This window comes from Tursiops truncatus, chromosome 10, assembly GCF_011762595.2.
Source record: "Tursiops truncatus isolate mTurTru1 chromosome 10, mTurTru1.mat.Y, whole genome shotgun sequence".
NCBI lineage: Eukaryota > Metazoa > Chordata > Mammalia > Artiodactyla > Delphinidae > Tursiops > Tursiops truncatus.
In genome coordinates, this window is record NC_047043.1 from 99,763,121 (window position 1) to 99,905,820 (window position 142,700).

General features: G+C 53.6%; 1 protein-coding gene across 1 annotated transcript; it reads left to right on the forward strand.

Moving 5' to 3' along the window:
* Positions 1-17,319: 17,319 nt before the first annotated feature.
* On the forward strand, positions 17,320-84,749 carry WNT7A (Wnt family member 7A). The gene is made up of 4 exons (XM_033865499.2): positions 17,320-17,633; positions 22,319-22,545; positions 39,768-40,039; positions 82,344-84,749. Exons 1-4 carry the CDS (start codon positions 17,563-17,565, stop codon positions 82,821-82,823), a joined length of 1,050 nt encoding a protein of 349 aa, XP_033721390.1. The 5' UTR covers positions 17,320-17,562; the 3' UTR covers positions 82,824-84,749.
* Positions 84,750-142,700: the final 57,951 nt, after the last annotated feature.

Below are 142,700 nucleotides of genomic sequence, written 5' to 3' on the forward strand. Positions count from 1 at the left end.
ATATTTTTCTTAGAGGAATAAACTCTGAGCTTACATGAAATTGGCTTCCAATTTTACTACATTCGTTTCCTTCCTCCACCACAGTCAATGCTTTACTGAAAATGAATGTAACTGGTTGACATCTCCTTTTTAAATAAATAACACAAATAACTATTCTTTGTGAATATTCTTATAATCTACCTAGATGTATCCTTGGTCAGAAGTGTCCTGTTGTGTGTATGACAGTCTGGTTTCATGTCTACTTTTCCAGAACCAAAGAAAGCTCAAGTGCAAATACTCCCTTCCCTATCTGAAAAAATACCTGACAAAAGACAATCGGTACAAAAAATTTTTGGACAATTTGGGGAGGAGAACATATGAATTACTTCACATATGAACTTATATTATGCAGAAAACCCATAAAGTACACACAAGAAGTAAGCCGAAAAGAGCAAAAGAGAAAATGCACAGATTGGAGAGTTACTAGAAACTAAGGAGCTAGGAAGACATCAGGGGGATGACATAGTAAGTGCCCCCAACATACCCTGCTTCATAAAAGTGATGACAACACCAGCAAAAATAGTCAAAATCAACTCTTTCAGAACTCTTGACATTAACAAGGCTTGTAACAATCAGGAGAGCATTTATTCAAGGAAGGTAAGAACAGCCAGCTCTGTGGCATTTAAATTGCTCTAGGGCTTCCCTGATGGCGCAGTGGTTAAGAATACACCTGCCAATGCAGGAGACATGGGTTCGAGCCCTGGTCTGGGAAGATCCCACACGTCACGGAGCAACTAAGCCCGTGAGCCACAACTACTGAGCCTGCGCTCCAGAGCCCGCGAGCCACAACTACTGAGCTTGTGTGCCACAACTACTGAAGCCCACACGCCTAGAGCCTGTGCTTTGCAACAAGAGAAGCCACCGCAATGAGAAGCCCGTGCACCGCAACAGAGTAGCCCCCACTCGCCGCAACTAGAGAAAGCCCGCACACAGCAACGAAGACCCAACGCAGCCAAAAATAAAAACAAATAAATAAATAAATAGCTCTATTTATACTCCCTTTACTCCACCTGTGGGTATCTTTGAAAATCAAGAGCCAGCAATCAGGGTGAAAATCTACAGTCCAGCAGCCACTGAAGGGGAAGGACTGGGCTGGAACACATTCAAAGCCCCGTTCCAAGAGAACTGTTATTATTTCACCTGTCTGGAAGTTCCCGAGATAACCCCACTCAAGGGCCTTCTCTTATTTTACCTTACTCAGAATCACCCACTGTGAAAAGCTTTTTCTCCAGGTGCATCTGTCAAAAAAAATCAGCAGCAATTGAGCTAGCTGAGATGATGATAACAGGGTAAAAAACAAGCTAACCAAAAACCTTTAAAAAGTAAAATCTGGAGAATGAGGTGTCCCTAGGGGGCTTTGAATTCCTGGGGGATATAAAAGCCCACAAGCACACATACGGTAGTGAGCGTACTCAGGGCTGTAGGTATGCTAGAAAAGGCATTTTGCACAAGCAGGAAGCAAAGACTACAAGTTATAAACTGCCTCACCACGTTGAAGGCATGTCCCAACACACAGAGTGCGTCTAAACTACAAGACGTATTAGCTCCGTGTTTTTAAGCAAATCTCTCTCCGGTTATGAGCTGACCAATATGCTAACACAGCAGAGATTTCAGTGGCCACAAATGAGAAAAAAAATGCAGATTTTACAAAATTACACGAATTCCACAGCTCCAAGATCAACAATGTTAACAGCCTGGGAAGGTATCCTTTTATCTCATTCTCCTTAATCAGAAAAATATCACGTGTTGCCTTCATGTCCTCTACCCACATTCTGCCATCAACTCACCCAACTGGCTTCTGCTCCCAACACCTGAAGGACACTGGTTCCATCGAGAGCATCCGTAACCTCGTTGGTGCCAAATCTATTGGTCTCCTCTCGATCTCCCTCTGCTCGCTCCCAGTGGTGCTTGGCTTGAGGTGGCCCCACCTGTATTCCTGAAATCATCTCCTCTGAAATCCATGTCATTACGCTTACCTGGTGTGCCATCTACTGACCGAACGTCTGTTCTCTGTCTCTTTCAGAGACTTCTCTGTCTCTAAGTGTCCTGTGCCCCAGGACTCAGGGCGAGGCTCCCCAAGCTTCTCTAATTGGTCACCCTGTCTTGACCCTTGAACAATGCAGGGAGTTAGGGGTACCGACCATCCACATAGTCGAAAATCCACATGTAATTTAATAGTCGGCCCTCCCTATAAGTGGTTCCTCCCTATTCGACATTCAGCCTCTGGGGATTCAACCAACCAGGGATCATGCAGTACTGCAGAATTTACCATGAAAACAATCCAAGTAGAAGTGGACCCATACGGTTCAAACCTGTGTTGTTCAAGGGTCAACTGTAAATACTATCCGATGCCCGTGACTTCCTGCCACCCCGCTGACCTGCAGTCCTCGCCGCATGGATATCTAATAGTATCTCAAACTTAACAGTGCAAACACAGAACTCTCCAACCCCAGGAAAAACCAATAATATTTTTCCTGCCCCAAGTCTCCTCCCCTCTCTGTCCAGTATCAGGTGGCATGAACCACCTGTGTTGCCCAAACCAAAAACTCAGGAATCAACTTTAGTTTCTCTTATCCCTTATTGGTCACATCCATCTCTCAGCAAACCCTGCCTAATCTAGAGCCAAAATAATCTGTATCCCAGATCCAACCACTCTCATTCTTCTCTCAGCTAGTCATGCCGTCACAGAATACAATATGTATTCTATTGATACCCGGGACTCTTCTGGCGAGATCTGCTGGATGCTCACAAATCCCCCCCTCCGCCCAGATTTCATTCCCAGTCTCTCTTGCTATTACTTTAGACCATAGGACTGAGCTCAGGCTGCTGGAATCTGGGGAAGGAAGTAGCGTCAACTGCCTCCAGCCTGGCCCCTAAAATGTCCCCCTCAATCTTCCTTCCACAGGACAATTTCTCTTTGGAGAAAAACCACCTAAAAAAGGATGGCATGTTTCCTCATGAGCTGGCAGCAGAGGCTAGGTCAGGACCACTTCTGAATTTCGGATGAAATTCCATTTTGTGGTCCCTCCTAAGATAGGGAGGGGCCTGCATGTTCACACATTTGAAATGAAAGAAATTTTGGTGAGAAAGCAGCGCAAGTAATATCTGCTTTTGACCTAAGCCTAGCGTGGGTGGAAGGTAAATGCGATCGGGGGATGGAGGGGAATCCTTCTGATTGAACTGTTTCCTGGCTTATGAAAAACAGAGCCGGACAAAGAGAAGGGAACGTCCCCAACCTTGGCCCAAGTTCCCTAAATCATCCTGGCGACGGAAGTTGCGGGAAGAGGCTGTGAGTTCGGACTTTGGGCCAGGTTCTGAGTACAATTACATGGCTCGCTCTCCGAGGGCTTTGTGATGGTACTGAAACAGTGCGGGCAGGTAAGCTGTATAATACTCCCATCTCTGTTTACCTCTGGAAAATTAATTAGATACATAAAATTCATTGACAGCTGTGCTAAAAATATATAAGCTGCTAATAAAACAAGTTTTAAGTGGCTTCCTAAAAGGTCCAACAACCAAGCCAGTTTCCAGGAAGCCCATGCTCAACGGCCACTAGAGAAAGCCTTGAGTACAGTTCTGGCGCCATCTCGTATCAGTATTGAGCTCAGCACTTCTAAACAAGAAAAAACAAACAACCAACCCAGAGCAAAGGGATGTAGCGAAGCGTTCCTGAAATTTTGGGGAGAGAAAGGAGGTGCCACCGGAGAGGTAGGCTGGGGGAGCCCTGAGGGAGGCCTTTATCTCATAGCACTGAAGGGCTCTTAGTACCTAAGTGACATGATCAGATGTGTGTTTCAGAACAATTCAGCTGTAGGAATACAGGCTGGGACTGCGAGAAGGGATCAGATGCCTACGGGGACAGCGTATCCAAGACTATGCTTCCGCCTGAATTTGGGGGCCAGACCACAGGAATAGTTGCCTCCTACCAGGATACAAGCAGGGATTACTGACTTGTTTGTTCGCGTCTGTGTCCTCACTGCTTAGAACAGTGCCTGGTACATATGAGTTTTTATTAAAAATCAAAAGGGGTGGTATTTTACTATATAAAAGACCACAGGATAATACTGTCAAAATCCTGATCCCCTACCCCAACCATCCCCAAATCTGCTTTCTGAAAATTCCGAAGTTAGCTCCGGGCTGCACACCAGCCTGAGAGGCAGGGGTGTCTCCCCACCTTGCAGGCGAAAACTGAGGCTCGGGGCGGTTGCCCACACCTGGGACTCTTTCACCGCCCAGATCCCAGGGAGCGCCTCCTGCTTCACGTCAAAACGCCGGCCTTTGGGCGCAGCCCAGGCTCAGCTGGTGTCGGCTGTGTCCCACTCCCCGCTCCGGACCGGGGACAGTACCCACCGCACGACGAGGCGAGGACACGCTCTCCGAACAACGTGACGGAGAATTTCTGCCCCAGAGAAGCAGAGTCTTTTAAGCGACATCCCCCAGAACCCTTCCCAGGTTAACTGGACCCGAGGGACCCCACCGAGGTGACAGCCAGTCCGACCAGAAAATGCGAAAGGTCTACGACATCCCCTGAGTCGGAGTCAGGCTGAGCCTCCAGCGGCTTCCGCCCCCCTCCACGGCCTCAGGTGTGCAAACGGGGAAACAAGGGCCTCCACAGGAAAAGACTCCTCTGACGTTACCTCGCGGGCTTGGTGAACGAAGTGCCCTGCTTTCCCTGTTTAGCCTGAAAAGACGGGGTCTAAATGCGAAGGATCACAGGACTTCCAGAGCTGCCTCACCTCTACCAACTCCCACCGCCTCCGCTAGGCGGGACTCTCTCAGCCTCCTGGAGGTCACCAGCGCTGCTCCGCGGGACTCGGCCCCGCTCGGCCCCGCTCGCCTCCGCTCGGCTCCACTCGGCCCTGCTCGGCTCCGCCCGACAGGCTCCGTCCACGTGCTCGGCCGTGCTCGGCCCACGTGCTCGGCCCACGTGCTCTGCTGCTCTCCAACTGTAGAACAAATTCGAATGGCACGCTTGCCGCGTTGGGCCTTACGGTCGTGGCTGGGTCCGGCTCGGCTCTCTTCGGCCCCCCTCGGGTTGTGTCCTGCACAGCCGCTTCCACCCGCAGCCTCGCCCCCTTCTCCAGTCACCTGAGAAGACCCCCGGCACCTTCCCACCAGTCACCGACCCGGCCGCTCTGGGGGAGCCTGTCGCACACGACCCGCAGGGTTCCCCCGGGTTTCCATCGTCCCTGAGGCCGCGCGGGCTGAGGGGTGGCCCTGGGTTCTGGACCATCGCGGACTCGACCCACATGGCAACTGGATGACCCTGGGGCCTCTGAATCTCCGTCTCTCCTTATGCAAACTGAAGCTGCTGATAACCCCGCTCTCCTGGGGCTCGTGGCGGGGCTCGTGGCGGGGCTCGTGGCGGGGCTCGTGGCGGGGCTGGGGAGCAGTGAATGCGTGTTGCGCGCTGTCGGTGCACCAGGCCGAGGGTGGACGCAGGGGAGAGCCTGGGACAAGAGAGCGAGAGGCCTGGCCCTGAATGCGGAGAGGCGCACGGACACCTGGCCCTCTCTGCCTGTCCATAGCTGTGTGGCTTCGAGCACGTTGCTCAGACGCACCGAGCCCAGTTTCTTCTCAGTAAAGGCCTAAATCCTGGGCAAGTAAAAACTATCTGTGCGCGCCCTGCCTCCAGCCCCAGACATCGCAGAATGAGGCTGCACAGGTGTCAATCCCATTCGTCATCCTTCAGAAGGTTGGGTTGAGGGAAGGACAGCCTCTTACGATGACTTCATTGTGACTGAGGTTCACCCACAAACCTTTAATAGCCTGGAACTCAATATTGGGGAGACAGGGCCACAGTTGGGTACTTGAATTGCAAGCTGCAGAAGCTGACCTTAGGAATTTACATGAAAACAATTGTTGAACGGATAGTCAAGAGATAAGGAATTAAGGGAGGCCTGAAGACAAGAGTCAACAAGGCAGCAGCTGGGCTGCCCCAGGTGGTCTCAGTACCCAAAACCTCTGAACAGTCACCCCTGGACACTGGGCTGCCACTGCTCAGACTATGTGTCCAGAGAGAGGATCTGATTAATGTGGTGTCAGGAAATTCTTCACACTGGAGTAGCTTTTGAAGGATAATAGAAATTTGCCAAAGGGAGAGGGAAGGCCTTCCAGGTAGGAGAAGCAGGTCCAGGGCATGTCCATGAGAGGGCAGGGATCTTGGGGCCATCGCAGAATTCTGCTTGCCACACTACGCCAGATGCTTTCCTGGCCCTCTTGTTCAGTGCTCACAAAACCCCACAAAAATAGATGCTATTAATTTTGGGGAAAATGATTTTATTTTCTCTATAAAATTGCTAAATGCTTTCAAGCTTTACAGGAAAATACTGCAAAAATGGGGGGTGGAGAATCACTGTGAATATTAGTGCCCCAAATATCCAGTATTAATATTAGCAGCATCATTCCAGATATCTTTCTAGGCATGTATATGACAGGAGGCAAGGAGGAGAGAAGAAAGGAGGAAGGTTGTGTGGAAGGAAGGGAGGGAGGGTAAAAGGAAGCAAGGAAAAGAAAGAATTCTATAAAGTGGGATCACACTCTATTTGCTAAATTTTAAAATACATGGAGCTTATTTATACTTGAATTTAACAAAATAAAAAAATTTAAATGAACTAAAAGCAGTTGCTAATTTTACTTATTGTTACCATGAAATGTTATTTCCTACAAGACTCCCCCAAGATTATGAAGAACATTAAGAGGTTGGGGGTCATTTATTTTCTTAAATTACATGTTTCACTCTTGGCTCGATTTTTCCCTACTGTGGAGGATGAGAAAAGTAAGTCCCTCACACTCTCTTCCGTGCCCACGCCCAACATTCTGCCGTCGGGCTATTGTTTTCATAATGCCAAGGTCTTCAATATCTACATTTACTCTGCCACCTCCCTTCCCTGGGATGTTTAGTCCTAGTTCTGGGTTTCTTTGGAAGCATTACTCACCTCTATCCCTGTTACCTTGGCTTTTCCCTCTCTGAGTTCCGTGTTTAGATTTATCTCTTGGTGGCCATAGCCTCAGTTGACAAATGTGAACATCGCGATTTGTTCAAAGACACTTTGCCCATGCAGATCAGTGCAGGAGTCAATCCAGTGCAGGATTCAAGAGTCTGAGCTAGATTTTCCTGACTCCAGAGACTGCTCAGGAGATGGGAGCTTTTGGTATGAGGTTGGCCTCTGGGGAATGAGACAGTCACTCTCTCTTCCTGAACCTTCTGGGAGGCCGGAGGAGTCTGGACAGGACACAGGGCTAACTCTGCCCAAGAGGTCAGATTTGAGGCAGGGCAGGTTTCCTAACCCAGCCCCAGGGGTCTGAGGAGGGAATTAGTGACACCGGCTGCTGATCTTCTCGTCCTATATTTATCTGGAGGCTGAGGACTGTGGACAGAAAGTAGGACAATGAGGAAGTTCAAAGCATCTGTTTTCCTTCTACTAGAAACAAAAATTCCCAACCAGGGGTCTAAACAATGACAAGTTTCTTTCACTTGGGGGGGGGGAAATAAAGCCCAGAGGTGGGCAGTCTGGGCTGCTGTGGCAGCTTGGCCATGTCCCCAGATCCTCCTTGTTTCTCATTCTGGCCTCCTTCTCAAGATGGTGGCCAGAGGTCGGGGAGGAAGGGGGAACCCCAGGGACTAGGAGCCCCGAGACTTGCACCTGAGTCTCATTGGCCAGAGCAGAGGCCTGCAGAGGATGCTGGGAAATGTACGTTTTTAGGTCAAAAGACAGAAGCTTTATCTTCATGGTAACTGATATTTCATCATCACTTTTTAATATACAGTGACGACAACAGCTGCATTTATTCACTCACAGATGTTTGTTTGAAGTACCAGCCGTGGGTCAGGCACAGAGCCAGCTGTTGGGTATATAGTGGTGACTAGACAAGGGTCTGTCCTCACACGGGTCACTTGGGGGCTATGTGCCGAGCACCTGATAGTGATTCCTCCCTTTAATTCTCCCAACAGCACTGGGAAGTAAGCACTATTTTCCCCATCTTATGGACAAGTAAACGGAGTCTCTGAGAAGCTAACGATCTATTCAAGGCTTATATAAGAGAGTCAGAAATCAAACCCATGTTGGTTTACTTTAAAACTTCGACTCTTTACAATTTTTCCACTCCTTGCTGTGCCCAGTCCCTGGGACCTGCCCCTCAGAAATGCTGACTTAATTGGTTGGAGGGGTAGAGCCTGGGCATCTGTGTACTTGTATTACCTTATTTAGCCCTCACAGCAACTGGAGATGGTATTTTTCTCTCTGTTTAAAATTGGGGAAACTAAGATCCAGAGAGGTAGACTCACTTGCCCAAAGTCACACAGCAAGTTCACAGTGGAACTGGGATGTGTGTCCACATCTCTTTACCTTCTCCAAAGAGCTGTCCTTTGCTCCAGAAGAAGATCGCTTCCATAAAGTTGGGGGGTACACTGGCCAACCCCTCTGCCCCAGCCAGCCCAGAAACCTCCCTGGAAATGTGTGTGCCCGAGGGGCAGGGCACCACGTGGCAGCCGGGTGATAAAGGGCCGGGCCAGGCCAGGATGTGCAGCGGAAGCCCAGCCCGCTGAAGGCAGAGGTGTGGTTGGGCCCAGGTCGGGGCAGGACGTGGGGATGCACTTTTTCCCCAGCACAACAAGCTGTGGGTTTCCTCCTCCCCAGCTGAGCCCTGCCTGATATGTCAGGCCCAGAACGGGTCCCTAGCGAGGGACTGGAGGGCTGGCAGGCGGGCAGGGGCCCAGGGCCAGTCCCCGGAGGAAGTCACGTGGTGGGGGTCACAGGCCTGACCCAGGAACGGTGGAGGGAGGGAGATATTTCAGGCCTGAGAGGAAGGGCCCAGCCCACGAGATGAATCACCAGGGACAGATTATCCTGAGGAAGACCTTGGGGGTGGAATTGTGATAAGCACCCTCCTCCCAAGGTGACCAGAGCCCACGTCAGTGATCAGTGAGGCCACGTGTGGCTCGAGCACTCAGCTGTGTCTAAGAATAGTTCCAGGTGCTTTCCAGAAGAGGCTTTTTGGTGACCTTACGTCATGAGGATGAACACCTCCACGTTCGAGATGAGGGAAAAAAAAAAACCAGAGACTTGGGGATAAGTCACTCGTTCAAGGTCACACGGGCAGAGGTGGGATCTGAAGTGGGAGTCTGCCTATCTGTTGCCGCCAGCTCCTCCCAAAGCAGGGAGCTCCTGCCCTCCTGTTCCCGCCGCTCCCAGCCTGGATGTGAAGTCTCACAAATAAAACCACAGGCTCTCGACTCCTCATGGCAAACCAGGCCTCGAGTCTTATGCTTGCTTCTAGAAGAGGCACTAGACTTGTCCAAACCCCTTGATGTCCAAATGGGAAGGGTGGAGTCCAGAGGGGGCGAAGGGGATTTTGATGCCACTGAACTCCAAGCTCCCCATTCCCCCACCCACACTATAGTTAGTGTAAAATGGCTCGTAATGACTCTAAGCCCAAAGTTCAGTGGAAAATCCCATGTGGTGGCTCATCTACGAGCTCATAAACCATGACGGTCCTTGGAAACCAACAGGGACAGTGTTTCTCGAATTTGAGAAAGCTGTCTGTGTGCTCCTCCCCTGCACCAAATGGTGGTTTGACCAATTTTTATTACAGGCACACCTCGTTTTATTATGCTTTGCAGATATTGTTTTTGTTTTGATTTTACAAATTGAAGGTCTGTGGCAACCATGCGTTGAGCAAATCTGTCAGTGTCAATTTTCCAACAACATTTGCTCACTTTGTGTCTCTGTGCTACATTTTGGTAATTCTCGAAATATTTCAACTTTATTATTATATTTGTTAAGGTAATCTGCGGTGCGTGATCATCGGTGTTATGGTTGCAAAAAGATCATGACTCACTGAAGTGTCGGTTAATGGTTAGCATTTTTCAGCAGTAAAGTATTTTTAAATTAAGGTGTGTACTTTTTTTAGACCTAATGCTATTGCACACTTAACAGACTATAGTATAGTGTAAACGTAGCTTTTATATGCGCTGGGAAACAAAAAAATTCTTGTGACTCGCTTTACTGTGATATTTGCGTTACTGTCTGGATTTTCAGTGGTCTGGAACCGAACCCACAGTAACTCAGAAGTCTACCTGTATTCCATTGTTTAATATACACTATCATAAAACTAAGTACAGGCTCTTCTAAAATCAGCAAGTTCCAGATTAAATATAGACAACTACAATCAACACAGAGACAAACTCAAGCAGGGAACTCAGCGGAGGGTGGCCCTCAGTCAGAAAGCTGTCATCCCGATAGTCCAAGGTACGTGGATGTTAGATTCCCATTGAATTGAAACGACAATTTAAAAATTCTCACTCTTGGAGCCTTGAGCCTGTCTCTGGAAAACTAAGGGTCTGCAGAAGTCCCTTTTGGGGAGATGCAGACTTAGGGCAGCCACGCCTGGCCCCATGTCTGAGCTGGAGAAATCAAGGCCCAGAGAAGGTGGGGACCCACTCTTCCCTTCTCTGATCCCTCTGACCCCCATCAGCTGCTTTCCCGTTGGTTTGACGAAGAACTGTGAACCTGCCGCTGCTGTCCTCGAATGCCAGGGCCTCACCTGAAGTAAAGTAAGCTGCGCTCCCTGCGAGAGGTCTGCGCACAGTGGCCACCACTCAGCAGGGATGGCACTGAGGGAGGATGGGCGCTGCGTTAGGACTGGGCGCAGCAGGGTTCCCCGAAGGCCTAGCTCCCCCGACGTGGCCGGCACCTGGGGAGCTGGTTATAACCAGAGAGGTGACAACCTCCTTTAGGAAGTCCAGGAGGGGGACCTGGGCATCTTTTTATTTTTGTAACTAATTTATCCTGTTGCCATGGAAGCTTGAGAAATACTGACTTAGATGACCTTTAAGATTCCTGAAGGTCCTTAGGGCTGGATTCCAATATACATGTTACCACCAAAATCCTCATCACCTTCTTCACCCGCACTGTTATCACCATCATCATCATCAAGTAGCTATCATATGTCTCATGCATGGTATATAACAGACACTCTGCTAAATGCTTCACACATACGACAGCATGGAATTCATCAGGTAGCCTTATTATAATCATCCCAGTTTACGGAGGAGGAAGCCGAGGCTGAGGGAGGTTAATCACTTTGCTAAAGTCACACAGCAAGTGGCTGAGCCAGGACTCAAGGCTGGACCTGCTGCCCCAACGCCCTCAGCAGCGTTTCACATCTGACCCTGCCTCAAGCTGGCCATGTGTCTTCGGAGCCTCCTGTAGCGGCTTCAGTATTCAGTCTCCTCAAGTATGGAATGGACAGTCTCTTGCATCCTTTGTGCTCCACGATCTCTGTCCCAAATCTGCAAACAGGCCTTTTGGGTTTTCTGCCTAGGTGGGCAGTCAACAGGACTTTGGCAGCAGGAGTGAGGCGCTGCTTTTCCAGGCCTGATGCCCACGTTCCAACTCCTCCTGGTCAGGATGCTTCTGCCCTACCGTCCTGGCCCCCTGTGTTCAGCACTGAATCACTCACCGGAGAGTGGGAGGGCTGGGATGTGGATGAAAACAGCGTGGAGGCCCCCATTTCTGGTAGGGGTGGGGAGATGGGGAGGGGGAGACAGAAAGGGAATTGACAGTTAGCTATTAAGCACTGACTGTGTGCCGGGCACCCAGCTAGGTGCTGGGCAAGGGACTTAGCCACTCAGCAGCTCAGTTTTCTCTTCTGGAAAATGAGGGTGTTATAAGGAGTAAATGAGACCCTCTCAATTACTAATTTTCCAGTGATCCTCCACTGAGGTCTGACCATGTGCCAGCCATCGTTCTGGGAAATGCAGCAGTGAAGTGACAAATATGCCTACCTCACAGGGCCAGTAGTGCAGGGGAAAACAGACACAAATAAGTCAACAGATAAACATACCATGTAAAGTTGGGGGTGGTGACAATGAATGCTAGGAAGAGAAACAAAGCCAGGATAAGAGGTGTCTAGAAAGTGCCGTGAGGGGCAGGATGGATGCTTGGGGACTAGCTGGATGGAGTGACCACTGATAAACTATCTGGGAGAAGAGTGCTTCCAGGGGGCAAAGACACAGAAAGCGTCCACTGGGAGGGCCTGGCACATAGCGGAGGCTCAGTAAACCGTGCTGGCCTAGCTCTGAGGGAGGGGCGGCTCCTTTTTGTACCAGATGGCCCATCTCTGTTGCTGCCGCTCCCAGCCCTGGGAGTGTGGCCTGCAGGCCCCCTTCTCGTCCCATGTGCTCCCGTCCTGGGAGAGAGGACCTGGGGGGGAATCCACAGCCCTGAGACAGGAGAAGAGGGAGGAAGAGCTTCCATGGGAGGGGCTGCACCACACCCACCGGTCTGACCCACAGCGGGGGCTCCCCCAGCGGAGACTGCTGTGTCAGTCCCAAGGGGGCCAGGCGCCGGGCAGCCACAAACTAATGGAGGCTCGCTTGCTTGGAAAACCCACATGGGACTGTCACTGCCCTCCCTGCTCACGTACAGGTGACATGGATGAGGAAGAAACAAAAGAGGCCCAGAATGGAAGGCAGGGCCCCTGCAGCAGCGAGCGTTGTGAAGGAGCCAGACGGGCAAAGGGATAGAAGGAGGCTGGTGAGGAGGCCACTTGAGGTTGAGTGGCCTGGGCAGGTGGCTCTGAGGAGGTGACATGTAGCGACTCCCTTGAAGCCATGCAGAACAAAGGAGTGACAAAGGAGAATGTCACTCTCTTGGCTCCCACACGAGAGCTCTGCCCCACACCCCACAGCCCTGTGCTCCTTCACGCTGGAAAGGCCCGCACTTTCACGACAGGCTGCCCCAGGCAGCAGGTCACTGGGGGCCTGGCTCTCGGGAATCTCCACGCACTTCCCCCTGCTCCCAGCTGCTCCAAATACTGCAGCCATGCAAGCCTCCCCTCTGATTTGGGTTGCTGACCTTTTCCTATAGGCCCAAATGAAGGCAGAGACTGCCTTAAACATGATGTCCTTTCCTGATCGGTGGTGTCACCAAGAGGTGGCTGTGGCCTCCCCATTAATTGAATGTCCCAAATGCATCCACGGCCCTCACCGTGCTCCAGGCAGCCTTCTAAGCACTTTACCTTAGCTTCTCAAACCTCACAACCACCCTCGGGAGGTAGAATCTGTTACCCACAGTTTACAGACGAGGCAAGGAGACATGTAAGGAGCTCTCCCAAGGTCACAGAGATAAACGTGGACCCAGCTTACAGCCCACACTTAGAGCAGTGTCTGGCAAGCAGCCGACCCAGTGTGTTAATACCTGCTAATGCCAGTCTTGGGATCCAAGCAGCCACTCTGTGCGTCCAGCAGGGGGCACCAAAGCCCCCAGCCCCAAGCCCCGCCCCAGGCCCGCTAGGGGTGGCTGAAAGGGAAAGCCGCTGAAGAGGGGATCTTTGAACGCCAGGGAGCTGAGTGTGGTCCCTTCTCAGTCCTTGCCTCCCCTGCAGGTTCTGACCCTGCAAGCTCCTTGCTCCTCCCCTGCTTCTCTCAGGGGCTCCCAACCGGTTCCTGAAGCTCCGGCTCCCAGCTTGCTCTTTACACCACGCTCAGCCCCTGTGGCTCCCGCACAGCACTCCATCCCCGCCTCAGCTTGACGACTGCCCACTTCTAGCTGTGGAGACCCCGGGCACCCTCCGTCCTGCGTGCCCGGCACACACGTCCCCCTGTCCCTTCTGTGACCCACAGGCACACCCAACTCGGCACCTCCAAAACCAAGTTCATGGGCCTCAGACCAGCTTCTCCTGGGTTGTCCTCATCAGCCACACTGGTCCTGTCCTGGGGCTTCCTCACCCTGTCTACCCTGCCTTCACACCACCTCCGGTCCACCCACTTCTCTCCTTGACTCTTGTCCAGGCTGGGCCTTTTCTCCTTGGATAACTAAGACCTTCTGCCTCTCTTCTGCCCCCTTCTACTGGTCCCATAACAGTTACCGTGAGCCTTCCGAAACACAAATCAGATGCCATCACCCGCCTGCGACCCTTTCTGAGAAGGCCCAAACTTATGAATACGCTCTGAATGTATCCCCAGACCCTCTCTTGGGCCTCATCTCTGCAACCCGCCCCCACTCCGTTCCTCCATTCTCCAGGCCTGCTTCCCCTGGCTCCAAAAACTCTACCTGGTTCACACCAACACATTTCTTCTGGATCCCAGTTTAGGTATACCTCCTCCAGGAAGCCTTCCCTGATGCCCCATGCTGGATTTGGAGCCCCCTTCTCTGTGTTCCCACAGTTCTCTGTGTGTCCCCCATCTTGAGGCCCGATACCGTTTCTATTGCAATGGCCTAAGTCTCTCTTCTCCAGGAGGTGGGCGGCGTAATTGAGGGGCTAAGAGCAGACGCTAAAGCTGGAAACTCTCTAGGTTCAAATCCCAGGTGTGCCATGTACTGGCTATGGGAGTTTGGGAGTATATTCAATCCCCCCATGATTCATTTTTCCCATACTGTAAAATGATGATAATTCTGACAATCATTGTATTAGCTAGAAGACTAACACCTATCTCATAGTATTGTTAGAGGACTAAATGAGTTCATACACTGACGCTCTTAATGACAGCAGCTGGCACGTAGCACGTGCTACCTATGTGACTGATCATTAAATTGGTCCTCAAACTAGTTGCTTCTGGAGGGCGGACTCTGAATTTATTTGATCCACTGTTATGTCTCCAGCACCTGCTCCAACGTCCTGGTTCTGAACATCCCCTAACATTTGTGACATGAGCGCATCTTTGGTCTAAGAATGACAGCGCATGTAGAAAAGAAAGAGAACATGTCAGTGATGTTCTGGAGGCAGACTGCTCAGGGCTGGGAGAAAGACAGGAGGAAGAAGATGGCCAGGAAAGACCTGTGACTTTGCTCCAAATCCTGGGTGGCTCCGTCCCCGCCCCAGTCACTCACTGCCACCTCTCTCCACGCAGGCACCCCAGCCAGCATGGGGGACATTGCGGCTTCCTCGCTTCTCTCTCTCTCCCTCTGCCCCTCCCCACTGACTCCTTCCAAGTCCCATCAGAGCTGCTCATGTGCCAGCCTCCTCCCTCCTGTCTGCACCCCATGTCCACCCTAGTTGTTCCAGTTACAATTGCTATGCAACAAGGGACCCCAAGACACAGTGGCATAAAATAACCATTGCATTATACTCGCAGGTTATGGGGCTTGGAGCTTGGTCAGGGCACACTGGGATGACCACAGAAGCCACTGTCCACAGTGCCTCGGCCGAGAAGATGGGAAGACACGATGGCTGGTGGCCGGGCTCTTCTAGAGGCTCCTTCACCCACACGTCTGGCGCCTGGGCTGGGGTAATTCCAAGGCGAACCTCAACGGGGACGGTGGACTGGAACGTCCCCCAGGGCCTCTGCATGTGCCTGGGCTTCCTCCCAACATGGCAGCCTGCAGATTCTTCCCCTGGTGGCTCAGGGCTGCACAGCAGTGTTCCAGGCAACAAGACAGAAGGCGCGTTGTGGTGTCACTCTGTCATCTTACCAAGCCCTCACCGGCCCCCCCCCGACTCAAGCAGGGAGACACGGAGGACCCGCCTCTCACTGAGAGGCCACACAAAGTGAAGCCACCCATGTCTGGAACCTGCATCACAGGGTGGCCTCCTCTCTGCTGTGTCCCACTTTGCCCAGCCCTCTCCATGCCCCCGTGGACTCTCCACAGGGCAACCTTTCAACACACAAGTCACATGAGTCCCCCTTTCTTTGATCCCTCCAACGTCTTCCCGCCAAACTCTGTGCTGAAAGCTGAGCTCCGCACGTGCCCACACAACTCTGTGGGATCCGCATGCCCCCATCTCCTCCCTGGGGCCCGCTGCCCTTCCTTCTCTTTCTGGAGCAGCCCCTGGCCCTCCTGGGGCCCCGCCCACCTCTGAGCCTTTGCACTGCCTCCTTCGTGCGCTGCCGGGCCCTTGGCTCCCGTGTCCTTTAGGCCACCTCCTCACATCTAAAACCAACCCTCCAGCCCAGTAGTGCCTCTCCCATCACTCTGCTTTATTGTCTGCAGTTGCCCCTGTGATGTCTCAAATGATACATTTGTTTACTTCTGGTCTGCCTCTTCCACCAGCTCCGAGAGCAGGACGTTGTCTTTGTTCCTCACAGTATCCACGGTGCCCACCCTGGTGCCTGGCACAGAGATCTGTGGAATGGGAATGAAGGCAAGAATAGTGGTTTTCAGGGAACGTGTATGATTTTTTTTTTTTCCGGCTGTGCCATGCGGTTGTAGGATCTTAGTTCCCCAGACTGTGGGATTTTAGTTCCCGCAACCAGGGGTCGAACCCGAGCCTCCAGCAGTGGAAGCGCGGAGTCTTAATCACTGGACCGTCAGGGAAGTCCCCACGTGCGTGTAATTTAGAAAAGCAATCCAGAAGTAATAGCCCTGGGGAGGGGGGCTGTTAACTAGAGTCAGGCACGCCTTGTTTCCAATCTGGCGCTGCCATTCACCAGCTGGTGACTGTGGGAAAACACCTTTGCGCCCCTGAGCCTCGATTTCTTCAGCTGAAACTTGAGTCCAACCGCCCCCTAGCTCACTGGACTAAGGTGTCTGTCACAGGAAAGGATCAAGACCTCTGGTCAGCCTGGACGCTGTCCCCGGGAGCGAGGCGGAGCTGCACCGCCCGTCGCGCCCGCCAGGTGTCGCCGCGAGAGCGCGCTGAGCAGCCGGCTGCGACCGAAGCCTTACGGCTACTCGGGCGCCCCACGTCTGGGTTGCGTGCGGGGCATCCAGGCCTCAGCCCGACTCCGACTTCCCTCTAGGAGCGGGACTCCAGAGGAGGCTGTCTCACCTGGGCACCCACCTGCCTCCCCGCCTCGAATAGACGGGGGCGGGGAGGAATGCTCTGAGCCAGTCTTCCCCGCTCCGCCAGTAGCCCTGCGTAAGGGGGAGCCCTCCCCTGAAGCTGGGCTGGAAGCCAAGGGGAGGGAGGAACCTGGGTGCGCCCTAACACCCCACAGCTCCGAGCGCTCGGCCGGGCCGCGGGGACGGGGAGGCAGGCCAGGGCGAGAGGGTTCTCGGCTGAGCCCCGATTCCCGCCAACCCGAGGGCAGTCCCTGCGCGTCCGCTCGCCCCGCAATTTACGAGTTAGCGTCGGGTGGAGCCCCTCCGGACTCCCACTGCCCCGGACCCAGCTCGGCGCCCCGGAGCCGGGAGGGGGCGCCGCGGGAGCGCGTGGGGCAAGCGCGAGCGCGCTTGGAGCAGGCGGCCCTGTCCCGCGGGCGCGGGGGCGCGGGGCGGGCGCTCCGGGGAGGCGGGTGGGGGAGGGGCGGGGGAGGGACGGGAGAAAGGAGGGAGGGAGGGGCGGGGGCGGGCGGCTGCAGCGCCCCCGCACTCTCCGCGCCTCGCACACTTGCACCGGCCGCTCGCGCGCAGCCCGGCGTCGCCCCGTGCCGCGCTCGCTCCTCCCTCGCTCCTCCCGCTCCGTGGCTCCCGCGCTCCCGGCGAGGCTCAGGCGCCGAGCGCGCGGACGGGCGCACGACAGACGGCCCCGGGAAGCCTCGGCCCGCGCCTCCCGGGCGGGCTATGTTGATTGCCCCGCCAGGGCCGGCCCGCGGGATCAGCACAGCCCGGCCCGCGGCCCCGGCGGCCAGCGGGGACTATGAACCGGAAAGCGCGGCGCTGCCTGGGCCACCTCTTTCTCAGCCTGGGCATGGTCTACCTCCGGATCGGGTAAGGGCCGCTCGCACCTCCTGCACGCGCGTCCCGGCAAAGTTGGCGTGGCTTGGGGAGGGGTTGCGCCGCCCGCGAGCCGCCGCCGGCCGCCAACTTCCTTGGCTCCTCAGAGACGCCGGGTGGGCGCGGTGCGGGAGCGGTGGGCGCACAAAGGCCCCCCTCGGGCGGGAGCCCCAGGGGCGCGCACAGCTCCAGAGACACGGGCAGGGGGACCAGCCGTCCTGAGAACGCCTGAGGCTGGAAGACCCCCAACCCAAGGACAGCCAGTAGGGACGCTCCAGCTTGGGGGACTCTGAAGAGTGTTAGCCGCTGCAAAGGTCAGCGTCTCCCAAGGACCCTTCAGACCAGGGCATGGGAACAGCAGGTCCAGCGGGAACACCCAGCCAGGACCACAGCCGCTCGCAGGGAGCTCAGCCCCCAGAGCCCGAAAGGAGCTCTGTACACAGAGGCGAGGGCACAGCCGCTCCTAGTACAGGGCAGTCCCCGGGCGGCAGGCGGGGCCGGTCCGTGAATAGGGAACAGGTACCCGGAGGGAGGGACGTTCGCTGGCAAAAACACAAACCGCTCCTCAGAGCCTTGGCACCACCCGGTTTCCAAGGACCCTCAGACTCCCGGAGCCCCATCCCAGGCGAAGGGGACAGCGCCAACCACCCTAACAGACGCACACAAAGGTAGAACTAGAGATGGCCCGAGACACCCAGGGAGACAAGCTCGCAGAGCCAGCGCCAGAGAGAGGCGGGACACTCCGCCCCCTAAAACTGGGCACCCAAGGCGGCCGGCTCGCTCGCGGAGCAGCCCTCCCTGCCTCACGCCAGCCTTTCTAGGAGGTGGGGCCGGGGCGGCGCGCTGGCTGGAAGGTGGGAGGGGGCGGCTCGGGACGCGTCTTGGAGCTGCATTTGCGCGGCCAGTCACCCTTTGTACTTCGGGGATAATGCGCGTGAAGCACAGGAGGTGGGGGCGGGGGCTTTAGGGATGGGTAGAGGTTCTAACGCTCAAGGGCCACCTTGGCAGGTTTCACGCAACCTGCTCCCCCAGCTCCGCTCGGGGAGAGGTCGGACTGCAGGGGCTGCGGCGATGATGTGTGTGTGTGGTGCATCCTTTGTGTTTTGTCACTACCACTCCCCCGTTTCACCACCCCGAGGCTCTGGCGTGGGGATTTCTCAAGTTGACCGGCCGTGGCGGCCAGCAGGTGCGCACAGAGCGGACCAAGCGGCTGCCAGCCCTGACCGCGGGTCGAGAGGCGGCTGCGAGGCTCGCGCGCTGCCTGCCTGCCGGTGTGTTTTAAGTGTTATTGATTCGCCCGCATCTGGGTGGCTTTCTTTTTTTTCCCCTGCTTTAATCTTCATCTTGGCCCGCGCCCCGCCGTCCCGCGCGCGTCCAGCATCCAGGAAGCCGGTGGGGCTGATTGGCGCTGGCCGCGTGCGGCTTTATCTCCTTTTTAATTAGAAACGGGGCGGAGGGACTCGGGAGGGGAGAGAGAAAGGGAAAACAACAGAAAATAACTCCCCTGGCCGCCCCGCCCGCCCGACCTCCCGCCGGCGGCGCCGAGACCTCATAGTCCCCGCAGGGGCCCAGCTGCCCGGAGGGAGGGCGCCGGCCTTCCGCCCCGCTGCCGCCCTTTGGGGTGGGGAGAGGGCCAGGTCGGGAGGAGTTGCAGGGTGGTTTGGGGCCAGGCCCTGCTGCTGCTCTCTGTACCTCGGGTTATCCATCTGTAAAATGGGCATGGGAGGCCTTTCGGTTCCGCGGATGGATGGCAGGGCACCTGTGGTATTCTTATTTTACTTGGATAGTTCAAGTGACTCAAGCACTAGCCTTTTTCTAACAATCAGATGCAATAATAATAACTACCACATCAGCTCATTTATTGAGTACTCACTGTGTGCCTGACACGTTCAGAGCACTTCCCATGTTTTGACACATTTAATTTTTCAGCAGCCCTATGAGGTGAGGTCCAGTTAATATCCTCATTTTAGCAATGGGAAAACTGAAGTACGGAGAGGGGATGTAACTTGCCCAAGGTCACACAGCTACTAGGTGAAGGAAGCTTAGATGGCGCCCTAGACCTGAGCTCTTGGCTGCGAGGCTATGGTGCCTGTGCACCAATATATAGTTTCACTCTCTGCCGGTGTAGGGATTTCCTGGTGGTCAACTAGGTGTCGACAGGTTCCTCCTGACTTGTGGCCAGAACATCTCCACTTGACCTCCTCTTTCTGTGCTGCGTCTTCCTGAAACATTTAAAATATCCTAGCTCTGTGTTAGACTCTCTTTGAGTGGCTGAGACGAATGACCGAGAGCTCTTGCTAGGGTCCTGTTTTAGATCCATCACTTGCTAGCCTCCAGGCCTCAACCTCGGTGAGCCTCGGTTCTCAGCTGCAAAGTGGATATGTGAAATGGAGATGGTGATTCCTGCCCTATAGGGCTGTTTAGAAAGGCCGACTGGTCTAGAGTTAGTGGTAGCACCTGCCATACTGCATTTGCATATAATAGGGGTGCTGCAGAAGGTCCCGGATGCATTCAAGGCATAACCAGGGGCACCTGCTGTGTAATAGGCAGTGACATTTTTGAAGCTCCACAATCCATTTAGCAAGCCCAGCAGACAGCCTCCCTGTCCTCGAGGAGCTGCTGGTCTAATGAGAAAGACAGGTGATAAAAAAGCAAGCACACAGGTTAAAAACAAACACATACATTAAAACATTTCAGAAGACCATGAGTAATCAAGAGTACTAAGTAAACAAAACAGAGACTGTGATGGAAAGTTAGGAGGGATGGGGTGCAGAGGCAGGTTCCCTTAGGTGGGATGGTCAGGGAGGGGACCCTTGAGGTCACTTGGATGATGGCAAGAAGCCAACCGTGTGAAGGTCAGGGGGTGAGAGAGCTTCCAGGGAGAGGGACCTGCCCGAGGCAGGAAGAGGGCTGGTGTGTGGCAGGAGCGGCAGTTATGTGCTTCGAGAGGAGTGGGGTCACCTCAGCTCTTGTGGTGCTGGTCAGGGGACCCTCGCCTTGAGAAATCCCAATTCCAGAACAACTTCCCACAGCTGAGCCTGGACTGGAAAGACGAGGCGCTTAGCCCAGCGGCTGACCATGGCCCATGTAAATGGGAGCTCATTATTATAACCAGAGTGAGGTCTTCTCTTTCAAAGGGTGCTTGATGACCTTTGAAGGATTATACAAAAGGAAGCTCCAGACAAGTGGGCCATCTTTGTGTAAAGGGAGGGCTAGCTGCATTGTCAGGGCTACCACTGGAGCCTCTTTGGGGTTATCTTGATATTAGGAAATGGGCCCACCCTCAGGCCAGATACCCACGAGCCACACTGACGCCTCTCTTTCCCTTGTACCCTTCCCCAGCCCTCCCATCGGCTCCACCTCACCCATCAGCGAGCTGGGTCGCCTCCATCTGCGGCCACCCAGGCCACGCCGCCTCTGGCCTGCCCACTCTCCCTGCTGTTCTGGAGCCCTGCAGTCCTCTCCCCGCTGGGGCTGGAGGCATGGGATCCTGTCAGTAACCTGCTTCCAGCCCTTCAGTGTTTCTTGATGTCCCGAGATAGATCAGCCCTGAGCCGTCTCCTCTCCCCAGACCCCCCCCCCCCCACCGAGCCCTGGTTCTGCATTGGGTTCTGTGGGTTCTTTCTGTTCCTTGGCGATCCCAAGCTTGTTCCCTTCCCAGGACTTTGCATCTTCTGTTCCCTCTGCCCAGAATACTCTTCCCCAGACCTTCCCATGGCTGGTTCCTGACCATTCAGGTCTCTGCTGCACTGTTACCTCCTCAGGGAGGCCCTCCTTGACCACTCATGCTAAAGCAGCCCCTCTCCCTTCCCTCTCAGACCCACCACTACTTGTTATCACAGTATCTTCATTTATTTTCTTTGTAGTGCATGTCACTGAATGTTGTGTTGTGTTCATTTGAGACATTTGCATGGTCTCCCTCCATAGCCCCTCGAAGTTAGGGCCTTGCCTGCCTCCCAGCATGGTGCCTGGGAGCCTGGTGCCCTGATAGGTGCCTAGTACGTACCTGTGAATGAGTTGGGAAGACAGGAACCTTGCTGCGATAGTCATAAGCGTCCTCTAGGCCAGTTATACCTGGAGTGGGATACACATATTCCATTGGCGTGCAGGAAGGAAATACTACAACTTTTATTCACAGTTGCTTTTTAAAGACTTTTAAAAAATAAAACATATACATACATACATTATGTTGTCCATATATAACATGTCTGAACAGTTTTTGTTCTTTAATCAACATCTGTGCACCCATCCCCCTTTCAGAGGCAAACGCTACGTGAAACTTGGTGGTTACCTTTGCAGTTTTACCGCACACAGATGACCCCTAAACAGTGCAGTTCCATTTTGCATGATTTTAAACTTCATCTCGATTGAATTCTCCCATAGATGCAAAGGCAACTGGCTTAGTTCATTTGACAGTATGTTTGTGACACGCATCATCTTTCTTTGTGTCTAAGAGAGAAATTAAGCCTCACTAATATTGAATATACACGTGGTACAAGTACCGATGGGAATTATAAATGAGTGAGCCTGGGTTGGGGGTGCAGTATCAAAAAAGTTGAGAGACCCGTGCTGGGAGCAGTAGCAGGGGGAGGGCAGGGCTGGACGCCTAGGGAGGGCCTGTAGGTGTGCCCCCCACCTTGCTGGCCTAACGCTCCATCTCTCTGTGTCCCCTGCTCCAGTGGCTTCTCCTCGGTGGTAGCTCTGGGCGCGAGCATCATCTGTAACAAGATCCCAGGCCTGGCTCCCAGACAGCGGGCGATCTGCCAGAGCCGGCCCGACGCCATCATCGTCATAGGAGAAGGCTCGCAAATGGGCCTGGACGAGTGTCAGTTTCAGTTCCGCAATGGCCGCTGGAACTGCTCGGCGCTGGGGGAGCGCACCGTCTTCGGAAAGGAGCTCAAAGTGGGTATGTGCTCACCCAGACACCCCAAGCGGGGTCTTATAAACTGTGGGGAGACCAAATTGCCTCGGGAGTGCTCTGGGACCCCCTTCTCTGCTGCAGGCCGGAACGCCCTAGCTAAGGGATCCTGCAGGTGCCACAACTTGAATTTAGGTCTGCTGAGGAGGGTCAGCTCTCCGATTGGAATCCACCACCAGCCGTTCCCAGTAGAGTTGCACACCAGCAGCCAGTGGCCTAAATGCTAACTGGCTGATACAGCACTGATACTGTTTTTTAAATTGAAGCCCAAATTTAGAAACTATCTGTTTCGCCTAAAAATATGGACTTCTGGCTTCTTTTGAAAAATTGGCAGATCTACGGATAGCTTACACCTGTGTCCACTTAGTTACTAATGGGCTGCAGCTGAGAACACAGCGCCCTTTAGGTGGAACCTGGGCAGCCCATTCACTGCCACAGTCCCCACCCTTCTGCATTGCCTTGCCTGGCCACTGTGGGCATTTGAATTTCCAACCCCTGTTTTATGGGAATGTGTAAAAGCCTGGTGGAAAGGGCACGGGAACAATGTTGGTTGCCAGGAGGCCCCGGTCGATGTGGGGAAGGCCATGTTGTATGTCTTCTCGCTTGTATGCGTCTGGACTGGGGGGCCGGAAAGCCTGCAGCCTCACTGCTGAATCGAGCAGTGAACTTCCCTGAAAGTCGGGTCAGCCTCAGGTCCCTCGGCTGCAGTGGTTCACCCAGCCTGCTCGACTGCTCACAGGGCACCCCTGGGTTCTCTGTCTCCTTCAGCCCCGACATCAGCAAATCCAGTTCATGTTGAAAAGATCCACCCCAAGTCTGGCCACTGCTCCACGCCCTCCCTCGCTCCCCCTCGGGTCACACAGGTGGCACCTCCCAGCCTCCGGCAATCCTGCAGACCCTCCTGCAGGCAGGGTTGTCCTTTGTAAGTGGAAATCAGATCCTGTCATTTCCCTGCTTAACCTCCTTGGGAGGCTCCCCTTGGCCTCAGAATGAAATCCCAACTTCTCACTGGTCCGCCGCTGCCCTCTGTCCTCATCCGCTCCCATCTTCCTGTCCCCCTTGCCCACCCAGCCTCATGCTGTTTCCCGAGCACACGGCACTGTTTGGGTCCTGCCTGGGGGCCTCGGCTCCACGCATTCCTTCTGCCTGGTATCATCTCCCACCATCCTGTGCACCTTCCCTTGTGGTTGCTATGGTTTTCCTGCCTTCTCCTGCTCACACCCATGCCCCCTGTTTCTGGGACCCAGGCCTGGGCTCTGGCGTTATTTTGAGCGGTGTCTTTGTTGACATATGAGATGTTACATATGGGGAAACTGAGGATCAGGGGGACTTGCCCAAGGTCAGCAAAAAGTGAGTGGCAGGGTCTCCTAGGACTGGGCTGATCCCAGTGTCACTCGCAGTCCTGGAGTAGCTAGCCTGTTGGTGGCATTGTGATAATGCCTGCCAGGGTGCAACAGGAGGGCTCCAGTGCAGGGAGTCCTGGGATGAAGGAGTCCCTGCTGTCCAGAAGCCCCCAGCTGCCCAGAGTTGTAGGATTGAGGGATCCGTTGCAGGCTGAGGCGGGGGAATACCGCCAGTATGCACCACCAGTTTATTTATTTATTTATTAAAAATTTTTTAAAATTTTAATTAATTAATTTATTTTTGGCTGCATTGGGTCTTTGTTGCTGTGCGTGGTCTTTTTCTAGTTGCGGCGAGTGGGGGCTACTTGTCATTTCAGTGCGTGGGCTTCTCGTCGTGGCTTCTCTTGTTGCAGAGCATGGGCTCTAGGCACGTGGGCTTCAGTAGTTGTGGCTCGTGGGCTCAGTAGTTGTGGCTCGCAGGCTCTAGAGTGCAGGCTCAGTAGTTGTGGCACTCGGGCTTAGCTGCTCCACGGCATGTGGGATCTTCCCAGACCAGGGCTCGAACCCGTGTCCCCTGCATTGGCAGGCAGATTCTTAACCGCTGCGCCCACAGGGAAGCCCCCACCAGTTTATAATACCAGTATACACTGAGCAGGAGCAGAGGCCTGGGGCAAGGAGCATTCTTTGAGAGGAGGACTTGGGTAGGATGGCCTCAGGGGATTTAAGCAAACAGAGGCGCCAAGAAAACCCCTGGGATTGCGATGCTGGACAGCAGGCCTGCGGGACCTGGAGGGGAGTGGGAGCCAGAGCCTGGAGGTGTGTGGGGTCACGGCTCGTAGTTTCTATTTCTAGGTGGTAGGAGATAACGGGGAACTTTGAGCAGGGGCATGACTGCCAAAGTAAGGTTGCACTATATGAAATTGCCACAAGTCAGTGGTTTCAGGCCCACAAAAATAACATTATGTGATTCAGTCCAATGGGAATTCTGGAAGAGTCATTAAAGAGTGGGTACAGAATTCATTCATTCACTCACTCATGCGTTCACCAAAAATTTCTCTGTGGCTGGAGGCTGCCCTTTCAGCCTCTGTGGTCAGGGAAGGCCTCTGGATTTGTGAGGGAGGTGTCTGGGGGAAGGCAAAGGGGACGGCAGGTGCAAAGGCCCTGAGGCAGGAATGTGCTTGGTGGTTTGACAAACAGCACGGAGGCTGGCGTGGCTGGAGTACAGAGACTCGGAGGTCAGAGAAGGAGCCAGTAGGCAGACATTGTGGCACCTGTCAGGCCAAGTCCAGGGTTTGGATTTTCCTCTGGTGAGTGGAGGGGCAAGTGTGGGAGTGAGGAGTCTGGTCCAGTCTTCCAGGCAGGAGGTGGCAAAGTGGTAGCAGTGGAGACCCGTTTTGGCCGTGAGCTGCCAGGATAGAGCGAGACTGACAATCTGGAGGCTGGTTAGGAAGGAGTTACCCTGGTCTGGCTTTCTCAGGTGGTGGCAGTGGGAACAGAGGAAGGGGAGGTCAAGAGGAGACCCCTGCGAGTCTGAGGAGTCACTTCCCCTCCGAGCCTTGGCTTCTGCGTGTGTAAACAGGCGACCTGCTCCAGGACAGCAAGAAGCAAAGCTCAGATTTACGGTTTCCAGGCTCTTCAACACTGCTCTGCCCTCATGGGATTGCCTCTTTCTGGGATGACCAGCCAGCTGGGGCTGCCTTGTAGGGGTGAGGGATCAGGATTGTAGTCTTTGGGCACTCTGGCCATCAAGTCCACACTCTGGACACAGAACACATCACTGGCCTTTGCAGAGACTTCCCAGAAGCTCCACCCCACACTTCTGCCTACTTCCCATTGGCCAGGACCTAGTCACATGACACACCTAGCTGCAAGGGAAGCTGGGAAATGTAGTCTTTTTTTTTCTTTTAATTCTGAGCGGCTGTGAGATAAGCTAAGGGTCTGTGACGGAGCAGGAAGGAGGAGATTGACATTGGTGGGGGGCAGCAGCCCTTCACGGGTTCTGCATCCCATGCTGAGACCCAAAGGCTCACCGTTCTCCACCTCCTCACGCCCAGTCCGGTCCCCACTCTGCCTATGTTTCTGTCTCCCCTCCTGAGTGTTCTGGATTTTACTGCTTAGATCTGAGGAGAGGGCCCCAGGGCAGGACCAGGCAAGGCCCTCGGGGATGCTGGAAACCGAAACCCAATTCAAGCTGCCTCAGGCGGGAAGGGGAATTGTGCATCCTCGGGAACTGAAGGTCGGGGTGCCGACTTGGGGAGCCCTGGGATGTGAGCTGGCATCAGCTTCCTGTGGGGCAGAAAGGTGTCTGTCGGGGGGGGTCAACCTCCAGGCTCAGGTCCTGCAGGAAAGAGCCTGACCTTTCTGTGGCAGCGCCTGCAAGAGCCCTGGAGCTCACTCTGATTGGATCTGGGGCCTGACTTCTGGGCGTGTGTCCATCCCAAACCATCACAGGGACCACTGACAATAGGGCTGTTGTTGTCCAGGCCTGGGAGCCACACCTGCACCATCTCCCAGGGTGGGGGACTGTTTGTGGGGCTTTCAGGCAGCTCGGGCGGCCGGAATGAGGACCGACCGCAGGCGGGGCGACTTCCACACACAGTCCTGGGGGCTGAAGTCCAAGATCAAGGTGCTGGCAGGGTTGGCTTCTTCTGAGGCCCCTACACTTGGTGTGTAGAGGGTCGCCTTCTTCCTGTGTCTTCATTTGGTCTTTCCTCTGTGCACGTGCCCTGATGTCTCTGTGTGTCCTAATCTCCTCTTCTACCGACACCAGTCAGGTTGGAAGAGGGCTCACCTGAATGGCCTCATTTTAACTTAATCACCTCTTGAAAGGTCATACCTCCAGATACAGACACATTCTGAGGTACTGAGGGTTAGGGCTGGGCATATGAATTCTGCGGGGGGGGGGGGACACAATTCAGCCCATAACAAGCAGTCTGAGAGCAGCCTGGTCTGCACTTCAGGGAAAAGCATATGGGCTGTGGTGTGTGCTCGGAGGTGAGATTGCCAGGTGGAAAGAGCAGATTGGACCAATGGAGATGGCCTTGGTCTGGGTCTTGAAGGGTGGGAAGAATTTCACGGGTCAGTGAATGGGATCCCAGGCAGAGGGAACATCAGGACAAAGACGACGTGTGATTGCTAAGGGGATGGCGAGCGGGGGTCTGCAGCCTCAGGTGAGGTGACAGGCCAGCTCTCAAGGGTCTTAAATGCCAGGGCTTATGTGACCCCACGACAAGTTTATCAACTGCTAACCAGGCTCAGTGTGGCCCTTGGGGACCCAAAAAGGTGTTCACCCCACTCCAGGTTTTTCATTTTCATAAATAAAACAATGAACTCCCCCTTGAATCCACCACCAGCATGACAATTAGAATAAGGACCGGTAGCTTGCACCCCTGTGAACGTCCCTTAGGCAACTCCTGCTCCCGCCTCCCAAGTCACACTTTCTCTATCCTGAATCTTGATGTCTAATTTATGCTACTGATATATTCCCCAGAAGTACATTATTTAGTTTGAGTTGTGTTTAATTTTACAGAGAAAAGGCATCACGCTATAGGCAGTCTTTTGGAATTTACTTCTTTCCCCTCAGTATTAACAAAGCTTATCTGTGTTGTTCTTCTTAGCTGTTGTTGATTCATTTCAGCTGTGGTGAATAGCCCCCATCTGTGCACCCATGCCTTGGTTGAGGGGCGTCTGGGTTGTCTCTGAGCACCTGCTGTCACAGTGCCACCGCGGGCCTCCCTGTGCGCGTCTCCCGGGGCCCACGTGTGCGCTTCTCTGGGGTGTATGCTGAGGAATGGAATTGCTGGTCACAGGGTATGAGGATGGGCCTGATTTCTGCAGTGACCGTGCCACGTGCCACTCCCCCAGCCGGCAGTGTTGACCTTCGGCCTCGCTCACACATGGGATCGCCCAGACGTCTTCATTTTTGCCTGGGGGATGGGTGTAAAATGCTTCGTCACTGTCCTCTTGATTTACATTTCCCTGAGAAGTCATGTGGTTGAAATCCCTTCCTATGTTTACTGGCCGTGCAGGTTGACTCTTCTGTGAGTTGCCTATTCGTGCTCGTTGCCTGTTTTTCCATCCGGTTGTGTGTGCTCGTGTCACAGGTAGAAGAGTGAGGGCTGCATCAGGCAGGACCCCAGGGAGGGTGGGTCCCATGGGGCTTCACACCCCTGTCTTTCATCTTTTCGTGGAGGATCGGTGGGTGAGGGCCAGGAGCAGAGGCAGCCCTTCCTCTGGTCCATCACCTCATGGGTCCTCTCCATCCCTGAAAGGACGCATGTCCACCTACATCTCAGCTCAGAGCCACGTGGAGGCTGACCAAGTCACGTGGGTGTTCTGTGGCAAGACTGAGTTGGCCGGCGAGTTCCCTGCTGCTGGAGGGGTTCTTGTTTGTGTGGTTCTGCCACACGTGAGATTCTTGAGGCCGCCGTGTGTTGGACAACCTCGTTTTGTTGGTGGGCTTGAGGCAGCCACACGAGCACTGACATCCGAGTCACGCAGCCCACCTTGTCAGGTGGCAGCAGTATTCACAGGACGTAAGACCCTAGCGCCTGGTGGGTTAGGGCCCCAAGGGGATGTCCCTTCACCCTTCCAGGAGGCCCACGTGCCTGTCTCCTACGAAGAGGAACCCAAGGACCTGGGGATGCCCCGGATTTTATTCCTGGTGCAGCAGGACAGGGAGATGTGGAGTAGAAAGGGGAGAAGCTCTTGGTCCCACTTCTAACCTGAGCTCATCATTTTGATTCTACAAAGTGTATCCGCCAGTCTGTCCACTTCTCACCACCTCCCCCATCATCTCCTTGTTCAAATCTCCATCTTCAGAGAGCTGTCACCCAACTCCATCAGCCCCCTAATGTACCCCCCCAACCACCTGGCACCCAGCGAAGAGTCTCCCCACGGTCGCTGTGACCACGGTGTCTCCCTGTGTGAAACCCTTCCTCTCGATCTGAGAATAAAATGCCAGCAGGTCCCCTGGTGCTTTGCTGACCTCCGTGACCTGCATCCCGAGCCCCTCTCCACCCCAGCTCTGCCACCCTCTCCCACCCTCTCACGTGACTACGTCCTTCCCACCTCAGGGCCTTTGGCCCAGCTGGTCTCTCTGCCTGGGTGCTCTCCCATCCTTCCACCCTCAGCTCACACGGCAGCCCCTCACCAGGACCGCCTGTGTAGTGCAGACCATCCATTCTCCAGCTACCCCTCACCTTCCATGTTTTTCTCCTCATCACTTACTACTCCAGGGCACATCCTCTATTTATTTGCTCATTTGTGCCGCCCAGAATTATAGTTCAGCCCTGCAGTTACCTGCCGCTTCTCTTCCCAGCTTCCCCATTGCCTGGCTGTGGACCAGGACCAAACGGCAATGATAACATACCCATCTTGCAGGTGTGGGCAGCTGAGATTACTTACACCCCACGAGGCACCCAGGACGTGCTCCATAAATCACAGCTATGTTATTCTTGAGTCTCTCCAGCCGGAAGGGCTCAGTGGATGTGGTGCACCCCCAGGTACTGGTGCAGACCCCCGCCCCAGCTCCTTCTGGAGCAGAGGTCAGAGCAGAAGGGCCACAGGGAGAAACTGCTGAGCGATGGTGGGTAACCTGCATACCCCAGCATTATGTAGGCCCCCACCCAGACGCCGCCTTCTCCAGGAGGCCTCCTTTGACCATCTGGCCGAGACAGCCTCCCCTGTAGGTCATGCTGTGCTGTTGTCTTTATAGACTTACCACTTCCAGAAGTGACTTTGCATACTTTTGCAAGGCTGTGTGTGTCTGCCATCGGTCCCTGGCTGTGGGGAAGTCCATGGAGCCCGGGCCTGTCAGTCGTCTTCTCTCTGTGACCCCCAGCACCTGGCCCATGGCCTGGCACACAGTAGATGCTCAGGAAACACATGGAGAGATGCTCGCCCTCCTGGCAGGCCAGCTCCTCTCTACCCTACAGGCCCAGCTGCTCTGAGCCCTCCAGGGTCTTGTTAGTCTTGTGGCCCCAGGTCTGGGTGCACCACACACATGGGAAGCGCTCTGTTCTCTTTGTTGAGTGAATGCTTTCCATTTCTGACCCAAAATACGAGACTGATCGTTCATTCCTGCATGTGAGCATTTTGATCCATGTGAGGCCAGCGTTCTGTTAGCTCTCCTCCCACATTTGTGTTGGCTTCAAATGGGATCAAATGTTGGGTAGGTCAAGGCCTAGGGGAGATACCCCCTCCATGGCGTGACTCAAGAGGACCTGTTCCCCAGTCTGTTCAGCGGACTGGTTTCTATCCCTCCCCACCCGCACCCGCTGCTCTGGGGTAAAAAGGAGGGCTCCCTGGATGATAAATTTGGGAACTCAGCATGCCATACTCCCTGCTTGAGAGAGAGATCCAGTGTATTAAAGGCTCTGAAAAGTCCTGCAGACAAGAGAGCAGCTTGAGGAGGCTTCCCTGGAGGTCCACACTCCTCTGACCTCAGACTCACTGGCCATCTGGTGGAGGTGCTCTTCCAAGGCACCCACGCCAGGAAACACTGCTCTGGAGACCCTCACAGATTGGCCATGCTCGTACTGTGGCTTTTGGACTAACCAGGAATCCACCCAAAGTATATTTACCCACCACCAAGTCCGACCTCCTTCCGCAAGGGCACAGCGGAGGCATGTTCCAGTATCTGATATGGACGTGGACGATGAGATCTATACGAGTCAGTGTCACTCTGCAAAGTCCCTGAAATCAGCCACAAAATTCAGAATACGTAGTTTTCTATACAAGTGGGAAGACATTCACGTGTGTGTATAACGTATATACAGTAATGCACCCCATCCAAGGTATTCATACGCTATTTTTTTAGTTCAATTTTTTTTTTTTTTTTTAAGATTCCACATATACATGAGATCGTACAGTATTTGTCTTTCTGTGTCTGGCTTATCTCACTTAGCATAATGCCCTCAAGTTCCATCCATGTTGTCACAAATGACAGGATTTCCTTCTTTTCTATGGGTGAATAATATTCCATTGTGTGTATATACATATATATACACATATGCGCGCGTGTGTGTGCGTGTGTGCATGTGTGTGTATCACATCTTCTTTCTCCATTCATCTGTCGATGGGCTCAGGTTGTTTCCATGTCCTGGCTATTGTGAATAGTGCTGTGGTGAACACGAGGATGCAAATATATTTTTGAGTTAGCATTTTCATTTTCTTTGGCTAAATACCCAGAAGTAGACTTGCTGTATGCTAATTCTATTTTTAATTTTTTGAGGACTCTCCATATTCTTTTTCCATAAAGGCTGCACCGACTTACATTCCCACACGTACAGTATGTTAAATTTACTTTTCCCCGGGTGCATTTGGTTGAATTCATGTAAGTTAAGTGCTCATGGGACACCCCCCCTGCCACCCACAGTATGTCCACCCATTCATTCACTCATTCGTTGGTCCCACAGATGTTTACTAGAATCTTCAGCGTGGTAAGTGGCTGATGAATCGGCCACAGGGTCTGCTCTCGGGGCGCTCACTGTCTGCTGGGGACAGACAGCAGAGTCGGGGCTGGTAGAAGAGCAGAGGGCACGGGTGGCACTGGACTGGAGCGTGGAAGGCTGCCTACAGGGTCACCTAAAATGGGCCGCCACAGCCCAGGAGAGGAAGGGTGTGGTGGGGATGGGCAGCCGCAGCAGGCTTGCAGGTGTGACCCAGCCAGAGCCGGGTCTCTAGAGTAATCTGGGCACTGGCTCCAGGCTGGGGGGCAGGGAGGGCAGAAAGAGGCTGGAGAGAGTAGTGGAGACAAATCCATCCCACAGGGTTTGCCTGGGAGGGGAGCTGTCCGAAGAATCTCTCTCCCTTGTCTCTGGGGAGAGACAGGATGTGGGAAGATGATCAAATTCTTAGCACATATAGAAATTTGCTACGAGTCTCGCATTATTATCAACAAAGAAATGGTGATTTCCTGATGTGTGCTCCTGGGGACGGCTGCATTCTTTTTCACATACTCACGACCTCCTGTTTGGTACTCCCCTGTGGAATTTTTCCAGGGAAGGGCACAGATGACCTAGGATTCAGGCCCTAGGGGCCACCCTCTTCTGTCTACCAACCGGGGAACTTGGATGCATTTCTGGGCTTCCGCTCCTGTCCCGTTTCACCGCTTCTCCTCCCGAGTGGTCGCTTCAGCAGCCCGCCCCTCTCCCTCGGGTGACCGGCTGGGCCCAGGATCCCAGGTCTGAGAATCCGTATGCCTCGCACAGTGGCTCCGTCTTTTTGTCTGTCTCGGGCAGGGTGGGTGGATGGAGCACATGTCTGGTGAGCTGATGACTGCTTGGAGGGATGATTTGAAGACCTTTCCGGTGAGAGACACAGAAGTGAGGGGCAGGCCAGCTCCACTTTCTCTCTGCCATTTCTTAACAATACGCCATCTTGCCGGAGCAAAAGACCTATTCTTTCCCTATTCTTGCTTAGAACGCAGCTAACAAAGGACTTTTTGTGTCGCGTGCATTTTTTTTTTTTTGCAAGCCTCAGTTCATCCTGGGTTTTAGCTCTCCTGACACCATTCTTTGAGATGAGTCTTTTGTTAGAACATTCTCTTGCCAGCTTTCTTATGGTTGACACACACTCCCACGCCTTTACATGCACAGTCATTCATTCATTCAACGGTCGAGGCTTCGCAGATGAATAATCCGGGTCCTCACAGCCTTGTGGGGAGAGACTGATCTTTCAATTTAACACAGAGTAAGGATGGCAAAGGTGCTGAGCCGAAAGCCGAGGAGGGGATGTCAGGAAGGCCCTCGGACAGGGGACCCTGAGCAGTGTCTTGATGGAGACAGTTAACCAGTGCCACGCCTAGTAAGAGCTGCTGCGTACTGATCCCTTCCAGGTGTGGTCTTGGCTTGTTTCACCTTCCTAATGACTTTAGGAGGCAGGTGCTTTATTATTCCCATTTTACAAAGGAGGAAACCGAGGCCTTGAGAGGTCAGTCAACTCCCCCCGATCCTTCCCCCCGGGAAGTGGAGCCAGGCTGCCAACCTGGCTTGATTGGCCCCCCAGGGCCCTGCTCTGAAACCACTGAGCCACATGGCCTTTCACCAAGCCCGTGGGAGAGGAAGGGCATTTACCGACTGAGGGAGCAGCGTGTGGAAAGGCTTGGAGGCAGGACGGCTTGGAGGAAGGAAGGAATGCCCTGAGCATTTCTTTTGTAAAAATTTTTTTATTAAATCAGAAAAAGAAAGATACAGTTTACATGATATCAGTCAATCATGGCTACTTTGACTTACATTTTAATACACTCATGGTCCTATTTACTCCTCTGTACAAGTATTAAAAAAAACTCAGGTATTTGAATAATCTTCTGTACGTTGGTTGTTGACCCTTGGCGGGTGGCAGCAGTGCGGTCTGGCCTTCCTTGCTGGGAAGAGACGCTTGGATAGAACGGAGGTGGGAGAGAAGGGCGGGGGCTGGGAGACCAGAGTCCGTCTCTGTGGGCCTGTTACGTCAGCCAGGCCCCGCCCAGACACGTGCCCCCTGCAGCCCCCGTTCTTCTCTCTCTTCATCCAGAGGCCCCCTAGTTCCTCTGCTCGAAGACAGCCAGATGTGGCGTTCTGAGCCCAGAAGGGCTGTGAGTGTCATGCCATGGGGCTGGCAAAGGCAACCTTTTTCCGTCTGTGTATTTTCCAAATCATCATATATTTCAGCTGGTGTCACTGCAGATTGCTCACCCTCTGACCCATTGGCTTTAAATAGCAAAATAGAAAAAAATACAATGCACTTTGTGGTTTCCAGTAAGATACTGTAAATACACCCAGATAATATTCCGGTGCAAACCATTTGCAGTGGCTGCACAGGGCGGTGGAATGGAATCTTTCAGGCAGGCTTGGACATCAGTTTATTTCCTCTGTACCCGCCGGGGTCGTTATGGAGCTGGAATGTGGGGAGGGCGTCAGCCGGGCTCCCCGGGTTCATCTCCGTGATAACAACGGTCTTTACTAAGCACCTTCTGGGGAACGGGGCCTCTCTGTACACAGAGGTTTCGTTTCGTCTTCAGGGCAGCTTGGCCGTGTCCTCCTGGTGGATCCCATTTCACAGGTGGGGAAGCTGAGGCCGGGAAGCCAGCATCCTTGCTCAGGGTCACCCCGCCCTGAGTAAGGAGCAGGGCGGAGGGACTAATAGGCTCCATCTTACCCAAGTTCTGAGCTGAGGCTGCCTGAGCTTCTGCGTGGAAAGTTACCTGGAGATGCAGGTGGATTGAGAGTGAAAGAAGCTGTGGTGGAGGTGAGGGCAGGACTCCACGCTGGGAGCCAGGAGACCCTGGTGCTAATCCCCCAGGTCTCGCTGCTGAGTCATTGATGAGCCTGGGCACGTTTCCCGGCCTCTGTGAACCTCTCTTATTCCAGGATGAACCCACGGGCCTTATGTCTGTGGCTCTGGGAGACTTTTCTCTGGTTCCGGGCACAGAGGGCCCTGTGCTGGGGCAGGATGGTAGGGCTTGCAGGACCTGCCTCTGCCCCAACAGCCTCACTTCCTCCCACCCCCGTGGGCTTACCTGCTCCCACCACTGCCCAGGCCGGGTCAGGGCCACCGCAGGGTCTGCCCATCAGCCGGGAGCCCCTTCTCCCCTCAGACAGCCTCATGGCTGGCTCCTCCCGGCTCAAAAGTCCCCACCCCAGGTGGTCCCTGCTCCCGTCATCTCCCTGTCCTGCGTCTGCAGAGTCCTCCGCTGCCGCTGAGTGAGTGATGTGTCTTGCTTTCTGCCCCCTCAGAAGCCAAGGCCATGTCTGAATCCCTCCTCTCAGTTTCCCCAGCCCCCAGCACAGTGCCTGGCACATAGTGGGTGCTCAAGCAATATCTGTTGAGTGAAGGAACAGGGCACGTGGCTCGGTCAGGGGGGCCGAGGAGAGGCAAGGTGTGACGGAGGTTCTTCCTCTGCTCGTGCACAGGAGGGAGAGGTAGGTGGTCAAGGCAGGAGGGGGCTAGGTCTGTTCTTGGAGGGGCAATGGTCAGTGATGGGCAGTAAGCCAAGCCCAGTGTCCTCTGCTTACTGGCCCCATGTGGAAGAGTCGGGCAAGAGCCTGGGCCAGGAGTCAGTAGGACTGGGGTGGGTGTCGTAACCTTAAGGCAGGAGACAGGGTCAGACTCTGGAACCAGGCTGACCAGGGTTGAATCCTGGTCAGAGTACACGCCTCTCTGGGCCTCAGTTTCCACATCTGTAAAATGGAGATAAAAATGCTCCACACCTCATAGTGTCGCCAGAGTGAAGCGAATTGATCTGTATTGAGTGCTTAGGAAAGAGACTGGCAAATAGTAAGCATTTTATGACTTTGCTGTTCTTCTTATGAACCGTGTGCCATTGGGACCATCACCTCATTCTGTTTCTGCAGCAATAAGACACACCTTAGAACTGCCCGTGCAGACAGCCAGTAAGAGACAAATAGACAGCTTCGGGAAATTGCCCAACTGGAGGGGCTTCCCCAGGCTGAGGGTGGGGTTGTCCCGGGAGCTCCGAGCGTGGTCAGGGTCGGGGGTGTCCTCCGCAGTGGTTGGAGGCCTGTGACCCCTAGGTTTGCATCCTGGCTCTGCCTCTGTAAGTCACCTCCTCGAGCCTCAGTTGCCCACAGATACAGTAAGGAACTGCTGCTTACCTGGGATGGGCGAAGGAGGCATGGACGGATGGAGGTTAAGATGGCCTCTCACGCAAGGAATCTGCGATGGTAAGATTCTGGGATGCTCGTCTACCTTCTTTCTGCCATCAAACCCTGTTCTCAGGAGGCCGTCCTATTTGAATGCGTCCTATAAATTTATCGATGTTTTAACTGGTAACAGTTGAATGGCAGAAATAAAGGCATTTTGATCAGGGTTGCTGCCTTAAGGCAAAGGAATCTCTCTCGACCGTGGGCTTTGCCACGCAGCGAGGAGCTGGAAGGGTGGTTGGAGCAGGGGCTGAGGGAGGACACTGCCAGCTTGGGCCTGGAATCCCAGTTTCTGGGTTGGCGGCCTCAGTGAATCAGTTTACTTCTCAGAGCCCCGGTTTCCTCATCGGTAACACTGTGGAGAATGGTGGCCACCGAACGGGGCTGTTGGGCAACACCCCCAAGGGTGGGTCTGGCAGGTGCTTAACAAGGCTTACTTTCCTTCTACCTCTCCCTGCACTGAAAAGCCCCGAAACCCCAGGCCTTGGGCAGACTCTGTCCTGACGCCCTGGGGGAGGTCATGCCGAACGGGTGGAGCCCATCGCTGCTCTGCACCTGCCTGGTCAGAGCCTCTCTGAACCTCAGTCAGCTGGTTTCCCTATAAATAGGTGACCAGAACACTTTCCCAAAGCGCCTAGCACGGAGCCTGGCCAGTAATAAGCACTAAATGAAACTCACCTGGTTTTTGGCCACTGCTTGGAGCGTTCATTCATTCATTCATTTATCTATCCATCTATTCATCTAACAGATATGTACTGAGCACCTCCTACATGTCAGGCCCTGGGGACACGAAGGGCACATGACAAAGCACTGCCTTCAAGGACATTATGCTGTAGGGGCAGCAGGAGTGGTGGCTGTGGTGTGAGAAACAGACGACAAACAAATAAGTCTAAAATGGCAGGAGGGCCGTGGAGAAAACTGAAGCGGGGGAGTTTCTCTCTGTACCTCTCAGGGGGCCTGTAATTCCATCCATTGTAATTATTATAATACTCACTACCGTTTATTCATGCACTGGTCCCAGGGCTCACAGATACCTGGGACCCCCACCCGCTGGGTGCCAGCTGGGTGAGATTCACAGATACGGAAATGGAGGATCAGAGAGGCCCAGTGACTTGCCCAGGGTCACCGAGCTTCTGGCGGGGTGGGGTTGGCAGTGAGGTCTGCTCATTCATTCATCCGTCACACACTATCGTGGGGACTGCAAACAGCGGGAGACAGACAGACACGGGCCCTGCTCCCTCGGGACCCCCCAAGTCTGGCTGGGCAGCCGGAGTCTGGGTCAGCCCCACACACTGGCCTCTGTGTGAGGCTGTCGTGTCCTTCAGTGCATCCTGGAGCTCAACGAGGCAAAACGGACTTGGTGGTAATCGTGATCACAGCAGCAGCGGCCAGTGTTTATGGAACACGTACCCCATGCCGGGCGCTGTCCACTCACCAGCCCCTGATGCTGCTAAGCCCATTTCATGGAGGAAGCAACAGAGGCTTAGACAGGTTGACAGGCCTGACATTAGTTACACGGCCAGCCCACTGCCCAGGGCAGCTTTCCTGGTGGTCAGTGAGGAGGGGGAAGTATGGGGACTGGGCAGTCCTAGTCTAACACTGGTGGGCAAGGCCCAGGTCAAGGTCAATGGCAGGGGTCAGCAGTGACCCTTTAGCATCTGGAAGCGTTGGACTGCAACAGCCAGTACCTGGGTCCCGGGGAGCTCAGAAGCTAAGAATAACGGTCCCTCTGTTTCTCGGGGGCCGTGGGTGCGGAGGTGAGGGCCAGCTTGGTGGGGAGGGAAGGCCATGGCCCAGGATGGACTTCACTCTGGTCTAGGAGTGCACCTTGAACTCAAGGGAGTTGTGTGTGTGCCGGGTGCAGCCGCCCTTCTCCCACCCACCTTGGGATGTGCTGGGGGATCCTGGGTAGGAGCAGAAGCCATCTGCATTGCATGCGCTGCTCAGAGGGCTCAGAGATACCTGGGACCTCCGCCTGCTGCATGGTAGAACCTCACACACTTGTCCCCACCCCCACCCCCAGGGAAGAGCCTGGGGGAAGGGCAAGTCTCAGGTGGCGGGCCAGGCTCCGACCCTTCCTCAATTTGCTGCTCTGTTCTGAGTCTGATAAAGCGGATACAGTTTCCCTTTAGCTGCCGGAGGCTGCCAGTGGGGCCGCTGCGCTTTGCAGTCATTTGCTCCCCGGAGAAAGTTCTTGGTCTGAACAGGGTGTCCAGAGGCCACGACTGCAGCTCAGCGCTGCTGCCCACCAGTTGGGTGGCCTGGGTGAACCAGACTTTTCTCCTGGCCTCAGTTTCTTCAACAAATGAAAACTCCTACTCCATACCTCACAGCCTTCTTATAAGGGACCGTTATTACCATCGTCAATAGCAATCGTAATAAATCTAATATTTGGGGTCACTGTCTCATGCCAGGCCCTTTGCTAAATGCTTTACCTTTGTTAATTCTTTCTAGTTCTCTCGACCTCCCTAATTAAAGTGAGCGGTTGTCATCCTATTTTGTAGAGGAGGAACTGGAGCACAGAGCAGTTAGGTGACTCACCCAAGGTCACACAGCCAGAAAGTGGTGGAACAGAGATTTCCTCCCCCATCTTATTCTCTGTATACTCTGCACCTGATGATTCTTTCTCTGATGTCTGTGAGGGTCTAATCTCGCTGTCGCCTGGTTCCTCCAGTGTATCCTTTTCTCGTGGGTTTGATTCTCAGTAGTGTGAGCTGGTGCCTGGAGACGGAGGCTCAGGCAGAGGAGGAACTGGTCCATGTCACGGTCAGTCAGTGGCAGAGCTGGGATTGAATCTGGGCGTATGGGCTCCAGCACCCCCGTATTAACAGGGCCGCCGTGGAATGTCAGGGCCAGGCGTCGGCACAGTGAAGCCGTCGGTCCAGCAGGTGGACAGGCCTACGTGTCTGCAGGGTGCGGATGCGGTGGCCAGGGGTCGGCGTGCAGGTTGCTGGCATCCTAGCAGCCTGGGTGAGGGGCTGCGAAGTGAAGGAGGGACGGGTGAGAAGGTCCACCTGAGTCGGGGTGACGGTGTCCTGAGAGACTTCTCCATCCCTGGGGCCTCTTCCTCTAGGGTGCTTCCCTGACCCGCACCCACCCTGGCTCTGAGAGCGAACGCGCTGAGTGCCTACACTAGGCACGGGGTCTGGGTTCATCTCCATCCCAGCAGGAGGTGCCGCTCTGGGACCCAGGGAGGCCGGGAGGTTGGGTGGCAGGGCGTATCTGCACCAGGCCTAAGTGACCGCCCCCCACTCTTGCACCCCAGCTACTCAGGACCCTTCCACCCCACTTAACAGCTCAGCACCGCCCTGCAGGGCCCTTGTAAATTCTTAACATGTGGCTCCCAGCCCCCCAGCAGGGCCATCTCCACCTCCACGTAGCTGGGAAGCCCTGCGGGGAAGTGACACCTCAGCAGCTCCCCAGGCCCCCATTGACCCTTTGCTATCCCGTCCCTCCTGCCTGCCCACGAGCAGTCCCTCTCCCCTCCCGCAGCCCTTGTCCCCTGTGTCAGTCGGAGTCCCGAGGATGCAGGTCCCAGCCTTCTCTGGAGATGCTCACAGTCGAGTGAGGGGGCCACGGGGGTCCAGACCTCTAGACAGCAGGTGACACAGCAGCGATAGCAAGGCCACGAGCACAGGAGCTGCTGTGTCAGGCAGGTGCCACGAGCCAGGCAGGGCGCTGAGAGCTTCACATGGACAAACTCTACTCTCTTATCATCCCCATGAGAAAGGGACTATTGCTGTGTCCCCACTTTCCAGCGACGAGACTGAGACACAGGGAGGGGGTGGTGGCGGCTGAAGGTGGCAGAGCTACAGACCGATGTTCTGGGGTTTCAGCCTAGGCCTCTGGCTCCAGAGCCTGGGTGCACTGTGGCGGTCAGAGTGCTGCGTTACAGTTTGTCACCAGGTGCCACGAGTGCTGTGCGTGTGTGCAGCGGGCATGGCCACATCAGCCTGGGGGGAGTGGGTGGCCATCCACAGAGGAATCCCTCTTCTGGTCTCCAGCCTCTCTCCTCCGCTGCCCCGTCGACTCCCCAAGGGCGTTCAGTGACTGGGGATTCAACGGGGATGTGCGTGATGGGGGTGCCTGGGACGGAGCTTTCTCGGAGTGAGGAACGGGCGCTCAGTCAGTCTCTGTGGTGCCCCGACAGTGAGCTCAGCCTCCCTTCCCATCCCAGGACGCCCTGGACCTGAGCCCAGCCTTTCCACTCTTGTCCCCGCAGGGAGCCGGGAGGCCGCCTTCACCTACGCCATCATCGCAGCCGGCGTGGCCCACGCCATCACTGCTGCCTGCACCCAGGGCAACCTGAGCGACTGCGGCTGCGACAAGGAGAAGCAAGGCCAGTACCACCGGGACGAGGGCTGGAAGTGGGGTGGCTGCTCTGCCGACATCCGCTACGGCATCGGCTTCGCCAAGGTCTTTGTGGATGCCCGGGAGATCAAGCAGAATGCCCGGACTCTCATGAACTTACACAATAACGAGGCAGGCCGAAAGGTAGGCAGCTAGGGAGGGAGCCGGGCGGCTCTTGCAGAGATGCTGCAAAATGGCTTATTCATAACAACTGGTGTTGGGTGTCTGGCGATGGGCCACAGGGCTCTGCCCGTAGCCTCATTCTGCTTGCATCTGTTGTCGATTTGCTGCTGGTCAGGATTTCTGTGTGGCATGACACTTGTCAGTTACTGACAAGGTTGAATAATCGAATCTCTGTTTAAACATTGGATGTAACTCAGCAAGATGGAAAGAGGGACGGATGTGAACTGTCATCCTCGGGCCCACAAAATCAGCTGTACAAAACTCTGATTGTGGGGAGGAGTTGAGGTGAGTGCAGTAGGAGTCATTGCTGTAGGGCAGATGCCAGGGTTGGTGACGTATCCTTGGTCACCTTAACCAAGATCTGGAGCTCAAAATAATGGAGGTGACCATTCCCTCTTCACCGCCTCCTCAGATCCTCCTAGATTCTGGGCTCAGCTTGGAAGAGAGTCCAGGCTGTGCCAGGATGTTTCTAATGGAGGTGGCTGGCTTACAAAGGGGATGGGCACCCTATCCCGTGAGGCAAGGGAGCAGACAGGTTTGCCGGCAGAATACAGTGAGGGCCTATGGGGTGGGGCTGTCACAGGAGGGTGGATCCTGCCTGTGTGAGGACCCGCAGGCCCCGGAGGTACTGGGCAAGGAGGGGCTCTGATGGGCCAGGCCAGACAGGGAGGGAGGGCTCCATGCCGCCGGGGTGGAGGACGGACCACTGCAGTGACAGGGTGTGTGTGGGCACCACTGGGGGGGCCAGGCAGGAGCAGCGGTGAAGAGAATGGGGGAAACCGTGCCCAGGGCTGTAGAGACCAAGGAACACAGGCCCCATCCGTGGGGCCCCCAGCTTGGCTCCAGCCCGTGGAGGCTGTGCGGGAATGCCGGCCCAGGGTGGCCTCATCCTCTGGTTTTAGACCCAGATTTTCATGCACAAGCACTTATTTTTTTAGGCGTTGGCATTTAAAATTGGTCGTCACCAGTGACTCTTAAAAAATGTAGAAAAAGGAAAAAAGAAAGAGGATTGCTATAGGAGCTCAAACACACACATGCTGGCTAAGGGTGGGCCTCGAGCTGCCCATTTGGGTGCCAGCTGACCTGGTTTGGCTAGAACATGTCCGTGGGCCAGCAGTCCTCTCGCTCAGTCCTGTGCATGAAACAGGACAAGCTGAGTTCCCTGTGCTTCTCACAGCGTCCCTGTGAACGGTGGCCTCATTATCCCATTTTGCAGGTGAAGAGATGGAGGAACAGGGGGATTGTCACGTGCTAATCGGGAGCAAAGCCAGGATGTGAAGCCTGGCGTCTGGTTCTCGGGTTGGTGTCCTTTGCACGGTGCGGGCTGGCGGTGGGCTGCCTGGGTTCAGATCCGAGCTCTGTTGCTCGCTTCTTCCTGGGAAGGAAGCAGAGATGGCAGGAGTGTCCTCGCGGGGAGAAGGCAGGAGAGCCCTTCCCCAGGGCTGGCACACAGCTGGTCCTCAGCACGGGGTGGGTGTGACCCCAGACCGAGGGAGGGAGCTGTCTGGTAAGTGGTGTTGGGGGGTGGCTTGCCCACCCGTGTACAGACGAATGGGAGGCACCAGGAGCCCTTCCTCCTGCCTTGGGATTCCCTCCCTCCCTCCCTCCCTCCTCTGCAGTCTCCGGGCACATCTGGTGTGTCAGAGCCTCCCAGGCGGCCACGGTGAGTCACGCAGCAGGCTGCTCACCTGGTCTGTCCTAGGATGATGGCCGGGGTAGATTGCAAGGCCCTGCCGGCCCTGCCCTGTGCTGGAAGCTCCTGCTCAGGGCGGCACATTCCTCCAGGGTTCTCAGCTCTTCATCCCTCCCGATTTCTACGGTCAGATCACTTCCTAGGGCTGAGGTCATAGGTCCTGGGGTCCCTCCTGGCCTTGAAGCTCTCATCCCTGGGAGTGGACAGGAGAGGGACAAGTGGCTTCCGTCTCCCCCTGTTTCCTCCTGTGTGGCTACCTGGTCCAGCCACAGTGAGAATGAGGGGAGAGAGCGCTCAGCTGGGGGAAGGAAGGTCCCACGCACATCAGGCGGAAGAGGGTTTCTTTTTTGGATTTCCTTCCCATTTAGGTCACCTCAGAGCACTGAGTAGAGTTCCCTGTGCTATACAGCAGGTTCTCATTAGTTATCTGTTTTATACATAGTAGTGTATATGTGTCAATCCTAATCTCCCAGTTCAGCCCACCCCCCTTCCCCCCTTGGGGTCCATACATTTGTTCTCTACATCTGTGTGTCTATTTCCGCTTTGTGAATAAGTTCATCTGTACCATTTTTCTAGATTCCGCGTATAAGCGATATTATATGATATTTGTTTTTCTCTTTCTGACTTACTTCACTCTGTATGACAGTCTCTAGGTCCATCCACGTCTCTGCAGAGGACCCAATTTCATTCCTTTTTATGGCTGAGTAATATTCCATTGTATATATGTACCGCATCTTCTTTATCCATTCGTCTCTTGATGGACATTTAGGTTGCTTCCATGTCCTGGCTATTGTAAATAGTGCTGCAGTGAACATTGGGGTGCATGTGTCTTTTTGAATTATGGTTTTCTCCGGGTATATGCCCAAGAGTGGCCTTGCTGGGTCATATGGTAGTTCTATTTATTTATTTTATTTTATTTTATTTTTGGCTGTGTTGGGTCTTCGTTGCTGCGCGCGGGCTTTCTCTAGTTGCGGTGACCAGGGGCTACTCTTTGTTGCAGTGCACGGGCTTCTCACTGTGGTGGCTTCTCTTGTTGTGGAACATGGGCTCTAGCTATCTGGGCTTCAGTAGCTGTGGCCCTCAGGCTCAGTAGCTGTGGCTGGTGGGCTCTAAAGCGCAGGCTCAGTAGTTGTGGTGCATGGGCTTCGTTGCTCCGCGGCATGTGGGCTCTTCCTGGACCAGGGCTTGAACCCGTGTCCCCTGCATTGGCAGGCGGATCCTCAACAGCTGCACCACCAAGGAAGCCCTGGTAGTTCTTTTTTTTTTTTTTTTTTTTTAAGGACCTTCCATACTGTTCTCCATAGTGGCTGTACCGATTTACATTCCCACCAACAGTAGGAGGGTTCCCTTCTCTCCACATGGGAGAGGGTTTCCTGAGCCACCAGCGCCAGCAGGCTTGAGGCTGTGCTTGCTGTTCAGGGCAGCTCTGGGGTGATGCAGATGATGGGACCATCATATGTTGTAAGGTCAACCTCAGGGGCCTTTTTGGAGTAGGTGGACCCCACCTACTCCAAGGTTTGGCTTGGCAGAGAAGAGAGGTAGGGGCAACCCAGGTAGTGGCCAAAGGCCCAGAGGAGGGGCTTGGGGCCAGTCCAGGGGCCCAGACTGGCTGGTCTGTGAGCCCCTGAAGGGGTGGCTGCAGCCAGAGGGCTGCAAGGTCACCTTCCAGGCCAGGGAGTGAGAGCCGTGAGTTTTCCCCTCAGGGCTGCCCTGTCCTTACGGCTTGAGTTCCAGCTCCGATATCCCCTCTTCAGAGAGACTTCCTTCTCAACCCCTTCCTAGCCTTTCCCCTCCCCAGATCATAAGCTTGTTAAGGACAGAGACCTCATGCATCACATTCACAGCTGCACCCCAGGGCCTGGTGTATAGAGGTGCTCTATGTACGTGCGGAGTGAATGGTTGAGTCCCCTACGGTCACTGGGGAGCCACTGATGGTTCTGGAGCAGCGGGTCAGAAGTCTCAGAGACTGACTCCAGGGCAGCAGAGCGAGGCCTTGGGCGGTGTCAGGAACGGGGTGTGGGCATCCTTGGTGGGGTGCGCAGGTTGGGCCTCACTTGACACTTCTGAGCAGGAATGGTTTTCCCAGCTCAGGGTGCCCCCTGCACTCCCACCATCCCCTGCTGCCTAGCTCCACTCTGGTTCAGGAGGACGCTTGAGGGTCACCTCCTGGAAGGGCAGTTCAGCCAGGCACTATATGTTTTCCAGAGCCAAGAGGTAGAATTTGGGACTCCCCAGTGGACACAGGAAAGGCCTGATTAACCACCAGTCCAGCCCCTTTGTGGTTTGGGGGTGCAAACAGAGGTCCAGAAAGGATCCCGACTGGCCCTCAGCTATGCAAGGCAGTGGCCACACCCCTTGGCCAGGGCACGGCAGGAAGGTGGTCTCCCAGCCTAGCCCCTCGCTCCCAGACGTGGGGCACCCCAAGGGCCCAGACACAGATCCGAGCGGCCAGGAGCAGGGCAGCCGCCTAGCCTGGGGAAGGTAAGGCTCAGTGTGTATCATCTCTGGGTTCCATCCCTTCTGGGGGCCTCAGTTTTCTCATCTGTCAAATGGCACTATGATCCTTGGTCTGTTCTGGATCCCAGGTGCTAGTCAGGGCCAGGCGAGGGCACACACTGGAGACCCCCAAGATCCTGCGGCCTGCCATTTATTCAAAGGCACGGGACCCCATTCCAGAAACTCTGCCCACAACAGGCTTCCGTGGGCCCCATGCACAGTGGAGCTGGAACCGGCAGGAGAGGGGCCAGCCCGCAGCCGCCCCTGGCTGAGCGTCTCGGGAAGGATCACAGATGTGTTTATCACTGGCTCCCTCCTCCTGCTGTGAGAAGACAAGACTCAACCTGACCACAGGCTCTGGGGCTTGTTGGCAGCTGGTGCGAGAGAAAAGGGGGAGGGGGAGGTGGGGAAGGGGTGCGTGTCCCAGAGCCGAGGTGGTGGCCCGCTGAGTGAGCCGAGGTGGTGGCCCGCTGAGTGAGCGGAGATTCAGGGCTTGTCCTCCGGGCGGCCCTTGGGGTGGCAGGGTGCCCCCGACTCAGCTGGCAGATCAAGAGGAATAATGCCGCGGGGGGGCACCTGCCCTCACAGGTCTCCGGTTTGGGTCCGGCCCAGGCAGAGCCAGGGTTTCACCTGCAGATGTGGCCGCAGGGCTGGGGGTGTCTGTGCCCTGCCTCCCCCCGGCACTGTCTTGTGCAATTGTGTGGTCTGCAGGGTTGAATCAGAGGGGTCACAGTAGAAGACAGGAATGGGGGAAGCCAACAGGTCCTTTGGGGACGTGATTTTTGAATCAGAGTCTATCTCTATTGGAATTTTAGGGCCATGGTATTTTGGCATTGAAATCACAGACGGTTCAGGTTGGGACTGTAGAATGTTAGGTTTACACCCTCACATGGGGGGCTTGGAATCAGGATCTTTGGTTGGGAGGGAGAGAGGCGTCAGAAGCGGTGGGTTGAAATCTTTTTGTTTTTTTTTTAAGTATAGGTACATTTTAATGAAGTCATTTTTTTTTAGATTAACTTGAGTTAATCTAAATTTTAAATTTGCAATTTAAGAAACAAACAAAAAATGATTCACAAGAAATTTGCACTGGAGTAACTTTGAATTGTATTTATTAACGGTTGAAGGTATAGCTCATAGTTGGTGGTAGTGCGAAGGAGCCAATAAGAAAACTTTAAATTGCTGTTTGAAATCTTTGGTTTTTTTAAAAAATTGTATTTATTTTTGGCTGCATTGGGTCTTGGTTGCTGCGTGCGGGCTTTCTCTAGTTGCTGTGAGCGGGGGCTACTCTTCGTTGCGGTGCGTGGGCTTCTCATTGTGGTGGCTTCTCTTGTTGTGGAGCACAGGCTCTAGATGCGTGGGCTTCAGTAGTTGCAGTACGCGGGCTCAGTAGTTGTGGCTCGTGGGCTCTAGAGTGCAGGCTCAGTAGTTGTGGCGCACGGGCTTAGTTGCTCCGTGGCATGTGGGATCTTCCTGGACCAGGGCTTGAACCTGTGTCCCCTGCATTGGTGGGAGGATTCCTAACCACTGCGCCACCAGGGAAGCCCCGGGTTGAAATCTTTGGATGGTGGAATCTTTGTGGCTTTGAATCGTTTCTTTCCCACCTTTGGGGCAGTGAGGATATGAACTCACCGTGCTTCTTGCCCTCAAGGTGCTCTGTCTGGTGACAGAGGCATTTAAGAGGAGCAAAAATGATGATTCAGGGCTAAACACCGCAGGAGAAATGCAACACAGAAGGTGCGTAAGAGCTCATAGGAGGGCACGGTTTCTTCTCGGAGGAGTCTGGACACTTTTGGGGCAAGAAGAAGGGACCCTTTAGTAGGGCTTTGAAGGATAAGTAGGAGTCCACCAGGTGGACAAGGCAGGTGGGGGGGGAGGGCAGTTCAGGGAGAAGTAACGGCATCTATAAAAGCATGAAGTCCTGAAAAGGCATGATTAGGTGGGGGCGGACTGCGTGCATCTGGGGAGAGGGGATGATGGGTGATGAGACTGCAGAGGTGGTTGGGGTCAAGTGCAGGGCCTTGCCTGCCAGGGTGGCAGCTGGTGCCCCACCCAGCAGGGACCACGGGTAGGCAGGAGGGATAGCTGTTTTGGAGCAGAAGAGGCAGGACCCGCCTTGGGTTGCACTTGGGGTGGATAGGTGGGCGCTCTACCTCACTGGGGTCAGGCACTGGGGCGTGTGGAGTCTGGACTTGAGGGGAGATGATTATTAGGGTGCTTTTGGGCATGTGAGTGGGAGAGCCTGTGGGCATCACATGGAGATGCCCAGGGGCCACTGGTGCCTGGAGAGAGGTCTTGGTTGGAGCCACTTCCTGGCAGCCACCAACGCGAGGCAGTTGCCAAAGCCCTGGCATTTGGCAGGATTGGCCAGCAGGAAGATTCTAGTGGGAAAGCCCAGAGCCGGCCACAGCCCTGAGGAAATGGGCACTGGGGCAGGAGGGCTATGGGACACAGAAGAGCAGACAGGGAGGTGGGTCCTTGTAGATGCATCCCTGAGCACTGAGCTCAGAGCCCCCTTCTGCTGCATCCTGGCTCTGGAAGCTGGGCTGCGGGGCCGGGGGTCCGGGCTCTCCGCGCCTCGCTGATGCTACTGCACCGGGCCGGGGGTGCCGTCGAGGCCTTGCCGGCCACTGAGGGCAAAGTGTGCTGGGAGCTCTGGGGGCCCCAGGGAGGGAGGGGGCCTCCACAACCCCTTCCTGGGAGCGTGGTGACTGAGCCCAAGAGAGGCAGCCCTGGGGATGGGGGCCCAGCTGGGACGGGGCTGGCCCCTGCTGGAATGTGCTCCAAGGGAGGTGAGCTCAGGGGGATGGAATTCCACCCAAACGAGAGTCACCTCCCAGTCCCTGCCCAGCCTCTGCGCGCGGAGGGTGCTGGTCTTGTCCCTTCCTGCCCTGCCCTGTCTGGTCTGGGTGCTCCTGGGAGCTGGATTTCCACCCTGCCCTGGCTGCAGGCAGGCCTGTGAGTCAGGGGACACCAGGGACCTGGCCTCTGGCAGCTGGGGCGGGGCCCCGATAAGGCTTGCTCAGCTATGCTCTCCTCTGCTGTCCCGAGGGCCACTTGCATATTTGACCGGATAGAATGGTCAGTGGTGGCACGTTGAGGGCCCGAGGAGCCAGGCCCTGCCTGGCCTGAAGCCAGCTGACCAGGCCGGGCTGTGAGGAGGCCTCCGCAGGCCGCCGTGCCCTCCCTTCCTGCTCCAGCTCTGGTGCAGGTGTGGGTTCTTCCCTTCCCAGATGCAAAGGCTTCCAGCTGGAACTTGAGGGACTTGGACCAGGGGTGGCCTTGGGCAGATCCCGGCCCTCCAGGGCCTCAGTTTCTCCCATGGTGGGACCTCGTGTCTCAGAAGGGTCTTCTAGTTCTGACATGTGGGGGTAGGGAATACAGGGTTCTTAGGACCACTGGACACCAACTATGTCTCCAGCCACACGCTCCTGGAGTCCGCCAAGCTTGTTGCTGCCTCAGGGCCTTTGCACATGCTGTTTCCCCTGTCTGGAAGGCCCTTCCCTCAGTTGTTTGCATAACTAGTTCCTGCTGTTCCTTCAGGTCTCTGCTCAGACGTTGCCCTCCCGGGGAAGCCCTCTCTCACTTTCTGACTTTCCTCCCCTTTCTCCACCTCGGCTCTGTCTGTACACTGTCTTGCTTTATTTTCTCTATAACACTTAACACCATATGAAACGATTTTATTTGCACAGTTCTTTACGTCTTTATTCCCTCTGTCCTCCCACTACAATGTCAGTACCACGAGGGTAGGGGTGGCCTGAGTTTACAGCTGTATCCCCTGTGCCTAGAACAGTGCCTGGCACATAGTAAGTATTCAAGAAATATTTGTTGAGTGAATGAATGACGTGACAGGTGTCTCCTCTTACCTGGGGCAATTTCCCAGGAGTAGGGTTGCCAGATAAAAAACAGGACTCCCAGTTAAACTTGAGATAACAAATATTTTTTAGTACAAGTATGTCCCAAATATTGTGTGGAGCATACTTATAGCAAAACTTTATTCATTATTTATCTCAAATTAAAACTTAAATGGGTTTCTGGCACTTTTTTTTTTTTTTTTTTTTTTTTTTGGTGATATGTGGGCCTCTCACTGTTGTGGCCTCTCCCGTGGTGGAGCACAGGCTCCGGACGCACAGGCTCAGCGGCCATGGCTCACGGGCCCAGCCGCTCTGCGGCATGTGGGATCTTCCTGGACTGGGGCACGAACCCGTGTCCCCTGCATCAGCAGGCGGACTCTCAACCACTGCGCCACCAGGGAAGCCCCGGTTTCTTGCACTTTTAAATTCAAATTTTTATGTTGAGATATTGTCAACTCATGTGCAGTTGCAAGAATTCAGAAAGATCCTATGTGCCCTTGGCCCGGTTTTCCCCAACAGCTCGTAAAATTATATAGTATCCCAACCGGGTATTGATATCAGTATAGTCACGACACAGAACATTCCACTGTGAGGATTCCTGTGCTACCCTTTTGGAGCCAGATCTCCTTCCCTCCCTCCTTTATCCCCTCCTAATCCCTGGCAGCCACTAATCTGTTCTCTATTTCTACAGTTTTATCATTTCAAGATTGTTATATAGATGGAATGGTACGGTGTGTAATCTGTTGGGATTGGCTTTTTTCACTCAGCATAAGCCCCTCAAGATTCATTCAACTTGTTGCATTTATGAATAGTTTGTTCCTTTTTATTGCCGAGTGGTGTTTCACAGCATGGAACCGTTCATCTGTTAAAAGGCCGCCTGGGTTGTTTCCAGTTTGGGGCTATGACAGATAGGCTGCTGTGAACAGTTTTGGTGTGAACGCAGGGTTCCATTTCTCTGGGCTAGATGCCCAAGAGTGTAACTGCTGGATCATACGGTAGTTGTACGTTTAGCCTTGTAAGAAAGGGCTAAACTTTTCCAGAGTGGTTGTGCCGTCTTACATTACCACCAGAAATGTGCAAGGGGTCCTGTTTTGCTGCATCCCCTCCAGCGTTGACGGTCACCACTGTTTTTTGGTTTTGCCGTTCTGAGAGGTGTGTGCAACATCTCACTGTGATTTTAATGACTGTTTCCCTAACAGCTAGTGATGTGGACCGTCTTTCCACGTGCGTATTTGCCGTCTGTACGTCCTCTTCAGTGGAATGTCTGTTCGTGTCTTTTGCCCATTTTCTAATTAGATTAGGTTTTTACTGTTGAGTTTTGAGATTTCTTTGTATGTTCTGGATCCTAGTCTTCTGTCAGACACGTGGTTTGCAGTTTTTTCCTCCCAATTTATAACTTGTCTTTTCCTCCTCTTCATAGGCTCTTTTGCAGAGCAAAAATTTTTAACTTTGATAAGGTCCAATTTATCAGTTCTTCCTTTTACGGATAGTGCTTTTGTGCTAAGAGCTGTTTGCTGAGCCCTGGGTCCTGAAGATTTTGCCCTGTGTTTTTTTCTAAAAGCCTTGTAGCTTTACATTTAAGTCTTTTGTTTTTTAAAATTAATTAATTTTAAATCAACCAACTAAGGTTTGTTTCTTTTTTAAATTGAAATTTTTAGTTCGCAAATTTGATTTTTTTTTTTTTCTTATTTTCCTTGGCCGCACCTCATAGCATGCAGAACTTTCCTCACCAGGGATCGAACCCATGCTCCCTGCAGTGGAAGTGCAGAGTCATAACCACTGGACCACCAGGGAAGCCCCTTGAAATTGATTTTTAAAATGTATTTATTTTTTATTATAGTAAAATACCCATAACATAAAACTTACCATGCCAACCATTTTTAAGTGTCTGGTTCAGTGGCATTAAGGACATTCACACTGTTGTGCAGCCGTCACCACCATCATCCCCAGAACTTTCTCATCTTCCCAAACTGAAACTGTCGCCATTAACCACTAACTCTCCTCCGCCCTCCTCAGGCCCTGGCAGCCACCGTCCACTTTCTGTGTCTATGAATCTGACTGCTCTAGGGGCCTCATGTGAGTAGGATCAGACAGTGTCTGTCCTTTTGTGGCTGGTTTATTTCACTGAGCAGAATGTCTTCAAGGTTCCATGATCCATTTTGAATTAACTTTTATATAAGGTGCATATATTAGGTCAGGGTTATCGTTTTGTCTGTTTATGTTCTCAGCCTGGCAACCCCTGCCCAGCCCCTGCTGCCCCGTGGAGGAGGCTGGTCTCCAGACAGTACTGAGAAAAATCGTTTCAGAACCAGACTCCCTTCCTTGGGCCCATTTAATAGATGAGAGACTGACACCACCACGGAGGCCCTGCCAAGGCCACACACAGCAAGGGGGGCGGGGCAGGATTCACGCACAGCAAGGGAGGCGGGGCAGGATTCACATCCAGGGCCTGGCTCCCAGGTCCTCCTGCCCCCTCCTCCCCACATGACTGGCCGGGGCAGGTGGGGCTGGGCGGGGCTGACGTGTCCACTGGGGAATGCCCACTGGGATGACCAGGCCGGGCTGTGCAGGCCTGGAGGAAAAAGTCAGACAGGTCCGGAGCGGAAGCCACTGAGGAGGGGCTGGAGGGGAACCAACTCGGGCCCGGGTGGAGGACGCCCACGAGGCCTGAGGGTTTTTTTCCAGTTTTCTCCGATGACACAGCGAGGGCAGGGCCCAGCCAGGTCCGGTGGGCGATGCTGCCATGATAGCAGTGGATGGTGCCGGGGAAGGGAGGGGATGAGATGGGGGGGGGGCGGGGCGGGGTAGGAGCAGCCCTTCTCACAGAGAAGGGAAACGTCTGTGGGTCCCCAGCCTCGTGAGGCCTGGTCCTCAGCACCCCACTTTGCTCTGGGCTACTGAGACCCCCTCCCCACCCCAGTCTGGGTGGGCGTGGGCGGCCTGGGGCAGGCCCAGAGGGGGCGGCTGGACACACCAGCCTGGGAGGGGCTCGGGAACTCAGCCCGGAGAGGGCCACCTCGGGGGGCTGTCACTGTCCTGCAGTCAGTGAAGGGCTGGGGGCGGGGGCGGTGGGAGGGCGGCAGGCAGGACCAGGACCATGGAGTAGAGGAATGTGGGAAGATGCAGGTTGCAGCTGTGATGAGAAAAATGGGATAAGCCGGAGGGCAGGTGCCTGTTTGATGGGAGAATGTAGACGATGGGGTACATACTGACTTAACCTCCACGAGTCCTGTGAGGCTGACGTTCTCCGTTGTTCTCTCCATTTTACAAATGGGAAAACGGAGGCCCAGAGAGGTAAAGAAATTTGCCCAAGGCCACACAGCTGGCAGGTGCTGCCCTACGGTCTGAATCCAAGTAGTCTGGCTCCAGACCCAGTTCTTAACCTCTGAACTGTTTCACCAGCCCTGGGGCTTCTTGGACTCAGATATGTTTATCCTCAGACCCAGTTCTCACATCCTGCCATTCCAAAATGTTGTCCTAAGATTCTCCAATCCCCTGTTTGGGGCAACTTGGAGACTCTGGGGTCCCCAGCCCCCAAAAGGCCCCAGTGTCTGGTGGTTTGGGGACTGTAGATTATTCTGGCACTGTTCGTGCTCCCCCCTCCTGGTCGCTGCGGCCCTGGGACGGTCCTTGGGCCACTGTCGTCTGCCTGAGAGAGGCCTCTTGCAGGCCAGGAGGGAGCTTGGCCACGTGGAGAAGAAGATTCTGCTCATTGCCCCTCCCCAGCAGGAGAGGGGGCCTGGACCGCCATGGGGGGCGCAGGGGCTGGGCAAGGAGGTGCCCAGGAGTGCCCACACTGTGCAGAGACCTGGCACACCTCCTGCTGTCACGGGTTTTCTGGGCTGGCTCAGCCTAGGGAAGGCAGTGGGGGACCCACATCCTGTCCCCCTGCTGGATCCTCTCATCCTTCCGGGCAGGCGTGAGAGACACCTCGCCATCTCCCAGAGCCCAGCCTGGAGCCTGGCACCCAGTGGGTGCTCTCAGCGACGTGGCGTGACGTGAGTGCGAGGCTGGCGTCCAGAAGGGGACTTAGAGGATTGGCAGGCCTGGGGGTTGGGAGTGCGTGTCCTCTGCCTTCCTGAGCACGGCTGTGCAGTGGATGGGGATGGACTGAGGATGGCTTGTCCCGGTGTGGGAGGCGGCCTCCGGAGACCATTCCCGGCTTCCCTGCTTCTCAGCTGTGTGGCCTTGGGCATGTTCACTTGCCTCTCTGCGCCACAGTTTCTCCATCTGTAAAGCAGGGACAGTGATCGCTTTGTAGAGTGTTGTGAGGGTTAAAAGATTAAATGCATTTAAAGTGCTTGCAGCTCTGCTGTCCTGTGTGGTGGCCACAGGCCACGTGGGGCTATTTAGATTAAATTAATCACAGATGAATAAGATGGAGCATTCACCCCCTCAGTCCTCACGTCCAGTGCTGGGTAGCCACGTGGCTCGTGACTTGCTGCAGGAAGGTCCGGTGGACAGACCAGCTTGGAGCGGCAGGTGCTGGGCTCGGGCTTTGGTGTCACCACTAAAGGGACCCGGAAAAGTCTCAGCAGCGCGGGGGAGCAATCCTTTCACCTCCCTGGGCCCCTGCCAGCCCAAGGCGGGGTCTCCGGTAGCGGCCGTGTCACTTCTCTTGGAAGGAATCCCCACCATGGCTGTTGGCCCTTCAGAGGGGGCACATTTGAAACCGGCTGAGGTGGGAGGGGGCGGCGTGGCGAGGCCCCGGGAGGCCTCCCAGGTGAGGTGCAGCCGAGGGGGCTCGGTTACACCACGGTGAGACCAAGTCAAAAGGCGCCCACCAGGGACAATTACCGCCTTTGTCCTCTGCAGGGGGAGTGGGACTCTCGGGTGTTATCAAATCTGCCCAGACAGGGGACGGGGAGCCAAGTGGTGGAGGGTGGGCAGGGGCGGGGCGGGGGGTGAGGAGGAATTGGCACCCAGGCGCAGCGTCACTTGCCCTAATCTTGCACACTTGTGTGTCCTTTGAGGAGAAATCCAGGTACTATTATGTCCCGAAAAAGGACCCCTTACCTGACACAGGGCCTTCTTCAAGTCTTCACCCTGCGGTGTGCCTTCCAGACACTAATCCCGTGCTCTGTCTACACGAGTGAATCCGTTTCACTGGCCCGACCACCTTGGGGGTCCTTCTGAACTCCATGTCACAGATGGGCAGCTGAGGTCCAGCCAGTGACTTGAGCAGCGTCCCAGGGCAGCCCCCGCTGCAGCAGATGAAGGGCTCACCTGATCTCAGGATCTCCCCAGAATGTCGTGTGGAGGGGGCAGGCCCAGGGCCGGCTGGGGGTGGGCAGGGTCAGGCCAGCCCTCAGCTGCTCTGCGCGCCTCTCCCAAGGCCTGATGCACCACGTGCTGCCCCACACCTAGTGCTCTCCATAAATGATCCCCCAGGGAAGGTGTGGTTAGTCCCATTTTACAGATGAGGAGAGTGGAGGTAGAGTGGGTTTACTGAGGTGCCCCAAGTAGAAAACATCGAGCCAGGGTTCCCTCCCAGCCATCCTGCTTCTGCAGCCCACGCGCTGCCCGTCCTCTCTGGGTCTCTTCTTAGCCCTCAGTTGTGTGTGTGTGTCTAGTTTAGACCTGGAAGGATTGGTCGTATTTTGAAATAATGATTCTCACAACGTTTGTAAAAACACTTTATAATTTGCGAAACCTTTTCTAACACTTTTCTTTGGCCGAGCCTCACAGCTTTCCTCCAAGCAAGCGGTGTAAATGTGCCCATTTTTCAGGCGACATACCTGAGGCTCAGGCCGGGCACCGCTCAGCCTGCAGGGTGGGGGGCTCTGCGGGGCATAGAGTCCTGGGTTGGGGGGAGGCTGGGGGCTCCTAGCAGGAATGACACGGCTGAGAAAAGTGGCCAGAAAAACCCTGACTCTGCCATTTGTTTGCTGCGTGCCCTTGGGTAGTCTCCCCCAGCCTTGGTTCCCTCAGTGGCAGAAAGGCCGTGATAACCTGCACTTCTCAGAGCCATCATGCTGAGTGAATGAGATGATGCCCGGGGAGTACCGAGGCCCACACTCTCGGGTGGTGAGTGCTCAGAAGACGGTAGCTATTGGTATGAATATTGTTATTACTGTTATTAGTGGTGGTAGCAGCCGTAGTCATTTTAAAGCCACAGTTGGGTTTTAATTCCCATATTCCATTCTGTAGGATCTTTCTAGCTCTGAAGCTCCATGTTTCCCATGTACCATTTGTGTAGCCTGCTAGGAGGACTTGGGGAGGAGAGGTCTGGGAATCCATGGGGATTTGTCACTTCACTGAAAAGAGGGTTCGCTGGGGAGAACGCTGTTGCAATACCACATTGGCCCTCCTCACTTTGTGACAGGTGAGGTCCATCTGGGTCTCTCGGGGGTATCTGAGCTGCTCCCTGTGGAGAGAGCCCACCCAAGCCCGTGCCACACTCTGGGACCTGCACAGTTGTCCGCAAAGTCCAGTCTCCAGCCCAGACCTCCTTCCAAACTCAAACCTCGTGCATCCAGCTGCCCCCCGCTCCTGGACGTCTGCTGGCCCGGAACCCACCTGTTCCAAACCTCGCTGCAGGTCCTTCTCCCACAGCCATGCTCCTGCCTTCCATCCCCTGCCAGCTCAGGAAACAGCAGCCCCGTCCTCCCGGTTGTCTGGGCCCAAAACCTTGGCTTCATCCTGACTCCTTTCACACCCCACATCCAGCATGTTGGCTCTGCCTAAAACATCTGTCCAGGACCTTCCCCGTCTCACAGCCCACACCCCTGCCCCCATCATCTCCCACCTGGAGTAGCACAACAGCCTCCTAAGCCGTCTCCCTGCTTCCGCCTTGGCCCCGGCAGCCTCTTCAAATGTAAGTTAAATCGTCTCCTCTCCGCTCATAACCTCACAGCGGCTCCCAACTCAATCAGAGGAGAAGCCGAAGTCTTCACAAAGGCCAGCAAGGCTCTTCATGACCTGGACCCCTGGGCCCCTTTGACCTCATCTCCTATTTCCCCTTCACTCACTCTGTTCCACCTACATTGTTCCTTAAACACACCGGGTGTGTCCCTACCTCAGGGCCTTTGCATTTGCTGTTCCCCCTGCCTGGAGCGTTTGCTATCTGGACATCCACCCCCTCCCCTCCTCAAGTCTTTGCTCAAATATCACCTTCTTAAGGAGGCCTTTCCTGACCACCCTATTTGAAATTGCCCCCCATCTGCCTCACCACTTCCTGTCCGCTGTCATGTTTTCTTTTTCTACATGGCACTTATGACCACCTGACATAATATTGGTAAGTCGCCAAATGATCCCAGCGTGGCTGGGGAAAAAGTGCTGTAGGAGGCTTCTATGGGAACTGTACAGGCTCGGACAGAAGCTTTCCTCTCACCTATGTCTTCAGTATTTGTTCCAGAGGGTCGGTAGTAAATAGAGATTTTATTTTTAAATTCCTATGTCCCCTTAGCTTACTCCAGGCACTATTCTAAGTACTTCATATATATTAACTCATAAAATTCTGATAAGAACCTAGTGAAGTAAGTACTATTTCAAAACAAATTTTTTTGAAGTATGGTTGATTTACAATGTTGTGTTAATTTCTGCCATACAGCAAAGTGACTCAGTTATAAATATATATATATATATATATATTCTATTTCATGTTCTTTTCTATCATGGTTTATCACAGGACATTGAATATAGTTCCCTGTGCTCTACAGTAGGACCTTGTTGTTTATCCATCCTATATATAATAGCTTGTATCTGCTAATCCCAAACTCCCAATCCTTCCCTCCCCCACCCCCCCTTCTCTTGGCAACCACAAGTCTGTTTTCTATGTTTGTGAGTCTGTTTCTGTTTCGTAGATAGGTTCATTTGTGTTGTATTTTAGATTCCACATATAAGTGATATCATACGGTCTTTGTCTTTCTCCTTCTGACTTATGATGTAAGTAGTATTATCTCACTTTTACAAATGAGGACACTGAGGCACAGAGAGGTTCACTAACTCACCCAAGGTCACACAGCTAAAAAAATAGCCAGGCTCTGAATCCAGGCAGTCTGGCTCCAGAGTCTCTACTCTTGCTATAGTTCTTCTCTTGTGTGCATTCATTCACTCAATCATTCACTAAATATTTATAACATATCTACTTTGTGTCAGGCACAAGATTTTAGAGACCAGCAGATGACTAAAAAATGGTCTCTGCCATCTCACACCAGTTAGAATGGGCATCATCAGAAAATCTACAAACAACAAATGCTGGAGAGGGTGTGGAGAAAAGGGAACCCTCTTGCACTGTTGGTGGGAATGTAAATTGATACAGCCACTATGGAGAACAGTATGGAGGTTCCTTAAAAAACTAAAAATAGAATTACCATATGACCCAGCAACCCCACTACTGGGCATATACCCAGAGAAAACCATAATTCAAAAAGACACATGCACCCCAGTGTTCATTGCAGTACTGTTTACAATAGCCAGGTCATGGAAGCAACCAAAATGCCCATCAACAGATGAATGGATAAAGAAGATGTGGTACAGATATACAATGGAACATTACTCAGCCATAAAAAGGACTGAAATTGGGTTATTTGTAGAGACGTGGATGGATCTAGAGACTGTCATACAGAGTGCAGTAAGTCAGAAAGAGAAAAACAAATATCGTATATTAACGCATATATGCGGAACCTAGAAAAATGGTACAGATGAACCAGTTTGCAGGGCAGAAATAGAGACACAGATGTAGAGAACAAATGCATGGACAACAAGAGGGGAAAGTGGCGGAAGGTGGTGGTGGGATGAATTGGGAGATTGGGATTGACATATATACACTAATATGTATACAATGGATAACTAATAAGAACCTGCTGTATAAAAAAAATAAAATTCAAAAAAAAAAGGTCTCTGCTATCAGGGAGCTCACAGTCTAGTAGGAAATGCAAAACAAGTAAATAAGGGGAAGGGAAAAATATATTCATTCAGCAAATATTCACTTACATCTACTAAATGTCAGCCCTCTGTTAGGCACTGGAAATCAGAGATAAGACACAGTTTCTGCTTCAAGGTGCTTACATTCTAATAACAGAGGGAAAGTGTGAATTACTGCGTGTAATCATGGCAGCATGAGCTGAACAGGGTAAAGGAGAAGGTAGGGGACTCTGGGACCCCGGGATAGGAGGTCTAACCATCTGGGGGTTGGTTTGGATGGGTCGATGGCTGAGTGGTTGGGCAGATGGATATGTGGATGGTTGGATGGATAAATAGATGATAGACAGTATTTTGAAGGATGGTTAGATGAATGGTTATATGGATGGATGAACAAATTTATGATTAGGTGGATAGATATTAGAAAATGGTTGGATGAATGGATGTACGGATGGATGTATAGATAGGTATTTGGAAGGGTAGGTGGATAGATAGAAAGAAAGTGTTTGGAAGGATGGTTGGATGAATGGTTATATGGATGGACAGATAGATGGATGAATGGATAGTTATTTGGAAGCATGCTTGGGTGAATGGATGGGTAAAAAGCTGAGCTCATTGCTGGCAAGTTGGACATTATCCCAGTGAGATCACCAGAACAGCTGAATGGAAATCCATTCATTCTTTCAGCAAATGTTTATTAAGCACCTATTTATGTGTCTGGTACCATTTTAGGCTCTGGTATTAGATGGTACTTGCCTTTATGGAACTGACATTCCAGAGGGAAAGCAGAGGACAAACAAATAATCAAATATATACAGAATCTGCTGCCAGAGACTAATAAATACTATGATGACAAAGTAAAGCAGGTCGAGAGGGCAAAGGTGATGGAGGGGGCATTTTATCTTAGGGAGTCAGGAGAGACCTCTTTGAGAAGGCGAGTTCTGAACAGGAAGTGAGGAAGTGTGCCATCTGGGGAATAGCATTTGAGACAGAGGGAACAGCAAATGTAAGAGCCCAAGGCAAGGAGGCCAGTGTCACTGAGTGAGGGAGAGAGGAGATGAGGTCCCACATGGTGTGTTTGGAGTCTGGGGTCCGGTTGGGAGATATGGGCAGATCACCTTCTGGGCCCTATAAGGAGGGTGTGTGGGTTTGGTTATGTCCCGGAAAACCAGTGGCAGACTTTGAACCTGGGCTGATTTGTGTTTGGAAAGCCCCCCCACCCCCACCCCGCTTCCCTGCTCCCCTCGGTGGGGGTCCCAGCCCTGCATCCTCCTGGCCTCTTCACAGCTGGGAGGCTGTCAGCATTTTGATTACAGCTCCCAGCTCTCAATGGTTTACAGCTCAGCGGTGAAACAGGCCCTGGGCCACGGGTGGCACCTCGGAGAGATTTACTTGCTCACCATTTCTATATTTAGTGCTGTTTAATGCCTCTAGGCCAAGTTTTCAGAAAGAAAAAGGAGGAGGAATTTAGGGGGAGTTGGTTACTTTTTTTTTTTTTTTTAACACGTAGATCCATTTTTCAGTTGTTTTCTGAGATTATTGCCCAGACTTTAAAAAAGTTGCAGGATGCCAACTAATGGTGTATTCTGGGACATCGTTCGTTTCTAAGAGAGCCTAGTCTCCGCTAAGCTGCCCTTTTCTCTTGAAAGTTTGTGTCTGCTTTCTGGTGAGCGCGAGCTGGACCGAGTGTGTGACTCAGGGGGCGAAGGTATCCATTACTTAATATTTCACAGAATACGGCTGTGAAATTTCACAGAATACGGCTGTGAAACGGACTTCAGCCCGTTTGCTCTCACTGACCCCTAAAGCGGGGTCCCTCAGACCCCCAGCCAAGGCATCTGCAGGGCATCTCAGATTTTAATTTGCACACGAATCACCTGAGGAGTGTGAAGACGCAGCTTCTGATTCTGCAGGTCTGGGATGAGGCCTGAGAGTCTGCATTTCCAACAAGCTCCCGGGTGATGCCCTGGGACCAGTCTTTGAGCTCAAGGATTTTCATCAGTGCTGTCCAATAGAAATTAATACGAGCCACACAGGTAACTTAAATTTTCTAGTAGCCACATCAAAAAGGTAAAAAGGATGACAGTAAACTTAGTAATATCTTTTATTTAATCTAATATGTCCAAAATATTGTCACTTCCCTATGTAATCGATATGAAAATACTGAGATGGTTTGCGTTCTTTTTTTTTTCCATAAGTCTTTGAAATCTGGTAGTTGCTTTACACTTAGAGCACATCTCCGTTCAGACTAGCCACAGTTCAGGCACTCGTGTGGCTGGTGGCTCCCCTCTTGGATGGCACAGATCTCAATGTGGCTTGAATACCTCTGGTGACAGGGAGCTCCCTCCCTCCTGGGACGTTCACTCCATCCCCACAGGCTCTTAGTTGCGATTTGCCCCCAGGCCAACTGGGAAGAGCCAGCTTCACTCCCTGGGTCCCCGAGCTGGTTGGCATCCTCTGCAGAGAACCGTCTTGCAAAAATGCGGAGGGCCCCTCGAAGCCCTCCCCTCCGGCTCCCTCCTGTGAGCAGGCCCCTCACGCGCTCTGCCTCAGCGATGGTCTCTGTTGTTGTTGTTGTTCTTTCTTGTTGAAGAACCGGGGTCAGGGAGTTTCAATGCTGTTCCCCTGATCACCCAGCCAAGAGGTGGCAGAGCTAGGGCTCCAAGTAAGGACATTGAGACCTCTCCTCCCTCTGCTGTCAGAGGCTCCAGGTCCTTCCTGGCCCACTCGAGCTCCTCCAGGCACACAGGGCCGGTCCACCTGGACTGACGGAGCCGCAGCGCCGGCCGGGAGGGTGGGCATCAGAAGCCACACGGTCCCGGGGCTCAGATCCTGTGTCAGCTCCTTGTTGCCACGGAGCAGTAAGAAGCAGCTCGTCCCCCCACCATGCCCACCCCTGCCCGGGGGAGAGCCCCCGCCATCTCGGCTGGAAACTGCCCTGGGATAGAGATAACCCAGGGTGTTTTTCCCAGCCGCTGGCCTGGAAAAAAACCTGACTCCACTGGGGGCAGGAAAGAGGCTATCTCAGGGGAGGTGTCCCTGCGCCCGTGTCCTCAGGCCTGGCTGCAGGGCAGCAGGAACTGCGGCCCAGACCAGCCACCCTCCTGGACACCCACACAAAAGGAGCTCCTGCTCTGGGATGGGGGCTTCAGAGGGCTTCAGTGGTACCTGGTCACCGGGCAGGGCCTTGCTGAGGTCAGGGCAATTCATCTGGGCGTGGCCAGGGGCACAGAGGGTGGTCAGCCGGAGGGCGGATGCCTCTGTGCTCTGGGGTGTCCGCTCCTATGTCCTCTGTCCCACAGCCCCTCCCTGGGGGCTCCAGCTTGATCTTCTATGGACTGAGCCAGGGCCTCTTGTACCAGACCCCACCGTGAAGGAAATGGCCGTCCAGGCTCTCGAGCCAGGGTGGATTCATTCATTCGCTCATTCGTTCATTCAGCAAATGCTTGCTGAACATCTCAGCCTCGTCTTGGTGCCTCCTGAACGAGAAAGATGAGGAACCGGAAGAAGGGTGTCACAGGCAGAAGGGACAGCAGGTGCAGAAGCCCTGGGGGCTTGGAGTGGTTCAGAAGGGCCTGGCATTAAGTGTGCACAGAGGGATTCACAGAGCTGCACAGCCATCAACACAAGCAATTCTAGAACTTTTCATCCCCCCAAAAGGAACCCCCGTACCTGTTGGCAGTGACTCCCCATCCCCCTTTCCCCCAGCGCTGAGCAACCAGTAATCTGCTGTGTCTGTGGGTTTAGCCGTTCTGGACATTGTGTGTAAACGGAATTGTACAATATATGACTTCAGCCATCTGGCTTCTTTCACTGAGCATCATGTTTTCAAGGTCCATCCGTGGTGTAGCAGGTGTCGGCACTTCACCCCTTTTTAGGGCTGAATAATACTCCCCTGTATGGATAGAACACATTTAGTTTCTCTGTTCATCCGATGACGGACATTTGGGTTGTTTCGCCTTTTGGCTGTTTGAACAGTGCTGCTGTGAACACGCATGGACAAGTTTTGTGTGTTTCTGGACGCGTGTTTCTGGTCTGATGGTTGTGCCGCGCCGTGGTCAGTGCCACACATCTTTGAAGTCCATCCTCTTCAGGGCTGTCCCTGAAAAAGCCATGTCTCTGGGTCAAGAGAGGAGGAGGGTCTGGACAGACGCAGGCGGGACCTGCGCCCTGAGCACTCTGGCTCTGCATCCCCGTGGGGCTGGCCAGAGCCCTGCAGCCCAGCAGGTGCCGTGGACACTGGCTCGGCCTCCGTCAGCTGGTTCGCGGGGGCTGCCCCTGGAAAGCGGCGAGCGGGCCTCCGGCTTCTGTGCTTCCTTGCTCCCCATCTGTGGTCCTGCCTGGCTGAGCCACTGTCCTACTTCTCCCGCACCTGCTCGGGCCTCTGGTCTGTCCCCCACGTGGCTGCCTGAGGGAGCCTCTGCAGTGCCAAGTACCCCGTCCTGTCTGGCAGCGGGTCGGCCCTCCCCCGACGGCTGGCTTCCTTCCCGTTTCTGGCCTCCCCCTGCTCCCTTCCGCACTGCCCTTCTCCCGTGCCGTTCCCTCTGCCCGGCTTGCCCTTTCCTGCTTTCTGTCCAGCCTGGCCCTCCTCAGGCCCTGTCTCAGCTCAGGGCTTATTTCCTCACCTCCTCATTCCAGTCGGGCTCCTTTGTTCCTGCTCTCAGCCATTCACCCAGCAAGTATTCGCTGAGCACTGGCTGTGCTCTGGACACGAGTCAGAGTGCTGGGGCCACGGCAGGAGCAGACAAACCGAGTCCCTGCCCTTGGGCAGTTGGCATTCTGGTAGGAGACAAGAGAAACCGAAGACAGAAATGTGTGCTATGTCAGATACCGATGCCCGTGGGGAGCAAAACGAACCAGGGCGGGGGTCAGGGAGAGTCCCTGCAAAGGTGAGATTTGAGAAAAGGCCCCTAGGAAAGGAGGGCGGGAGCCATGGAGAGGGTGGGGAAGAGTTCCAGGCAGAGGGAGAGCTGTGCAAAGGCCCTGAGGCAGGAGCATGCCTGGTGTGTTGGAGGAGCAGCAAGGAGCCCATGGCGATTAGGGTGGAGTGAACGAAGGTGTAGGGGATGAGGCCAAAGAGGTAGCAGGGACCAGGGGGTGCAGGTGGAGAAAGAACAGTGTAAGGGACCGTGGAGTGTAGGTGGAGAGAGAACAGTGTGAGGGAACATGAGGTGTAGGTGGAGAGAGGACGGTGTGAGGGACCATGGGGTGTAGGTGGAGAGAGAACGGTGTGAGGGACCATGAGGTGTAGGTTGAGAGAGAACAGTGTGAGGGACCACGGGGTGTAGGTGGAGAGAGAACAGTGTGAGGGACCACGGGGTAGGTGGAGAGAGGACGGTGTACGGGACCACGGGGTGTAGGTGGAGAGAGAACGGTGTACGGGACCACGGGGTGTAGGTGGAGAGAGGACGGTGTACGGGACCACGGGGTGTAGGTGGAGAGAGGACGGTGTACGGGACCACGGGGTGTAGGTGGAGAGAGGACGGTGTACGGGACCACGGGGTGGAGGTGGAGAGAGAATGGTGTAAGGGACCACGGGGTGTAGGCGGAGAGAGAACGGTTTATGGGACCACGGGGTGTAGGTGGAGAGAGAATGGCGTAAGGGACCAAGGGGTGTAGGCGGAGAGAGGACGGTGTACGGGACCACGGGGTGTAGGTGGAGAGAGAACGGCGTAAGGGACCATGGAGTGTAGGTGGAGAGAGGACGGTGTACGGGACCGTGGGGTGTAGGTGGAGAGGACGGTGTATGGTAACACGGGGTGTAGGTGGAGAGAGGACGGTGTATGGGAACATGGGGTGTAGGTGGAGAGGGATACGGGACCCCTCGGACCCAGCACAGAACCCCAGCATTGGCCAGCAGCCATCAGCATTGTTCTAGTCTCCACCCCCAAGCTCCCACAAACTGGAACGGTATGGGGCGAATCCAACAAGATGTTATTTCACCTACTGTGTATTTCTGATCAATAAGGATTTTAAGAACATGACAGTGGCAGCGGAGCAACGTGAACAGTCCCTCGGGGCTTTGTAACACCCCACCTGACTCAGACTCTTCCATTGTCTTAGAAACATTTTCCAGTTGGGCTGTGGAGCGGGGGACCGCTGGGGGACTGTGACCACGGGAGGGGCAGGTACGCGCTTTCCTTCAGAGCCGCTGATGGTGGAGGCTGGCATTGGCCTCGTGCCCATGTGACATTTGGATGCATGGTTGCCTTATCCCCCAAGAGCGTAAGCTTCCAGAGAGCAGGGGCCTGGCCTCTCTCTGCCACCTGGCCACCAACCTCAGGCCCACCCAGGCCAGGGATTAAATTAACATGTGGTAGAAAAATGAATTAGTGAGTCAATGAATGAATGAATGAATGCCAAGGCCAACCCGCTGATGCGTCAGAGGTCGGGAGGGGCGTGTGTTTGATAGCTCCACCTACTCCCGCTGGCCTACCTGCCCCTCAGGCGATAGTTGGGGTCCCTGACTGCCTCACTCAGTCCGCAGTCCACACTCCAGGGCGGCAGACCCCGTCAGAGGCCACCCCCAGGTGAGAGAGCCGCAGCCAGAGCGCTGGCAGGGCTGGGCTGGGGCAGGGTTGCCCGTGGGGCTTGTCTGTTCCACGTTGACAGTGGGCCGCGCTGGCCCCGGGTACAGGCGAGCACAGCAGAGGCTGCCCAGGCCCTGGTGGGCCGCACGGGGACCCCCCCTGCCGGCTTCCACCATCCAAGAATCTGTGTGTGAGCTTGTGTCGGGGGTGGTGACTGTGAGAGTCGCGTCAAGAAAGACACAAGTCTGGGGGTGAGGGGTGTCGGTCCCCGAGAAACGGTTCCTCCGAGACCCCGGGAGTGGCAGAGGCCAGTTCGTGGAGGCCTCGAGCCAGGCCACGGACTCCGAGCTTCAAGCCCCGGATGACTGGGAGCCAGAGACAGTGTTCGAGCAGCCGTAGTCTGGCGAACACTCCTTACAGGAGGTCCCAGTCTAAACCAGGAAGCTTGTCCCTCGGGATGGGGTTGACACCCCTTTTTTTCCTGAGGCCCTGGCCGGAGTCCACGCCTCCCGTGCCGTCGGGCTAACCCAGCTGCATTCCAGCGGCCTTGTTCTGTGGAACGCAGCTTCCCCTGCCATCCCCACCCGAGGCAGACAGGAATACTTGCTTGAAGTCGGTGCATCCAGTGTGACTCAAAGAATGTGACCAAGAAGAAAATACTCCAAATGTTTACTAAAAAAAAAAAAGCTGTCTTTTCCCCTCTTTCATCTGAGTTGCCCAGAGGAATACAGCTGCAGCTGAAAGAAAGGTAGGTTTCTGCTCACGATGGATGGACGTGCAGGAGGAGGGCAGGTGGAGGAGGAAGAGGGGCGGGGGCGGCGGGAGAGCAGGGGCGGTGCTGTCAGCTCTGGGCCCCCAGCCTGCAGCCCCCTCCCAGGGCGGCGCTCACACCTCTCGTCTCCTGTGTATGTTCTGTGAGGGCAGTGTCCACGGCTGCCTGCCCGCTGGCTTCCACGTTGTCTTAGGTCAACGTCCTTGGAAAGGCCCGCTGCATGCAGGGCATTTCCCAGGAAGTGGGAGCAAAGCTGGGCTGGGATGCAGCAGCTACAGAGGCTGCAGCTGGTCCGATGAGTGGCTCTGGGCTGGAATGGCCCTTTAGAGTTGTCCCCAGCATCAGCCAGTGGATTGGCCTGGCCCAGGGCACACCGGCTGAATGCAGCCGTGCCCCTTCCAGGTGGGTCTGGCCAGTGGAAGGCACTGGAGGGAGCCCTGAGGGCAGAGCAAAGTGGCCTGGGCCAGGCCACTCACTCCCGGGGCTGCCCTGATGAGGGGCCATGACCGCGGGTGAGGCTGCTCCCGTGATGGGAGGACGGTTCCAGGAGGGATGCGGCTGAGGGTGTCAGCGGCTGACACTCCGGGCAGCCAGGCAGCGAGTGCGTGGTCCTGGAGGAGGACCTGGGGGGGCACCGTGGCGTCCACAGCACTCTCCAGTCCTGTGACCGTGGCCTGGGGGAGCAACGCCATCCCGGCACACCTGCCTTCCTTCTGTTCAGCTGCATTCCGTAGTGCTACAGCCAGACTGCCTGGGTTCACATGCCAGCCCAGCACTTCCCATCTGTGGCCCCTGGTGCCTCAGCTTCCTCACCTGTAAAATGGGGATGATGGGGATAAATCTGCCTCATAGGGTTACTGTGCGGATTCAGCGAGTTGCTGTCTGTAAAGAGCTTGGAATGCCAGCTGATGCTGTCAGTGGCTTTTATTGGAGTTGGGCACGGTTCCTGCCCTCGTGGGGCTCACGGCCTGGCGGGAGGGATGGGTGTGCAGACAGGAAGTTATGACACAGGGCAGTTTGGCGTGGAGCAGGCATGGGCCTCTGTGTGAGCAGCTGTCTCTACTCTTATCCAAGAACACAGGGAGTTCATGCAGTGCCGTCAGTAATCTAACCACCATAATGACACAGCTGCCCTTCCTGAGGGCTCCTCCGGCCGGGCACCATGCCTTTGGTCACTGGGTCCTGATGCTGCCACCACTGGATGTGTTCTGTTGAACAAGGAGACACAACCGAGGCCAGTGGAGGGGTGGCACTCACCCAGTGTCCCAGCCGGGGTCTGGTCAGTGGCACAGTTGGGATCACGGAAGGAACTTGAACGAAGGGGTTACTTACAGGGCATACGTAGCATCCAGGCTGTCCTCCGAGGGGTGCTGCAGCACCTGGGGCTGGCAGCCGTGGGGAGCTCGTACTGCCTGGGGCCTGTGGGGCAGAGAGGGGAGCTGTGGACTGGAGGGCGAGCAGCTGGAGGAGAGGGGCCACCTGGCGGGAGCCGTGGCCCCAGGTAGAGGAACGGGGTAACGGCCACCACGTGGCCCTACAGAGAGGGGATCCAGGGAAGAGATGTCCCTGCCCCTCTCTCCTCCTGCCGTCCAGTCTCTTGCAGGACTCCCTGCTCCCCACTGCCGGCTGGGCCTGACCAGACGCTGGAGCACGGGAAGCCTGTGGGCGCAGGGTACACAGGTGAGCCTCCAGGGCCGGAGAAGGGGGCACAGAGGTGCCCAGCACATCCAGGCCCTCAGCCTTGACTCCAGCATGGCCCCCACCTTGTGGGGCTCCTTAGGCAGATGGCACGAGGGGCCCAGCACAGGGCATGGCCATAGCACGTGCACAGCGAGGGACACCTTGTGTCACACACAGAGGACGAAGGACCAGTGCTGGCCTCTGTTGTTGCAGGTGGTTTGGGTCACGGGCAGCTGGGGCCTGGAGCCCTGGAAGAGGAAAGTAGCGGGACGCGGGGACCATCCTCTTGCCCGCGTCCCCTGAGTCTAGCCCAGGCAGGGCCTTCTGTGGAAACCACACAGCCCCGGAGGAGGCGGCCTCGGCACCCAGCAGATCTGCCTCCTGCTCTCTGTGTTCTCCCTGCTGGTGCCGCCTCTCCCAGGTGGCCTGGCTGCCTCGGGTCAGGTGGGGAGTGGGTTTGGAGAAGGTTCGGGAGCCAGGTCTCCTGCTGGGGGAGGGTGGCTGGGAGCTGAGAGCGGGAGAAGGCACAGCGGCAACACGGACGGGCAAGGATGCTGCCGGGAGTGGGGCAGATGGGGTGAGGGAGGAGGAGGTGACCGTGGAGGCTCTCCCGTGCAGGTGGCAGCAGCGCAGACGCGCCGCAGGAGCTGCGGGTGCGGGTCACAACAGGACAGGCATCTGCGTGTGGGAGGAGGCAGGAGGCAGGGCGACGGGCCGAGCTGCTTCAGGGGGCCCACTGGCCACTCACGGTGGCCCCGGGGGGACGGTCACTTCCTCGTGTCTCTGCACTACTGCACTACCCAGAGGTCGACTCCTACCCGGCAACGTCTGGGAGAATGTGCCCTCCTTGTCCTTCTGTGTCACTGTCTTCTCTCTTGGAAATCCCCCTCCGGCGCCTTCATCGTACAGGCAGGGGAAACTGGGGCCCAGAGAAGGAAAGGGCCTTGCCCGCAGCCACACAGCAATGTGGAGGCAGAAGCAGAACCAGCGCCTGCCAGCTCCTTCCACCCCATAACCCTGCCCCCAGCCCCTCCAGCACCACGCCACGCTCACCCCGGCACCCCCAGCATTCGTTGTGTGGAAACGGGAAGAACTCACGGGTTAGGGGCCTATAGTGTGAGATGCGCCACACCAGGCCCTGATAGCCCTTCTCTCCTTAATCCCCACCATTTCTTCTGAGGAAAGAATTGCTCCTACTTTACAACAAGGAGCAGATCACTGAAGAGTCTTGGGTGCCAAGTAACAGAATGCTTAACCAGATGTGGCTTCATTGACAGGAGCTGGCTTTTTCTCACAAAATGAAAATCTGGATGTAGTTTCTTTCAGACGTTCAACAAATCTCTTTGAGGCCCAAGCTGGTTCTCATCCTCCCGTCTGCAGATTGTCACCTTGTTGGCCTCTGGTTCTCTTGCCTCGGCATCACAATATGGCTGCCTAAGCTCCCAGAATCACGCTTTCACACCACAGCATACAAAGACGGAAAACAAGAAGTTGCTCTCTCAGGTCTCTCTTTTTATCAGGTAGTTGCCTGTGTTTTCAGCCTCTGTGGTCAGCAGCAGGCAAGCTGTGGTTAGGCCGTGGAGGGCCAGACAGGAGGTGTGCCCTGTTCCCTCTGCCTAGTTCTGCTATCACCAGCGTGTGGTGGCCAGAGGTGGGATTCGAAGCAGGTTCTTGGGCTGCCTGGCTCTGACACTGGTGCCTTCTCCGCTGCTTCAGGCTGCCTTTTGTCACAGTCTGCTGCCATGTTGAGACTGATTCTGACTGCCTGGGTCACTGCTCACCAGCTGGGGTGCACACGGCCCAGAACTGACCTCTCCCTGCAGAAGAGTCAGGCTGGCCAACAGTGGGGGGGTCAGACGGACAGAGCAGCAGATGCCCAGCTAACCCGCAGCCTCCACCTTCAGGGCCTGGTCTCCCCAAGGCCCTCAGATCTGCTTCCTGCTGTGACTTCAAACCCATGAAGTAAGGACTGGCTCGTGGGTCTATGTAAAACATCTTACTGCACAGACGAAAGCACCTCTGGGACAGTTAGGACATTTTAATCCATAAAGGACAGAAACCCAACTCAAGCCAGCTTAAAAACAAAGGAAATTCATTAGTTCATGGAACCAAATGGTCCTGAGTTAATGGATTCAGGGCCAGCTTGATCCAGGGTACAAATGATACTCCCAGGAACCAAGTCCACACACCCCTCATTCTCTGTTTCTCAGCTCTGCTTTCTTAGTTAGACCCACATCGTTGCGAGATGCCTGTCCATAGCTGTCCACAGCTCTGCCCTCGGTATCCCATCCTGTTCCTCTGGCGGGAAATTACCAATAGTTCTTGACTTCTCTTCACACCAAATCCCCAGGACTCACTCTGATTGGTCCTGACTTGCCTGAGTCACCAGCTCATACCTAGCAATGACCAGAGGGAACTGGCAGTGATGACCGGTGGGAACTGGGGGTGATGACCTGTGGGATCTGGACGTGATGACTGGTGGGAACTGGCAGTGATGACCGGTGGGACTAGGGGTGATGACCTGTGGGATCTGGGAGTGATGACCGGTGGAAACTGGGGGTGATGACCTGTGGGATCTGGGAGTGATGACCCGTGAGAACTGGGGGTGATGACCCATGGGAACTGGGGGTGATGACCCGTGGGAACTGGGGGTGATGACCCGTGGGATCTAGGGGTGATGACCGGTGGGAACTGCGGGTGATGACTGGGGGGAACTGGTGGTGATGACGAGTGAGATCTGGGAGTGATGACCCGTGGGAACTGGGGGTGATGACCCGTGGGAACTGGGAGTGATGACCGGAGGGATCTGGGAGTGGTGACCCGTGGGAACTGGGGGTGATGACCTGTGGGAACAGGGGGTGGTGACCTGTGGGAACTGGGGGTGATGACCCGTGGGATCTGGGAGTGATGACCCGTAGGAACTGGGGGTGGTGACCCGTGGGATCTGGGAGTGATGACCCGTGGGAACTGGGGTGATGACCCGTGGGAACTGGGGGTGATGACCAGTGGGAACTGGGGGCGGTGACCCGTGGGAACTGGGGTGATGACCCGTGGGATCTGGGGGTGATGACCGGGGAGATCTAGGAGTGATGACCGGTGGGAACTGGGAGTTGTGACCCGTGGAAACTGGGGGTGATGACCCGTGGGATCTGAGTGATGAGCCGTATGAACTGGGGGTGATGACCCATGGGAACTGAGGGTGATGACTGGTGGGAACTGGGGGTGATGACCGGAGGGAACTGGGAGTGGTGACCTGTGGGAACTGGGGGTGGTGACCCGTGGGAACTGAGGGTGATGACCGGTGGGAACTGGGGGTGATGACCAGTGGCAACTGGGAGTGGTGACCCATGGGAACTGGGGGTGGTGACCCATGGGAACTGGGGGTGATGACCGATGGGAACTGGGGGTGGTGACCCGTGGGATCTGGGGGTGATGACCAGGGAGATCTAGGTGTGATGACCGGTGGGAGCTGGGAGTGGTGACCCGTGGGAACTGGGAGTGATGACCCGTAGGATCTGGGGGTGATGACCTGTGGGACTGCTTTAGCATCTGCGGCTGGGGAAAGGCTCACCGAGGAATCAGAGTTTGCAGAACTCGGAGGCCCAGCTGCGCTCGCTGTAAAACAAAGCACAAAGAGAAGGGCGTCAGGAGTGGGAGAGGTCGGGAGAGGTCCGTGCTGGAGGAGTCCTCCTGGGGCTAGGCGGGGCGCGGGCAGGGCACTCTGAGGAAGAGGTGGCATTTGCCGAGGCCCTGGAAAGGCTGGGATGGACTGGGCCATGCCGGGATGAATGGAGGTGCATTCCTGGAGGAGGGCAGGTAGGAGGACCGGTTGCCCTGAGGTGGAAATCCTGCTGGGCTGTTTTTTTTCCTGGGGACTGCAGTTTGGCGGAGAGGTGAAGGGAGGCGGTGGAATTCAACACTGGCAAACAGCTTTTGGCTTTAATACTCAGATGCCTCTCAGAATGCTGTGGCAGGTGACAGAGGCTCCTGGTCCCAGGAGCACCATGTGGCGGGGACGTGTGGGAGCCAGAGGTCGCTGTCTGACCTCCCTCCCCTGAGAACCCCTCCTCCTCCAGTAAGTTCACCCCTAGATCATCTGGGCAGCCCCGAGAGTTTGGACAGCCCAGGAGGCCAACCTTGATGGTATCTGTTGGGTGTAATGAATCAGGAATCTTTCTGGAGCCAAGTTTCTCTGGAGGCCTCTCCCAGGCGTGGGAGCCCCGCCCTGGTAATTCTGGGCTCTGGGCAGCACCTGGTACATTGTTGGCACTTCCTGGGGGACCTGTCAGAAGGAGATTGATTTTCTTCCCTCCAGCGATGCAGAAAATCCTTCCTACTGCTCCAGACAGGTTTGGGGCTGGGCTGGGGGACAGAGAAGCAGGGTGAGAGCAGCCCTGCCCCACCTGGTTCAGGAATCCCCACTGCAGACCCCACACCCTCCCAGGACAGGTGCTCACCAGCACCCCCCCGCCCCCTGGCGGCCCCTCCAGTGCTGGTCAGCCTAGTGGGGACGGCTGGCATCTCACTGAGCTGGGACCTGTTGCCTTATGACTCCCCTCCAGCTGGGGTCCCAGTCCTGTCCTCGAAACAGACACAGTCCCTCCTATTCACCCTGCCCCAGGACAGGCCTGCAGAATGTATGGGGCGGTGACCAGGACCCCAGACACTGCCTTCTCTAGGCGGGACAGCTCCAGCTCCTTTAGCCTGGGCTCTCCAGTCCCTTCCCCTCCACGTGTGCTCTGGTTCTGTCCATCTGCTGGGGCGTAGCCCAGTTCTGGAAACGATAGAGCAAGACCATCTCCTCTGGTGTTGTGAGCGCTAGACCTCTGTTAATACGGCTTCAGATGGTTGGCTTTTCCGCAGCCTCTGAGTTCATAGTGCTCTGGTGGTCAGCTAAAGCTTTCCGTCTTTCTCAGTCTCTCCTATCTTGTGCTTCCGCAATCTTTTTTTTTTTTAATACCCAAAATTATAGGTGTTCGTCCTACTTCTGGCTGTTTTCAACCACACGTTTCATTTAGTCTTTGGAAGTGACTGAATCCTGACTGGGATTATCCACTGTGGACACCCAAGCTGGCTGGGGCCAGATTTCAGTGGCACCAAAAGGCCCTTCTGCTCCCTGAGAGGCCCCTTTTCCTGGCCACTCACTGTGCCCCAAATTTTCTCATCACACCCTCAACACAAGCCCTTCCCCAAGCCTGGCCCCTCCTCCGGTCCCTCGTCTCAGTGCACGGCCTCCGTATCCATCAGAGGCCCATGAGTCACCCCTGGGCCCCGCAATCCTCCCCCACCGAGTATTGCCTTCTCTTCCCTCCACTGCACCCTCTTCATCGGAGCTGCCGTCATCTCTGGCCTGGGTGATGGGAACATTCCCTCTGGATCTCCATCCTGCCACTCTGACTCTCTGACCTAATTTCCACTCTCTTTGGCACGATCTTTCAGAGTGTCAGTCAGACCTCATCACTCCTGCACGAAAGCCCCTTGGCTCACAGGTACTCCAGGTGCATCCCTGCCCTGAGCGTCCAGCCCTGCCGCCTCCCCGCTCCATCTCTTCTCACACGGCCCCAGCCGTGTCTGCTCCGTTCCTCTCGGGGTCGGGCTGCATCCCTCCCACCTCTGGGCCTTGGCATGTGCTCTTCTCTGGTTTGAACTGCCATTGCCCCATCCCCCTAAGTCTGGCTGATTTTTTTTTTTAATTTTTATTTTATACTGGAGTATAGTTGATTAATAATGTTGCATTAGTTTCAGCAAAGTGGTTCAGTTATACGTATACATGTGCATGTATCCTTTTTCAAATTCTTTTCCCACTTAGGTTATTACAGAATATTGAGCAGAGTTCCCTGTGCTATACAGTAGGTCCTTGTTGGTTATCGATTTTATTTTATTTTTTTAATGTCAGGTATTTATTTAGAAAGATTTTAGTTTCTTTTCCTTTACATTTTTACGTTTCTTCACTTTTCTCAGGTTCCATAGAAATTTTTTAAAAAATATTATTCCAAGTTTGAATAAAAAAAATTTTATTTTATATTGGAGTATAGTTGATTAACAATGTTGTGTTAGTTTCAGGTGTACAGCAAAGTGATTCAGTTATACATATGCATGTATCTGTTCTTTTTCAAATTCTTCTCCCATTTACGTTATTACAGAATATTGAGCAGAGTTCCCTGTGCTGTATAGTAGGTCCTTGTTGATTATCTGTTTTAAATATAGCAGTGTGTACATGTCAGTCCCAAACTCCCAATCTGTCCTTCTCTCCAGTAACCATAAATTCGTTCTCTAATCTGTGAATCTGTTTCTGTTTTGTAAGTTCATTTGTATCATCTTAGATTCCAGATATACGTGATATCTTATGGTATTTGTCTTTGACTTATTTCACTTAGTATGATAATCTCCAGGTCCATCCATGTTGCTGCAAATGGCATTATTTCATTCATTTTTATGGCTAATATTCCATCGTATATACGTACCACATCTTCTTTATCTATTCCTCTGTCGATGGACATTTAGGTTGCTTCCAGGTCTTGGCTATTGTAAATAGTGCTGCTGTGAACTTTGGGGTGCATGTATCCTTTTGAACCATGTTTTTCTACGGATATATGCCCAGGAGTGGAACTGCTGGATCATGTGGTAGGTCTATTTTTAGTTTTTTAAGGAACCTCCATACTGTTCTCCATAGTGGCTACGCCAGTTTACATTCCCACCAACAGTGTAGGAGGGTTCCCTTTTCTCCACACCCTTTCCAGCATTTGTTTGTAGACTTTTTAATGATGCCCATTCTGACTGGTGTGAGGTGATACCTCACTGGAGTTCTGATTTGCATTTCTCTAATAATTAGTGACACTGAGCATCTTTTCATGTGCCTCTTGGCCATCTGTATGTCTTCTTTGGTGAAATGTCTGTTTAGGTCTTCTGCCCATGTTTTGATTAGGTTGTTTGTTTTTTTGATATTGAGCCACATAAGCTGTTTGTAAATTTTGGAAATTAATCCATTGTCGGCCGCATCATTTGCAAATATTTTCTTCCATTCTGTGGGTTGTCTTTTCGTTTTGTTTATGGTTTCCTTTGCTGTGCAAGAGCTTTTGAGTTTAATTAGGTCCCATTTGTTTATTTTTGTTTTTATTTCCATTTCTCTAGGAGGTGGGTCAAAAAGGATCTTGCTGTGATTTATGTCCTAGAATGTTCTGCCTGTGTTTTCCTCTAAGAGTTTGATAGTATCCAGTCTTACATTTACATCTTTAATCCATCGTGAGTTTGCTTCTGTGTATGATGTTAGGGAGTGTTCTAATTTCATTCTTTTACATGGAGCTGTCCAGTTTTCCCAGCACCGTTTATTGAAGAGCCTGTCTTTTCTCCATTGTATGGTCTTGAGTTTAGCTCATTCTAATATGTCCTTCCTGGTATCTGGCCCTTGCTGCAAACAGAGCAGCTCCTCCTGGGTCAAGTTTTCTTCGCTCTCTGTGTCACTCCTTCACAGCACTCACCAACTTGTAATTAGATTTGGGGGGAGTATTAATTCCATGGCTGCTTCTGGTGTGGGTCTGCAGGCTCAGAGAAGGCAGGGGCAGCATCTGTTTGTATCATGGTCCTCCCAGGGCCTCCACAGCAGGAGTGATGCCAGCAGCACACAGTAGGTGCTCAGTGCAAAATGAGTGAGCAAGTGAATGAATGCACATCAGAGCAGACACACAGTAGGTCCTTCTTTCCCCTCGCAGTTGGCTGGCACCTGTTCTACGCCAGGCTCTCTGCCTGGGGCTAGGAGGTGGAGGGGAATGTCCCCAGCCCCCCAGGAGTGTCACAGGTAGGGTTCTCCAGGAGGAGAGGCTGAGATGAAGTTCGGTCTAAGCTGTTTATTAGGGGTCAGTGAAGAGGGTGGGAGGAGCAGGACAGGGCAGAAGTGCAGTCGTGATGCTGGCCTGCAAAGCCACGGTGGGTGCTCTGGAGCTGCGGTGGGAGTGGCCGGACCTTGGGACCCCTGCCTCTCTCTGTCCCCAGAGAGGGCTGAAGGGATCTGGAGCTGGGACAGACCCTGCAGGATCTGACAGCTGGAGCCTTCCCTGTCCCATGGTGTGCTGGTGCCAGGGCTTATCACTCGTAAGATGCAGTATTAAATAAATATTAGAGATTGCAAGCTGATTGGGAAACCACCGGTAGCTTAAAAGTGGCCATGGTGGGAGGATTTATCCCACAGGAATTGGCAAACACTACAAAACAGGGCATTTTTTTTTTTTTTTGAGAGTCTGTTCACCAGCACATCTCTACATGTAGCTGTGAAGCAAGACCTCCCTTGAAGGGGGTTTGGGTGGTATATCTCCATGTCCACCACAGAGGGCTGCTGGCCTGATGGGGGAAGCTAACAGGTAGACAGTCACCACAGGGACAAAGTGAAAATTACCCAACAGCCCAGGACAGTTATGGAAACCATGAGGGAGTGAACGACTGCCCTGGCAATCAGGGAAGGCTTTGGGGAGGAGGTGACTTTTTTTCTGACAGTGTAGAATATTCAAATGGTACAAAGAACAATCCTATGAAAAGTAAGGCCCCTGATACCTGGTATCCTCCCCGGAGGCAGCTACTCCTACCAGTGTCTCACGTATTCCTCCAGGGATGTTATTCTGTGTTCTTAGGAACACGCACGCACAGGTCTTTTCTGTCTCGTACAAACAGCTCCTGCTCTGCATACTTTCCTGCACCTCTGTTCTCTCCACTGTGTACCTCACTAGAAAGTGCAGGGCTGCCTCATTCTCTCCGGCAGCTGCAGGACATTCCAGTCTACCCGTGCACCATGATTTGTAGAACCAGTCCCCATTGGTGATCTTTAGATCCTTTCGGCCTTCTGATATTTCAGATAATGCCTCTCTGAGGCTGTCATTTTACACATGCATGAGCCTCCCCAGAGGGTACATATTCTGTGGTGGAATTGTTGGTTTGAGCCTCTATAATGGCAGTAAAGATTGGCCTTCCAGATAAGGGCCGGCAGGTGCAGAGCCCAGAGGTGGACGAAGGGGAAAGAGGACAGGCTGGGAGTCCCGGGGTGGGCTCGTGCTTGGCTCTGCCACGAGGAATGGTGTGCAGCGCCGGGGTCAGGGCCCATGCAACAGGCACATTCAGACTAGGAAATTCGGGAGAGTTTTAAACAGAGACTGCAGGCCAACAACTGATGAATGGGTGGATAGAGTGCGGCATGCCCCTACAATGGAATATTATTCAGCCATAAAAAGGAAGGAAGTGCTGACACCTGCTACACCATGGATGAACTTTGAAAGCATTATGCTGAGTGAAGGAAACTGGACAGACAACAGGCCGCATACTGTTTGAGTCCATTTATATGTCCGGAACAGGCAAAGCTATAAAGACAGTAGATCAGTGGTTGCCAGGGACTGAGAGGAAGGGAGGAACAGGAGCGACTACGGATGGGCATGGGGTTTCTTCTGGGGTGATGAAAATGTTCTAAACTTAGTGGTGATGGTTGCACAGCTCTGCATATACTAAAAACCACTGAATCGTGTACTTTAATACAGTGAATCGTATGGTATGTGAATTATATTGCAACAGAGCTGTTTTGTAAAGGAGAGGTTGCTAATAAAACAAAGGACAAAGTTAAAGGAACCAAGGGGGATGGTGCAGCACCCTGGGGCTGGCGCCAGGGGTCCCATTACTCCTTAGGGTGGTCGGGCTGCTAGAACCCAGGGGGACTCACAGAGAGGATGTGGGAGCCATGACCTCTGCTAGAGGAACACAGCCACCCTGTGGCCCTCAGGGCTCCCTCCAGTGCCTTCCACTGGCCAGACCCACCTGGAAGGGGCGCGGCTGCATTCGGCCGGTGTGCCCTGGGCCAGGCCACTCACCGATAGCCATCAGGGAACCAGATCAAGCTCAGGGGCGCCACCCTCTGGTCCAGCCTCCTGGGGAAGGGTGGGGAGTGCTCTGGAGAGACGTATGGAGGAGATCCAGCCTGCTCTGTGGTCTTAAGTCCCTTCCTTTCTCTGAGACTCAGTTTCCTCACCTGTGAAATGGGATGGATATGCCCATCTCTCAGCAGGTGTCAGACTACCAGATGCCATCAGAGCTCTGAAAACGCTTGGTCTGGGTTAAAAAGCAGTGTGGATATGAGGTCAGGATTCTCAGAGTCAGAAGCAGCCTCGTAAATCATTTACTTCAAACCCTTGAGTTCAAAATGGGGAAACCCAGGCCCAGTGAGGACATCCAGCCGGGCAGCTGCAGAAACAACCAAATCTTGACTCCAGAAAAACTCCCTCCTTCTCTCCTGGGATTTTTTTTTTTAAATAGATTATTTTTTCAGAAAAGTTTTAGGTTCACAGCAAAACTGAGGAGAAGGTACAGAGCTTTCCCATATTACCCTCCACCCCCAAAGACACACACACACAGTCCCCCAGCACCAGCGTGAGTGCTGGATTTGTTACAGACAACGTGAGGTCTTTCTAAAATCGTAAATCCTGCTCCTGGCAGCACTGGCTGCCCTGTCCACACGCAATAAGACCCCACCTCCCGGCCCAAGGAGACAGGATGACTCAATGCCGTGTGGTGGCCTGGATGGGATCCTGGAACAGAAAGGGACATACCATATCAACCAAGGGAATCTGAATAAAGTATGGACTTCAGTTCATAATAGTAAATTAATATCAGCTAATTAATTAATTTACCACACTAATAAGTTTACGTTTACCACACTAATGTCAGATGTTAGTCATAGGCAAAACCGGATACAGGACGTATGGGAATCCTCTGTACTATTTTCACAATTTTTCCGTAAATATAAAACTTAAAAGTTCAACAAAAAAACACTGAATAATAAAAAAAAATCGCACCTCCTTAACATGGTTGGTAGAGCCTCTGGGATGGGCCCCCCTACCTGTGCCACCTGGACACCTGCACTGTAGCCCGGTCAGCGCAAGGCCTTGGCCCTACTGTGCAGAAGCCTCGGGCCCTTTGCCCTGCCTCAGTCCGTCTTTCAAGTGGAGATGAAACGAGAGGACAGGTCTGTGCTGCCCTCTGCTCGGGTGTCCCCCTACCGTCAGTGTCACGTAGCCGCCCCTGCCTCCTCCCGCGCTCTCCAGCCCCGATCCTCTCCCACCTTCTCCGTCTCACTTATTCTATTATCTGAAGTGGGTGCCTGCTCCCCTCTCCCCACAGCATGTCTTCTTTACAAGGGCGGCAGCTTCGTGGCCTTAACTTTACTGAGACCCCAGTCCTTGCATGGTGCCGGCACACAGCAGGTGCTCGGCGTGTCCCAAGCTCTGCAGGTGTAAGGGGGGTGCCCCGGAAGCCCCCCTGGGCAGCTTGGAAGCTGGGAGCCAGCTGGCCTCACGGTGGGAGCACAGCGTGGCTCTGTCCCACCCACTTCCTCTGCTGTTGTCCCCTGCTTTGGGCAAAGGGCTCGGTGCCCATCTGGGTGACCAGCCCCGGCCAGGGCGGCTGTGATTATGCCCAGCTTAATGCGGACATAATGTGATCACTGAGGCTCTCAAGATGCAGAGTTTGCGGCATGAAGGGGCTGCGTGTCATCTGATTAGGGGCCCACACAAATGCCGCCACGGCCTCAGGTCATGGTGGCCACAGAAGGAGAGGAAGGCAGCTGCCTGCCCAGCCTGGGCGCCTGGCCCTGGCTCTGGGGCTCGTTGCTCAGGGGCCACCACCGAGGACACATTCAGTGTCACAGACGCACAAATACAACCCAATGCTTCTTCACAACATCCTACCAGGGACTTTTTCTTAAAAAGCCAACTTAATTAGTCTAATTCATATACTGTACCATGCCCTCACTCAAAGCGTACAGGTCAACACTAACATACTCACAGATACGCGCAACCATCACCACGATCAATTTACCTCAAAAAGAGACCTACACCCTCTTCAGCCGTCTCTCCCCATTTCCCGAACCTCCTCCCAGCCCACTAGTCTACCGTCTGTCTCCACAGAGTTGCCTCTTCTGGACATTGCCTATAAACGCAGCTATACGGTATGTGGTCTTGTGTGTCTGGCTTCTTTCACTGAGCATCATGTTTTCAAGGTCCATCCATGGTGTAGCAGGTGTCGGCACTTCATCCCTTTTTCTGGCTGAATAATATTCTGCCGAACGGATGGACTTCACTTATCTTTCATCAGTTGGGTTCATTTATCTGTTCATCAGTGGTCATATGGGTTGTTTCCACTTTGGGGCTATTTTAAAGAATGCTGCTATAAACTTTGTTTTATCAGTTTTTTATGTGGATGTGTGTTTTCATTTCCCCTGGGTATATGCCCAGGAATGGAACTGCTGGGTGTCTTAGTGTGCCTGAGTGGCTACAACAAAATGCCCCAGACTGGGCGGCAGAGAAACAACAGAAATTGATCTCTCCCAGTCCTGGAGGCTGGGAGCCCGAGATGAGGGTTGAGTCCTGATGAGGACCCACTTCCTGGCTCATAACTGGGGCCTTCTCACTGGGTCCTCACGAGTTGGAAGGGGCTGGGGTCTCTCTGGAGCCTCTTTTATGAGGTACTAATCCCATTCACGAGGGCTTCACCCTCATGATTTAAGAACCTCCCTAAGGCCCCACCAAATACCATCACTTTGGGGGTTAGGATTTCAACGTATGAGTTGAGGGGTGGGGAGGGCGAGACCCAGACATTGCGACCATAACCCTGGGTCACTCGGTAACTGTATGTTTAACACTTTGAGGAACTGCCGGGCCATTGCCACAGGGGCTGCACCATTCCACATTCCCACCAGCAGTGTTTGAGGGTTCGTTCCCTTTTCTCCGCATCCTCGCCAGCAACTGTTCTACCTGTGTTTCCCCTTGTAGCCATCCCAGTGGGTGCGAACTGGTGTCTCACTGTGCTGCTGACGTGCATTTCCCTGGAGCGAATGATGCTGAGCGTATTTTCTTGTGCTTGTGGGCTACTGTGCCCACTGCATTTTTATAAATTGCACGTACAGCTTACACGCAGAAAAGCGCTCAGATCATGCACGTGGATTTAAAAGAATAATTTTAAAGCACTCATATCAAGGAACAGAATATTGCCAGGACCCCAGGCGCCCCCTGGGTGATCCTCACCCGCCGCAGCCCCTCACCTCCTACCCGACGGACAACCACTGCCTTGATATTTATGGCCCTCATTTCTTTCCTCTCCATTGCACTCACCGCCTCTGTATGTGCCCCTAAACAACACAGTCCAGTTATGCCGCCTTTGAACTTGATACACATGAAATCATTCTGTGGAAGTCATCCACGATTGCCTCTTTCCCTCCCCACTGTACTTCTGAGGTTGACCTCTGCTGCCGTAGCTGGTCATGGTCACTGCCCTCGAGTGTCCCGCTGAGCCCACACGCCTCCGCTTATCCATTTAACCGTGGATGGACATCAGGTCCCGCCCAGTTTGGAGCCACAATGAACGCTGATGCTCTGAACATTCTTGAACCTCTTTCCTGTGCGCACAAGCATATGATTCTCTAGGGCACACATCCTGGAAGGGACACTTCTGATTCACAGCTCTGTGCATCTCAGCTTTCCAGGTGCTCTGTGGCCTCACCCACACTCAGTGTCAGAATCTGTTCCTAATGCCCCCTGCCCTCAGGCATCCGTGTTGGAGTCCCTGACACACTAAGATCCACCAGCCAGGCCGTGCGGCCTCAGACACGCCTGCCCAACTCTGCCCCCGGCACACATCACACCTCTGCCCCTCGCTCTTCCCCACGCTTTTTAGACCAACACGGAATGGTCACATTTGGGAACTATCTCCTCACTGATGACCAAAAGGGACATCTGTGTGATCTGGGGGGCTGCTCACCCACCACCAGCTGCACGTGTGTGGAGGCTGCAGGACAGTATGTGCTCTGTCGCTCTAGGTGTCCTGGAACCAGGCATTCAGCTGACCGCAGTCCATCCCTGTCCCCAAACACTCGGGATGCCCCGGCCTCGCTGGCTTCTTTAAGTGCAGACACCGTGGTCTCCCCTTCTGTTGAGTATACTGACCAGCACGGGTCACCTCCTCCTGGAAGCTGAGCATCCAGGGTTGGGAGGACCCTGGACATGGGCCCATCCTTGGAGACGGGAATCTTATCTTGTCACCTCTGTGTCCCCAGCACCAGCACAGGCCCAGACCCAGAGGCAGAACTAATGGCTATTTTGGGATATCTGATTTCGTTCCAGCCCTCTAACTTTTGTCAGAAAAGATGGAATTGCCTTCACTCCATGTTCACTGAAGGCAACTGAGGCCCGCAGAAGGGGATGTGACAATCCCAAGGTCACAGAGCAAGTGTGCAGCCACCAAGCACTCGATTCGCACCCCTTGGCAGTAAGACCCTCGTTCCCGAACACCTCACAGACCCGCTCCGGGAGTCAGCCGAGCCTCGGTTTTTGCCTTGTTCAATGGAGTCACGCTAACTCCATGGAGTTAAATAAGACGCCACGTAGAAAAGCACGGACCCAGTGTGTGGTGTGCACAGGTGACAGATAGATGTCTAGTCACTTACTCATTCATTCACTTACTCTTTCACTATATAACAGGCAAAGGCAATTTGGCAGTCTGGATGAAGAAGCAGGAAAGTGACCCAGAAACCACGTTCACTAATACATCCCCATCCCACTGCCTGGCACACAACAGCAAGTGTCCGTTAGGATGAAATCAGGCTGAAGATGAGGGGAAGTAGGAGAAGCTTTAGTTCCAAAAACACCTCCTTACACATTACATATAGTTTGTAAAAAAACAGAAAGAAAGGAGGGAGGAGAAAAATTGGAAAACAAACAAACCAACCCTGAAAGCAATATAAATATCTTATACGATGGGGGGTTTGGTAAATGGTGTCTTCTTTTATTGCTGGGATATTCCAAAGCAGGGGTCAGCAAAATCCAGCACGTGGACCATCTCTGGCCCACTGCCTATACATGTAAATAAAGATTAAGTGAAAACCAGTCGTTAGCTTTGCCTGCCCTTGAACTTCCTATCAGCGGAATCACACAGTATATTCTCTTTTGCATCCAACTTCTTTCATGCAACATTACATCTTAGAGACCTGAGCTTCTTGTGTGTGTTAGAAGTTCCTCCTCATTTCTGTCCAGCATCTCATTGTACGATTATAATGAAGTACTATCATCCTCCCCGTTCTGCACGTGGGGAAACTGCAGCTGCGCTGAAGCAAGTTGCCTGAGGGCACACAGCAGGTTCATGTTAGATCTGGGATTTAAACCCAGGGTCCAAATCTCTGCTTTTCACTCCCTGTACAATGCTGCCCCTCATGCTGTGATGATGCCTGAGAGGTGCTGGGAACTCAGAAGAAGGAAAACATCATCCAGGCTGGGAGTCAGGGAAGGTGAAATCAGAGTCAGGGTTACCAGACTCAGATGTCCATAGCAGTGTGGACATCTCTCTACACTGGGTCCAACTACATCCAGTGCCTCTCAATCTGGAAAGCTCTCCTCCAGAAGGGTATGGTGTCCTAATGTGTGTCCATTTGCATTTCCCTGTGTGGTGTGTGTGTGTGTGTGTGTGTGTGTGTGTGTGTGAGAGAGAGAGAGAGAGAGAGAGAGAGAGAGAGAGAGAGAGAGAGAGAGAGAGAGAGAGAGAGGGAGAGAGAGAGAGAGAGGGAGAGAGAGAGAGACTTTAAGGATGCTCGGGGTTGCCATGTGACGGCACCCTCGAGCACCTCCCGGGTGCTGATGTGTGTACGTCTTGTGTGCTCCTGCATGTACACAGCTATCTGTGTATCTCTCTCCATGTGCCTGGGAGATTCAGGTTGCTGCCACAAGTGATCAAAGCAGATGGCCTCTGAAAAAGCATAGCCTGTGGTCAGGGAAGCAACAGGGAGTGGTAAGGACTGTGGCGAGTTGAGGGATGCCGACCCGTGAGGGAGGCAGGTGCTGATAGAACTCCAGGTATCATGCCATGCGATGATGCTGGCTGAGGGGAGCCAGATGCAGCAGGACTGCCGTGCTGGCCTCTGTGGCCAGCAGGTCAGTGCCCAGCTGCACTGGTTATGAAATAATTTGAGTATCACTCCAGAGTTGCCAGATGCCCTTTCTGTTTGCCAACAAACCTGGCAGTCTGTCTTTGAAAGTCTCCTGGTTTTTAAATGTTGGTTCAAGAATGATTTTGAGCCTGTGCAGCCCCGAGAGAACCTATGTGTGGTCTGGACTGGCCTGAACTTATCTAAGCGCCGGCATGAGGACCACTCAGGGTGGGCTGGCTGGGAGGGGAGGCGAGTCCTGGGGAAGGCATAGCACAAAGGCTGCAGGTGAGAGTGGTTCGAATCCAGGTCTCAGTTTCCTGCGCCAGAAAGAAAAACACACGCCAAGCCCAGCCAGGTGGGGCAGGGGGCGGGCGGGGCAGGGGCCCCACTCGGCCGGCCACGCAGTGACGCACTGTGCTCTCCCTGCCACCCCCGCAGATCCTGGAGGAGAACATGAAGCTGGAGTGTAAGTGCCACGGCGTGTCGGGCTCATGCACCACCAAGACCTGCTGGACCACGCTGCCGCAGTTCCGCGAGCTGGGCTACGTGCTCAAGGACAAGTACAACGAGGCTGTTCACGTGGAGCCCGTGCGCGCCAGCCGCAACAAGCGGCCCACCTTCCTGAAGATCAAGAAGCCACTCTCCTACCGCAAGCCCATGGACACCGACCTGGTGTACATTGAGAAGTCGCCCAACTACTGCGAGGAGGACCCGGTGACGGGCAGCGTGGGCACGCAGGGCCGTGCCTGCAACAAGACGGCCCCCCAGGCCAGCGGCTGTGACCTCATGTGCTGCGGCCGAGGCTACAACACCCACCAGTACGCCCGCGTGTGGCAGTGCAACTGCAAGTTCCACTGGTGCTGCTACGTCAAGTGCAACACGTGCAGCGAGCGCACCGAGGTCTACACGTGCAAGTGAGCGGCGGGGCGGCGGCCCCACTGGCCGCATGTGGGGCGGCGAGGACCGGACGCTCTCCACGCTGCGGGCACGGCCCAGACCTCTGCAGCCACGCTGAGCTTGTCTTGTCTGCTGTGGGGTCCCCTGCGGGGGACCCCTCCAGGGCCCCGAGTTGTCCACGCCACACCCAGCGCCGCTCCCTCGGCCCCAGACGCTGCCTGGGGCCTCCTTGGCCGGAGCAGAGCCTTCGCACCAGAAACTCTGGACTCCGGGGCCTCAAGAGAGCAATATTTAACAATTTATTCTGATAAAAAATAATATTAATTTATTTAATTAAAAAGAACCCTTCCACCTCGTCGGGATCCGTTTTCTGCAATCAAAGTGGACCGCTTGCTTTCCTGTGGGATAATTCTGTCGCTAGGACAAGGAGCTGAGTAGAACTGTACATAATGATTCTTTCTGCAGATACTTCTACTAGTTGATTTCGCAAGTACCCCCTTGCCGCACTAGATGTTTAAGTGCAAGGGCAGACGTCCTGTATACCTATGTAGACATATACACACACACTTATATTTTTTTGCTGTTTGCTGCTAATTCTCCAGAGATTTAAGCTGGTCCAGAAATGGAGACGTTTTCCAGGATACGTTTCCCATCCTGTAGTCCTCCCCAGCTCAAACGTCACCATTAGAAAAGTCCAGTTTGGAATATATAGAGAGAGGAAAGGTAATACTAAAACTCCCAGCAGTTTCCATCTTTTGGAAAGTGAGCCACTGGATAAGAGAGAATATTTTGTAAGAGACTATTTTTATATGAATATTTTATTTATATTGAGTCTGCCTGTATCATTCCATGGCTTGTGCTTCTTCTTAATTCCAGTACTCCCTTTGGAGTGAGGAGGGGCGAGGCCTGGGTATGGGGTCAGCCCCACGGGGACCTTCACATGGCTGGGTTCTCAAGTTCTGTGGGCAGAAGTGGCCCCAGATGCCTGGGCTGCAGTGTCATCGGTATCCCTAGGAAGGAAGCAGGTCTCTGGCCACAGCCTGTTGAGCTCAGGCCTTTTGAGCAGGGTCCCTGAGCAGTGACCTCGAGTTGAGCCATGTAGTGGGCAGGCTCCTGCCCTCGGCATCACATGACCATCACAGGGACAGGTCATCGTCATTCAGCAGAAGCCAGCTAAGGGAGCCCGCTCCTCACCAGGATGCCCTGCCGTTGCCATGTATCCTCAGTTATGGGGCAGCAGAGCTGGGGTGAGGGGTCCCACGAGCAGCAGTGAGTTAGTGGATGGCTGGTTGGTGTCACAGACCCAGGGCAGAGAGAGGTGTGGATGAGGTCTCTCTACACTGGGTCCAACTACATCGAGTGCCTCTCAATCTGGAAAGCTCTCCTCCAGAAGTGTGTGGTGTCCTAATGTGTGTCCATTTGCATTTCCCTGTGAGAGTGTGTGTGTGTGTGTGTGTGTGTGTGTGTGTGAGAGAGAGAGAGAGAGAGAGAGAGAGAGAGAGAGAGAGAGGGAGAGAGAGAGAGACTTTACGGATGCTCGGGGTTGCCATGTGACGGCACCCTCGAGCACCTCCCAGGTGCTGATGTGTGTACATCTTGTGTGCTTCTGCATGTACACAGCTATCTGTGTATCTCTCTCCATGTGCCTGGGAGATTCAGGTTGCTGTGTGCCCGTGCATCTGCTGGTCCCGGGTTGTCTCTGCTTGCGGTTGACAGCTCGTGGTGTGAAGCAGACAGCGAGGACCTTTGGTGATTGTGTTGAGCCACCAAGAGATGGCACCTCTGAACTACGTGCCCATAGACACTGATGAAACTCAGATACCTCTGAGACCACAGCCCCATGGCCCCACACACTGGGAGCCCCTCAGTGTCTAAGCTGTGTTGGACTCCCCAGTGTTAGCACTGGGCTTGGATCACAGCATGGACAAATAAAATGGCTGGACAGTTGGTTGACTTCTTCCCTTGGACCATTTTTTTCTTCTCTACATGGGTGTCAGGATGGGTAGGCATGTAAAGGGATGAGTGGATGGATGAATGAGTGAGTGGATGGATGGATGGATAATGATGGGTGGGTCGGTGGATGGATGAATGGATGAGTGGACGGATGAGTGGATGGATAATGGATGGGTGGGTAGGTGTGTGGGTCAGTGGATGGATGGATGGATAATGAATGGGTGGGTAAGTGGATGGGTAGATGGATGGGTGCGTGGGTAGATGGATGGATGGATGAGTGAGTAGATGGTGGATGGATAATGGATGGGTAGGTAGGTGTGTGGGTCAGTGGATGGATGGGTGGATGGATGAATGGGTGGGTGGATGGAAGGATGGATAATGAATGGGTGGGCAAGTGAACGGGTTGATGGATGAATGGATAGGTAGATGGATGGATGAGTTAGTGGATGGGTGGTTGGATAGATGGATGGATAATGCATGAGGGGGTAAATGCGTGGGTCAGTGGATGGTAGATGGTTGGATGGATGGATGGATACATGGATGAGAGTGTGGATGGATAAGCGGATAGATAGATGGTTGGATAATGGATGGATGGGTAAGTGGGTGTGTTGGTAGATGGGTAGATGGATGTGTGGATGGATGAATGGGTAAGTGGATAGATGGGTGAGTTGATGGGTGGATGGATAATTTGATGGATAAAGGATGGGTGGGTAGGTGGGTGGGTTGGTGGTTGGGTAGATGGATGGATAGATGAATGGGTGGGTGAATGGATGGATAGATAATGAATGGGTGGGTAAGTGGATGGGTAGATGGATGGGTGGATGGATGGATAATGGATGGGTGGGTAGGTGGGTGGGTCAGTGGATGGATGGATGGATAATGAATGGGTGGGTAAGTGGATGGGTAGATGGATGGATGGATGGGTACGTGGGTAGATGGATGGATGGATGAGTGAGTAGATGGTGGATGGATAATGGATGGGTAGGTAGGTGTGTGGGTCAGTGGATGGATGGGTGGATGGATGAATGGGTGGGTGGATGGATGGATGGATAATGAATGGGTGCGCAAGTGGATGGGTTGATGGATGAATGGATAGGTGGATGGATGAGTTAGTGGATGGGTGGTTGGATAGATGGATGGATAATGCATGAGGGGGTAAATGCGTGGGTCAGTGGATGGTAGATGGATGGATGGATAAGTGGATAGATAGATGGTTGGATAATGGATGGATGGGTAAGTGGGTGGGTTGGCAGATGGGTAGATGGATGTGTGGATGGATGAATGGGTAGGTGGATGGATGGATGAGTTGATGGGTGGATGGATAATTTGATGGATAAAGGATGGGTGGGTGGGTGGGTAGGTGGGTAGGTTGGTGGTTGGGTAGATGGATGGATGGATGAATGGGTGGGTGAATGGATGGACAGATAATGAATGGGTGGGTAAGTGGATGGGTTGCTGGATGGGTAGATGGATGGGTGGATGGATAATGGATGGGTGGGTAGGTGGGTGGGTTGGTGGATGGGTAGATGGATGGATGGATGAATGGGTGGGTAGATGGATGGATAGATGGATAGATGGATGGATGGATGAGTGAGTGGATGGGTGGATAGATAAGTGGATGGATAGATGGATGGATAGTGGGTAAGTGGGTGGGTCAGTGGATGGTGGATGCATGGATGGGTGGGTGGGTGGGTAGACGGATGGATGGATGAGTGAGTGGATGGTGGATGGACAGTGGATGGGTAGGTGTGTGGGTCAGTGGATGGATGAATGGATGGATAATGAATGGGTGGGAAAGTGGATGGGTTGATGGATGAATGGATAGGTAGATGGATGGATGAGTTAGTGGATGGATGGTTGGATAGACGGAGGGATAATGCATGAGTGGGTAAGTGGGTGGGTCAGTGGATGGTAGATAGATGGATGGATGGATGAATCGGTGGGTAGATGGATGCATGAGTGAGTGGATGGGTGGATGGATAAGTGGATAGATAATGGTTGGGTGGGTAGGTGGGTGGGTCAGTAGATGGGTAGGTGTATGGGTGAGTGAGTGGATGGGTGGGTGGATGAATGGGTAGGTGGGTGGGTGGATGGATGGATAGATACATGGATGAGAGCATGGATGGATAAGTGGATAGATGGTTGGATAATGGATGGATGGGTAAGTGGGTAGGTTGGTAGATGGGTAGATGGATGTGTGGATGGATGAAAGGGTAGGTGGATGGATGGATGAGTTGATGGGTGGATGGATAATTTGATGGATAAAGGATGGGTGGGTAGGTGGGTGGGTCAGTGGATGAGTGGATGGATGGATAATAGGTGGGTGGGTCGGTGGGTGGGTAGATGGATGGATGGAAGAATGGGTGGATGGATGGATAATGAATGGGTGGGTAAGTGGATGGGTCAGTGGATGGGTGGATGGATGGATAATCGGTGGGTGGGTCAGTGGATGGGTAGATGGATGGATAATGGATGGGTGGGTAGGTGGGTGGGTGAGTGGATGGGTAGATGGATGGATGAATGGGTGGGTAGATGGATGGATAATGGATGGGTGGGTAAGTGGGTGGGTCAGTGGATGGGTGGATGGATGGATGGATGGATGGATGGATGGATAAGTGAGTGGATGGGTGGACAGCTAAGTGGATGGATAGATGGAGGGATCATGGATGGGTGGGTAAGTGGGTGGGTAGGTGGGTGGGTAGATGGATAGATGGATGGATGGATGGATGGATGAATGGGTGGGTGGATGGATGGACGGATGGATGAATGGGTGGGTAGAGGGATGAATGGATGAATGGATGGATGGATGGATGGATGGATGGATGGATGGATGGATGGATGAATAATGGATGGATGGGTAAGTGGGTGGGTTGGTGGATGGGTAGATGGATGGATGGATGAATGGGTGGGTGGGTGGATGGATGGACGGATGGATGAATGGGTGGGTAGAGGGATGAATGGATGGATGGATGGATGGATGGATGGATGGATGGATGGATGGATAATGGATGGGTGGGTAAGTGGGTGGGTTGGTGGATGGGTAGATGGATGGATGAATGGGTGGGTGGATGGATGGGTGAGTGGATGGATGGATGGATAATGGATGGGTGGGTAAGTGGGTGGGTTGGTGGATGGGTAGATGGATGGATGGATGAATGTGTGGGTGGATGGATGGATGGGTGGGTGGGTGGATGGATGGATGGATAGATAAGTGGATGGATGGATAATGGATGGGTGGGTAGGTGGGTGGGTTGGTGGATAAGTGGATGGATGGGTGGATGGATGAATGGGTAGGTGGATGGATGGATGAGTTGATGGGTGGATGGACAAGTTGATGGATAGATGGATGGATAAAGGATGGGTGTGTAGGTGGGTGGGTCAGTAGATGGGTAGATGGATGGGTGGACTGATAAGGGAGGAGAAAATATACAGAAGTTTCTTGACGCCCCCCACCCCATGTCTCAGTTTATCTCTGCCTTGGAAAACCTACAGTGTCTACCATGAGCAGAGACTTCCCAATCCTGTGGTCCCTCTGCTCCTGGTCTCATGGCCCCTGAGAATGGGGGCGTTTCTGACCAGACTCCCCAGATGACCATTTAATGCTAATCACATAACATGATATCAGAAATCACCCCATGATTCCCCTTCAATCCAGGTGAGGAGCGGGCGTGGCATGAGGGCAACCAGGCCTTTGAGAAGAATGACCAGGTCGGCTGCCAGGCTTCCCGTGACCCCTTAGAATACTGTTAGTTCCCAAGCCTGGGGCCTGCCTTTTCTCTCGAGGTGCCCAGCTCAGCTGTGCTCTGAGACTCAGCTTCTCCATCTGTAAAGGGGGAGAATAATCCCTCCCTCACAGGGCTGTTGTGAACATCCTCCCTCCCGGTAATGACTGCACGGCCCTTTGAGTGGCAGAGCAATGGATCAATGCTAAATATTAGTATTATTAATTATCACTACTACTATTACTATATTCTTCCCATAATGATGAGATTCTTCAAACATGGCTTATGGTAATAAATATTTGGCTCTGTGGTGGGCAAAGGTGTTTTCCCCCTCTTTGGTTTATTCCTAAAGTGGCTTTTCCAGAAAACTGACTTTAAAAAGGCCCAAATCATAAGAGGCTGAATCAAAAATTAGAAAGCCCCAGGACTGTGTGCTGAACACTCAGATGCCGGGGCCCAGGTGTAACAAAACTGTGGGAAGTGAGCCGCTCAGCACAGGCCCGTTGCGGCCACATAGGAACGTGGGCCACCCGGTGGCCAGATCTTCTGGTTTTTCAAGAAGGGCTGAACATTTAGGTTTTTAAAGTAAAATCTACTTTTTCTGTATGTTGACAAACACCACGAGGATGGCGCAAAACATGACTGCAAGCTGAACTTGGCATTTGTGTCGGCGGCGTGCAGCCTCGAACTCGGACCAAATCTCTTGTTTCAGAGACAGAGAAACTGAGGCCCAGAGAGAGGCAGGATTCTACCCCAGACCACACAGCAAGCACAGTAGAGGGATGACCAAGGCTAATGTGTTGTTCAGACATACATATGTGAGTACGCGTGCGTGTGCACACTCTCACGTGCCCCCTGGACTAAAGTTTAAAATCAGCTCAAGGCTCCCCAGGGAGGGAGCTGAGCCTTCCCACGGCCCCGCAGGGATGGGCTGTGCCCTGCACCACTCTGCAGGGGGTGCCCCGGCAGAAGGCCTGGGATCACCCCCCAATCTTCCCACGCTCCCTGCCCCATGCCCCTCCACTCAAGGGACTCCCTCAGCAAGACCCGGGTCAGAAGAGTCCTGGGACAAAGTTTTCTCCACCTGAGGTACAGCCGTCCCCTGCCAGCTTCGAGCCAGTCCGTGACATGTTTCCCGAGCCCCTAGGAGGCTGATCACTCCCACATACAGGTGAGAATCTGTATTTCAGACTTGGCGGCTATAGGCTGATCTAGAACAACTTTAGCTAGGATGGCTGGGTCTTTTCCCACATGATCTCATCCTCCAGCAGGCCTCATTCACACCAGAGAAGAAGGATTCCAGAAATAGGAGCAGAAGGGGCCAGGCTCCTTGAGGCCAGGCCCAGCACCGGCACTACGTTAATTCCGCTACATGCTAAGCACCAAAGCAAGCCACAGGGCCAGCCCAGGTTCCAGGAATTGGGAAGGAGACTGTCTCTTAATGGGAGCTGCTGCCCAGCCACACAACAATGGGTGTGGCACCAGGAGGGGACTTGAGACAGGACCCCTGTGAAGACACTGGCACATGCTGTCCTGAGCAGAAGACAGTGTTAGCACTGACCATGTGGCAGGGACACAGCCACTCTGTTTGATGGACCCCCACTCCCACCCCAGAGCCTCAGCCACCTCCACCAGCTGCTTGGTCCTAGAGTCAGTCTTGGGTTTTGTCTTCCTCCGCTCCCCCAGCCATCAGCAAATCCCACGGGACTACTCTCTGTCTGCAAACCCACCATCTACTGGTGTGGCTGGATCTGGCTGAATTCCCGCCACACAGGTCCTCTTCCTCCAGGTGACAGTGCTGGACCACGCTTCCCATCTCCCTTGCACTTGGAAGTGGTCATGGGACTAGGTTCTGGACCGTGAAGTAGGGGTGGTGTGCTCCACTTCTGAGCCCATCAGCACCCCTCACACTCTTTCCCTTCCACTAGCTTGACACAACGGGCCATGAGGTGTGGGCAGTGGAGCCCCAGAAGGAAGAGCCCTGCGTCCCTGAATGGCCACCTGGAGGAGAGCCACCTGCTGATCAGGAACACCCAAGGGCAAGAAAAACACGTCTGTTGTGGGGAGCCACTGAGATTCTGGAGTTCATCTGTGACAGCACAGAGCCCCTCCCTCACTAGGCTCCAGCCTCAGAGGCCTTCCTCCTGTTCTTCCAACATGCCATGTTCCACCCTGCCCCTGGGCCTTTGCATGTGCTATCCCCTCTGACCTCTGCATGGCTGGCTCTTTCTGGTTGATGAGACTCAGCTCAAATGCCAACACTTCAAGTATATACCTCTAGCACCCTGGCTTCCAGCACCCCTCATCCACTATTTTTGTCTCTCTGTGGCATTTACCACTATCTGAAATGTTATCTCTCATTTACTAAAGGTTGTGCAGTATAGGTGGTTAAGAGCATGCACTCTGGAGCCAGATACTCTTATGTTCAAGTCTGCCTCTGCTATTTATTGCTGTGTGGTTTTAGGGCAAGTAACATAACCTCTCTGTGTCAGCATGTCCCTATTTGTAAAATGGGAGCAGTAATAGAATTATCACAGTGATTAAATGAACTAACACATGTAAATGGCAAAACACAGTGCCTAGTACACTACAAGAACTGAGGAAGTGTGAGGTTTAATTAACATGTTTACTAAATTTCCTGGGGGCAGGACTTTGTTTCTCTTTGCAGCCACTGGGTCTCCAGTGCCCAGCACACAGCTGGGGTTTAATATTGGTTGACTAAGAATGAATGACAATAAAAGAGACAACCTAGAAGAAATGGATAAATGTCTAGAAATGTACAATCTCCCAAGACTGAACCAGGAAGCAATAGAAACTATGAGCAGACAAATTACCAGTAATGAAACTGAATCAGTAATTTTAACACTCCTGACAAACAAAATTACAGGACCAGACAGCTTCAAGGTGAATTCTACCAAACATTCAGAGAAGAGTAACACCTATCCATCTCAAACTATTCCCAAAAATTGCAGAGGAAGGAACACTTCCAAACTCATTCTAGGAGGCCAGCATCACCCTGATACCAAAACCAGACAAAGATATTGCAAAAAAGAAAATTACAGGCCAAAATCACTGATGAACATAGACGCAAAAATCCTCAACAAAATCTTGACCAAATCCAACAATACATTAAAAGGATCATACACCATTATTAAGTAGGATTTATCCTAGGAATGCAAGGCTTTTTCAATAGCTGTAAACCAATCAATGCGTTCATCACATTAACAAACTGAAGAATAAAAATCATATGATCATCTGAATAGATGTGGAAAAAGCTTTTGACAAAATTCAACATCCATTTACGATAAAAACTCTTCAGAGGGAGCATACCTCAACATAGTAAAGGCCATATATGACAAATCCACAGCCAACGTCATACTCAATGGTGAAAAACTAAAAGCATTTCCTCTAAGACCAGGGACAAGACAAGGATGCCCACTCTTGCCACTTTTATTTAACATAGTTTTGGAAGTCCTAGACACAGTAATCAGAGAAGAAAATAAATAAATTAATTAAAAGGCTCCATTAAGAAGTAAAGCTGGGCTTCCCTGGTGGCGCAGTGGTTGGGAGTCCACCTGCCGATGCAGGGGACGCGGGTTCGTGGCCCGGTCCGGGAGGGTCCCGCATGCCACGGAGCGGCTGGGCCCGTGGGCCATGGCCACTGGGCCTGCGCGTCTGGAGCCTGTGCTCCACAATGGGAGAGGCCGTGGCAGTGAGAGGCCCGTGTACCTCAAAAACCAAACAAACAAACAAACAAAAACCTTTTGTACAGCAAAGGAAACAAAATGAAAAAACAACCTACTGAATAGGAGAAAACATTTGCAAATGATATGACCAATAAGGGGTTAATATCCAAAATATATAAACAGCTCATACAACTCAACATCAAAAAACCCAAACAACCCAATTAAAAAAATAGGCAGAAGACCTGAAGAGACATTTTTCCAATGAAGACGTACAGATAGCCAACAGGCACATAAAAAGATGCTCAACATCATTAATCATCAGAGAAATGCAAAAATCACAATGAGCTATTTACCTCAGAGAGAATGGAACCCTTGTACACTATTGGTGGGAATGTAAGCTTGTGCAGCCACCGTGGAAAACAGTATGGTGTTTTCTCAAAACACTAAATACAGAACTACCCTATGACCTAGCAATCACTCCTGGGTGTATATCTAAAAAAATGAAAACACTGATTTGAAAAGATACATGCACTCCCATGTTCATAGCAGCACTATTTACAATTGCCAAGATATGGAAGCAACCTAAGTGTCCATCAATAGATGAATGGATAAAGAAGGTACGGTGTACACACACACACACACACACACACACACACACAAAACGGAATACTACTCAGCCATAAAAAGGAATGAAATTTTGCCATTTGCAACAACATGGATGGAATTGGAGGGCATTATGCTAAGTGAAGTAAGTCAGAGAAAAACAAATACTGTATGATATCACTTAACATGTGGAATCTAAAAAATAAAACAAACTAGTGAATATAACAAAAAGGAAACAGACTCACAGATATAGAGAACAAACTAGTGGTTACTAGTGGGGAGAGGGAAGTGGGGAGGGGCAAGACAGCAGTTGCAGATTAAGAGGTACAGACTATGGTGTAGAAAATAAATGAGCTACAAGGCGATACTATAAACACAAGGAATATAGCCAGTATTTTATAATAACTATAAGTGGACTACAACCTTTAAAAATTGTGAATCACCACGTTGTACATCTGTAACTTATATAATATTGTACATTAGCTTTATCTCGATAAAAAAATTTTTTTTAATAAAAATAAAAACAGGGAAATAAAAGAAAGAATGAAGACCTGGATCTGTTCCCAGACTAGCCCAGCCCCTGCCCCGATCCAGGCTGGGGGACAGTGGGCTTAGGCAGGCTTCTGGAGCCCAGGAGCTGGGGGACAAGAGGTGGCCTGTCCTGAGGGTTGTCTGCCTGCTCAGGGAGTGGCTAGGAGTGTAGAAACAGCTCAAGCCCCCTGGATGTGGTCACAGGCACATCTGTTCCATTGACAAGGTGGCCACTGGTTGCCATGACGACGCTCCTGGCCCCAGAAGAATGTGTTGAAGACAACGGGAGAACTCTGCAGCCACCCCCAGCTTAGCCTCCAAGACGGCAAGCCACCTCTGACCCAGAGTAAGTGTCACATCACATGCTCATGTGCAAGCACACACGGACCCACGGTCACAGGCGGACTGAACAAGACACCCGGAGGGCCTGCACACACCCGGAGGGCCTCACGCCCACGGAGAGGCCAGACACCCACGAGAAGGGCAGACACACATCCGCCCTGACCAGAGCCCCAGACAGACCCCCGCAAGAGGCCCTGAGACGTGCACAGGCCTCCCCAAGGCGCACAGGGTCACTCACAAGATGCACGCCCACCCAGAGGCGAGACACGGACTAAGCAACCTGAATCACCTGCGAGGCCACGGCCTGACCTCGCCATTCACCTGTGGTCCCTGGGACCTGCTCTGCGGCAGGCCCGCAGCGAGCGTGTGAACGTGTGTGTGTGTAAAGACAGACAAGCCCTGAGGCTGAGCCCTGCCCCCACAGAGCAGTGTGCCCCCCACCAAGCCCCTGCTCTCAGCCCCAGACGCAGGGTTCCAACCACAGCTCGCTCCCTCTTACCTGGAGAGATGGGGTACACGGATGATGCCAGGCGGGGCTCCCTGTTGCTAGCAGCGCAGTCAGCAGCAGCGCCCGGACCACCTCGACACCGCAGGTCCGGGTCAGCCCCACTGCCATTGTGGCCGGGTGGGTTCACGGGCCGTGCGGGCCGGCGGCGGGGGGGCGGGAGGGTGGCTTTGCCCCAAACGAGCCTCAGACAATGATTCTCAAAGCGAGGTCCTGGCGCCTCTCTCAGAGGATCAGGAGATCAAAAGGTCAAACTATTTTCATGGTAATAACTGGGATACTTGCATTTTTCACACACGCTCACAGGCGTTCTGTGGAGTTTTCTAGAGGCTACGTGAGGTGTGATATCGCGAGAGGTGGAAAGTGGTGGCTGGTGTGAGAATCCAGCTGACTTCTATTAACCACACGTTCAAGAGATTTGCAAAAGTGAAAAACAGTGCCACGCTTTTCGCTAAGTTTCATTGTATTTCATTGGTTTTAAAAGAGCTATTTTTCATTAAAAATGTATTATTTCTGTAAACACAGTGGGTTCGTTGTCATTTAAAATGAATGCATAAGTGTTTAGATTTTTCTCAGCTTTAATTTCTATCACTGTAAATACTGATAGATACACACATACACAACAGCTCTGGGTCTGCAATAATTTTTTTAAAAGCTAAGGGGTCCTGAGACCCCCAGTGTTTGAGACCTGCTGCCTTAGACACATGGCTAACGGTTGATTATAGTTCCTCTGTGCACCCCAATTTAGTGAATGATAGGGAGCATGTATTGAGTCCTTACTGTGCCCAGGCCCCATCTGAGGGCTTTAGAAGGGTCATCTCAGGGAATCCTCACTCCAGTCCTATGAAGAAGGTGATCTGAAGACGAGGAGGAAACCCAGGGTGAGCTTCCAGTAACCTGAGGAGACTGACCATGGGCCCAGTAAGTGGCAGAGTCAGGACTGAAACTCAGGCGGTCTGGCTTGAGTGTCTCCCGCCCGAAACCCCACCTTCTTCTATATATTAAGCATTACATGGGACATACTTATACTAATGCACTGTTTATCTGAAATTCAAATTTAACTGGTGTCCTCTATTTTTATTTGCTAAATCTGGTGACCCCAGCTGTGCCAGGCCTGCTCTGGGTGCTCAGGGCCCCTGCCTTCTGGACATCTGTCCTCAGCAGCATGACCTGACCACTTTCTGGCTGTGCACCCCAGGGGCAGTCCCTCCACCTCTCTGATCTGCATTATAGTCCCTCTCCCCAGAGCAGAGATGAGCGGGTGGCAGGAGCAGAGTTGTGGTGATTGTGGGCACATCTCATTCTAGTAACATTTTCCCTAAAATTCAGTGTCCACAACATCCACTCACCCACCCTACACACCCGCCCCTGTACCCCACACGCTATAGCCACTCAGGTCTACTTGGAGAGGTTGTCCCACAGCTGCTGCAATCTGCTCTCCCACCCTCTCCCCAGCCCTGGATGACTGGGAAGGACTGTGTCCTCTGCAGCCTTGCTTTGACTCTCTCTGGCCTCCAGCAGGGCACGGCTGGGGAGGTGCCACCCAGCAATAGGCTCTTGAACGTCCACAGGTCCTGGGGCTTCCCCATCACAGTGACACCCATTTTACAGACAAGGAAACTGAGGCTCGGCTCCCAGGGCCTGTGATTTAGCACTTAATTAGGGGCCAGGCCGCTGCATCCTGAAACACCACGCCCTCCTCTCCACGGGAACGTCTTCTGCCCAGAGCAGCCTCCAGCCCACCTTCCAGCCCCCACAAGCTGGCAGACCTGGATGGTGGCAGAGAGGTGACTTACAGCAGACACTCTGACACAGCTCTAGCCACTGGAAGGCAGCCAGGGCTGCACATCTGACAAGGATGTGGCAGTGCTGAATCACTGAACACACTGGTGAGCTTTTCCACTTAATATATAATTACTTCCTTGAGTAAGATCCTTCTTCTGCCAGCCTGGCCCCCTTCTCTGCTGTTTCAGTTTTTTCCTTTGACCTCTGAAAGCATGATCGACTGATGTGGTTAAGCACCAACTACAGGCAAAGAAGGCCCAGGGTGGCAGGAACCCCACAAAGCGCACTTGGAGAGAACTTAGATTGGAGTTCAGTAGGGTGATCAAGAGATCAGGAGCACAGGAGCTGTGTGATCCTCGGCAAGTTGCTTAACCTCTCTGGGCCTAAGCTGCCTCATCAATTATCGTGTGTTGGTGTGGGCCAGGCCCTTTTCTAAGCACTTTCACACATCTGCTCTCGTGTAATCCTCTCCATGTGAGACAGGTACTGTTATCAGCCTTGACATATGGGTTTACCAAGGCTGCTGTAACATAGTACCAGAGACTGGGTGGCTTAAACAACAGAAACTTCTTTCCTCACAGTTCTGGAGGCTGGAAATCCAAAATCAAGGCATCAGCAGGCTGGTTCCTTGTGAGGGCTGTGAGGGAGCATCTGTTCCAGGCCTCTCTCCTTGGCTGGTACGTGACACTCTTCAACCCGAGTATCTGCACACTGTCTGCCTTCAATGCGTGCCTCTACGCCCAAATGTCCTCTTTTTATAAGGACTCCAGTCATACTGGATTAGGGCCCGCCCTAATGGCTTCATCCCAGTTTAATTACATCTTCATTGATCCTCATGCCAAATAAGGTCACATTCTGAAGTTCTGGGGGCTAGGACTCCAACATATGAATTTGGGGGGAAAATTCAACCTCTAACACTTAGTTATAGGTGAGACAACTGAGGCTGAGTTTAAGTGACTGGTCCAAGAGCACACATGCTTTAAAAGCTAGAAGCAGGATTCAAACTCAGGGTCCAGAGGCGCTCGCTCTCTCGAACCCTCAGCAGCAGTGCTGGTTCAACCACTCCTGCCTGACAGGGCTGTGCTGCGGATTAAACATCATGAGCTACAGACGATCGGTGCCTGGCACAGAGTAAGTACTGAACACGTGTTAGCTATTAACACTACGGTCCGCCAGGCCTGGGTTCAGATCCTGCCCTGACTTCTCATGCTGTGTGACCGTGGGGGGGCTCCACCTCTCTGGGCCTCAGCTTTCTCACCTGTGAACGGTGGGGTGGGTGACACGTGTTGCCAGGTGCCTGGACCGTGCTGACTGTGACCCCTCCTTCTCCCCAGGCGCTGGGACCTCTCCAGGCCCAAGGCTCTCTGGGCCTCCACGTGGCCTCCCTCAGGCGTGGCAGGAGGCCTGACCCAGGGTGCACATCAGCCTTGGCTGGCAGAGGGAGGAGAGAGAAGAAACAAGTTTAATTCAGGTGCAGAGGCCCAGAATCACTGGGGGTTGTCTGCTCTGGCCAAGATGGAGTCACAGGGACCGATTTAGTACCTGAAACAAACTAACCAAACAGATAAAATACATGACTCAGCGATTATCAAGACACTGGCTTCAGGCCACAAAGGACCATGATCACTGCAACACAGGAAATGAACACAGTGAGTTGTTTTTTTTTTTTTTTTGCGGTACGTGGGCCTCCCACTGCTGTGGCCTCTCCCGTTGTGGAGCACAGGCTCTGGACGCGCAGGCTCAGCGGCCATGGCTCACGGGCCCAGCCACTCCGCGGCATGCGGGATCTTCCCGGACCGGGGCACGAACCCATGTCCCCCGCATCGGCAGGCGGACTCTCAACCACTGCACCACCAGGGAAGCCCCCATAGTGAGCTCGTATGATTACCCACCTTGTTGCCTTGAGAGCTTTCAGGCTGGGTCGTGGGGAAGGGGAGCTCACAGGGCTCAGAGAACTCCTGGGGTACACGGAGACTACAGCAGCCATGGTTCAAGGGCAGAGCACAGGAGGAGAGAGTGCCCAGAGGGAGAACCTGCTGATCCAAGGAGGGGCCCCCTTGAGCACCAGCAGGTAACCTGTGCAGGTGTGCGAGGATGCTATCTGAGGCCGGGGAAGAGCCAGCTGAAAGGATCAGAGAGACGGTGGCCTGGTATCACACAGGACAGGGAATGGTGCCTGTGTCCGCCAGCCAGACCAAAAGCCTCCCATTTCACAGGGCGGTGAGCAGTGCACTCAGGAAGGCCTGGCCTCAGGAGCCGGGGATGACTAGCCATAGACTGAGCCTTGCTCCAGACCCCCCGACCAGGTCATAAAAGCAACACCTGAAAGAACCAAACCATTTCCAAGTGACTTGACTGCGTCTCTGAATAAAGTTCAAGAAGATTCATAGGACACAAAAATACTAGCACCCAACCAGGTCAAATTCACAATGTCTGGCATCCAAAGATCACCAGGGGGCAAAGAAGCAGGAAAACACAACCATGATGAAGAGAAAAAAAATCCACTAAATCGAAACCAAACCAGAGCGGACGTAGACACCAGAATTAGCAGAGAAGGATGTTAAAATAGTTCCTGTGACTGGCTGCCACGAGCTCAAGAATTTTAAATGTGGAAGAGTAAAAACACCTTCTCAAGATAAGAACTATGAGATGAAGAAATATACTAGACAGGGATAAAGGCAGATGAGACGCTGCAGAAGAAAACAGTAGCAACTTGAAGACACAGCAACAGAAACTATCTGATACGAGAGACACAGAGAAAAAATTAAAAAAAACTGAAAAGTGCATCTGTGAGCTGTGAGACCACTTTCAGCCCCCTAACATACAAGTCATTGGAGTCTGGGAAGGAGAAGGCGGGGAGGGAGGCAGAAAAAATACTTGAAGAAGTAATGGTTGAAAACTTTCCAAATGTCATGAAAATTTATAAACCAATAGGTCTAAGAACGCAACCAACCCCAAGCATAGGAAACACGAGGACAATCACAGTAAAGGCACATCGTATCAAATTGCTCAAAAGCAGCGATAAAGAGAAAATCTTAAAAGAAGCCAGAGGGAAAAAAAATGTTACTTTTTCAAACACACAAAAACTAAACTATTTCATCACCAGCAAACAAACACTACAAGAAATGCTGAGGAATTAGCATTTAGTCTTTTCGGAGGAAGGAAAATGACACCAGATGGAAACTTGGATTTACACAAAGGAACAGATTGCACTGGAAATGGCGACTCCATGGGGAAATGTAAAAGACGATATTCTGCAGTATTTAAATGTCTTTCAAAATAACTGACTGTCTAAACACAAGCAGCGACGCATCTATTGTGGGAGTTATCATTTAGACGAGGAGCACGTGGCAGAGAAAGGTTAAGTTGCCTGCCTAACAGGTGAAGGCAGGTGTGAATCCAGGTCTGCTTGAAGCTTAAGGGTTTGGTTTTATTTTTGGTGGAAATAAAAGTATTATAGTTACGAATACTTGTATATACATACATATATATGAATCTGTAAGTGTATAATTAATATATTTACCTGAGATTTGCCTGTAAGGTTATTCACAGTGATTTTCCCCCGGGTGGTGGACTTAGGCATTTTGTGTTCTTTTTCCTTACCTGTGTTTTGTAATTGTCCTTTATTCCGATTTGGTGTAAAAACTTTCAATTACTTTGAGAGGAATAAAGCTCCCGGTTACACTGACGGGTGGGAACTGTTTTCACAATCTGCTTCCTTTCTTATCCATTTTTTGAAGTCGATCCCCACAGGGTTCCCTTTTCAGGAAGGCCCAAGGCAGCGACTCCCACTGGGAAGTGTTCTGACCCACGTGGCCGGAGACCAGGGTCTGCAGCACCAGGTAGGACCTCCGTCCAGAGTTAGCTCTCCAGCTGCCTTCTCGATATTGCCACCTAAATAGTGGTACAGAAAATAACAGCATCGAACCTGAAAACGAAAAGCTCCCCAGTGTGCCAGGCAGAGCAGGTGGCGCAGTGGTCCCCAACTTTGGCTGCACTTGGCCTCATCCGCCAAGCTCTGGAAGGACAATGCCTCGCCCCCGCCCTGCGATTGAGTGGGGCTGGGGAGCCGCTGGGGCGTGGGGTTCTCTCAGAGCTCCCTGGTATTCTTGTGAGCAGCTGAGGCTGAGGGCCACCGATGCGGCACATAGGTGACATCGGTTAACCGCCCCCCAACCATGCCAGAACTTTGCAAAGTACATAATATTCATTCCCAGGTTACAAGTGACAAAATAAGGCTCAGAGAAGGACTGGCTTCTGACTTGTCCCAGACCGTGCAGCCAGGCAAGGGCAGACCCAGGTTCGAACCCACAGGCCTCCAATGAAGCAGCACAACGTCCCACCAGACACCATGTGGTTAAGCCTATACTCATCATTTTGTGCCAAGATGTTTCTGCATCCCAACTTCTTTTCTTTTTTTCTTTTCCATTGTGGTCTATCACAGGATATTGAACACAGTTCCCTGCGCTGTCCGGTAGGACTGTGTTGTTCATCTTGCCTCCCACGTTCTTAATCTTCCCTTCTCAAGCTTCCCAGTTACCCCAGGTGGGACCCCCAAAGTCACCCTGGGTTATCCCTTCTCCCAGCCTCCAAATCCAATCAGTCACCAGGTCCTGCTGATCCCACCTCCTAAATCCCTCCCCTCCAGCCCCACTGTTACAGTCAGCCTTCGTCATCTTTCCCTGGGACTGTGGCCCAGGTCTCAGAGCTCTCCAAGCCCCGGGCCCCTCTCTGGGCAGCTCTGACCTCTGTGCTTCTCTCTCACACTGGATGGCAACTGCCCTCCGCACCAGGCTGGCACAGACACCTGTGCCAAAGCCCCCGTACCCCACGCAGAGCAGGGTACTCTGTGGGCACGAAATAAATGCTTAGTGGATGGATGGATGATTAATTCATTAATGACCAGGCCTTTCCTTTCTTCCCCACTGGGCTCTGAAGTCTTCAGAGTTAGGGATTATTTCATCTGGCTCTGTGTGCCGTGCCCTCAGCACTTGCCCAGCCCGAGTAGGGCCTAATAAGTGCTTGTCGACTGAGTGACAGAACGGGCCTTTGCACGTACTGCTCCCAGCGTCTGGAATGCTCTTCCCAGACATCCCCATGGTTCACCCCCGCACCTTCTTCAGTCTTTGCTCAAATGTCACCTTCTCAATGAGGCCTGACCACCCTCCTTAAAACGGAAGGGCCTCCTTCCATCCAGGATGCCAACCTCCCCTCCCTGACTCTTGTTTCCACCTTCTCACTGAGGCTATCCCTCACTCATTTATTATGTTGACTGCTTATGTCTCTGTTCCCGTGACCACCAGAAAAAAATAAAGTTTGTTTTAAACACAGAGCTTTTTGGCTCCGTTCTGTGTGATTTCTCCAATGCCTAAGACAGGGTCTAGCACATAGTAGCTGTTCAATAAACAATCGTCAACCAAGGGAATGGCTCTTGTTCTGCCGGTGACTGCCCTGTGGTCTGGGGCCATCTCCTTGGTCCCTCTGAGCCCAGCGTTTAGAATAATGAATAGTGATGATGGTGATGAAGGAGGCTGGCTGGGCAGGCAGTCACTGGCGCGGCTCATACATAAGGTGCCTCTCCATCTTCCAGGTGCAGCCAGGGCCGTGCTCCTCCCTTGGGACTGGCCACGTGACCTGCACTGGTCAGTTTCAAGGAGAAGTGATGCGTCTCACGTCCAGGCAGACACTCCAAGAGCCAGTAGCAACCCCTGCTCCCTCCTCTCTGCCACAGCAATTGGCAGTGTTCCTGACGCTGGCTGCCCCATCAGCCTGACTCGATGACAGCGCAAAGCCACAGCTGAGCCATTTGGGGCGTGCTGAATGAGTGAAAAATAAACTTTTGTTGTGTTAAGCCCCCGGGATTTGGGCTTTTGTTACCGTAGCATAACTTCGCCTCTCCTGACTGACAGTCCTGATGAATGGGATGCCGTGGCCCACGTGTGCCCCAGAGGCCTTGGTGCACGTGCAAGAATCACAACGACAGTGGCTCACCTGTGTCGTGTGCCTAACGTAACAACTGCCCTGCTGCGTGGTCACAGCAACCCCGTGACTAGGCCCCGCTGCTGTCCCTGTGGTGGCACAGGCAGGCGACACACTTGCCCAGGGAGCCGTGGGAGATGGGCGGGCCGCGAACCAGGCCGTCTGGCCCCAGTGCCTGGACTCTTCACCGTGAGCCACCCTCCGCTGGTTCCTGTTTCTTCCCTGACCGTCTGAAGGTTCCAACCACCCCAGCCCGGTGGCCAGCTTGTCCCCCGAGGAAGGCCGGCAGCTCAGTGTCTGGCCTCTCTGTTCTGTTCGGGCCCAGGTGGAGTGCAATGGGTGTCAGGTCCAAGGGTCTTTGCTAAGGCAGTTATGTGGGTGAGGCTCTGCTGGTGAGAAAAGGGCTGGGGCCTCTGGCTGCTGTGAACCCCTCCACGTGCCCCCACGTTGGTGTGCAGGTTAGTCCACACTCCCTTGGGGAGTCTCCCTTCCCCCCCCCCACCCCGGGCTCTTTCATCAAGAGCACCCAGAGCTCCTGGCCCCCAACAGAAAGCATTGCTTGGGTCAGAGTGTCAGCTCCCCTGGACCATCTGGCCTAACACTGGTGGGGACGGAGGCCCGAGAGTGAAGGCCTCACAACTGAGTCAGCCTGGATTCAACTTCTGCAAAACCAGTTTCTATGATTCCCCGGCTGAGAAGCCTTTCTTATTGAAATTTGGGGTGGTGATGGGAGAGTTCCCCCGTGTGCATGGGGAGTTGGGGAGAAGGGGAAGACACATCAGTTGTGTCAGGGGCTGGATATAAGAAACCCACTAAGGGGACTTCCCTGGTGGCACAGTGGTTAAGAATCCATCTGCCAATGCAGGGAACACGGGTTCGGTTCAACTCCTGGTCCGGGAAGATCCCACATGTGGCGGAGCACTAAGCCCACGGGCCACAACTACTGAGCCTGTGCTCTAGAACCCATGCACCACAACTACTGAGCCCGCGCGCCTAGAGCCTGTGCTCCGCAACAAGAGAAGCCACCACAGTGAGAAGAGTAGCCCCCGCTCCCCACAACTACAGAAAGCCCGTGCGCAGCAACGAAGACCCAACACAGCCAAAACAAAATAAGTCAAAATAAATATGTTTAAAAAAAGAAAAAAGAAACCCACTAAGGCCTCTGAGGTGGGTCCCCCTGTGCCCACCTCACAGGTGGGAAGCCTGAGGATGCCCAGCAAAGGGACAACTTTTCTGAAGTTGTGGGGCTGCTGAGTAGCAGGGCCACGACTCACACCAGGTTCCTGACGATGGCCAGGGCGCAAGACCACCTCCTGCCGCCTCACAGCCACCATCCCTGCAGAAGCTGCCCCTGTGACGGGGAGTGGGGTCAGGAGCTGAAGCCACCAGGACAGCTGACCCTGAGTCAGACCTTAGCTCTGGACACTCAGCCTTGGGCCAGGGGTCCCACCTGCTGAGCCTCAGTCTCCTTGGCAGTACAATGGGCACAATAGAGATTCTTTCTGCAGTCGAATCATGAGGTCAAGTGCATGGCACAGTGCCTGCAAGTCACAAGTGATGGGCACCCAGGTGCCTGCAATGCCCGCTGCCCCAGACAGCACCCCAGGGCGCCATAGGGACCTGTGAGGGAGTCTTGGGACAAGTGTCCAGAGCAGAATTGCTGAGTCCCAGGACGGGGGCACTTCATTTGCATGCGCCCCAGAGGTGGCTCTCGTGATTGGCTCCAGCAGCTGCTGTTCCCGCGCAGGGCACCAGGGGTCCTCCACGCCCACACCCATGCCCGCACCTGGCAGCACCCAGCCCTGTCCTTCCCAGTCTAGTGGATGAAAGTGAGACTGGTGAGTTTGCCCATCTCTGCACGTGCTTTGGGGCCTTTTCTGTCTCCTCTGCTGTGAATGGCTTTGCTTACAACCCTGGGCCTCGTTTCCCAGCAGGGCCACTACCTGAGAAAACCTTCCCGAGCTCCCTGGCTGGCCGAGCTCCCTGCTCCCCGGCGTCGTCTCCTTATGTCTGGGGGGCTTCTGGGCTCGGGGGGTGCCCTGCGCTTGGCCTCTCCCTGCCGGGGACAGACCACGCTGCATTCTCACCCCTGTCTGCTCTTTTGCCTCGTTCATTCATCCACTGGTTTCCCGTCACAACTGGAATAAATTCAAACTCCTTACCGTGGCCGAAGGGGCCCCGGGACCTGGCTCCTGCGGCAGCCCACCTCTCCTGAACGGCCTGCTGGCGGCCTAAGCCGGCGATTCCAGGCTGGGTTTGACCTGCCACGCTCATCCCCACTCTGGGGACTCTGCCCGTCCTCCCCTCCAGGCAGGCCCCTGTTCCCAGAGGCGACCCCCACCCACCCCAACATGTGCCCTCTGCAGACTTAGGAAAAGCAAGGGGCTGGCCTGGACTGCGTGAAGCCACCGAGATGCCGAGGTTTCGCTATTAGAGCAGCAGGAATGACCAGCTGGAACAGCGGGACTGGGGCCGTGTCCACCTCATCAGCTTGGCCCGGCCCTAAGTCTGGTGACAGCGCTGACAGACGGGATGAATCGAGCAGCGCTTCCTTCTCCTGTGCTTGCTCCAGGCACAGGAGGGACGCCCTCTTTCTTTATATCTTCAATAACAAAAGTTAATACTTGTTCCCTGGTTTAAAAACACACAGAAGTGTCTAAAGTAAAAGGTAGAAATACGCATGTCTCCTCCAAAATCCTACTCCCGGGAGGGAAGCCCCAGGACCGCACTGTGTCTCTGTGAACAGGGACATGCACATTCTCATCTCCACCCCGCCCCGGGCCTGTTTCCCAGGCTGTTCCGCTAACTTCACCATCCATGTACGTAGACTTACCTCCTTCTTTTTACCAGCCGTAGAGTATCTCATGGCATGGAGGGACCCAAATGATTTCATCAGCCTCCTGATGACGGACACAGGAAAGGGCTCTGTGCACTTTTCCACCATCACAGACAACACGGTAACAGAGACCCCTGAACATTTACCTTTCTACGCTGGCGTGAGCCTTGCCGTAGGCTGCCTCCTAGCAGTGGGGTTTCTGGCTCAAATGGTGGTGGCTTTTACATTTTCATGGACCTCCCAGGAAGGGGGTCGATCGTCCCCTAGGATGACCCTGGATCAGCCCTGAGGTAGTGAGCTTTCCTTTGCTGGAGGAATTCAAGGGATTTTTAAACCACCACTCGACAGGGTGCCGCAGACAGGGGCTCCTCCACCAACGTCTGAGTTGCCCTGGACAACCTTTCATTTGTCGCCACTCGCAGCTTTTATTTTTGTACAAACCTACTGCAGGCTGATCCTGGCTGAGACCTGCGTGAGGTTCCTTCACAGCCATGATCTGAAGGGGGGGTGGGGTCTGCTGAGGGAACTAGAGCAGCCTCGGGATGACACTCCCCCATCCTCCCCCGGGAATACCCTGTGATATACACACAAGAAATGCAGTGGCACTTGTAGAATCAGTGCCACTGTTTGTCACCAGATGTTCAGAGGCAGGAGTGCTAATTTATGCAGGCAAGGAGGAAGGGGAGATGGGAGGGAGGCTGCTAGGAGGACATGCGGGCTGGGGAGGTGGGAGAGCCTCACAGTGGGGCAGTGCGAGAAAATGCGTCCTAGGAGGGACAGAGCAGGAGGGGGACCGCAGGACATTCAGGGGCTCCCGGTAGTGAGATGTAAGGAGGCTTTCGATTTTACTACAAGGTCTTGCAATACCATTGCGAATTCCCATCGTCGGATTCCCGTATCTTACGACTCTGCTTTAAAATGCCCTGATAACGTCATTCTGAGCCTCTGATTCTATGTTAAAGCTCCAGGGCGGGCCACACAGAGCAGGCGGCTTTGGAGATCACATCCAGCTCCCAAGAGTGCTGAGAACTTGGGTGCTCTGCCTGGTGGCTCTGTGCCTCGGCTTCCTGGCTTGTCGATGGGGACAGAAGGTACCAGCTCAAAGTGTCCCAGGGAGGGTTCAAGGAGCTCACCTACGTGGACTGCCGCAAAGGGGGCCTGGCACACAGTGGGTGCTCAGCAACGCTGGCTTCAGCTGCTTTAAAACTCAGCTCAATGGCCAGGAATCCAGCCGAGTCTGGGAGCTGAGACCGGGGGCTGAGCTGTTCTGAGCAGCCTCTGCAGCTCTGGAAGCATCAGGGGCTCCAGGGCCCGGCTCCACTGGGTGGCCAGCCCTCCACAGCAGACAGCTGCTGGGAAGTAAAGCAAACACGCAGAGGGAAGGAAGCTCCCGGGGCTGCAGGAAAGCAAACAAGGGCCACTTCCTCCAGCCGTGCACTGTGGACAGCCAGCCTTTCCCAGGGCTGCTCCTTGGGAGTCCTCCTCGGGCGCCCGGCCCGTGTTTGGACAGCTTGAGGGGCGCGGGGCAGAGCAAGCAAGAGAATGCAGACAGCCAGGCCCGGCCAGACCCTCATCCTGCCCGTCCCCTGGGCAGGGCACTGCCCAGCAGCCTTCCTGGCCACACGCTCAGCTACGTCCACGGGGCCCCCAGGATGGGGTGCTGGGGCTGGGAATACAATAACATCAATAATAATAATTAGCATCGATTTAATGCTTACCAGGGGCCAGGCACTATTCTTAGTGAGGTATGCAGTATATTTCATTTAATCTTTTTTTTTTTAGTTTATTTTTATTTATTTACTTTTGGCTGCATTGGGTCTTCGTTGCTGTGCGCGGGCTTTCTCTAGTTGCGGCGAGTGGGCGCTCCTCTTCATTGTGGAGTGCGGGCTTCTCATTGCGGTGGCTTCTCTTGTTGCGGAGCATGGGCTCTAGGCGCATGGGCTTCAGTAGTTGTGGCACGTGGGCTCAGTAGTTGTGGCACACGGGCTTAGTTGCTCTGCGGCATCTGGGATCTTCCCAGACCATGGATCGGACCCGTGTCCCCCACGTTGGCAGGTGGATTCCTAACCACTGTGCCACCAGGGAAGTCCCTCATTTAATCTTAATAACATCCCATCACCACTGCAATTTTACAGATAAAGAAATCCTTATGAGTAATTTTACAGCCCAGATGCTCCAGTTCTGGGCACTACACGCTCAGGAAACCACATATTGCCTTTCAAGAGATAATAAGAATGATGCCAACAGGGGACATTTTCTGAATAGTCTGCTTGCACGGTACCCTATTAGGTGGGTATCATTATGAGACCCATTTTCCAGCTACAGTAAACTGAGGCACAGAGAAATGGAGCCACTTGCCCAAGAGTATCCACTTAGAAAAAGTAGTAGGTGGGGGACTTCCCTGGAGGTCCAGCGGTTAAGATTCCATGCTCCCAATGCAGGGGGCTGGGGTTCGATCCCTGGTCAGGGAACTAGATCCCACGTACTGCAACTAAAGATCTCACATGCCGCAACGAAGATCCCGCGTGCCGCAACTAAGACCCAGTGCAGCCAAATAAATAAATAAATATTTTTAAAAAAGCAAAAAGGAGAGGTAGTAGCTGTATTTCAAACCTGTTTGCAGTGCCAAAACCCATGATGCTGACCACTATGCCAGTGTATTAGTTTCCTCTTGCTGTTAACAAATGACCACAAACGTAGTGGTTTAAAGCAACACAGACTTACCCCCTTACAGCTCTGGAGGTCAGAAGTCTGGAATCACTTTTGCTGGGCTGAAGGCAAGGTGTCAGCTGGACTGGTTCCTTCTGGAGGTTCTAAGAAGAGAATCCGTTCCCTTGCTTTTCCAGCTTCTAGTGGTCGCTTGCATTTCGTGGCTCCTGGCTCCTTCCTCTGTCTTCAGAGCACATCACTCCCTGCTTTCCTCAGAAAGCCATTAAGATAACATCAGGTCCACCTGTGCAATTGAGGATCAACCCCCCCCCCCCAAGACCCTTAATCTGTTCACATATTCAAAGTCCTTTTGCCATACAAAGTAACATATTCAGGTTCCAGGTATTGGGACGCAGGCATTTTGGGGGGACTGTTATCCTGTCTCCCACAGCTAGGTTGGGCTGTGTCTTGGCAAAGTAAAGGTAGTGATCTCCCCGTCCCCGGAGGTATGGAAGCACATCTTAGGCCCACTCAGAACCCTGGTGGTGGGAGTCATGGATGCTTAGCTCAGACCTGAAACCTCGGAACTCACTCTCAGCCCATCCTGCACATTTTGGGATAGAGAAACTGAAGCATCCCTTGCCCCAGTGGGGGTGGCTCCTCCTCACCAGGTCCCCAGCCCTCGGCCGGCACCTCCCTCAGGGATCATCACACCCCAGGGCCATGTTACCCCACATGCATCCGCTGCCTGCTGCGAGCCTGCCCAGGGCCCAGCTGGCATCCCCTCCCTCCGGTGCTAGCGCAGTGCGTGCCCCACACACGCGCGTGGGAAGAGCAGCAGTGAGGCTGGAGGGCGCCTGTAACCGGCCAGCTCACGGACAGCCTGGCTGGGGCCTGGCACACGGCAGGTGCCCAGCCACTGTGTGCTGGCTCACTCTCCGCAGGCTCTAAAGCAGCGCCACCGCAGAGAACGTTCCGCAGTGCCCAGGGTACCAGCGGCAACCATGCCTGGCTACTGAGCTCTTGCAATGCGGCCAGTGCGAGTGAGCAACTAGTTTTTATTTTATCTTTCTTAAATGTGAGTAGCCGCACGTGACAAGCAGCTCCTGCATTGGATGGTCTGGCTCTCCCAGGACCTGGCGCTCCCACAGACTCAGAACCTGTTTCGGGGACAGGCCACCGCTTAGGCTGAATTCTCTCAAGAAACGCCAGTCCTGGCCTGAAACTGGGCCTCTTCAGGCCGCCCTCCCCACTGCCCTGAAAGGTGCGGCTTTGAAGGTCTCAAGCCCAGTGCTTGGAGCTGAGCTTGGCCTTCTCGCTGCCCCGTGTGAACTCCCTCACGCCTGACTGTGCGGCTGCCAGGCCTGTCGCCACCGCTGCCAGTGTGAGCTGAGGGCCTACTGTGCGCTGGCGTGAACAGGCAGGCCTGCAGCAATGAGGCAGGCAGCCGTCATCATCACCGACCTGCAGGTGAAGAAGAGAAGGTTCAACGAGGGCCGGAGGATTCCCCCATTCATCCAGGAGAGCTTGGCCCCGCTGGACCACAAATCCCAGTCTCCCAGGTGCTGCTGTGGAGAAATTCCTCGAGCAAAGGAGCCCAGCATCTTGGGGGCAGGAAAGAGACAAAATCAGGGCCACCTGAGGCGACCGCAGCACCCTGCCTCACCACCCCCACCCCCCGACCTGCCTCCTGGGACTGGGACTGCTGTCCCACCGAGCCGGTCACAGCCCGAGGGCCGCGGGGGGCAGGAGGCTCCATGGGCAGAGGCAGGGCGGGCCCTCGCCGGGCCGGGCCCTGTTTCGTCCAGGGCCGGGAACAAAGGGCTTTCACGGGGTGTAATCCAGGCTGAGGGGAGAAGAATGGTCAGGTGTGTGGAGAGGCAGGTTCACATGGAGGGGAAGAGGCCGCCGTGCGGGCCCGGCTGGCACGGGGGCCCGGGTTCCGGCCGCTCCCCGGGCGCTGGCAGCCGGTGAAGGCCCCGTTTGTGCACCGTGTCAGCAGGGAGGGCTGGCCTTCTAAGGGGCGAGATCGTGTGGCCCGATAGCTCGCAGGGGCCTCTCCCTGGGGGGGCCGGGCCCCCCGTGAGGACTGTCAGCCATTGTTAGCTGCCCTCGTGTGAAGGAAAACGGGACACAGGTGGTCAGCTGATACCTGTGCGATCCGGCGCGGGACTGGCTCCCCGGGCTGCGGCTCCGGTTACACGGCCGGGACAGGGGAGGGGGGCGCCCGCCCCAGGAGGGGCCACGATGCTGCTGGCCCTGCGGGAGGCCCCGCCCATCCACGCGAGGGAGGGAAGGGGGAGAGCCCAGAGGCCACAGAGCCCTCACCCAAGACCCCTCACCCAGAGAGGAGAGGACATGAACACACCCTCCAGGACTGTGTGGCCACATCCACCCGACCATCAGCGTGGAACAGGAAGCCGAGGAGAATCTGGGGAAATGGAAGAGGCCCCATGTGCCGTGTTTGTCAGCGTCTACGGTGTAAATGAAGGCGGGCGCCCACTGCACCCCACAGCCCACGGGCACTTAGCCTCTCACCAGCACACATGGGCGTCCATGGCCACTAGGGAATGGCAGTCACAGCCCAGCTGGGAAGTGTGCTTAGTCCCCATGTGACAGGTGTTCTAATACTTACCACCCCCATTTTACAGGTGAGGCACAGAGAAGCTGAGTCACTGGCCCAAGGTCACACGGCCGTGACGTGGCCGCGATGGAATTTGAGTCCAGACCGTCTGGCTCCAGAGTCCATGCCATTGACCACTGCTGTACCCTCCCCACCCCCATGGCCCAGTTAAATAACAGTCATTTACCGTGCACTAGTGATGGGCTGGCCACGCCGCTGGATGAATTCTCTCACTTAACCTGTTCAACCAGGTGTAGCTCCTGTGATCACTCCCATTTTACGGAAAGCAAGACTCAGCTACAGGAAGGGGTGTGCCTGGTGCATCAGGCAGGGTCCTGGCAGGAAACAGTCAAGTGGGTAATTAACACAGGGGACAGTCAGAGGCGTGGGCAGTGGCTAGAGAAATCAGTAGGGATGGTGAGGCACCTGGGGGCTAGCAGCAGTGGGGAGCTGTTCTCTCGAGGCCTGCGGTGCAGAAAAGCCGTCCCTGGGACCAGCGGCAGCAGAGGAGTGGGCTGCCGGGCAGGAGTCACAGGCCTTGGTGGACGCAGCCACCTGCCGCCCTGCAGGAGGGCCAGGGAGCCCCACTCACACGCTGTGGACAGCCCCGGGGTCAGCCCCAGGATGCGAGGGGGTCTGGAGGGGCTGATGGACAATAGCCAGCCCAGCTGTCTCCACAGAGCTGGCGAAGGCCAGAGCTTGGGCTCCCGCAGGGCGCACGCACCTGCCCGCACACACGCTTGCCATTGGTCCCCAGCTCGCCTCACAAGTGCTCAGCCCTGGCACTGGCCACAGAGACGATGCAAAGTCCCAGGAATACGGTGCCTCCATTTCTTCCTGTCCAGGGGACTGGAGGCGCCGAGCCAGACGCTAGCTGGACACAGAGTGAGCCAGGTGAGCTGTGGAGGCTGCAGGAAGCATTCCATCCTCCATCCAGCGACGGAAGCCGGCTTACCCGGGCATCCAACTGGCATCCGCAGGGCACAGTCTGGACACTTACGTGGCATTTTTTAATGGTTTTTACAATTTTTATATACGTACATACATACACGTGTATACACATGTATACATGTATTATGTGAATGTGTACATACGTGTATATGTATACACATGCACATATACACCATATATGTGGGGGGGGATTATATGTGCATGTGCACACGCACTGGATCTATGTATGTGTACATGTGTGTGTGTACACGTGTGCATATACACAAGCTTGCATATACCAAGCTTACTCACGGACGAGGGTATCACACAAGCTGCTACAAAGCTGGACACGTGCGGGGCCAGGACAGAACAGCAGGTGGGACCTGGGTGTTAGATCCAACCGGAGGAGGTGGTGATGCCAGAGTTTCAGGGCGATGAGGTTAAGGAGGGGCTCCAGGCTTGGTGAGGACCCCCTTGGGGCTTACCACGACCTGACATCCTGGACACGGGGGTGGCCACTGGCATTGCTACCAACCTGAACGCCCTGAAGCTGCAACCCAGCTCTGAAGCCTCCACCCAGCTCTGAAGGCTCCTGGTCTCTGCCTTAAACCCCTGCATCTGGGGGCTTTGTTTTCTAGAGCCCCCGCACCGAGATGGGGTCCCAGCACAACCACCCAGCAGGGCACCTTCAGCAAGCCCCTCCCTTCGCCCTGTCAGTCAGACTAACGGTATGGACACCACGTCACGGTGTTTTGTCAGCTGAAACGAGTCCCCACGCTCTGTCCACGGCAGCTGTTACTGTCCTTGCTACTCTGTGGTCACACATGTTAGTTTAATGTCATTTCCAGTAGAAATACAAGGTAAGCCACATAGATCGCTTAAAATTTTCTAAAAAGTGAAAAGAGGGAAAGGATACAGGGACATATGTATACATATAGCTGATTCACTTTGTTAAACAACAGAAACTAACATGACATTGTAAAGCAATTATGCTCCAATAAAGATGTTTAAAAAGATAAATAAAATAAAATAAAAAGTGAAAAGAAACCGATGCAAGTAACTCTAATAATGTATGTTATTTAACTCAATATTATTTCAAAACATGGTACCAGCCACATTTTAAGGACTCAGTAGCCACATGTGGCCTGTGGCTACTGCACTGGACAGTGCAGGGTACTGAATGCCTGCGAACATGAATGAGTGAGTGAACGGGTGTTCGCTTCAGGCTAGGACACTCAAGAGACTTCCTGTAGGAGGAAGTATGGGTGCTGGATATGCAGGGTGAGCTGATTTGGACATGTGAGGACGGGGAGGGTCGCCCAGGCTCATGCCCTTCCCATTCTAAAGATGGAGAAACTGAGGCCCAGAGAATCTGAGAGCAAGAAGCCTTGGCATGAATTGCAGACAGAAGGCACAGTATTTAGAAGGTGAGTAGGGAACAGGTATGATCCCTACTGCCAAGCAGAGGGTTGGTGAGAGGGAGGGAGAGAGGGAAGGAGGGAGGGAGGGAGGGAAGGAGGGAGGGAGGGAGGGAGCAAACAGCGTTAAGGAGACAGGGTGGTACAAGGGGAAGGGGAGGCTGTGAAGTGAAGGAGGCGTAGAACCCTGAAGAGAAATCATCTATGGCTTTAAAAGATCCCGCTGCTGCTTAAGATGCTCAGCCTGCTGTCGCCCTGGTAACGGGAGAAAAATCACAGAGCAATTTGTAATCAGCGGTGGTTCCTGCTGCTTCCTGGGAACATTGTTCCCCGCTGGAGGCCGCATCTTTGAGCAGAAGGGGCCCTGCGGATCGCGGAGTCCAGCCCCCACCCAGTGCCGGAGACCACTTGCATCACCCTCCAGGTGAGGCTCCCTGAACAGGGAACTGCCCCCTTACTGGTCAGCCAGCCCCATCCCTGCTGAGTCTGCCTGGGATGACGCTATCCTTCACACCAAGCTGGAGCCTGACTCTCTGTGCTCTGGCCGCTGGAGCCCAGCTTGGCCCTCTGGGCCCACGGCCCACCTCCTCCCCTGCCTGGGGCAGCCGGCAGAGACTCCAGACGGAGCTCGGCATCTCCCCAGCCCCACTTATAGAATGGTGTCTGCAGACTCCGCCCAAAGCTGGTTGGTACCTCTCAACCAGCCCCAGGCACCGGATCCAGGAGGGGTCTGAGCAGCCTAAAGCACAACTACACCTCCCTCATTCTAGGTATAGACCTTGATTAATGGGACCCGAGTTCAAGTTGGCCCGGCTAAGAGCCCATCCTCCCTGCTCTCTCCGTGTTTGTTTCCAAGTGATCTCATCATTGCTGTGAGACACCCACCCCAGTGAGATCAGGCCTCCCACTGCCTGCGTGTCCTGTCCATTTGAAGGTCTCACAGGCAACCTGATGAGGCCAGTGTGGAAACGCTGATTACCCCCCCAGACCTTCCTGCTCAGACCAACTTCAGCAGTGCTCCTCATTTTTCCCTCAGCTCCCGTGTCTGACCCTTGAGGCTGCCCTTCCCTTCTCCTAACAGATCTGGAATCCATCTACTTCTCCCTCCCCGTCTCCTGCCACGTGGATGCACCACCACCATCTCTCGTCCAGGTTATCGCCCTGCTTAAAACAGCCCAGGACTCCCCACCCCACCGGGAACAAAGTTACTCCTCGCCGTGGCCTGTCTCTGCCATTGACTCCTGCCCCTCCCCCCTGCTCCCAGCCACACAGGCCCTTTCTGTTCCTGGGCTCTGCTCCCACTCAGGCCCCTGGCACGTGTGGTCCCTCTGCCCAGGATGCCCTTCTCCCAACTCTGCTGTCCAGCCTCAGCTCCAGTCTCCTCTCAGAGGGCGCTCCTTAAGCCCCTGTTCCCCACCGATAACTTTCTCATTTCCTCCAACACCGGTACAGGTTTTCACCGGCATTTGCTCCCTTCTCCCTACTCAGTTGATGGGGTCCCCAGTGGGCTGGGAGCTCCTGGGGGCTGGGACTGGTCTACAACACCTGGTGCTCAGTACACAGCAAGTGCTCAATAATAAGTGCTCCAGGAATAAGTGCTCAGTAAAGTGCTCCAGGAATGAGTGCGTGGCCCCCACGTGCCCACCTTGCGCTGCAGGCAGGTGACGGACGACAAGCTTCAGGGCCTAGGGACGCGTTCACGCTCCGCCTGGGCTGCTCAGCCTCTCGGTGACCCTGAGCAGGCTTCCCTGGGACCCCGGATCACTCTGCAGCACCCCACCTAGGGGCCTTTCGCCCAGACTGTGTCTGGGCATCCTCTCCTCCCTTCAGGCATCAGCAGAGCCCAGGCCGCCTCTGTGGTCGGGGGGCAACTCCAGGGTCTGGGCCCCAGAAGCTCCAGGGGGTCAGGGGGACAGAGGTCCACCCTCCTCGGGGCTATGCCAGGGCTGTCAGGACCCCCGCTTGAATCTGGGCTCCAGGATCCAGCATGCCAAGCGTCAGGGCTCAGGCAAGCGTGCCCCGAAGGGCAGAGGCCCTAAGAGGCTTTCTCACATTGTCCCCAATTGCTCTGTGACCAGGTGTAAAAATCATTCTCCATTTTACACATGAGGAAAGACTCATGTGAGAAGTGATTTGGTTAACGTCACACAGCACGTAAAGGTGAAGCCATGGGCCCAGCACCCTCCAGCAGCACACCCAATCCAAGGCCAGGGAGACAGCAGACTTGGGAGCCTCAGGGCTGGACCCCGCAGCACTGGAGCAGGTAGGGGGAGGGCTCATGGCTCAGGCTGCTAGGAGGGTCCCCAGGCACCTCTGAGCCAGGACAAAGGACCTCAGACTCTATAGGTCACTTATTCTGTGACCTTGGACATGCCCCTCCCCTCTTCCAGGCCTCAGCCTCCAATTCTGGATAATGGAGCCGCCCGGCCCACCTGGGGTAGAAGGGGGAGAGGACTGGAGGGAGGCTCTGAGGAGACTGGGGCATCGGGGAGGGGCCAGGCAGGGAGGCGAAGGGCGGAGGCATTTCACACCTGAGTGCCCCCAGCCCCCATCACCTCCTCCGAGGTGGCCCCCCCGCCCCCGTGGCTGCATAACTCACTCTGTGGTCCATTACTGTCTGCCCCACTCCGGCCCTGGAACTTGTCCAGTCGCAAATGGAAGGGAGCTGAGAGCAGGCGAGCCTGTGGTTCTGAGGACAGGAGCCTCCTGCGATCAATGGGGTCTGGCGAGGGTGGTGGGGAGGAGAGAGAGGTGCTGCGTCCACACCTGCTCCCTTTGCCCTCCCACCCCTGGCCTGGGAACTGCTCTTCACAGGTTGCAAATGTCGCCCTCCCTGCCCTGGATGCCAAGACCCTGGACTTGCCCGTCGGAAACCGGGTGGGGAGGGCAATGACTTACCTACAGTCGTAGATCACACACACACACGGAGGCCGCATGATTCCTGATCGAAGGCCCCTCCCAGTTGCCCCACCCTGGGTTTTCACCCTAGAAAGTAGTGGCATTTGCATCTGTAAGTGAAGGAGCTTCGCCAATCATTGAAGAAACTGGAGTGGGGACGACTGTCCTAGCTAAACCTCTGCAAGAGGCAGGTCAAAGAGTGGCTCAGCCACGCCCTCCCCCTGTGTCTCTGTGTGAATGGGCCTCTGTTTCCACATCTGCAAAATGGGTTCAGCAAGGGGAGGTTTAGCAAAGGGAAACCATCTTGCGACTGCCGCCGGGCTTAGGAGATACCCATCTAGTTCACCCCGACCTGCATTACCCCAGCGCTCCCACCCCAGCCCCCAAGAGGAGTGGGACAGAAGCTGCGTGGGCTCTGCTGGTGCCTGGAGAGAGGAGGGTCTGGGGGGAAGGCCCGTGGTGGGGGGCGTGGCTGCAGAATGATCAGGGGGCCCAGAGAGGGCCTGGCAGAGGGCCTACGCACGAGGTGCCACGAGCCAGGGCCCTGGGGATCGCCTTTCTCCTCTCTGTCACCGGCTGTGAAGGCAGCTCCAGAGGGGGAACTGATCCCGAGAGAGGCGGAGCGCCCTTTCCGGGGTCACAGCGTAGGTGAGCAGCCCTGGCAGAGTGTGGGCGTGCCCGCTGGTCCCCTTTAGAGCTCAGCCATCCAGCACGACAGCCAGCAGCCACGTGTGAACCCTGGGCCCTTGCAAGGCGATTGAGATGTGCAGTGTGGGTCCGATACCCACCAGATTTCAAGGGCTTGGTATGAAAAAAGTCACGTGAAATGTCTTGTTAACGGTATTTTCAATATAGATTACGTGCTGAGATGCTTTTTTGGGGTGGACTTCCATAAACTATCCTATTAAAATTCATCTTACCTGTTTCTTTTTACTTTCTTTTAACGTGACTACCCGAAAGTCTGAGATGACATGTGGTCTGCGCCCCTTTTCTGCTGGACAGCGCTGCCCCCGCTTTGCACCCAGCAGTCTGGGGGCCCCCAGCCATGCCTCCCGCGCCCCTCCATGCCACTCAGAAACGCCGGCTGTTGGGTGGTGATCGTTATTGTCGCTGAGGCCCAGAGAGGGGAGCGCCTGTCCTGCCGTCGTGCAGCAGGGCAGGGGCAGCAGCAGCCTCTCCCGGGTGGCGGTCTGGGAGCCCCTCCACCGCACGCACACGGCCAGGCCTCGTGGCGGGAGGAGGGAGGGAGGGAGGGGCTAGCTGGGGCACCCTTTGAATTGCTCAGGTCCAAGCTCCTGACACAATGGAAGTACTGACCAGGCCAAGGCCGGGTGGCCCAAGGCGGGCCGGCCCCTGTCTGCTTAGCATACGAGGCGGAGGCCCCCGCCCTTCCCGGAGAGGGTTCCAGGAGCAACTATAATGTCCTGATTGTCGGACAATGCCATGATGGAGGGCCCTGTCACATTTTTGTCCCGGTTACTGGGGTCCCCATTCACGGCCACTGTCACCGAGCTCAGAACAAGCCAGGCCTGGCAGCCTCCTTTGCATTAAAATGGGATGAGAAATAAGCCTTCTCCGCTGTTCAGCTGGGCAGAAAACGGGATTAGGCCGGGGCACAGGGCTGCAGGGCCCCGATGGGGGCCGCTCCGGCAAAGGGCCCCTAACCCCCCCGCCCCAGGCCCGAGCAGGGCCTCAGCCTCCATGCCCCCCTCCCTGGGCCTCAGTTTCCCTGGGTCTAAAACACGGAGAGAGAAGAGCCTTTGGACATGGTTCCGTAGCTGAGAAACTCCACATTTATAGTAAAAAAAAAAAAATCCACGTAAAACAGGGCAAAGCAGAGTTGCCCCAGTTGGCTGGTGGTGATAGCGGACGGAGATGGCAGAGATGTACCTGTCTGTCCATTGTCTCACCCTCGAGGGTGTTTCCCGTCAGAACCTCGGAGCTCCTGAACGGCGGAGGGAACCACAGGAATAAGGCCCTTTCTAAAGCAGTGCAGAACGAGCACTAAGCGGCTAAAAGACCCGCGAAACAGCAAAGGACTGAAAGCAACGGAAAGGCCCAGCAGTGGGGGGCAGGCCGGGCCACTCAGGAGACCTCACCGCCGTCCACTGCTTCACCACCTGCAGATACGCACGCCGACGGGTATGTACAGAGATGCTTGTGCAGCCTGGCTTGGGGGAGCAAAAATCAGAAACAGCCCAATGTCTATGAATAGGGGGCCAGCTAAATAAATCAAGAGGCATCGGTACCTTGGAACTCCACGCACCACTGAAACAAATGGGGGTGGTCTGTGAAATCTGAAATTGAAGGATGGTCAAGAAATAGTAGCAACTGAAAACAGGAGATGCAGACACGTGTGTTTTGAGGGTCCATTTGTAGAGAAATATATACTGCATGTAGATGTATAGAAAATGTCTGCGGTGAAATACTAGAAACTATAAACACTGGCTGTCTCTAGAGAATTCGAGAGGTTGAGAAGGAAAAGTTTACTTTTACCCTATATAATTAGTTACTGTTAATACATACATTTTTCCTTACAAACATGTTTCCTTTAAAAGAAAAAATGAATGAAAAAGCATCTACCCTGGCACTGAGTCCTCTGAGGGGCCTCCTTGCTTGCTAATTCAATAGGACCAGTTCAACCAATGTTTAGCAAGTTCTCCTGGGTGCCGCGTCCAGGGTGGTTATGATGCCAGCCACCAAAACGCTCCCGAACACTTCCACTCGGAGACAGAGACAAGCCAATGGCCCCCTGAACTGGATGCCACCAGAGCAGCCAGCATCCAACAGATATTACCCCAGAGGAGGAGGGGAGTAGCCAAGACTGGAAAGAAGAGGAAAAAACCAGCTGGGTGTTGAGGGATGAATACAAGTTCTCCAGGTAGATCAGCCAGGGAAAGTTTTCAAGGAGAGGGAGAGGAGACTCATGCGCCTGTGCGGGAACTTGAGCTATCCTGTCTTCCACTTTACCCACAGCTCCCCGCACACGGTAGGTATTCACAGCTAAGAGTGCCTACGGTGTGCCAGGCACTATTTTAAGCCCTTCCTATTCATGAACTCATTCCATAAACCCTCTGAGCTAGGCAGCACTCTTCACAACCATCCCCATTTTACAGATAGAGAAATGAGGGTGTCCAAGGGTATGCAAGTTTGGAAAGCTCACAGATGCCAGTGCTGGGATGGGAACCCGGGTAGCTGGCACCAGAGCCCATGCTCTCATCCACGACGCTAGACTGCCTCTTGCAGCTGGAGAACGTGTCGGCTGACCCTGAAAGCTGGGCATTTTATACATGCGCATAATCTCTCTCACACACGGAGAGGCTCAGGGATCCCTTTCCTTGCCTAGGGCCACTCAGCCGGCAAGGGGCAGAGTGTGGGTTTCAATCGTTGGGTGTCCAGCCCCAAAGCCCATGTTCCTCTTACCAGAGTCTCTGCCTCTGGAAGCGTGTGGGCGATTCAGTGCCACCAGGGCCCGGGCAGTACAGGTGCAAGTGAGGGTGAAAGACAGTGGGCTGCAGGGTGACCACAGGAGACAAGATGGGATGTGGTTACAAGAAAGCGGGCGCCCCGTCCAAGGCTCTCAGATCCGCTCCTTCAGAACGCTGTGCAGCCCAAATAAAATACCTCCATGGCCACTGGTTTCCAACTTCTAACTGGTCCACCCGCTGCGAGTACAAACAAAGCCAAGCCAGCCAAGCAACGATCTCCTGGCTCCCACCTGCCCAAACCAACCAGCAGCCGACCCTCCTCCTCTTCCAAGCCCTCCGGATCAGCCTGGGTTTGACCTAAGTCTCTCTTGCTGCAGTTTAAACTGGGGCCTATGTACAGGCCACTCTTCATGCATGCAGGGGGGGGGGGGGGAATGCACAGCAGCTGGCACTTGCAGCCCAGCATCGTGCTAGCCACCTCCTTGGCTGTGACATTACAAGCCAAATGGAGGACAACCCGAGCAGCCTGCCCTTGTCTGCGCCCCACGTTAGATTAAATGGCATTTACAGCAACTGTAAGCACGTCTGAGTTGATTACCCTATAATTTGTATGCAGTTGCAGGTCATTACCAAAATTACAATTAAACCCCGGCATCCTGTAATTAGATGTTTTCATGAATTAGGTCCTGCGGTATTAATGTTAAATTTCCATGTTCTGCTCCTCCCCCGACTCCGATGTCCTTCCCCTGCCAGCCAGGGGCCCAGCACCCCCTTCAGCTCTTCTGAGCCCTGGGCTGGCTTCAGCCAGAGGCTCTGCCGCCTCCCAGATGGCAGTCACCAGTTCCCGCATCTGTTGTCACCACAAGAATGTCAGCTCCTTGAGGACAGAGACAGCTTCCCACATCCCTACTCTAAGCACACAGCATGTGTTCCTTCCGTAAGTCTTTATTGAGAAACTTCTACGTGCAAAGCAGTCACCAGCTGCTGAAGTTATGGCAGTGGATGTATTGGATAAAAAACAAACAAAAATAACCCTGTCCTTGTGGACAAACGGTAACCATGAAGATGAGTAACGTAATTGGGGTGTCTGGTGTGTTAGAGCACACCAGAAAGGCCATTAGCCTTTCAAAAAAAGGCTAAAGAGTGACAATGAACCTGGGAAGGAAGATGCAACATGTCCTGGAAGATGGTGAGAAGTTTCAGACGTGGTGCCCGGAGGAAGCGTTCCTGAGGCCTGGGCTTCAGGCCCTGTGTGTGCGCATCTTGGAGGAGTGTCACCCACCGAGATGTCATGCCACACGGGCCTGAAGCTGTCTCCTGGGAACTGGCTTCCCCACACCCCAAGGCTGCTGAGGGACCCCCCGAGTTGCCACCACCCCGCAAGGTAGTGAAAGGGCGCTTTATGAACCCACCGCGGCCTGCACTGCTCGTGCCCTGGCCCGAACCCCACAGTGCATCCTTCCCCATCCCCGAGAGACAGAGCATCTCCGGCGGCCCTGCCAGGCTGCCCTCCCCACACTCCAAGCCCAGAATTGGCCCGGCTTCCTGGGTGGCAGACAGCAGGGCTCAGGGGCAGGGCAAGACAAAAGAGGCCTAAGCGAGTCTCCAGAGACCCCAGGTCACCCCCTGAAGCGCCTGGAGCAGCTGGGCTCAAACCTCGCATGGGGTGGGGGGCAGCCGGGCTGCTGTCTGGCACCCATCAGGACATGCCCCGTCTTCTGCTCCCCACTGGACCCCTTCCTAGTCGGGCTGCTCCCTGTCACGGGGCTCATCAGGGGAGCAGCCTGGCACTCCTAAAGCGGAGGTTTCTGGGGTGCTGGCAGCAGAATGACAGGGCAGGCCTCTGGACGCAGGGCCACGTCTAGGTACACCCGTGCCCTGTGGTTATTAGGAAACTACAGCAGCCCAGTCAGTACAGGCAGAAGCACGAGTGGCACAGTTCACTCAGGAACACAGCCATGAGGCCAGGAGCCACGCTCAGATGAGAGCCAACGGGACATGGGACGGCGAGGGCAAAAGGAAGCTCCAGACGCAGCTGAGGCCACAGGGCTGACGGCAGAAATGATGACTAGGATTTATGTGCATTTTTCTTGCTTTCACGTGAATATCCTTGTATATATTAACCCATTAGTTTTCTCCTCCCCGACCCCCCAACTCCATCCTGTCGTGATACAAGGCACGCGAATCTCAGCATTCAAGTCGCAGTGTCAAAGGGCTCGCGGCTCGGCTGGAAGAGACCCAATGACAGACGCCACGCTTCCTCTTCGGGGGTGGGGGGCGCTTTGCCTTCCGCTGGTGGGAGGGTAGGTATACGCATGGTGCTGTCACATCGCTAAACAGAAGGGAACACATTACGCACGTCTGCGGAAGCCGACGGGATGAAACATGGCTGTTGCCCAGCCTCACACCCCACACAGCCTGGGAACAGCGTTTCCCAGGGTCCCTTCCCTGTCCCGTTGGGGGAAGAGTTTCCTGGGAGCGGAATTCCCATGAGACGGGGTGGCAGAGTGGACGTGGCTCTGGCATGGCCTGGGCTCATGTGGCAGCTTCCACAGACATCCACACAAGCTCCCGGGTCGTGCGTGGTTGACTCTGGGAAGCCAGACCTCAGAGCTCCCCAGACTTCTCTGCTTTTCCTGATTGGAATTTCTATACCAGCCGAGGCGTGATAAACGTCTCTGCAGGGTGCTGAGGGGGCAGTGTGGGAGTCTCACACTGGCCAAGGTTTCTCAGGGTCAAGAAATGTGCAGTTTGGGGCTTCCCTGGTGGCGCAGCGGTTGAGAGTCCGCCTGCCAATGCAGGGGACACGGGTTCGTGCCCCGGTCCGGGAAGATCCCACATGCCGCGGAGCGGCTGGGCCCGTGAGCCATGGCCGCTGAGCCTGCGCGTCCGGAGCCTGTACTCCACAATGGGAGAGGCCACAACAGTGAGAGGCCCACGTACCGCAAAAAAAAAAAAAAAAAAAAAAAAGAAATGTGCAGTTTGAACAAGCTACACCCCTCCAGGCAACTGGGAAGCTGAGGAGGCCGGGTAGGAGCAGAGACGGAGGACTCGGGCCTGAACTCCTAAAAGTTCTCAACATACTGAATCTAAGAGGGATCAAGGAGGCAAACAGTTCTGACAGCTATGAGGACTCTTTGAAAACAATAATAATAAAATAAACCAGAGCAACATTGCGCAGTTCCAAAGGTCCTACACAATCTAAAGCAATATTTGTCAAAAGTGGTGCACATCGCCCTGGAGGGCATCGAGTTGATTTTACGTGGAACAGGAAAAAAGCATTTCCATTTCAACAGCTATCGCATATCAAACCCATCATAATTCAGGGGACAGTGTTTCTTATGGTTAGATTAAGTCAGGCAGTGAATTTAAAAAGGGGATCCATTTCAATAAAAATACAAATGACAGCAGAGGTGGAGACCCCTGATAAGACGCTCCAGGAAGCGTGTCTGCAGCATCTTTACCAATAATGCGTCACCTCCTTCTAATCATGAGAAAACACCAGACAGATTCACGCGGAAGGTCTGTCAACAAAATAACTGACAGGCGTTCTTTCACAACATAAAACAAAATATAAATGACCAAAGTCCAAAGAACAATACCAAATTGGTGGAGACAAAGGAGACATTTGAAAAACCCTGCTCTAAGGCATCTGAACACTCTAGGATACGAACGGTTCTTCAAACATCAAGACACTTAGAAGTTGTTTGTAGTCTAAGCATTCTCCCCTCCCCCTGAGATCCCCCTAAACGAGGAGACGTTTCTCCCAGCCATGGGCCACCCTGGAGGGAGTGGAGGTGTGCGAGCTGTGGCTGGCCAGGCATCTGGGTACGCAGAGACGAACTGCGGGCTGGCCGACCTCCTGGCATCCTCTTAGCAGGGATGCCTGGGCCCTCTGGTCAGCTCTCAGCAGACCCCGAGCGGCAGCTGCCACGGAGCCCCGGGGCAGGCCAGGGTCCCCTCGAGGGCACCCGGGCCCCTGACAACCCCTCTGGCTGGGCTCCCACCACCACCAGGGGCCTCGGCTTCAGCGTCACCACCTCCTTGCCCACGGCACACCCCTCTATGCCTTTGCTCAGCTGCCCTCAGGCGCCACCCAGCCTTCCCCACCCAGGGGAAACGTCACTTCCTCTGGGAATCCTCTGCTCAAGCCAGGCAGAGGCCACACTCGCCAATGGAATCCTGCAGCCGCTCTCTGCGGACCCCCTGCCCTTGCCTCACTTGGTCTTGGAATTCTCGAGACCCCTGTCAAGGAGGAGGACCAGGCCATGTCCACCTGTGTGTGTCCCCAGGCCCCTCTGTCTGGCCCCTGTCCCCATACCCCAGAAGGTGCGGGGACCTCCTACCCAAATCGCCGGCTCCTCCATTCCCACTGCCCGCCGCGGGGCCACGGTAAAGGCGGCGGTTCCCCGGGGCACTGGTCGCTCAACCATGCTGCCCGGTTCAGGTGTGAATCAGCGGAGACGGCAGCTTCCCCAGCCTCTCCCGCCCTCCAGAGCTCACGGCACAACCCCAGGGAGCCCATCAGAACCTCTGCGCAGAACGAGGGCCTCAGAGGACAGACAGTAAAATGCAGAGGGACAAAGCGAGCCAGGGACATTGCTTGGACCCCAATCCCCGTCGTGCCCTGTCCCCCCACCCCTGTGGACCCCAGCCCTCCTCCCCTGACTCTCCACCCCTACCCCAAGTTCAGATGCTCGGGAACAAAGCCCAGGGCCACGCCAGACACAGAGCAGGCACCTCGTTCAACAGCAGCTACTGCCCCGTGTGCTGGGCTACAGCCGAGGGAACAGGAGTGGATCTGTCCTCCTGGGAGGCCCAGATCGTAGACAGACAGGCAGGGGCGCCTGTAACAGGCAGGCGGGTGAGCGCTGGGAGAAAAGAGGTCCGAGTGAAGGTAGCGCCACGTCATTCCCAATTTTCTCACAGCCACTTGGAAAAAAGTGAAAAGAAAGACAAAATTAATACTAATGATATATTTCATTTAATCCAATAGATCCAAAATATTATCATGGCAACATGTAATCAATACAAACAATTATTAGTGATTTGTTTTACATTTGTTTTAAACACCAGGTCTTGGCAATCGGGTGCCTATTTGACACTCATGACACGCCTGGATTCTGAGTCGCATATTTTAAGTAACTGGTGGCTGCTGTCTGAGAGCAGGTCACATCACGGCGGCCAAGGAAGGCCTCTTGGAGGAGGTGATTTCTGAGCAGGGACCTGGAGGAGAGGGAGTGAGCCAAGCAGGTAACAGGAGAGGAGCATCCCGGGCAGTGGGGCCAGCGAGTGCAAAGGCCCTGAGGCAGCACATGGGCGCTGTGGCCACTGTGAGGGCTTTGGCTTCTCCTCTGAGCAGATGGGAGCCATGTAGGCAGTTGAGCAGACAGCAGGCCCCGCCTGGCTTGGGTTCCAGCGGAGCGCTCTCCATCAATGTGTGAGCTCTGGGTGTGAGTCCTGGCTCTGCCAGGCCCCAGGGTGTGACCTTCGGGGCTCGTGGCAGCACTTAGTGCCACAAGGGTCACGACAGTGCCTGGCATGCGGTGGGCACCCCCGAAAAGCCAGCGTCCCCCACTGCTCTGTGAGTCTGAGTCTTCGGGCGAGACTTGCCTTCTCCAGATGCCAAGGGTCTGGGTTCTCTGCTTCTTGGAGAAAGGCGGGGCATCCCCGCTCCCCCAGCCTCCCTCTCTCCTCTGGCTCCGCATACTTGGAATTGCTGCTGGTGATAAATGGCTCCAAAGCCAGGCTGCCCTCAGGCATTCTGACTTGGTAGCCTCCACTTCCTCTTGGATGATGGCTGGGTGGCTGCCAGGAAGCCCCTCCACTCTACCCTGGCCCCCGACCCTGCAGGGACAGCCCAGCCCCTGATGTCCAAGCCTTAGACGGTGGGCGAGGTCTCCTCCTCCCTGGTCTGGTCCATCTCCCCGCCTCTCCACATGGCACTCCTTGCCTCTTTCATTCCACAAGCAGGAGCGCCTGCCCTGGGAACCCTGCTGCAGGCCACGGGGATACGGAGCGGACAGGATAGGCAGAGGCACTGCCCCCCTGGAGCTGGTCTTCCAGGTTGCCAAGGTTACTTAGTGACCCTCCATCCCTCATTTTATGGGGCTCCTGGAGCCCCTGACCCTCTGACCAGATTCCAGTGAAGACCCTCTTTCTTGCCCACCACTGCAACCCAGGACGGCAGCTTCTCGGGGGTCCACTGCTTTGGAGAGCAGGACCCGCGGTGAACCCCATAAGAGGGACGTAGGTTAGACGCAGGAGGACTTACTCATCCCCTGCGGATAGGTCCTGAAATAAGAAAGGAAAAGGGGGGACTTCCCATTGCCCGCGGAAGTTTAAGGAAACGTTTTGAAACCACACGAGTAGAAAAAAGAGAGGAGGCCTGCTGGCCAGACCCCAGGTACAGTAACAGCGGCCATCTCCTGGGGAGGGGTGCAGTTTAAGAGCCCTTCTCTGCCTTCTGCTTCTCTATTTTCCTGACTTTATATGATACTTACGTATCTACGGTACCCTCAAAGGTTTAAAATGAAGAAAGAAAAATGTGATAAAGCAATCACAGTACTAAACCTGGCACGTCTGCGAACCTCCTGCAGCGACTGTGTCTCGCTGGCAGGACCAGGAAGCCACCAGCCAAGGAGGGATGGGGGGCAACAGGGACCCGGGAGCCCAGGCAGCCAGGGAGCTGGGCCTGTGGAAAGGGAGAGAGGGGCTGGGCAGAGAGAGCAGTGTCGGTGGAGCAACGGGGTCGGCGAGACCAGGCTGGACAACGAGTGGCCAGCAGGTGACGTGGGTGGTGGAGGGTGAGGCGGACATAGGGGTCAGGGCACCCAGGGCCCTGCACTGGTCCCATAGGCACTGGGGAGCCCCTGACGGGGCGTGAGCAGGAGAAGCTGTAGTTTGCGAAGAACAACGGGCATCTCCCAGATTCTGCTTCCCTCTGCTTTACGACGTTGATCCTATACTTCTCTGCTGTATAGAGATCCTGAGCATTTGTTCTCTGGAAGGCAGAGTGATCCCATGGGTAGAAGTAGTGGCTTCAGAGCCTGACAGGTTCGGCTCCTAGGGCTGCACTCTGCAGCTGCGTGTGGCATCCTCAGGCCACGACCCAACCTCCCTGGGCTTCAGTCCCTCACCCCAGGGTTGAGAACGGCCATAAAATACCAGCCTCCTGGGTGGTGTGGTGGAGGCGTTAGATGACTCAGAACAGGTGAAGCATTTAAAACGGGGGCTGGCACAGAGCGAGCGCCCCATCGCCGTCATCCTTGCTTCCAGGCTTCCCTGGGGCCAAAGACGGGCTCAGAGTCTGTCAGCAGGCAGACGCCAACAACAGCCCTTGGGTCGCCTGCCCTCAGGACGTGGCGTCCCTCTGCTCACTCTCTCTCCATCCCCTGTGCCTGCACGAGCTGGGCCAGTGCCGGGGAGCCCCTGATTCAGCCGCTTCTCATCTCACTTCATCTTCTCAGTGACGCTGTTGTGGGGCCGGGGGACGTTCGTTCTTACCCCCATTTTGCAGAAGAGGACGCTGAGGCTGAGCGAGGTGAGGGACCTGCTCTAGACCATGCCCGCCAGCAGCGCATCCTGTCCAGGAGCCCCTGAAGCGCCCTGTGCAGGCCTGCACCCACCAGGCACCTGTGATGCCCCCTCCAAGGCAGAAGGGACCCAGCTGGAGAGGCGGGCCCCCGTGGGGCACAGAAGGGCGAAGCAAGCACCTTGGTTTCCCAGAATGCTCTTGCGTCCTGAGCTCCAGGTGGGGAGGGGTGGAGATGGCGGGGGGGCACCTCTGGCCTTTCATCTGGAGCCCGAGGCCCCTCCTCCCCAGTTCTCAGTGGGGGGCCCCCCATCACTCACCTGGAACCATAAATGAGCTGATTCTGAGGCCCACCTGTTGCCTGACAGGTATGCCAGCACCCGAGAAGGGGAGGGGTCCCCAAGAAGGAAGCGTCACCCACCTTGAGCTGAACCGTGCCAAACTTCTGAAGCCCCATAGGGAGGGTGGGAGGGAGGGAGACGCAAGAGGGAAGAGATATGGGAACATATGTATATGTATAACTGATTCACTTTGTTACAAAGCAGAACCTAACACACCATTGTGAAGCAATTATACTCCAATAAAGATGTAAAAAAAAAAAAGCTCACAGAGCTTCCCTCTGCCAAACCTCACCTGCCTCCTGTCGGCCACCCCTGCCCCAGCCCAGCTGGGGTGTGAAGCCGGGAAGCCCAGCTGGGGATCCATTCACCACAGACTGGACCTCTCTGAGCCTCTGCTTCCAATTCAGGAAAGGGCAGAGGGAATATTCCAGGGTATCTCAAGGAGATGACTCTGGTCATCCAAGAGTCCACTATGTCGCCGGCCTGTGGCCCAGCGAGGCCTTTCCTACTGCGTGGAGGAAGCTGGCATCCTGGCAGCGGGCAGCTGGCTCTGCGGTTCAGAGCTGGAGTCCGCCCTGTAGCGGGCAGGCTGGCTGGGTGGCCTGTGGGGAACCAAGCCCAGACTCCAGGCCCAGCCTGTACCTGCGGGCTGCGCGGACTCCGTCTGCTCTGTCCCGACAGGAGAGGCCGGGAGCTCGGTGTACTGAGTACTTGTCATACCCTGGTTCCAAGGGACGCATCACCACCCTCATTTTGCTGCAATCCGGAGGCTCAAATAGGCGAGGCCCGGCCAGGGTCGCTGGCCTTGGAATCCCAAATCCTATGTGAAGCCCAGCATCGCAGCGGCAACTGGGAACCAGTTTTCAGCAGCTGGGGCCCCACCTAGAGGGAACCCAAATGTGCCTCTCCTTGCTCTGTGCACCGAAGTGCCTGGATTTCAGAAGTTGGATTTTCTAGAAAAACAGGTATGTAATGGAATGGGGACACAGCCTGCCCTAGCAGAGGGGAGAGGTAAGCCTCCAGGTAGTAACTGTCCCGATAAGGGACTGCCACGTGAATTTCCTTTCTTTCTCTTCTTTTGTCTTTAAAGTGCTTTGCGGAACCCAGGCTAATTTATTTTCCCCAGAGCAGCAAGGACTGTCACCTGTCTCCTCTCCAGTGTCCCACTCCACCCCCCAAGCACACCCGAAGGAAGCGGGGGCTGCTCCCGGAATCCCAGAGATGGCAGAGGGTATAACTCAGCTGGCAGAGGCCTGGGGAAGAACTAGGGTGGAACTGGCCCCTGGGAAGCTGCCCATCCGCGATGCAGGGACAGAGCGGAGATTAGAGAAAGCAGGAGGTCTGGGAGCAGGCAGGCCTCCACCTGCCCCGCCTTCCTGGGGCATCACCTCCAGATCATCAGAACAACCACGGTGCCAGCACCACCTCTGTGCTGTGCTCTGCAGAGGACAGGCCAACCCAGCCTCTGCCCTCAGTCTGGCAGCTGAGAACATTCATTCACTCGCTCACTCCCTCACCAACAAAAACCATTAGCTTCTGGTCTGAGCCCTCTGGTCCTTGAATTAGGAACAGGGACCACAGGTAGAAATGAAAGCCAGTCCCTGGAAGGCCCTCAACTGGAGAGACCATCCACTGATGGGAGGGAGTGGCAGGGCAGCGCAAAAGAGACACTGGAGCAGAGGTCTGGAGAAGTTTCACACAAGAGGCAACACTGAATCTCAAACTGGGCTTTGAAGGGTGAGTAGGAGTTTGCCAGAAAGAGCTGAGCAAATAGGGAATTCAGGAGGAGAGAACAGCAAGTGCAAAAGCATGGAGCTAGACAGGGCCTGGGGTTGTCTCGGGAACCATGAGTAATTCCAAACAACTGGAGCAGAGGGCGATCACTGAAGATGGGCATGGTTGACAACAGTAGGATGGTGGACTTGCTGGGCCTCAAGCAGGGCTTCCCAACCTCTGCCCCATCCCTCCAGGGTGTGCAGAGGGATGATATTGTAGGTTGGCTACCGGGGGAAATAGAAGGCACTTTTGAGGTCAGAAGCTACCAGCCTGGGACTCCAGCCACTCACCCTGCTCTACTGCCTGAGGCCTGCGGGAAGCCATAATTCAGCACACCTATAACCAGTAACACCCGCTAATAAAAAAGTGTTATCTAAAACATTAGTGTTGACTGAATAGGGGCCCTGCTCTTGTTCAGGGGTTCAGTGATGTCACTGAGGTCACAAGTTTTTCTACTTTGCCACTTTGCCACTCTTTGCATGCCATGCTACCTCTACTCATGGTCACAAGATGGCTGCCACAGTCCCCAGTATCACATCCTCTCATGATAGCAGCTCAAGCAAAAAGTAAGGGAAGCTATGGCCAAAAGGCTTTCTCCATGCATATCTCTTTCTAGTAAAATTGTTCCCAGAAGCCCCTGGCAGTCCTTCCATTAAATACTATTGGCCAAAATGGACCTGTGCCCATCCCTGAACAAATCCCTGGCCAAGGGGAGTGGGACAGCCGAGATCAACCAAGTCCAGTCAGAATTCATCCTCAGAATTAGACAAAACTTTCACAGGAACAAAATATGGATTTTTAAAAAAACCACGAATGACAAAATGGTATCTGATCAACCCTTAACATTTAAAATATACATTTTTTTTAATTTTAATTTTTTTTTTTTTTTTGCGGTACGCGGGCCTCTCACTGTTGTGGCCTCTCCCGTTGCGGAGCACAGGCTCCGGATGCGCAGGCTCAGTGGCCATGGCTCACGGGCCCAGCCGCTCCGCGGCATGTGGGATCTTCCCGGACCGGGGCACGAACCCGTGTCCCCTGCATCGGCAGGCGGACTCTCAACCGCTGCGCCACCAGGGAAGGCCCGTAAAATATACATATTTAAGAAAACTCCTTCCTTGCTCTCTGTCTCCTGACCCTGCTGTATTTTTCTTACCTGCTCTTAACTCCATCATCTTATATTTTTGTGTTTTCTTTATTGTCTGTTTCCCTACCAAAGTGTCAATCCCATCGATCAGGAACCTCTGTGTTGGGGTTTTACTAATTGTCTGGCCTCTAGAGCAGGATGTGGCACGTAGTAGGTGCTCAGTATGTCCTGAATGAAGAAACAAATAAACTAAAGGGTATGAAGAAGCATGGAGGTGGGTCCAAGTCACCACGGAGCTGAACACCCTGTGGGAGATGGGAGCCATGGAGGGTCTGAGCAGGGCTGGACGAGGTTAACAGCAAACTGGGGAAGCTTGCTCTTAGCAGAGGATCAGAGGAGGCCTGGAGGAGCGCGCTGGAAGCCAGGACACCAGGGAGGCACAGGTCAGGGCACAGCAGACCTGAACTCTGAGAACCCCTGACAAACTGAGTGACTTTCGGACCACCTCCCATGTCCCAGCCTCTCAGCCACTGACCCCAACACTTCCTCTACCCACGATGCTCTTGTCCTCAGAGCTCCATGTCCAAACCTTCCCCACCTGCTGGGCCCTGCTCAGGTACCCCCTCCTCCAGGAAGCCCTCTGTGCTGCCTTCGGACAGCACAGGGCTTCGGCTGTGCCTTAAATCTGAGCCCCAGTCTGTGCTCCTTTCATACCCTTCCCGGGCTTTCCCATGCGCACAGCAAGCAGGTGCTCTAGCAACATTTGAGTGAAGGAATCAGAGGGCTAGAGAGGTTCAGGCTTCTGGCCGGCAGAGGCTTTAGGAGGGCAAGGGATCTCAGATGCAATGCAAGGCCAACCCACAGAAGCTTCTGGAAGCACACAGGGCTAGGTGGGCCTGAAGCCCAGCTTCCTGGAGTGGGAGGAAGAGTGAGGGCTTCGAGGCCTGGCCGAGGACTACAGGGGAGGGAAGAGAGAGCTCCTACCTGTTGGGTACCTGTCATGTGCCAACTCACCATCTTACCTCACATCAAAAAGCCCCATTCAACAGAGGACAAAACCGAGGCTCAGGGAGCCCTTTACCCGAGGCTGTACAGAGTCAACCCTGGCCCCTGCAGCTGCCAGACTTCTTTCTAAACTAGGATTTCTCAAAGGGAGTTTTATCTGCCAGGGACATGTGGACTTTTATGGGGTGTTTATGTTCATCCCGGTAGTTGCGGGGTGGAGCTACTCCCACTTAGCAGACAGGATCCCAGAAGCTGGACATCTCAACACACAGGACTGTCCCACCAGGAAGAGCTGTCGGCACCCCTCTCTGTGATTCCCAGAGTCTAGAATCTCACTCTATTTTGCATTTGAACACAAAGCAGTTTTATTATTTTTTGCAAGGTTTTTGTTTTTGATACGTATGACCTTGCCAGGGGTGGAACCACTGTGTAAATCGAGGGAAGGCGATGCTTTCTATCTCCCAGGACTTTGCCAAGAGTTGCTCCCTGCTTCATAACATCACTTGCCTTCCCCAGTTACTATAAACCACACCTGTGTCCGTCTGCATCTGCAGCTGTTGTATACATGGTACATCCTATGCATATGTGTAAATACATGTGTTAGCCCTTGTTTGAAAATATTACATTTTTCAGTTAAAGGGTGTCCTATTTCTCTTCAATCTAAACATGTTCATTACAAATAGGCACAATCACCTGACAACTTTATCCTCTGTTCTGAGTCCTGCCCGAGCACTCGCGTGATGAAATATGTATAATTTTGTTACAATGATTTTCCTTTTACTTCTCTTTAATATTACAACTGGGGCATTATATTGATTTGTTTAGATTATGGGTTGCAAGTAGTGAATAATATCTATGAATTCGATTTCAGGAGAGAAGAGGAACCACTGCAATATACATATAAGTGGAGGGGGGAGGGCAGCGGGTCTCAGCTCCAAGCCACAGGGCCTTGGCCCAGAGGAAGGCTCACTGTATATGCCTCAGGTAGAGCCTTGCAGTGTGTTCCCTCAACAAACACTTTTAGGGTCTCCTCTGGATCGGGCCTTCTGCCCGTGAGGGAGGGGGTACGTAGACGGTTAATCACAGACTGGGGGAGGTGTGGTGAGCTCCTAAAAGAAATCTCATCTCTGCCAACATCACTAGCATCTTCGAGGCTCCCTGGTCATAATGAGGAAAGTGGAGCATCTCTGGGGTGAAGGGAGACACACAAGTGGCTAGAGAAACAGAGGGACAGATCAAGGGTTTGGGGGTGTGATTTCCAGAAGGGATTCGACAAGGAGAAGGGCAGCGTGTGGGTCAAAAGGAAACTGCCTGAGTTGGGCTGAATTGATTATTAATAAGAAACGATACAAGGGGAGAGGTGATAATTCCTTCCTGGGACAGGAAAAAGGTATAGGAAACACTGAGTCCCACACTGCGTGGCCATAGGGTGCAGTGTTGGCACAAGACAGCTTGGCACAAGACGGCAGCTCAGGATGCGTGCAGCGTGTGGAGGGAAGCAGGTACCCCAGCGGTTTTCAGAAGGGGGGGAGGTGCGGAGACAGGCATTCAAAAGCTCGTCAAAGGCCGAGTGTCTTGTGATTTCAGCACTGGCTGCACCGTATTTTACATTTGCGGAACAAATTCTTTTTAAAAACGCAAGTAGCAATACACGTAAATTTGTACGTCACAGAGACTTGGAATAACTGTGGTTTAGGAAATGTTCAGGTGCCTATCCCAAGCTGCCTTAAGCATAAGGGGGATTTTTTTCTCACCAATTGAAAAGGCAAAGAGTAGATCTGCCTTCAGGTGAGGCTTAATGCAGGGGTCAAGGTATGTCACTGCTACTGATTTCTCTCGCCTCCTCTATGCGGTCACCCACTCTGCACTGGCTCTTTGCCCAGGCAGGTCCCCTGTTGTGGTGAGGAGAGGGATGCAGAGGTGTCAACACCCCACCCCTTCCAGCTTTAGGTCCTTGGGGGCAAGAGAACTCAAAAGACCTAGAGTAGAGCCTGGTTATTTCTGATTGGCCAGGCCTCGGTCATGTGATAACCCGGGACCCAATCGCTGTGGCTGGGACAGTGACGCACAGACTGACATGTGTCAGGGTTGGAGCTAGGGTGGCCCCACCAGGACCATGGGGCTGACCCCTGGAGAGGCGTGAATTCACAGGTGAAGACTGGCACTTAGCAGAGAAGGGGTAAGGGGGGGCTACAGAGAGGTTTGTCCACTATTCAGACACAGATCCACTGAATCCACAGTCATCTGTTTCACACTGTGGAGAAGGTTGGAGGTGGCGATGCGGAGGAGGATGGCAACTCCAACCGAACAGTGACTGAGACCTTGCCACCGGCCAGGTACTCCTCCAGGCATTCTCACATTCCTTATGTCACGCAATCCCCTCGGCCACAGATGGGGGTCGGCACTATTATTATCATCTCCATTTTACAGAGAGGGGAAACTGAGGCACGGATACCGTACATAACTTTCCCGATATCCCCCAGCTGTATAAGTTCAAAGTCAACCTCCCCGCTCCAGCAGATCATGTGGCCACTCTAAGTCTTTACTGAAGCTTCTTATGTAGTCAGGAAGATAAATCCTGGTACCAGTAACTGATACAGGAGAAGGGGCAATCCACAAACAGACGGGCAAGGGTCTAGTATTCAGAACTTATAAAGAACTCTTACAATAAAAAAGACAACCCAATTAAAAACGTGCAAAGGATCTAAACAGACATTTCTCCAGAGACGATGTACAGAGGGTCAACAGCACTTGAAAGATCTCAGCATCCTTGGTCATAAGGCAAAGTAAACCAAAATCACAAGAAGATTCCACTTCACACCCACCAGGACAGCTCTCATAAAAAAGACAGACAATGAGGAGTGCTGGCGAGGATGTGGAGGAACTGAAGACCTCAGACACTGCTAATGGGAACGCAACATGGTGCAGCTACCGTGGTAAAAAGTTTGGAGGGGCCTCACAAAATGAAGCATAAGTTATCGTATGTCCCAGCAATTCCACTCCTGGGTATATACTGAAAACATATGTTCACACAAAAGCTTGTACATGGATGTCATTACAGCACTATTCACAGTAGTCAAATGGTGGAAACAACCCAAATGTCCATCAACTGATGAACAGATAAACAAGATGCAGTCTATCCACGCGGTGGAATATTATTCAGCCATAAAAAAGGAATGAAGTACTGGCACCTGCTACAACAGGAGTGAACCCGGAAAACTCTATGCTCAGCGAAAGAGATCAGACACCAAGGCCACGTATTGTGTGATTCCTTTTATATGAAATGTCCAGAACAGGTAAATCCACAGGGACAGAAAGTGGCTTTGCAGTTGCCTGGGGAGAGGGGCAATAGGCAGTGACTGCTAAAGGGCTCAGGGTTTATTTTGGGGGTGACGACATTCTGGAAGTAGATAACGGTGATGGAAGCATAACCCTGTGAATATAATATAAAACCCTGAATTGAACACTTTAAGATGATGGATTTTTATTATATGTGAATTATATATGAATTTAAAACACGAATAAATAACACACACAAAAATTACGTCGAATGCAAGAAGAATCAGGACATGCCTGAAGAAGAGGGTCAAGGACCTGCCTTATCAGATACCAGGATGTGTTAAGAACTCCAGTGATCAAGACAGGGATGCCTGGGGTTTCAGTGAAATCTGGCGCCAGCGTTACCACGTTAGTGATGAGCCTCCGTGAAAATACCACCGATGACATTCCACAAATGTCTGTGTGCCTCTCATTCCAGTGACCCACAAGGTAATAAATCACGCTGTCAGTGGCGCACCTAGCACCGAAGGAAAAACAGACAAGCGCTGTAAATAGCTGTTTCTCAAAGTGGGGTCCGTGGCCTCCTGCACTGGGAGTCCCCTGTGGGGTGAGGTTTCAGGACCACGCTGTGAAGGTTACGACGGCGGATGCTGCACTGATCAAGTTCATCCTACTCAAGCCAGGGCTCCAGCTCCTCTGAAGATCGTTCGAGAGGAAAGTAGCCCGCCTGCATTTCTTTAAGATGCAAATAGTTGGGATGTGTATTTCTCCAGCATACTGAAGGCCTAAAGGATTTAGAACGCTTTTAAAATACTGGAAAAGACAAACTGATCCACAGATGTTGAGAGCCAATAGACAAGACATTTTGCTAAAGGGATGGACAGGACTTGGTGAAATCATGGACGCCTGAAGAACGAAAGCATTGCCTTTCTAAGAAACATGTGGAAAATAGCTTTTTAAATTTGCGTTTCCCATATCCCAAATTCTCTTGGTCAAAATTTTGATAAACTCTCATGATGTCACAGGAATTTTTTTTTTCTTTTTTTGTTTTTGGTTAGTCTTTAAGGCCGGAATTTATTTCTATTTTTAAACGTTCAAGTCAATTTAAAAGGGCCCAAAGATGTTAGGGTCTAATAAAAGGTCATACTGCGGTGGTTTCTGTTGGTCCCTCCGTTGCTAAAGGCTCAATTTAATCCTGGTTAATCATCACCCTGATAATTCTTCTAGTTGGTGGTGGTGATTTCCTATGAATCCCAGCATCTTTCATAAATGACCGTCAGTCCATGAACGATGAAAAATGCAGTACCAGAAATAATCACGAAATGTCTGCAGATTCTACTCGACCATGCTTCCTGCATTGTTCTTTAAAACCAGGTTCTCTGATTATCAGTTTGGGTAGCTGAGATCATGATGAGTCTCATCTGGTATTAAATGCAGCTCTTTCACTACAGAAACCAGCAAACACCCTTCAAGATAAAATGCCCACAGAAATGTCTTGCATCAGCTAATTCTGCGCACTAACCCGGGGAAAGCCCAGATGCCAAATCCCTGGTCTTAGGCTAAGTTTTCAAGGCATTTTTCACTGAACATTTGATTTTGTAAATACACTCATTTGAACAAGATTTCAAGGGCTAAGTATTCTTTTTGCAATTTCACTCCAATTGTATTAGCTTTGAAAGGACAAGAAAATTTTCAAATGAACTATCCGGGTAATTACAAAGGCAATGACCGCTTTGCATGAAACATTTAAAAAATCACATAGAGAAACTTCAAACCACCCTTGAGTCTGCTTAGAGAGTTCTTGTGATAGTGAGTCGTACGTTTCAATTTTTCTTAAGTGTGTTCTTATTTTATCAGTAACAGCCGCCATCACAGTACCCACAATAAGATGCCCTTTTATCTAATTAAAAATTATAACACACCAACGAGGACAAAGAAAAGGTTTACAAGGCCAGGGTCCTCCGCTGAGAGACTCTAGCCAATCAAAGACCTAAACATGTAAGAGTTCCTATTATATGTGTCAATCGATGACTTTGCTGATGTCAAATGATGCCGAAGTCTATTGGGCGTTTGAAGTACGACTGAAGCTGAGTGTCTTGAATCACCTCTTCTAATACACGCAAGATTTAGTAAACAGATAAAGGCTGGATAAGATGCAGTTTTAAATGCCTACCTTCTTGTTTGATATCTTCTCCACCTACCCTCCAAATATTACTGTTACTGCAAAAGGCATCATCGCTACCCTTCAGTAAATTTATTTTCATTAAGTACTTATTAGAGGGCTTTTTAACTGCTTTTTTAAAAAATACTATGTGAACTACAGAGCACTGCTGTCTTTTAAAGTAATTAAAGAAAACGATTTTAATGTGAAACATTTTGAGTGTATTTGCATTGAAAAGTGTCTGTTTTAGTAATTTGCTGTATCATTTTTTCAGCTTCAGCTGTTGGGAATGCAGTCATTCCCTTATTGAACAGAAAGACAGAATGGTTAACCTACGCACAGTACGTTACACACTTAGAGGTGCCTGAAGACAGAGGAGGGGTCGATTCTGCTGTATTAATTATAGCAACTAATTTATTATTAATTATAGCAATTATATACAATTATGTTATAATTTAAAAATTATATTTTATATATACTTACATCAAATAACAATTTTTTATTATTATTATAGCAATAAGCATACTTACTACTTGGTGAGCACTTACCAGGCAGGCCTCTGCTAGAGGCTTTAGGAAAACAGGTGCTCTTACTACCCCTGTTTACAGACGAGAAAACCGAGGCTCAGCCATAAAGCAAATGATCCGAAGTCACTCTGCTGGTCCATTTCCACCCTAGCCCTGTCTGATCCTGCCTACTGGTCTACAGCCCCTCACAGAGAGAAATTCTCAGCCCCTTAAACATTATAAAGCAGGCAATGTGGGTTACGTAATACAACCACTTCCAAGTCGGCTGTGCCGTACAGTCCCGAGGAGCTTGTTATAAATTCAGAGTTCTGAGTCTCCCCTCTGTAATAAGGCCAGGGTTGCTGGTTTTATACGCGTATAGCCTTCCAGGTGATTCTGATGTACTCTGTCCACAGCCGGGCTGAGGAAAAATTATCCCTGTAAACCAGGAAGTGAGGATGCCAATTTGGGCAGAAGGAGAACGAGTTATGACCCCGTCAAGCAACCCAGAGCCCGGCGCATTCTCCTCCGACTGGCAGAGCACATTCACGCCATTAAGTCATCCAGCCGCTGTGCACTGCTCTCCATCCCACCGTGCAGACGAGAGCCCGATCTGTCCACACACAAGTTAGAGACGGGGCTGAGTCTTCCCCAATCTCCACACTCTCCCCTCACATGCTGTTTGCAAAGAGGGGTTTCAGCTCCAGCCCATGTCAGTGTAGACAAACAGCAGAGGGGACTTGATGACGAGCTTTCTCCCCAGTGTTCTCAGTCTTTGACTTTCTGACCCTGGCCACTTTTTCAGCCTTATTTCCGGGAAGAACTACTTTCCCAAGAGCAACAGCTAACGAGGTACCAGGCCCTGTTCTAAGTACTTTATATAGACCGTCTCATCTAGTCCTCACCACAGCCCTGTGAAGCTAAGACTATTTCCATCTCCGCTTTATAGATAAGAAAACTGTGGCTCAGAGAGGTTAAGTAACTTGCCCAAGGACACACAGTTAATAAGTGAAGAAGGCAACCAAACAATCTGAGCCCAGAGCCTCAGCTCTTGAACACCATGGTTCATGGGCATTCACTCATTCCCTCGTTCATTGCATCACGCATCTGTGGCATATTTGGCTCCAAAATGGGATGTGCAGACCCAGAGGTTGTGCAAGATCCGTTGTGGAAAGGAAGAACACATAAAACCGCCTCTTCATCAACATCCATCTCTTTAATATTTCTATTTTTGTGCATGCGTATGTATAAATATTAATATATATATAATTTATAGATGAAAAAAGGGCAAAAATAGAGATCTAGACTCATTTCTTTTTTAACCAGTAAGTGTGTGCTACCAAAACCGTTTGGACCTCACCTGTTAAAATAACCTCTGCTCTTGGTAAAATGGGCAAGATGCTAACCATAGCTGCTTCACGGGGCTATTTTGAGGAGTGAGCAGGTGCAGGCAGGGCGCACAGCGCAGCGCCTGGCCATGGGACGTTCTTGATTAATTTCAGTGGTCATTACTGTTTGTTCTCCCTGGTCACCCACCTCCCCAGCCACTCACCCCCTTCATGCCCGCATTTTGTCAGAAATATCTATTTAGCACCTGCTAGGATCCAGGGCCATGGCCAGTCCCTAGAGACCCAGAGGACATCAGCCTTGGCCCAGCCCCGGCCCTGGGGAGTCCATGGCGACCGATTCAGGAAAAGACGGTGACTGAGTGCGGGGAGGTCAAGTGTCTTCGACAAGCCTGGGCAGGGAGGGTGTGCCTTCCTAGAGGAGATTCCAGGGAGCCTTCCTAGAGGAGGGGACCTGTGGGTGCATCCTCGGTGATGATCAGAACTTCAGGTGAAGCAGAGAACACGAGGGCCGAGAGCCAAGCCAGCTGTGAGCCACTTATTGGGCACCCACTGTGTGACAGGCACTGTTTCAGCCACTTGGGGCACAGCAGTGAGCTGGCCAGACAAAACCCCTTGGCCTCCTGGAGCTGAGAGGCTTGTGGGGAAACAAAGAGTAAGGAGAAACATAGAGGACGAAAAATAAAGGAGGTGGGCTTCCCTGGTGGCACAGTGGTTGAGTCCGCCTGCCGATGCAGGGGACACGGGTTCGTGCCCCGGTCCGGGAAGATCCCACGTGCCGTGGAGCGGCTGGGCCCGTGAGCCATGGCTGCTGAGCCTGCGCGTCCGGAGCCTGTGCTCCGCGACGGGAGAGGCCACAACAGTGAGAGGCCCGCGTACCGCAAAAAATAAAAAATAAATAAATACAAAGGAGGTGCTGTAGGCCCTGGAGTGGATGATCCTGAGACGGGAGCATCCAGGCCGGGATCTGAAGGAGGCGAGGGAGCACGTCTCTAGAGGAAAAGCATTCCAGGAGGAGGGAACAGCATGTGCAAAGGCCCTGAGGCAGGACTGTGTAGGCACGAGCCCAGGAAGCAGGCCAGTGGCTCTGGGCAGAGTGAGCTAGCGGAAGGTAGGAGACAGAGAGGGCCAGGCCAGATGATGCAGGCCTGCAGACCACCGGAGGGCTTTGTGGCTGCCTGTGAGGGAGGGTGCGGGGCAGAGGAGGGACGTGGTGTGACTCCCAGTGTAGCTGCAGCCTTCTGGCTGCTTGTGGAGGGTGGGTAGTGGGAGGGTGGGGGACAGAGAACCCAGACTAGGAGGCCGGGGCCAGGATCCAGACAGTGGCTTCGGGGCCCTGAGCTCAGCTCAGAGGGAGGCTCCTCCCCCAACCCTCCTTCACCCCAGCCCAGGCAGCGTTCGCTCAGAAAGCCCTGCCAGCTCCCCCCACCCCCACCGGGAAAGGCCCGGCCTAGCGGAAAGAGACGTTCAGAAACCGCCAACCCTACAATTACCGATAAGATGGATTCTTCTCCCTGACAGGGTGCAGGAGATACCGAGCCTGTTATTACCAGGTCCTAATTACAGCGTCTCGGGCTGCAGTGCTCGTTGCAAGAGAAATACCGGCGGCCTGCAACGTGGGGCTGAGTGTTCCCTCCTCCCTCCTTCTTTCTGTCAGAAGCATTCAATCTGCCCGAAATAATTACACATCTTCTCCCCCAAGAGGCTGGAGACAGGCTCGCTCTTCTCTGGGGTCTGGAAATTCAGAACCTGCCTCTGCAATCGCTGGCAGGCAGCTTGGATGTTTGCATCAAGGCCGCGGGCGGGTCTGGTCTCCCTGGGCCTGTGTCAGGGTCCGAGTCCCAGCGCTGCTCTGTGCCAGGCGGAACCTCCACTTCCTCGTCAGTTAAATGGTTACGTGATACCTGTTGAGTGGAGCATGGGTGATGCCCCAAGGCAGGTGCTGGCGTGGAGTAGGTGCTGGTACTTGGTGTTTATTACGCCACAAAGTCACTTTTTAGAAGTGAAGGGGTTCTGTGTATTGAGCACCTACTAGGTGCCAGACACAGGATGCTGAGTCAGTATCTGCTGAATGAATGGGTTCCTCTTAACATCTCACAACCAACCTGGAAAAGGGAGGGTTCTTGTTCCTACTGGACAGAAGAGAAAACCGAGGCCCAGAGAGGGCGGGCAGTCCTCCCAGGGTCACGGCCACACAGCAGTCACTACAGCCCGGCTGGTCGCAGGGAAGCAGAGGGACCTTCCTGGACACGAGACTCTTGGCAGCAGCACTGTGGCTGTGTGGCCTTGAGTGGGGTCCTCGCCGACCTTGGAGCTTCCCGTCCGGACCGTGGCATTGGGTGGGACCTGGCTATTAGGTGTCGCTGGCGTTGTGCATGGCGAGCAGGTTGTCCCCGTGGCTTTTCCTTCCCCCGAGGGCTCCGTGGGGAGCCTGCTGCCTGCCTGTCATCGGCACCCTCCACGCCGCCCTCTGCTGTCAGAACCGAGAGGAGACCTCAGGCCAGGCGTCCTGAGACCGACCTGCTGGCTCAGCACCACTGTCGCTTAAGAGTCACTGAGTTTATTTCTGCCCTTACCTTTCATTTTTAGTAGGTGAGGCTGGGGTGGTGGTTTGTGTGGGTTTTTAAGATAGTCTATCAAGTTTCCACTTGTTTAAATTTAAAAAAAAATTGAATGTGCTTAAAGAAAGGTCAGTCCAAGGACAAGTGCTCCATAATATGGCAAAAATGGGGAGGGGCCGTGCAGCTCAGGGACCGCTCAGGAGAGCCTTGAACAACTAGGCACTAGAAACCCTCCCACATGGGTCCCGAGTCACAGACAGAATCATCCCTCCGGGTCCCTCGAGTTGAACCCTGGCCCATCGGGCTCTGCGGTACCTTCTGCTGGGGTCTCAGCCTCAGTTTCCCCCAAGGGGAAAGGACTGGCCATCGGAGCCCTACCTCCCCAGCCTCTTCAAAGCCCAGGCCTGGGTCCCAGGCTGGACCCGGGTCCCCGCCGGGTGCCACGGCTAAGTGAGATGTCAGTGCTCCGTGGCTCCGTTCAGGCTGATGGGCTAATGAGGGGGCACCTGACAGCCCCAAAGACCTGACATGTCTATTTTCAGGAAATGTAACATCTGGTTCCGGGCCCCGTCCCTCTCCTCTGCACCACCTGCCCAGCCGCAGTGATCCCTGCCACCGACTGCGCCTGACAGATTGCCCTTTTGATATCTCTATTATCGCTCTGAAAAGACGCCATGGGGGCTCCTGACCCACCATCCTTTCCTTGGAGAAATGCTCCCTCCAGGGCGTTCCGATGTCAGCAGGTTAAGGATGTGACACCACGGGCAGTCCCTGGCCAGAAGTTCCCCCTGTCACTCGGACATCTCCATAAATAACGCCCAGCCCCTCAGAGGATCCCTGCTCAGTCCAGGGAGCTGCAGATGGTCTGGGAGACGCTGCCGTTTCCACATTTCCTGCCAGAGGTCAGCTGCTTAGACAAGTTTCGGGAAATAAGGATTTCCGGAAAAAACAACCAATAAGTAAATTCAAGCCCCATGGGCTGTACACACCCTCCAAAGCCTGAGTTTGAATTCAGTACTCTCCCACTTGTCCTGAAAAAGTGCCTGAGAGGATGTGAGTGATCATTTGTTCACTAACTCATTCATTCATTCTAAAGCACGTACTGGTCTAAAGGACAGATAACCTGGTTTGCTTAAGAAATAAATGGCATGAAAATAAAAAGGGAGAATATATTATGGATTCAAAGACACACAGGAGACATAAACCAAATGGAATACGTGAGTCTTGCTTGGATCCTGATTTGATTAAATCAGGTGTGGGGAAAAAAAAACACTTAACATGAACAGGAAGGACTGAATACATTCCAAGGTAGAAAATATTAAGGAATTATTGTCATTCTTTCAGACGCAATGATGGTTTTGTGGTTACTTCTTAAAAATCCGTATCTTTAAAGTCTGGGATTCCCTTTTCTTGAAATTATGCCAGGTAACCTCTCGCCCCTCCCACCCACTCCCAACACACACACACACACACACACACACACACACACACACACACACAGATACAGACATTACGATAAAATAAGATCACAGAGTTTGATGCTGGTTGACTGTGAGGAGGTGTGAGAGGGGGTACTACTGTGCCATGATTATGCCATCTCTCTAATTCCGAGTACTCTTTACACACAATACCCTACATTGTTATATGTGATAATCACGTATGTGCAATCATCATATAATTTATCATATGATATAATTTTATAGTATGATTACATACCTGGTATCGTATACTAGATACAACACTATAACGTATATAGATACTACATAATATACTTCATATAACATTAGATACAATGAATGCGAAATTCTATGATTATATATTACCATATTTGTATGTAATAAGCTCAGGGAGGTATATGCGTTAAGTTATGGTTTTTAATGGAGATATAATCAACATAAACCCTGTGTAAGTCTGAGGTGTACCAGTGTTGATTTGGTACATTTCCACTTTGCAATAGGATCACAACAGTAGTAGCTAGTCTTAGCCAACACCGCTATCATGTCACATAATTATCATTTCTTTTTTGTACTGAGAACTACTAAGACCTAGTCCCTTAGCAACTCTGAAGTTTATAGTAGAGTATTGCTGACTGAACTCATCACTCTACTGTGCGTTAGCTCTCGGGTCTTATTTATCCACTGGTTGCAAGTTTGTACCTTAAACAACGTCTCCCGCTTCCCCCACCCCCAGCCCCTGGTAACCGCCCTTCTACTCTCTGCTTTTATGAGTTAGGCTTTTTTAGATTCCATGTATAAGTGATATCACAGTAGCTGTCTTTCTCTGTCTGGCTTCTCTCACTTAGCATGACGCCTTCCAGGTCCACCCACGCCATCACAAGTGGCAGGGTTTCCTTCTTTCCCTTGGCTGGAGATCATGCCATTGTATACATGTTGCCTTAAACTGCAGCTGGTCCCCCC

Coding starts and splice junctions, on each gene's coding strand:
- WNT7A (XM_033865499.2), top strand. CDS start 17,563: ATGAACCGGAAAGCGCGGCGCTGCCTGGGCCACCTCTTTCTCAGCCTG. Junction 22,546..39,767: donor CGGAAAGGAGCTCAAAGTGG/GTATGTGCTCAC, acceptor TTGTCCCCGCAG/GGAGCCGGGAGGCCGCCTTC. Junction 40,040..82,343: donor ATAACGAGGCAGGCCGAAAG/GTAGGCAGCTAG, acceptor CCACCCCCGCAG/ATCCTGGAGGAGAACATGAA.